Genomic DNA, 125,027 nt, shown 5'->3' with positions numbered 1-125,027 from the left:
TGGTTTGAAATACTATCCTTAGGAAAGACATTGGTGATGTGCTTGTGTAGGAAAGATTTGGTAGCCTATAAAGAGCCCCTTTCACTATGCATCCTGTTCTAGTCCATGAGAGGGTCAGACAGGATGATTTATAGCTGGAAATAGAATTTGGAATACTGTCATTTTTCTCAGATTCATGAATCCCCTCAAGCAAGTCTCATGGACTTGAGTATTAGGTACATTGTGATCAATAATCAATTTTAACTATGGAGCAGGTTCTACCAGGCAGAGGGCCTTCTCGGTAGTGGCGCCTGCCCTATGGAACGCCCTCCCATCAGATGTCAAGGAAATAAACAACTATCTGTCTTTTAGAAGATATCTGAAGGCAGCCCTGTTTAGGGAAGTTTTTAATGACTGATGTTTTAATGTATTTTTAATCTTTTGTTGGAAGCTGCCTAGAGTGGCTGGGGAAACCCAGCCAGATGGATGGGGTATAAATAATAAGTTGTTGTTGTTGCTGCTGCTGCTGCTGCTGCTGCTACAACCCTCACAGGCTGCATAGACCCCATATATTTAAAGCATCTACCACCAAGAATCCTGGGAACTGTATTTTACCTCCCCTAGAATTACAATTCCCAGCAACCCCTTACAAACTCTAGTTGACAGGGCTTTTGTAGGGGTGCTTCAGGGGGTGCTCACACTGCAGTGAATTTTGCACTGGATGCAGTTGAAGAAGGTTGATTTCCATCTTCCCACTGAGAAGAGGAAGCCCAATGTTACTCCACCATCATGTTCTACTAGCCCCAAGCTTCGTTTCCCATGCCTTCTTCCCTCTTACATATTGAGAACAGCATCTCAGTGGAAGATTGAGTGCAATGTCCCCGCCCCCTGCCCCCGTCCGCCTAAGCATTAGATGGTGAAAAGCTAGTTTGCCTCTTACAAACTTTCTGTCAACTTTTTGTGGGAAGGTAAGCGGCATTTCCATGTGCTGCTCTGGTTTGCCAGAAGTGGCTTTGTCATGCTGGCCACATGACCCGGAAGCTATACGCCGGCTCCCTCGGCCAATAATGCGAGATGAGCGCGTAACCCCAGAGTCGGTCACGACTGGACCTAATGGTCAGGGGTCCCTTTACCTTTACTTTTTTAAGGTGAGGGAGGAACCACGCCTCACGTAGTCTTTAAGCAGGTTGTGAAGAAATACTTTTTCACCAAAGCCTTTCGGGTGTAGTATAAATTAGGATCATAACCTGGGTGAATTTTCATAATTGATGTTTCATTTTATTTTCTGTGTTGGCGTTCAGGGTTACTGTTGTTGTTCTTAGTGGATATTTGAAATGGTTCCATGCTGTTTTTCGCTTTGTGCATTTAGCTGACGTAGTGAACCCCTTTGTGGAACAAAAAGCAGGTGATAAATCTTTTAACTAGAAATAAATAAATCTGGGCTCTCAACCCATCGTAATGACAACTATTTTCCTAGTTATTAATCAGTTAGGTTAATGCATATTTATGCTGAAAACAAAAGAAAAAACGAAACTCTTCCTTTCTCTTTTAGGTCAGCTATAGTTTTGCTAGTTATGCATCTGCTGATAAAACTTGGTTCCCTTTCCTCTACCAGATGGTCCCAAAACGAGAACCTCCTCACCTGGCTTTGGTCAAATTGCTCTTGCATTTCAAATGGACATGGATCGGTCTCATTGCTTCAGACAATGACAATGGAGAAAGGTTCATGAGGACCTTCACAGCTGTGGTCACAAAGAATGATATTTGTGTGGCCTTCTCAGAACGCATCACAAAAATTGTGACTCATTCTAATATAGAGCACCTGGTTTTGTTTTTCTTGCAGCAACAAATCAATGTAGTTGTCTACCACGCAGAGCTTCAATCTACTTTAATTCTAATGACAACTGTTATAAAAATTGAAAATGAACTTAAAACGATGGGGAAAGTTTGGGTCACGACAGCTTTGCAGGATCTCAGTATAAGTGAAGCATCTCACTATGATCCCCAGCGTGTCCCTGCGTCCTTGTCTTTCTTAGTCCAGATGAAAAAGAAGGCAAAATATGAAACATTTGACCCACATGACCTTGAAATCAAACAGTTTGCGAGGATGGCATTTAGGTGTTCCCTGTCAAAGAATTCTGAGCGAGTCCGGTTAAGATGTAGAAAGAGAGGCGAACTGGGGACCCTGCCACAATACCTAATCGAAAGAATCCTATCTCAAGACAGCTACAGTATTTACAACACTATCCAAACCTTGGCAAGTGTCCTCAGTGCTGTAGCCAAGCCAAGCCCAAAGGCAACAGTAGGGAATGGAAAGATGGAACTTAAAAGACTACAACCATGGCAGGTAAGATCCTTTCTTTCACAGTTACTCAATCTTGAATGTTAAGTCAGTAATTCAATTCTGGTTGGAGGAAATATTCGGGGGGGGGCACGGAGGTGATGTTTTGAACTCACTTCTGAGGTCTGTAGTCAAGGGCAGCCCCCCCTCCTTCTTTACATATATACAACCTATAAAGGTAAAAAGGTAAAGGACCCCTGGACGGTTAAGTCCAGTCAAAGGCGACTATGGGGTGTGGCACTCATCTCGCTTTCAGGCCGAGGGAGCTGGCGTTTGTCCACAGGCAGCTTTCTGGGTCATGTGACCACCATGACTAAATTGCTTCTGGCACAACGAGACACCCTGACGGAAGCCAGAGCGCATGGGAATGCCATTTACCTTTTCGCCACAGTGGTACCTATTTATCTACTTGCACTGGTGTGCTTTCGAACTGCTAGGTTGGCAGGAGCTGGGACAGAGCAACGGGAGCGCACCTCCCATCGCAGGGCCATGAAAGAGCTGCCAGCAGCCGTACCATTGGAGCAAATAACACCTGAGGGATGGTGGCTTTTGATGGGAAACTAAAGTGGCCCTGATCCAGAGCAGGAGCATGTTGCAGATCGAGGCCCCACAGCTGCTTTTTCCTCCAAAATAAGAAGAAGTGTGCATGCACACAAAAGCTCATACCAATGACAACTTAGTTGGTCTCTAAGGTGCTGCTGGAAGGAAATTTTTCATTTTATTTTTCCTCCCAAATCAGATTGCCTGGCTGAAGCACACTTTTTAAAAAAGAGCAGAGTTATGTGTACTTTGCTCCCAACTGCCTAATCCCTCCAGGATGCAAAATGAAGTTTATATTTGATTTATGACTGCATTTGTATCGTGCCTTTCCTCTGAGGAGCCCAAAAAGGAGCACATGGCTCTCCCCCCTCCCTATTTTATCCTGACTGCAAGGTGGGGACTGACCTGAGGTCACCCAGTGATCTTCATGGCAGAGCTGGAATTTGAACCCTGGTCTTCCTAATCCTATTCCAACACCATAATTATTACACCAAACTTGCTTTCATTAATGAGTCTAAAGAAGAACCAGAAATAGACACACTTCACCTCCAAATAAGAGCTGCTGCCACAAATGAGTCTTTGAGGGACTGTGCTATTGGAAATCGGAGTTCCAAGTGGGCAAGGCTCACGTACGCAATTTTGTCCCTCGTTTCCTTATTGGGTGTGTTTTTCTATACCATTTTAGCTACACTCTCTCCTAAGAAACTTCCACCTTTACAACTTTTCCATGAACGGAGCATATTGGGATGAGAATGGGGAGCTTGCAGCTGACTTTGACATTGTCAACTGGGTGGCGTTTCCCAATAAGTCCCTTGTTGGGTTGAAAGTTGGGAGTGTAGAGAGAGCAGCATCTCCAGAGATGATCAAGTTTGTCATTGACCAGAATGCCATTGTGTGGCCCAGATGGTTCAAACAGGTAGGGGAAATTATCAGTTTCACCTTACTCTCTTTTAGCTCAGACCAGGCATCCTATGGTCCTAGCAAGTCAGCAGCAAAATCACGCTTCCATAGCATATGCTGCGATCCTAACTCCCCTATATTACTCACATCCACAAACATTGATGTATCTGGCTTGATGCTTCAGAATTGTAGAATCATAGAATTGTAGAGTATGAAGGGACCCCGAGGATTATCTAGCCCAAACCCCTGCAATGGGGGAATCGCAGCTAAACCATCCATGACAGATGGCCTTTCTGTCTCTGCTTGAAAACCTTCAGTGAAGGAGATTCCACAACCTCTCATGAGAGTCTGTTCCACTGCCCAACATATGATCAGAAAGTTCTTAATGACGTTTAGTCGCAATCTCCATTCTTGTAACATGAAACTATTGGTTCAAGTCCTACCCTCTGGAGCAGGAGAAAATAAGCGTTGTCCCTCTTCCATGTGACAGCCCTTGAGATATTTGAAGATGGCTCTCATATCTCCTCTCATTCTCCTCTTTTCCTGGCTAAGCATACCCAACTCCCTCCTTCGTTCCTCACAAGGCTTGGTTTCCAGACCCTGGATCATCTTGGTTGCATACATTCCAGTTGGTGAATATCCTTATTAAATTGTGGAGCCCAGAACTGGACACAGTACTCCAGGTGTGGCCTGAGCAAGGCAGAAAAGAGTGGTCCTTTTCAGTGCTTTTTTCCTCAGGGGTACTCAAGGGTACGCAGTACCAGCACCCCCCTTTTCTTTTTGTATAACGTGTGGTACTTACTTTAACAACTTAATGGTGAGTTCAGGCACATATTTTTCTAGAAAAAAACCACTGGTTCTATTCCTTCCCTGGCTAACATTATACTTCTCTTGATGAAGCCTAGAATCACATTAGCTTTTTGTTGTTGTTGTTGTTGTTGCAGCATCACACTGTAGACTCATATTAAGCATGTAGTCTACTAAGACCCCTAGATCCTTTTCACACATAATACTGGTAAGCCCTTCATGGATCAATGCCTTGTCGTGGCGAAGGGGCTTGAATAACTCAGAGAAGCTATGAGCTATGCCATGCAGGGCCACCCAAGATGGACAGGTCATAGTGGAGAGTTTTGACTAAACGTGATCCACCTGGAGAAGGAACTGGCAAGCCACTCCAGTATCCCTGCCAAGAAAACTCCATGGACAAAGACAACAGGCATATAAAAGTTATGACGCTGGAAGATGAGCCCCTCAGGTCGGAAGGCGTCCAACATGCTACTGAGGAAGAGCGGAGAACAAGTACAAGTAGATTCAGAGCTGATGAAGCGGCTGGGCCAAAGCCGAAAGGACGCTCAGTTGCGGATATGCCTGGAAGCGAAAGGAAAGTCCGATGCTGTAAAGAAAAATATTGCATAGGAACCTGGAATGTAAGAACCATGAATAGAGGTAAGCTGGATGTGGTCAAAAATGAGATGACAAGAATAAATATCGACATCCTGGGCATCAGTGAACTAAAATGGAAGGGAATGGGTGAATTCAGTTCGGGTGACTATCATATCTACTACTGTGGGCAAGAATCCTGTAGAAGAAATGGAGTGGCCCTCATAGTCAACAAAAGAGTGGCAAAAGCTGTAATGGGATGCAATCTCAAAAATGACAGAATGATCTCGATACGAATCCAAGGCAGACCTTTTAACATCACAGTAATCCAAGTTTATGCACCAACTACCGGTGCTGAAGAAAGTGAAATTGACCAATTCTATGAAGACCTACAACACCTTCTAGAAATGACACCAAAGAAGGATGTTCTTCTCATTACAGGGGATTGGAATGCTAAAGTAGGGAATCCAGAGATAAAAGGAACAACTGGCAAGTTTGGCCTTGGAGTTCAAAATGAAGCAGGGCAAAGGCTAATAGAGTTCTGTCAAGAGAACAAGCTGGTCATCACAAACACTCTCTTCCAACAACACAAGAGACGACTCTACACATGGATATCACCAAATGGGCAGCATCGAAATCAGATTGATTATATTCTCTGCAGCCAAAGATGGAGAAGCTCTATACAGTCAGCAAAAACAAGACCTGGAGCTGACTGTAACTCAGATCATCAGCTTCTTATAGCAAAATTCCAGCTTAAACTGAAGAAAGTAGGAAAAAACACTGGGCCAGTAAGATACAATCTGAATCAAATCCCTTATGAATACACAGTGGAAGTGAGGAACAGGTTTAAGGATTTAGATTTGGTGGACAGAGTGCCTGAAGAACTATGGATGGAGGCTCGTAACATTATACAGGAGGCAGCAACGAAAACCATCCCAAGGAAAAGGAAATGCAAGAAGGCAAAATGGCTGTCCAACGAGGCCTTACGAATAGCGGAGGAGAGGAGGCAAGCAAAATGCAAGGGAGATAGGGAAAGATACAGGAAACTGAATGCAGATTTCCAAAAAACAGCAAGGAGAGATAAGAGGGTCTTCTTAAATGAGCAATGCAAAGAAATAGAGGAAAACAATAGAATGGGGAAAACCAGAGATCTGTTCAAGAAAATTGGAGATATGAAAGGAACATTTCGTACAAAGATTACCATAATCAAGGACAAAAGTGGTAAGGACCTAACAGAAGCAGAAGACATCAAGAAGAGGTGGCAAGAATACACAGAGGAATTATACCAGAAAGATATGGAGGTCTCGTACACCCCAGGTAGTGTGGTTGCTGACCTTGAGCCAGACATCTTGGAGAGTGAAGTCAAATGGGCCTTAGAAAGCACTGCTAATAACAAAGCCAGTGGAAGTGATGATATTCCAGCTGAACTATTTAAAATTTTAAAAGATGATGCTGTTAAGGTGCTACACCCAATATGCCAGCAAGTTTGGAAAACTCAGCAATGGCCAGAGGATTGGAGAAGATCAGTCTACATCCCAATTCCAAAGAAGGGCAGTGCCAAAGAATGCTCCAACTACCGCACAATTGCGCTCATTTCACACGCTAGCAAGGTTATGCTTAAAATTCTACAAGGCAGGCTTAGGCAGTATGTGGACCGAGAACTCCCAGAAGTGCAAGCTGGATTTCAAAAGGGCAGAGGAACCAGAGACCAAATAGCAAACATGCGCTGGATTATGGAGAAAGCTAGAGAGTTCCAGAAAAACGTCTACTTCTGCTTCATTGACTATGCAAAAGCCTTTGACTGTGTCGACCACAGCAAACTATGGCAAGTTCTTAAAGAAATGGGAGTGCCTGATCACCTCATCTGTCTCCTGAGAAATCTCTATGTGGGACAAGAAGCTACAGTTAGAACTGGATATGGAACAACTGATTGGTTCAAAATTGGGAAAGGATTACGACAAGGTTGTATATTGTCTCCCTGCTTATTTAACTTATATGCAGAATTCATCATGCGAAAGGCTGGACTAGATGAATCCCAAGCAGGAATTAAGATTGCCGGAAGAAATATCAACAACCTCAGATATGCAGATGACACAACCTTGATGGCAGAAAGTGAGGAGGAATTAAAGAACCTTTTAATGAGGGTGAAAGAGGAGAGCGCAAAATATGGTCTGAAGCTGAACATCAAAAAAACCAAGATCATGGCCACTGGTCCCATCACCTCCTGGCAAATAGAAGGGAAAGAAATGGAGGCAGTGAGAGATTTTACTTTCTTGGGCTCCTTGATCACTGCAGATGGTGACAGCAGTCACGAAATTAAAAGACGCCTGCTTCTTGGGAGAAAAGCAATGACAAACCTAGACAGCATCTTAAAAAGCAGAGACATCACCTTGCCGACAAAGGTCCGTATAGTTAATGCTATGGTTTTCCCAGTAGTGATGTATGGAAGTGAGAGCTGGACCATAAAGAAGGCTGATCGCCGAAGAATTGATGCTTTTGAATTATGGTGCTGGAGGAGACTCTTGAGAGTCCCATGGACTGCTAGAAGATCAAACCTATCCATTCTGAAGGAAATCAGCCCCGAGTGCTCCCTGGAAGGACAGATCGTGAAGCTGAGGCTCCAATACTTTGGCCACCTCATGAGAAGAGAAGAATCCTTGGAAAAGACCCTGATGTTGGGAAAGATTGAGGGCACTAGGAGAAGGGGACGACAGAGGACAAGATGGTTGGACAGTGTTCTCGAAGCTGCGAACATGAGTTTGACCAAACTGCGGGAGGCAGTGCAAGACAGGAGTGCCTGGCGTGCTCTGGTCCATGGGGTCACAAAGAGTCGGACACGACTAAACGACTAAACAACAACAACAACTGGTAAGCCAGGTGTCCTGCATCTTATATTTGTGCAGCTGCTTATTCCTGCCCAAGTGTAGAACCCTGCACTTGTTGAACAACCATGAGCCCAGGACAGAACCCTAAAGCATCAAACTTGTCACTTTTGTCTAGGAAGACAAGGAACCATTAATGAGCACTCGTTGGGTTCAGTCAGTCAACCAGCTACAAATCCACCTAACAGTTACTTTATCCAGCCCACATTTTACCAGCTTGTCTTCAAAAATATAATGGAGGACATGTCAAAAGCTTTATTGAAATCAAGGTACACTGCCCACAGCAATCACTTAATCCACCGAGGTTACAACTCTATCAAAAATAGAAATGAGATTCGTCTGGCATGACTTGTTTTTGAGAAACCTGGGCCTTAGTAATCACAGCATCCTTTTCTAAGGGCTCACCTGCTCTAGGACCTTTCCGTGTATCTATGTCAAGCTCACTGGATGGTAGTTGCCTGCTCTTCTCCCCCTTACCCCTTTTGTCTCATTTTTGTTAGAACATGCCTCTTTCAAGGTGTACCGAAAGCTGTCATCCAGGATATGCCAAGGCCATTAAGGAAGGAGAGCCAGTCTGCTGCTATGATTGTGTTCAATGTATGGAAGGGACAATCTCCATTCAGGAAGGTAAGTGACCCTAAAAGGGAACGATATTTAAAAGAGCGAGTCACTTTTTCAGAGTTCAAAATCTCCTTCAAATTCCAAGCATTGGTAACTATGGAGGGAGGTATTCCCCTATAAAAGGAGTTCAATGGGATATGCTGGCCCATAATACTTTTATTTTGACCCCAGACTTTAGCCCATAATTGCTTCAAGGCAAACCCACAACACAAAATACAGGAATCAGATAAAAATCACAAAACAATATAGTTGGCATGTAGTAGACTATGGAATATCATGGCTATAATATTCATATTGGCAACACTGAAGTCACTCTTGTGTTTTTCAGATGCAAAGCATTGCAGCAGATGTCCAGATGATCAGCATTCAAATGAACACAGAGATCAGTGTGTCCCCAAGATTATACATTTTTTGTCCTATGAAGAGCCTTTGGGGATCATCCTAGCTTCTCTTGCCCTGTTTTTGTCCCTGACTGCTGGTTTTCTTTTGGGAATCTTCATTAAATACTTTGACACACCAATAGTCAAGGCCAACAACCGGGACCTCACCTACTTGCTCCTCGTCTCCCTCCTACTTTCCTTCTTGTCCTCCTTCTTATTCATCGGTCGGCCCCAGAAGTGGACCTGCCTTCTCCGACAAACTGCCTTCAGCATCATCTTCTCCATGGCCGTGTCTTCCCTGTTGGCAAAGACTATCACTGTGGTGGTGGCGTTCATGGCCACAAAGCCAGGGAGCCAGATGAGGAAATGGCTGGGCAAGAGCTTGGCCAACTCCCTTGTCTTGTCTTTTTCAAGTGTCCAAGGGGGCATCTGCATGGTCTGGCTGGGAATGTCTCCCCCCCTTCCCAGACTCTGACATGCACTCCCAGCCTGGGCAGATCATTCTGCAATGCAACGAAGGCTCTGTTGCCATGTTTTATTCTGCCCTTGGCTACATGGGCTTTCTGGCTGCCGTCTGCTTCACGGTGGCTTTCCTAGCCAGGAAGCTGCCTGGGGCCTTCAATGAAGCCCAGCTGATCACCTTCAGCATGCTGGTGTTTTGCAGTGTTTGGGTGTCCTTTGTGCCAGCCTACCTGAGCACCAAGGGGAAATATATGGTAGCCGTGCAGGTCTTCTCTATCTTGGCCTCCAGTTCGGGGTTATTGGGTTGCATCTTTATCCCCAAGTGCTACATCATTGTCCTGAGGCCAGATCTGAATAAAAAGGAGCATCTGATGATGTGACATATAAAATAGTACTTTTTTGGCATAGCACTGCAGTAATAAAACCAATGAATGTGAATTGAGTGTTCCTTTCCCGATATGCCAATCTAACATCTTTCCTCCATGTGAATCAGAAAGGAAACTGGTCTCTGGACATAATGAAGGTGGGATGGCCACAGGACCTTTACTTTTAAAGATTTGCATTTTCCTTTTTTTTGCAATCTGAATCTAAATAGAATCTAAATAGAACCCTCCTTCAGCAACACAGGGTTGAAACAGCAGAACTGCGACCAAAGGGATATTGCCTCCAAGTTGGCGTGGGCCTAAGACCCTGTTCTTATTCATTTGCTTTCACTCATTAAAGGTAATGGACCCCTGACAGTTCAGTCGCGGATGACTTGGGGGTTGCGACGCTCATCTCGCTTTCCTGGCCAAGGGAGCCGGCGTACAGCTTCCAGGTCATGTGGCCAGCATGACTAAGCCGCTTCTGGCAAACCAGAGCAGAGCACGGAAACACCATTTACCTTCCCGCTGGAGCGGTACCTGTTTATCTACTTGCACTCTGACGTGTTTTTGAACTGCTAGGTTGGCAGGAGCTGTGACTGAGCAACGGGAGCTCACCCCGTCGTGGGGATTCGAACTGCCGACCTTCCGATCGGCAAACCCTAGGCTCAGTGGTATAGACCACAGTGCCACCCGCTCATTACTCATCACTCTTTATGGTCCTCCTAATGCATCATCAACAGACACCCATTCTTGTACAGAAAAGAAGAACATGTGCAGACCCTCCAAGTGTCCCTATTTTTGTATTTGCAGTCCTGGATTCACAAAATCCATACTGGTTTCTGATTTGATCCTAGAATGACCTGCTTTTCCTTAGGATTGTTGGAAAACGTCCTGGGGGTGCCTGCAAACCCCCAGGCCTCCGAGCGTCCTCCTGTATGTGCAGCACTGGAAAAGACATTTCCCTTCTTCTCCAGGGCGCTCTACCAGCAGAAGAGATAAGACCTTATTCCTTTCCCAGACTTGTCCCAGACAGGCATGTGATTTACAACAATCTCATCTGCAGCATAGGAGGAGAGAAATTGCTAACATCCTCCCCCATTTCAGGTAACCGATGCTGCATAGGTTAACACAGCAGTAAGTGAAGTAAACATACAGTTGTCATACACATAGTATACCCCTGTAGTACCCGTTCCCTCTTTGGAACTCCCTGCAATTGGACTGCTCTCATGCCTGACCATTTTGCACTTCTGGTTACCTTCCTTCCATGGGACTAAAGCCTTAGCTCTGTTCCTGTCTGAGGAAACAGTGTTGGCCCTTGCATCCTTTGGGCGTGATTTTGCATCCTTCGAAAACAAACCCTATACCCCGTGCAAGACCTCAGGTTTTGAAACTTGTTTCGAGCTGCTAGCCACAGCTATATTTGCAACAGCTATGTTAGCAAACTCACGATCATACCTAGTGGGTTTCTTTCCCCTCATAGCTCTTTCAGATCTGCACATCAGACGCAGGTCTTCGTTACTGGGCTTCTCTTCTTTGGGAGAATAGCGACCTACTGTGAAGAGTGGTTCCTCCAATTCTCTCTTTTTAAAAAACAAACATTTTTATTAGATTCTCCAATTTAAACATCTAATCCATTTTCAAATCATACAATTATGCAAACATCAATTAAACAATTAATCCAAATATTCTGCCAAACTATACTAATTTAAATTTGACTTCCCATGCTTCAGACTCAGAAAGCCAATTCTCGATCAGACTGTTCTGGCCTTCTTGCTTCCTGCTACCTTTGGCCTGCCTGTAGAGTTGGAGCTATTTCTCACACTCGCACCAGGGGGAGCTGAACTAGCAGCTGCCTGTTGACGACTACGGCTCCTAGCTTTCCCATGGCTAGCACCCTGAGCATGAGTCCTGTTCGAGTTCCGGTTTCCGCCTGCAGGATTGGCGGACCTGTTTTCCATCCCTCTGACCTTCGTAAGGAATTTGGCGGTTGTTAGGGGAGTAAATGGCAACCCCCTACCCTCTCCGGGGGTTACGGAGAGGGGCCGCTGGCCCGCGATGCCCCCAGACCCACTCCGACTGTTTATGGAGTGGGGGGAGCTTGGGCTGAAGCACTTACGAGGGCCAGGACTCCCGGACGCTAATCTGCATGGCGGGGATTTCCATGAAAGAAGATAATTAGGCTTAAATCTATGGACATACTTCAGAAGGAGGGGCAGAAGCGCTGTTTACTGCCGAGAAATCTATGCTGCTGAGGGTGAGGAGTTAAAGGCTGTATTTAATCTTGAAGAAGGATTGATGGGGACAGAGCGATAAGGGAAGCGAGTCTTTTTTATTTTTTTTCATATGAGTTACTTCGTACCTTCCCAGACGTGATGTCCTGGCTTGTTTGGAGTGAAAGAGAAGCAAAAGACTGTGTGAGTTGAACTTTATAAACTGTTGTTATTGAGCATATTTTTTGAAGATGAGGAGTTGCTGACGAGAAAAGCCCCCCTCTAGTTGGATGGGAGGAGTGCCTGGACGCGTTCGGAGGATTTATGAGTTGTGACACACTTTGAATTGGAGCAGCGACCTGAAGCTAAGTTCAGCTATAGGGCAAGGAGATCCATTAATTTACCAGGAGTCTACGGTATGCATGGTGTGAGGTCTGGTTCTTCTGCCTGGAAAAGCTGTAAATTTTATAAAGATCGTTAATCTATGAGAGAAAACGAAAGTGATTTGAGTTTTTTTAAGATGGCGCTGCTTCGTGTTGAGAGTCGACGCAATAGGGACGCTCCAGACCAAGAAGATTTATGGGGAGGCTGGACCGATTAACTCACACAGGAGAAAGAACATTTGTGAAACTTTGTTTGACATTTATCTCAGCAGATGGGAAATAATCGGTTGAAAGAGGAAAACATCTATGTGACTGTAAGGGAAAGATCTGGATTATTATGAACTCGGAGAGACGATTTGAACTTTAGAAAAAAGACGGCAGTGGACGGTTGCGAGGAATCCCCAATTTCTTGAAGCATGGGAACCCAAAAAAAATTTCTAGATGATTTGGCATAACATTCGGTTTGATTGATATATATGTGTATAATTTGAAATAATGAATGTGATATAATTGGTTTTAATTGGAAAAATTAATAAAAATATATTTTTTTTTAAAAAAGAGCATGAGTCCTGTTCACCGCAGGCCCTCGCCAACCAGCATCCCCTGCCTGCCCCTGTGCCGCTGCCGGCAATGGCAGGCGAAAAGTGCCCCTCCGCGTACGAGGGGGTGATAGGGGCTTGGGCTGATTGGGACATGGCATGATTTGCAAGACCAAATAGAAACCTCAACCCCTGCACCGCACCACCAAGCTTACCTTCCAAGTCCCGGACTGCAGAATCCGGGACCGGCAGCCGTGTGACACCGGAAGTTGCGTCGACGTAACTTCCGGTGTCGTTTTGCCCTTCTATGGGCACCAAAAATGGCCACCGCCGGCTTCGAAAGTCACTTCTACGCATGTCAGGAAGTGCGTTGACGCAACTTCCGGTGTCACTTTGCCCATCTATGGGCACCAAAAATGGCCGCCGCCAACACCAGAAGTCGCGGCTATGCACTTCCGGACATGCGTAGATGCGACTTTTGAAGCCGCCGGTGGCCATTTTTGGTGCCCATAGAAGGGCAAATCAGAAACAAAAAAATGGCCGCCGGCAGGAGAAAATAACGGAGAAAAACGGGAGACGAAGTGATACGGGGGGCCACCGGGGAAAAGTAAGTAAAAACAGGGGTTTCCAGGGGAAAACGGGGTACTTGGCAGCTATGCCACCAAGGCCACTGGACACCTGACCAGTCGCTTCCAAGTCACAAACCCACAAGCTAAAATGGTAAGTCACCAGACTTTGCCAAAGCATGGTGCAGGCTAGGATTTGGTTCCTGATAGGTGGAGGGGGCACAGCAGTTTGAATTCCCCCGTCGGGGCCCCAGTGAAGCTTCCTCCATCCTGCATTGCCTCACCCCAAAACACATGGATCCTGGGAGCTGTAGTTTGCTAAGGGTGCTGAGCATTGTAGCTCTGTGAGTAGTGAACTACATTCCCAGGATTCTTTGGGGGAAGCCCATGTACTTTAAATGCATAGTGTGCCTGCAGTGTTTCTCAGCCACTCCTTTAATTCGAAAACCAAATTGTAATGGTGAAAGCAACGCCTAGCCACTTCTCTAGACAAGCTTCAGTTTGAGGAACAGGATATTGAAGCTGCATAAACTGTTGAGTGTCTTGCAGCCCCTTAAAGCAATGGTTCCCAATTAGTTAAGTACTGTGCCACCGTGGGGGTGCCTGATTAACCCCTCCCTCAAAAATTGTGCGTCTGAAGTCATGGCACATACCCCCAATATGCCCCTCCTCTTTTGGGGCTGTGAGGAATTGGCCCAGGAACATTTTGCATACAAAGTATGTGCCCTAAGCATGAGCTATAGTGATTCCATTTCAATACCTATATGCTATTTTGTACAAAAGTGTATCAGGAAACAGGGTTGGAAGAATCCCAACCAAGCCTATGAAGAGGCATGTTGTGGTGATAGGGGAGTCCCTACTGAGGGGTACAGAAGCAGTGATCTGTGGGCCTGACAGGATGTCTCGAGAGGTGTGCTGTCTCCCCGGGGCCAAGATCAAAGATGTAACAGAACATAAAACCCACTGACAAATACCCCTTCCTTTTGGTCCAGGTGGGAACCAATAACACTGCAAGCCATAGCCTCCAGAAGATCAAAAGTGATTATGAGGCTCTGGGCAGGAAGTTGAAGCAATTAAATGCACAAATTGTCACCTTATCTGTCCTCCCAGTTGAACGACATAGCCCAGGGAGAGAGGGAAAAATAGGGGAAGTGAACAACTGGCTTCGCAAATGGTGCAAACAGGAACGGTTTGGATTCTTAGATCATGGTCTGCAGTTTCTTGAAGATGGACTTCTGGCAAGTGATGGGCTGCACCTCACAAGGGTCGGAAGGAATGTTTTTGCCATGAAACTAAAAAACCTCACCAGGAGGGCTTTAAACTGACTTATGTGGGGGAGGGAGACAGTGGTCCTGAAGGTAGGAGTCTATCAAATGCTGAAGATGATCATCCAAATGTCAAGGACCAAATGGAGCAAACAGCACGCAGACCTAGTAGTGGGAGTAAAAAATCCTTAAATAAGAGACATGGGGGAATGATCAATGGTCTTCAATGTCTGTATACTAATGCACAGAGCATAGGAAATAAACAAGATGAACTTGAGCTCTTGGTACAGCAAACCAAATATGACATAATAGGCATCACTGAAACCTGGTGGGATGAGTCTCATGATTGGAATGTAGTAATAGAGGGATACAATCTATTTCAGAGAAATAGACCAAACAGGAAAGGAGAAGGAGTAGCGTTATATGTCAAGGATGTGTATACCTGTGAAGAGATCCAGGATTTAAAACTTCAAAGCCAAGTTGAGAGTATCTGAGTCAAAATTAAGGGAGAGAAAAATAACAGTGATATCATTGTGGGAGTTTACTATAGATCCCCAAGCTAAACTGAGGACACAGATGATGCCTTCCTGGGACTGATGGCCAAGCATTCAAAAGGAAGTGAGATACAGTAGTAGTAATGGGGGATTTCAACTATCCTGATATTTATTGGATGTCAAACTCAGCCAAGAGCATAAGGTTGAACAGATTCCTCACTGGCCTTGCAGACAATTTCATTGTCCAGAAAGTGGGAGAAGCAACAAGAGGATCAGCCATTTTAGATCTGGTCCTAACCAATAGTGATGACCTGGTTAGTGGGGTAGAAGTGGCAGGATCATTAGGTGGGAGTGACCCCCATGCTCTTCTGGAGTTTATTATACAGCGGAAAGGAGCAACCAAGCATACTAAGACTCAAATCCTAGACTTTAAGAAAGCTGACTTCAGAAAACTTAGAGAAACGCTGGGTGAAATCCCATGGACAGTAATACTAAAAGGGAAGGGAGTTCATCATGGTTGGGAGTTTGCAAAAAGGGAGATATTAAAAGCACAACTTCAGGCAATACCAATGAGACGGAAACATGGAAGGTACCTAAAGAAGCCAGGGTGGCTATCTAAAGAACTTTTAACGGAGTTAAGATTTAAAAGGGATATGTACCAAAAATGGGAAAAGGGGGAAATCGCCAGAGAGGAATTCAAACATATAGCCAGCATGTGTAGAGACAAAGTCTGAAAAGCTAAATCACAGAATGAACTCAGGCTTGCTAGAGAGGTTAAAAGCAACAAAAAGGGCTTTTATGGGTATGTCCGTAGCAAAAGGAAGAACAAGGAAACAGTGGGGTCACTTAGAGGAGAAGATGGTGAAATGCGAACAGGGGACAGAGAAAGGGCAGAACTCCTCAATGCCTTCTTTGCCTAAGTCTTCTCCAAAAAAGAAAACAATGCCCAACCTGAAGAATATGGAGCAGATGATTCAGCAGGGGAAACACAGCCCAGAATAAGTAAGGAGGTAGTACAAGAATACTTGGCTAGTTTAGATCTCCAGGGCCAGATGAACTACATCCAAGAGTATTAAAAGAACTGGCAGAGGTGATTTCAGAACCACTGGCAATAATCTTTGAAAATTCCTGGAGAACAGGTGAAGTTCCAGCAGACTGGAGGAGGGCAAATGTTGTCCCTATTTTCAAAAAGGGGGAAAGAGAGGACCCAAACAATTACCGCCCAGTCAGCCTGACATCAATACCAGGAAAGATTCTAGAGCAGATCATTAAGCAAACGGTCTGTGAGCACCTAGAAATAAATGCTGTGGTCACTAAAAGTCAGCATGGGTTTCTGTCAGACTAATCTGATCTCATTTTTTGGCATAATTACAAGCTTGGTAGATGAAGGGAATGCTGTGGATATAGCCTATCTTGATTTCAGCAAGGCCTTTGACAAGGTGCCCCATGATATTCTTGTAAAGAAGCTGGTAAAATGTGGGCTAGACAATGCTACCATTCAGTGGATTTGTAACTGGCTGGCTGACTGAACCCAAAGACTGCTCCTCAATGGCTCCTCCTCATCCTGGAGAGAAGTGACTAGTGGGGTGCCACAGGGTTCTGTCTTGGGCCCAGTCTTATTCAACATCTTCATCAATGACTTGGATGATGGGCTTGAGGGCATCCTGATCAAGTTTGCAGATGACACCAAACTGGGAGGGGTGGCAAATACCCCAGAGGACAGGATCACTCTTCAGAATGACCTTAACAGATTTGACAACTGGGCCAAAGCAAACAAGATGAATTTTAACAAGGAGAAATGTAAAGTACTACACTTGGGCAAAAAAACCGAAAGGCACAAATACAGGATGGGTGACACCTGGCTTGAGAGCAGTACATGTGAAAAGGATCTAGGAGTCCTGGTAGACCACAAACTTGACATGAGTAAGCAGTGTGATGCAGCAGCTAAAAAGGCCAATGCAATTCTGGGCTGCATCAATAGGAGTATAGCGTCTAGATCAAGGGATGTAATAGTACCACTGTATTCTGCTCTGGTCAGACCTCAAGACTTTGTACTCTGCCCCTGATCAGGATTTGGGGGGGAGCAGGGCTTTGGGGGGGTAGAACCTCAGTTTATGTGTTTTTATTGATGGGGGGTCAGCTGCCCTCCATCCCCCCCACTGGCTACCCCCATGTTGAAGAACTAAATAACTCTCGGGGTCCCTTCCAAGTCTACAATGCCATGATTTTATAATGGGCTTTCCTATTTCTCGCAGTCTTTTTCAATGCAAACTGTTCTCCCCGTTTTTGGTCAAGGGAGGGAACAGCTCAGAACGCCCGACGAGACGGTCCCCTAAAATAAAACATCTTTGCGTGCGCGCGCAATGCACGTTGAGAGAGGCGTGATCCTGCTGCGCTCGGCTTTCCGAGGGTTAAAAATGAAGTGCTCTGGATTCCTAGAGAGGACAGGAAATTGGGGAGGGGGGTCAAGGTCCTCCAAAGCAAAAGCCCCTCCCTACTGCTTTTGTGTCTCTCCTCTCTAAGTGCTGCTGCTGCGGCGGCGGCGGCTTAAGGGATCTGGTGAGTCTTCCCTCTCTTCTCCAATAGTGTCCATTTGGGCGAAGTGGGGGGTCCCAAGGCTGCAGGGGGGGAAATGCATGGGGGGGGGGCGCCCGGTCAGCTAATGCATGCGGGATCCTCCTCCAAGACACAACCCCCAAATCCGTGAGCCGAGGTTCCTCCCCGCTTCCCCTCTGCAAAGCCAGGCAGGGGACGAGTTTTACAGTTAGGTCTGCGACTGTATTCTTCTGTACTGTATTTGTATCGATTCGCAGCTTGGGGAGGGACATTGGGGTCAGGAAAAAAGAAAATGGAATGCAAATAAACCGATGAATGAATGAATGAATAAGTCACATTTATTAACAAGGATCAAAGGAATAATAAATGATACAAAGCGAGAGAGACCAAGCCTTCTCATGTCCTTTGCATATCACACACACAAAAACAGCACAATGCATTTGCAGCAATATCTACAACATGTGGTTCGTTTTCAGTGGTCCGTGTAAAGGTTCTTGGTTCGTGAATTGGTTTAAACAAAGCCGAAAGCAAAGGAGGGAACAGGAGAGAGCAGAGTTAACAGGGAAACAGTCAGTATCGCATAGCCAAATGCTATGTCTGGAGACTCAGGTTAATTATGTGTAATAGTCATTTTTCCTCTTATGTTACCAATGAAACAATACGAAGTGTTGGTCTATTGATGAATATGGGGGGTGGGGTGTCGAAGTGAATATAATTTAAATTTAGATCAACCAGATGGAGCAAAACACTGATTGTGTGTGTGTGTACGTGTGTTTGAGGCTTAATTTTATTCTCAGGTTGCTGTAATGTCTGTGTTTAGTTATGCAAAAACCTCAAGGGAGAAAAAATCTGGAAATTCCAACAAGTCCCACCCCTTTGTTGAGGCTTTTTGTGTATTTTGAGACTTTATTTCCCACCCACTCCAACCTTGAGGATTTATGGCACTATTGTTCTGTTTGTTATGATTATTACTATTATTGCTACTACTCCATTTATTATCCATGGCAGGTTACAACCATTAAGAAATATTCAATATTGAAAAGTGTCAGGAAATTATAGCCACAGGAATAGGGCAGGTCCTGAAAACACATGTCTCGGGTGTCAGGGGAAGGAGGGGAAGGTGAAATTTTGGACCAGTTTCTGAGTCACCTTCAAGGGCAGTTGCACAGAGAGCGCATTGCAGTAATCCAATTCTGATCCACTGCATGGTGTACCATGACCACATCATCTCTGACTGTGGCTGGCAAACTAGGCGGAGCTGAAAATGGACACTGCTGGTCACCGAGGCCACCTGAGCCTATATGGTTGTGTGTGGGTAGAGGGACATGGGTGGCGCTGTGGTCTAAACCACTGAGCCTTGGGGCTTGTCGATCGGAAGGTTGGCGGTTAGAATCCCTGCGATGGGGTGAGCTCCTGTTGTTCTGTTCCAGTTCCTGCCAACCTAGCAGTTCGAAAGCACACCAATGCAAGTAGATAAATAGGTACCACTGTGGCAGGAAGGTAAACAGCGTTTCTGTGCGCTCTGGCTTTCATCATGGTGTTCCATTGTGCCAGAAGTGGTCACGCTGGCCACATGACCTGGAAAGCTGTCTGTGGACAAACGGCGGCTCCCTCGGCCTCAAAGCAAGATGAGCGTCGCAACCCCATAGTCGCCTTTGATGGACTTAACCATCCAGGGGTCCTTTACCTTTCTGGGTGGGTGAGCGGGTAACACTAACCCGCTCTTCACCCAAAATTCCCAGGGCAGATTACGACGTTAGAACACAGTATTAAAAACAGGTTTTTAAAATCAAAAATACTGTTTTACAATCACAGTCCTACAATCATAATTACAGTACTTCTTTACTTGTCCAAGTGCTAGAAAATGAGATGGAAGGAGGGGGGAAATGTGCAACTGAAGTGGGTGGGGGAGAGAGAGAGAAACCTTTTAGGACCCCGAGGTTAGGATCCATATTATAGCCTAGTGTCCAAATTGAACTAGGTACAATTCACTCACTTGTCAGTCACAGTTCTGACTTCATTCATTGACTGAAAACACTGAAAGACAGGAGCAACCCTGGAGAAAATTGAAAATCCCCTCACCTCACACACCACACTGATTTGCAACACCAGACTTCTGGGTGGAGTGGGGAGGTTAAAGAGGGAAAGTGGTTGGTCTGGTGTTAATGATTTTTCCCCATTTCCCCCCATCTCATGGTAATGTGTATTGTGTGTGTTGGTTTTTTGTGTATGCTATAAGTCGCTTGGGACCCAGGTGGCGCTGTGGGTTAATCCACAGAGTCTAGGGCTTGCTGATCAGAAGGTTGGCGGTTTGATTCCCTGCGACGGGGTGAGCTCCTGTTGCTCGGTCCCAGCTCCTGCCAACCTAGCAGTTCGAAAGCACATCAAAGTGCAAGTACATAAATAGGCACCGCTCCGGCAGGAAGGTAAACGGTGTTTCCGTGTGCTGCTCTGGTTCGCCAGAAGCAGCTTTGTCATGCTGGCCACATGACCCGGAAGCTGTCTGCGGACAAACGCCAGCTCCCTCAGCCTATAGAGCGAGATGAGCGCCGCAACCCCAGAGTCGGACACGACAGGACCTGATGGTCAGGGGCCCCTTTACCTTATAAGTCGCTTGGAGACGTTTGGGTGACAAGCAGCTAATAAGTCTAACAAATGAAGGTAGCCAAGTTCTGTGCTAGAGCCATAAAAATCCAAGTCGACCTAGTAAGTAGTGCTCAAAAATTTCAGGACAGAGCCAAACATGATCCATTGCTACCATTTGTTGTACCCTCCCAAGTCGTGATATCTTCTTTTATCTAATAATTTTTGTAATGGTTGAAATGGTTTATATTCATTGCTTATATTTTAGATTGTATTTTGGATTGTTTTATGTATATATGTGTATGCTGGTCGAGAACCGTAACAATAAACTAAACTAAACTAATCTAACAAATGAAATGAAATGAAATGAAGTGATTCATCTCATAGAAATTGCTTGAGTTGCCTGCACTTTTTGCCTTGTAGCTTTCTTTCTTTCTTTCTTTCTTTCTTTCTTTCTTTCTTTCTTTCTTTCTTTCTTTCTTTCTTTCTTTCTTTCTTTCTTTCTTTCTTTCTTTCTTTCTTTCTTAAGCTCAGAATCCGGGCTATGGTGCAACCCATAGCAGGACTTATCCACACTTGCTCAGGGAACATTTTTCTTCTCCTGACAGTGTATTAATTTTATGATAATGCAATTGCTTTGTAGAACTTGCTGGCACCCTTAATTGGGACAAGCAGAACGTGGCAGAAGACAGAAAGATTCCTCCGGATCTCCTGGAGACTTCCTGAGAGCACAAATGGATGAGCAAGACTCGGCTGGCCCTCAAGCAGGAAGAGGCAATACCATCCAAACTGGGAGCATCGGGGGATTCTGGGGAAATTCAGTGCAGAAGATCCTGGGCGAGGAGGACATCCTCAGCTCAGATGTGCAGAGCCAGCAGTTCAGGCAGTTCTGCTACCAGGAGGCTGAAGGACCCCGAGAGGTTTGCAGCCGACTCTACCACCTTTGTCGTCAGTGGCTGAAGCCAGAAAGGCATACAAAAGCTCAGATGCTGGACCTGGTGATCTTGGAGCAGTTCTTGGCTGTCCTTCCACCGGAGATTGAGAGCTGGGTGAGGGAATGTGGAGCGGAGACCAGTTCCCAGGCAGTGGCCCTGGCCGAAGGTTTCCTCCTGAGTCAGGCTCTGGAGAGAAAGCAGGCCGAGCAGCAGGTGAGAGAGATTTCCATCTTGATGGGCTCAGAACATGAGGGAAGGTACCCCATGAGTCTCTACTGACTGCTTGTCCTTTTTTGGAAAGCATTCAAGGAATGATAATCGGATATACCTTGCCTCTGCCATTCCTTTTCTAATCGTTCTCCCCTTTCTCTGTTTGTAATCCTCGTTGCTAATTCAGGGAGTGAATCTGTTTGTAGAATTGTGCACGGATTACTCTGAGGCAGAGACATTGGACAGCAGACAGAGGCCACTGGGTAAGAGTGAATGATTTTTCTCTCTCTCAGTTTGGTCACATTCTGTTGATTTTGAAACTAATCCATGGGTTCCTTTAATCTTTTGGGGGAAGACGCTTGGAGCCACGGGCCCCAAGGAGAGGGTTGGCGGTTCGAATCCCTGTGACGGGGTGAGCTCCCGTTGCTTGGTCCCAGCTCCTGCCAACCTAGCAGTTCGAAAGCACGTCAAAATGCAAGTAGATAAATAGGAACCGCTACAGCGGGAAGGTAAACGGCGTTTCCATGTGCTGCTCTGGTTTGCCAGAAGCGGCTTTGTCATGCTGGCCACATGACCTGGAAGCTATACGCCGGCTCCCTCAGCCAATAATGCGAGATGAGCGCGTAACCCCAGAGTCGGTCACGACTGGACCTAATGGTCAGGGGTCCCTTTACCTTTACCTTTAAAATATGAAATGGGTACAAATGTCAAAATGCCCTCAGCAGGTGAGACTTTTTCTAAGGCCCATTTGTAGTTAAGAGATGTACTGCTTAACCTTTGAGAAGCATGCACTAAAGGCTTCCCACCTGCGCTTGTTTCCCACAGGTGACAGAATGATGCTGGCAAGACCTTCTCATCCATCTTTTCATCATGGCAGAGGGGAAGCAGCGGCTGTGGAACCAGATCAGGTAGGGGGAAGGAGCATTGTGGGGGAAGAGGCAGCGGACTGGGGCAGTCAGGGCGCCACTGGGCCCAAACAAATCTCTCCTCTGAGCTTTCGTCAGAGCTTCCCTTAACAATGGCTGAAAATGCCATTCATGACGGTTTATGTCAGGGATAGGCAACCTAAGACTCATGGCCTGGATGCGGCCCAATCGCCTTCTCAATGCCCACGGACGGTCCGGGAATCGGTGTGTGTTTATACATGAGTAGAATGTGTCCTTTTCTTTAAAATGCACCTCTGGGTTATTTGTGGGGCATAGGAATTCATTCATTCCCCCCCCCCAAAAAAATTATAGTCCGGCCCACCACATGGTCTGAGGGATGGTGGACCGGCCCACGGCTGAAAAAGGTTGCTGACCCCTGGCTTAAATGCTGAGAATAATAAACAGCCGCCTCACCTTAACTAGCTTTCTAATTGTCGCTAGTATTATTTATCAATAGTTGAAGTTTTTATTTATATGTTTATTATTGAATGCTAAAGTACGCTTCTAAGCAGTTTTACAAACCATGAAAAACAATGGCCAGGATTCACCTAGCCAGCTCCATTAGTTGCAAAACAGGGCTTCCCCCCCTCCCCCCATGCACTCCTTGAATTTTTTAAACAAATTATTCATTTATTTATTCATTCATACATACATACATACCCCGCCCATCTGGCTGGGTTCCCCTAGCCACTCTGGGCAGCTCCCAACAGAATACTAAAAACACAATAAAACATCAAACATTAAAAACTTCCCTAAACAGGACTGCCTTCAGAGGTCTTCTAAAAGTCAGATAGCTGTTTATTTCCTTGACATCTGATGGGAGGGCGTTCCACAGGGAGGGTGCCACCACCAAGAAGGCCCTCTGCCTGGTTCCCTGTAACCTCGCTTCTCGGAGTGAGGGAACCACCAGGAGGCCCTCGGAGCTGGACCTCAGTGTCCAGGCTGAACGACGGGGGTGGAGACGCTCCTTCAGATATACTGGGCTGAGGTCGTTTAGGGCTTTAAAGGTCAGCACCAACACTTTGAATTGTGCTCGGAAATGTACTAGAAGCCAATGCAGGTCTTTCAGGACTGGTGTTATATGGTCTCGACTTTAGGACATTGGGATTGTACCCCCCCCCACACACACACACACAGACAAGGGGAGAGTAGAGAGGAGATCCTTCTACCTGGCAAACTGGAAACCTTGCACAGACAGTATGATTGAGGAACACAATGTGGAGTTTCACCCATTTACACAAAGATTAATAAGCACCATTAAAATACACCATAAAATAATTCCATTAAAACTTAAAAATAAACATCCAAAATTTAAATTGTGCAGCAAAACAATATAATTAAAGCAACATAGCAATTATCAGGCAGGAAATGACAGAGAAATATGTAGCAGATAATCTTTATGCAGTCTTAAGAGGAGGACATTTCCCTTTTTCTTTCAGGGTCCAGTGCGCTTTGAAGACGTAGCTGTTCATTTCACAGATGAGGAGTGGGCATTGCTGGATCCTGACCAGAGAGCTCTGCATAACAAAGTCATGGAGGAGAATTGTGGGATCCTGGACTCTCTTGGTAAGGTCCACTGTTGGGTCGTAATATCTGTTTTGAAATTCAATACGTATTTCTATGTCAGGAACTGACAATATTTTGACGTAGCTCAACAGTGCCACCCAAATCATTTGGGACTCTAACATCTCCACAGCTAACCTTGAATGGAAGGCTATCTATTGTTTTGTCTGAATATTCTTCCTCTGGTTATGCCTTTTTAAACAGTCTGCTCTAAACCACCCCACCCAGGCCTTTTTAAAATGTAGGTTTCAGAGTTGTTAGGGGTGTTGAAGACAACTTCTATCAAGTTTTTTGTTTTTCCTTCTGTCAGTTTTTGGTTGACCAAAGAAACTACTGACATTGAAGATGGAGCAGATTCCACAATTGGGCCAAACAATATCCATCCCAGAAAGAACCAGGTTTTTCAAATCTCAGGTTCCCATAAATATGTCAGCTAATGGAAGTCAACAAAGGCAGTGAACCCATCAAACGCCATTCAGTTCTTCTCTTTCACAAGCATTAATTAGCAGTGTTCAGTAATTTGGGGCTACATTTTCTTGAGGCTCTAATCCAATTTTCCATTTGTTGCAGGTGGGGATGAATTGGAAATTAAGAACAAGGTAGTTCACAACAAAATCCACACCATGGAGGAGCCATCTAAATATTTGGAATGTGGAGCGAGCTTCAGTCAGAGCTCCCATTTCGCTTCCTATCAAAGAAATCCCATTGGGAAGAAACCCTATCAGTGCTTGGAATGTGGAAAGAGCTTTAATACAAGCAGAAACTTCCGTCGGCATCAAAGTATTCACCGTGGGGAGAAACCGTTCCATTGCCAAGAGTGTGGAAAGAGCTTCAGTCAGAAAGAAAGTCTCACTTCCCATCAGAGAATTCATACAGGGGAGAAACCGTATCATTGCTTGGAATGTGGAAAGAGCTTCAGTCGAAGCCACCGTCTCACTTCCCACCAAAGAACTCATAGTGGGGAGAAACCATATCTGTGCTTGGAATGTGGAAAGAGCTTCAGTCGGGGCGACCGTCTCACTTCCCATCAAAGAATTCACACAGGGGAGAAACTGTACCAGTGCTTGGAATGTGGAAAGAGCTTCAGTCAGAAGGAAAGTCTCACTTTCCACCAAAGGATTCACACAGGGGAGAAACCGTACCAGTGCTTGGAATGTGGGAAGAGCTTTAATACAAGCACAAACTTCCGTCGACATCAGAGAATTCACAGTGGGGAGAAACCTTTTCAATGCCAAGAGTGCGGAAAGAGCTTTAATACAAGCACAAAATTCCATAGTCATCAAAGTATTCACCGTGGGGAGAAACCATTTCAGTGCCAAGAGTGTGGAAAGAGCTTCACCTGGAAGGAAAGTCTCACTTCTCATCAGAGAATTCATACGGGGGAGAAACCGTATCAGTGCTTGGAATGTGGAAAGAGCTTTAATGCGAGCACAAACTTCCGTCGACATCAAAGTAGTCATCGTGGGGAGAAGCCGTTTCAGTGCCAAGAGTGTGAAAAGAGCTTCAGTCAGAAGGAAAGTCTTCTTTCCCATCAAAGGATTCATACAGGGGAGAAGCCATATCATTGCTTGGAATGTGGGAAGAGCTTCAGTCAGAGCGCACCTCTCACTTCCCATCAGAGAATTCATACAGGGGAGAAACCGTATCAGTGCTTAGAATGTGGAAAGAGCTTCAGTCACAGGTCCAATCTCACGGCCCACCAAAGAATTCACAGCGGGGAGAAGCCATACCACTGCTTGGAATGCGGAAAGAGCTTCAGCCAGAGCTCCTACCTCACTTACCATCAAAGAACTCACAGCGGGGAGAAACCTTATCAGTGTGTGGAGTGTGGAAAGCGATTCACCTGGAAGAAAAGTCTCACTTCCCATCAAAGAACTCACAGCGGGGAGAAACCCTATCAGTGCTTGGAATGTGGAAAGAGTTTCAGCCAAAGCTCCAATCTAACTACCCATCAAAGAACTCACAGTGGGGAGAAACCATATCAGTGGCTGTGTACAAATTTAATTTTAGGAGACTTTAATTAGCAATGCCGATGAGGATTGCAACAGTGTTCTTGTCATTCGGCTATCCAGCAAAGAAGTTGGCCTTGTCTCTCAAAATCCAGGACCCAATATTTCTTCATACAGCGTACCTAGATCTGTGAGGTGCAAGCCATTGGCCAAGATGTGATTTGGCTACACAGATGACGTAGATCTCAATGCTGAGCTTTCCTTTGAAGAAGCTGACGTACTTCCACTTCTAGAGACTCCAGATTGCAAATTTGTGGTGCTCCTTACCTCCGCTGTCCTCCTTAACATGTGTAGGATGGTGGTGGTATCAACTGAAGCTCTTCCTGATATCTGCTATACGCACACAGGACATCTGCCAGAAATGCCACAAGTTTTCCTCTGTGAGAAGGTTAAATAAAGGATTCCCCTGTCCTCCTTTGATCATTCAAAGTACAGAATGAGTGCATGCCGGGAGCAAAGAATTGTATCCATGAGGAAGAAAGAGTTCTCTGTTCATTGACCCTCAAAGGTGATTGGGAGCAACAGGAAGCAAATTTGTTTGCTTCAGCCACTCATTTTTCCATGTCGTGTGAATAGGGCACCAGATCTTGACTCATGGGACATTTTTGTCAGTGTCTCACATATATTCCTTGAGACAGTGACACTTATCTACTTCCTGCCCAGTGTTAAACTGAGACTCATAATGGACGAGGTGTTTTTGAAACCATGCTGTGTGGCAGTGTCTCTAGTCAAGGTTTTGTGACCCTCTTAATGGGGCCTTGCGCCCCACAGATTGTCAGTTCTAACACCCCAAAGAAGTCTCGCTCTTCTTCTCAATATTTGAATGCCACTTTGTCCAATGTATATCTTTTGTCTCTGTGTGTGTATCCTGCCGACCAATCTATATCACCTGTGGTCCCATCCCTTCAGCTGTTATTGAATGTGGATCTATCTATTGTAATATGAACATATACTACAAAATAGTTGAAGGTTCGTTATGTTTACATACACTGTTAACGGTTAACTAGGTTGTGATTCCCCCCCCCCAGTTCTCCCGAGGATCTTCAGTAGAACGTGAAGGCTTCAGAAACTCCTGCTGAACCCTGCTCTTAGGCCGAGTTGGAGTTCTTGTCATGATAGGAGCCGACGTACAGCTTCCAGGTCATGTGGCCATCATGACAAAGCCGCTTCTGGCGAACCAGAGCAGCACATGGAAACGTGTTTACCTTCCCGCTTGGAGCGGTACCTATTTATCTACTTGCACTGAAGTGCTTTCGAACTGCTAGGTTGGCAGGAGCTGGGACAGAGCAATAACTGCCGACCTTCTGATCAGCAAGCCCTAGGCTCTGTGGTTTAACCCACAGCGCCACCTGGGTCTCCAGATGTGTTTTAATCTTATACTGGCAAATATAATATTTTAAACTGTTTTAATTTTGCCTTTTTATTTCAAATGTTTTACCTGTTTTTAACTTTTTAATGGATAACTTTAACATTTCTAGTAAACCGTGTAGATGTTTTGTTACCATCAAGTGGCATATGTTGTTGTTGTTTAGTCGTTTAGTCGTGTCCGACTCTTCGTGACCCCATGGACCATAGCACGCCAGGCACTCCTGTCTTCCACTGCCTCCCGCAGTTTGGTCAAACTCATGTTGGTAGCTTCGAGAACACTGTCCAACCATCTTGTCCTCTGACGTCCCCTTCTCCTAGTGCCCTCAATCTTTCCCAACATCAGGGTCTTTTCCAAGGATTCTTCTCTTCTCATGAGGTGGCCAAAGTATTGGAGCCTCAGCTTCACGATCTGTCCTTCCAGGGAGCACTCAGGGCTGATTTCCCTAAGAATGGATAGGTTTGATCTTCTTGCAGTCCATGGGACTCTCAAGAGTCTCCTCCAGCACCATAATTCAAAAGCATCAATTCTTCGGCGATCAGCCTTCTTTATGGTCCAGCTCTCACTTCCATACATCACTACTGGGAAAACCATAGCTTTAACTATACGGACCTTTGTCGGCAAGGTGATGTCTCTGCTTTTTAAGATGCTGTCTAGGTTTGTCATTGCTTTTCTCCCAAGAAGCAGGTGTCTTTTAATTTCGTGACTGCTGTCACCATCTGCAGTGATCAAGGAGCCCAAGAAGGTAAAATCTCTCACTGCCTCCATTTCTTCCCCTTCTATTTGCCAGGAGGTGATGGGACCAGTGGCCATGATCTTGGTTTTTTTGATGTTGAGCTTCAGACCATAATTTGCGCTCTCCTCTTTCACCCTCATTAAAAGGTTCTTTAATTCCTCCTCGCTTTCTGCCATCAAGGTTGTGTCATCTGCATATCTGAGGTTGTTGATATTTCTTCCGGCAATCTTAATTCCGGCTTGGGATTCATCTAGTCCAGCCTTTCGCATGATGAATTCTGCATATAAGTTAAATAAGCAGGGAGACAATATACAACCTTGTCGTACTCCTTTCCCAATTTTGAACCACTCAGTTGTTCCATATCCAGTTCTAACTGTAGCTTCTTGTCCCACATAGAGATTTCTCAGGAGACAGGTGAGGTGATCAGGCACTCCCATTTCTTTAAGAACTTGCCATAGTTTGCTGTGGTCGACACAGTCAAAGGCTTTTGCATAGTCAATGAAGCAGAAGTAGACGTTTTTCTGGAACTCTCTAGCTTTCTCCATAATCCAGCGCATGTTTGCTATTTGGTCTCTGGTTCCTCTGCCCTTTCGAAATCCAGCTTGCACTTCTGGGAGTTCTCGGTCCACATACTGCCTAAGCCTGCCTTGTAGAATTTTAAGCATAACCTTGCTAGCGTGTGAAATGAGCGCAATTGTGCGGTAGTTGGAGCATTCTTTGGCACTGCCCTTCTTTGGAATTGGGATGTAGACTGATCTTCTCCAATCCTCTGGCCATTGCTGAGTTTTCCAAACTTGTTGGCATATTGGGTATAGCACCTTAACGGCATCATCTTTTAAAATTTTAAATAGTTCAGCTGGAATATCATCACTTCCACTGGCCTTGTTATTAGCAGTGCTTTCTAAGGCCCATTTGACTTCACTCTCCAAGATGTCTGGCTCAAGGTCAGCAACCACACTACCTGGGGTGTACGAAACCTCCATGTCTTTCTGGTATAATTCCTCTGTGTATTCTTGCCACCTCTTCTTGATGTCTTCTGCTTCTGTTAGGTCCTTACCACTTTTGTCCTTGATTATGGTAATCTTTGTACGAAATGTTCCTTTCATATCTCCAATTTTCTTGAACAGATCTCTGGTTTTCCCCATTCTATTGTTTTCCTCTATTTCTTTGCATTGCTCATTTAAGAAGACCCTCTTGTCTCTCCTTGCTGTTTTTTGGAAATCTGCATTCAGTTTCCTGTATCTTTCCCTATCTCCCTTGCATTTTGCTTGCCTCCTCTCCTCCGCTATTTGTAAGGCCTCGTTGGACAGCCATTTTGCTTTCTTGCATTTCCTTTTCCTTGGGATGGTTTTCGTTGCTGCCTCCTGTATAATGTTACGAGCCTCCATCCATAGTTCTTCAGGCACTCTGTCCACCAAATCTAAATCCTTAAACCTGTTCCTCACTTCCACTGTGTATTCATAAGGGATTTGATTCAGACTGTATCTTACTGGCCCAGTGGTTTTTCCTACTTTCTTCAGTTTAAGCTGGAATTTTGCTATAAGAAGCTGATGATCTGAGTTACAGTCAGCTCCAGGTCTTGTTTTTGCTGATTGTATAGAGCTTCTCCATCTTTGGCTGCAGAGAATATAATCAATCTGATTTCGATGCTGCCCATTTGGTGATATCCATGTGTAGAGTCGTCTCTTGTGTTGTTGGAAGAGAGTGTTTGTGATGACCAGCTTGTTCTCTTGACAGAACTCTATTAGCCTTTGCCCTGCTTCATTTTGAACTCCAAGGCCAAACTTGCCAGTTGTTCCTTTTATCTCTTGATTCCCTACTTTAGCATTCCAATCCCCTGTAATGAGAAGAACATCCTTCTTTGGTGTCATTTCTAGAAGGTGTTGTAGGTCTTCATAGAATTGGTCAATTTCACTTTCTTCAGCTCCGGTAGTTGGTGCATAAACTTGGATTACTGTGATGTTAAAAGGTCTGCCTTGGATTCGTATCGAGATCATTCTGTCATTTTTGAGATTGCATCCCATTACAGCTTTTGCCACTCTTTTGTTGACTATGAGGGCCACTCCATTTCTACTACAGGATTCTTGCCCACAGTAGTAGATACGATAGTCACCCGAACTGAATTCGCCCATTCCCTTCCATTTTAGTTCACTGATGCCCAGGATGTCTATATTTATTCTTGTCATCTCATTTTTGACCACATCCAGCTTACCTCCACTCATGGTTCTTACATTCCAGGTTCCTATGCAATATTTTTCTTTACAGCATCGGACTTTCCTTTCGCTTCCAGGCATATCCGCAACTGAGCGTCCTTTCGGCTTTGGCCCAGCCGCTTCATCAGCTCTGAATCTACTTGTACTTGTCCTCCGCTCTTTCTCAGTAGCATGTTGGACGCCTTCCGACCTGAGGGGCTCATCTTCCAGCGTCATAACTTTTATATGCCTGTTGTCTTTGTCCATGGAGTTTTCTTGGCAGGGATACTGGAGTGGCTTGCCAGTTCCTTCTCCAGGTGGATCACGTTTAGTCAAAACTCTCCACTATGACCTGTCCATCTTGGGTGGCCCTGCATGGCATAGCTCATAGCTTCTCTGAGTTATTCAAGCCCCTTCGCCACGACAAGGCATTGATCCATGAAGGGGCAAGTGGCATATAGGCTTTATTAAATAATAATAAATAAAGATCTGCTCCCCCCCCCAATTGTAAGGGTTTTAGAAACCTACTTTTGTATTTTGTTTTTGTGGCACGTTTGCAATTCAGTCATACCTTGGATCCCAAATGCCTTGGTACTCGGACGTTTTGGCTCCTGAACACCACAAACCTGGAAGTGAGTGTCCCGGTTTGTGAATGCTTTTTGGAACCCAAACGTCTGATGAGGCTTCCGTGGCTTCCAATTGGCTGCAGGAACTTCCTGCAGCCAATCAAATGCTGTGCTTTGGTTTCTGAATAAAATTAAATACAGGCAAATCTTTGCTTTTCTTCTTTTCAGCTCAACCGTATGCTATCGTGGCTTCTCTCTGCTTTGCTCAGCCTCTCCAGGGAGCAACAACAGCGATCCTGAAGGAAAAACAAGTTTTAAAAAGAAATTGGGAGAAATTGTACACTCTCTGAGGCTTTACTTCAGAAGTGTCTAATCTTCAGCCCTGAACCACAGCTTACATCATCCCTGACCATTGGCCATGCTTGGTTGGGGCAGATGGAGATTTTGATGCTGCAACATCTGGAGGGCCAAAGCTTCCCCCATCTTATAATCTACTTGACTGGAAGCACAAATTGGTCACTGAAACCGGCATGCCCAAACAGATGAGCTATGTTTGACTGTTAAAGACATCATTTTCTGCTTTGCAAGTGTACCACAGTGGGTTTCCATGTTAAAATCAAATAACAGAATTGAGGTCAGTTCAGTTTCCTTTAACCAAAAGCTTCCCCGCTTGCTGGCTGATCTGCTCGCTCAGCCTTTCCCCATAACGGTGACAAGTTGGATTTTAAGTAGATGCCACATTCGGGATATATTCATGGTTCCAGACATTCCATAACATTCTGCATTCCACCCCCCAAAACATTTAGCAAGGACAAATCTGCACCATACTTTCTTATACCACTTTTAACAATTGTGGCTTCCCCCTGAAGAAGCGTAGTTTGTTAAGAGTGCCTTGAGTTGTTAGGAGATATCAGACCCGTCTTTATTGGGCTTACTGGTGCGTTGAGCCAGGACGCTGGCCTCTCAGGGGCACCCCAGCGCGTGGGGGAGCAGCCTGCGCGGCTTTGCCGGCGGCCTCCCCTTTCCCTGCGCACCCGCCAGCTGTAACCCCATCAACCATATGGCTGGCAGGTGTGCAGCCTGGTTAAATGAAACCGAACTGACCTCAATTCTGTTATTTGATTTTAACATGGGAACCGACTGTGGTATACTTGCGTGAGGAGAGCGATCCCCGCAGAGGCTTAGGATGGAAGCTGCGCCTCGCCAACTATATGGCTGGCAGGCGTGCAGCTTCCTTACCAAGCCTCCGCGGGAGGAGAGGGATCCCGCAGGGGTTTGGGAAAAGGTCAACAACTCTGGGAAATGGGGGGGGGCGCCAGAGGGATCTTTGGCTTTGCACCACGGCGCTTCATATGCTTAAGATTGCCCTGGTTTTTTTGGGGGGGTCTCTTTCCCTGCCGTCTCCGGAGATCGAACCTGGGACCGTCTCAGGATAGAAACACAATAACGGACCTTGTTTGAAAGGAGGAGAATTTGTGTGTTCTGGGAGGGAGGCGTCGCTCATTCCTATCCATTGGGTCAGTGAGCTCTGCTTCCTAGAGAGGCAGGAAGGTTTGGAGTGGGGAGGGGAGAGCCAAGGTTGGAGGGGGAGGGGCCTCCATCCACATTCCCGGACGAGGAGCAGGTCCGCAGAGGAGGAAGAAAAAGAGGTGCAAAAATATATCTATATATTGTGGGAGGGGGGAGAGAAGGATGCGCTTTTTCTCCCCCTGAATCTGCAAACAGGGCAGCTGGGAAGGGAGGGCAGGGTTTGGGGCGAGGTGGGGGGATGAAAGGAAAGTAGGGGAATGCTCCTCCTCCCCCTTCTTTCTGTGCGGAGGCGTGCCTTGATGGGTCTCCTTTGTGTCGAGAATCAAAGAGAGGGAAGGAGTCCGTGGAAGGGTTAAAGGAGGCAAGAGAGGCCTGGATAGAGACCCCCCCCCCGTCTCCCTCCCCTTCCTCATCTGGCGAGGCCCCTCCGGATGGAGAGGTGGGAGCTCTTGGGAGGAATATGCCAAGAAGGGTGAGCCGTCCAGGGGGGCCTCTGGGCAAAGGGGACCCTCAGGGGCGGAGGGAGGAGGGCAGAGGAAGTTAGGGGGTTGAGGGAGGGAGGGAGGGAAGCATCCCTGGGAGAGGAATCGAAGCCATCTTGGAGAAAGAGAGACTTGGGGGCTGCCTGCCTTGACTTCTTCCTCCTGCCCAGGAATCTGCCATGACTTCAAGTCGACCAGGGAGAGATCTCTGAACAAGAGGCCTGATCCACCCACCCTCTCCTCCCTTGAAGCTCAGTCCTTGCCCTGCCATAAGTCCCAGATCAGCAGCTTCATGGGGCGCTGGGGGCTGTTATAGCGAGTTCAACCATTAGGGGAAAGAGGAAAGGGAGGAAGCCCACTTTATTTCTGCCCTTGTCAACTACAGCCTCTCTCATATGGCTGTGTTTCTGTGAAGAAACATCGAAAGGGTTCCTACCCAGAGATAAGTGTGCCCAACTCTTCTCCATTCCACCAGGTTTCCATTATTGCTACTATTTCAGATCTCTTAAATCTGTGGGATTTAAGGGATTGGGAATATTGTTATAGAAATGGGTGGGGTTCCCCCCCAGGCTGTGTGATTATTACAATTGTTATTTTTATTTATTTACTGAATCTGTTAGTTGCTTTCTCTTGCCCAGGACAGCCCAAAGTGACTTACAACCAGGTGTTGTTGTGTTGTTGTTGTTGTTGTGTTCCATGGTTACACTCCAAGGTCTTCTTTGTTATGTTTCCTGTATTTTGGAGTGCAGAGAGAAGGCTGTTCTCTGGGCCTGCACCACTGTGAGGGAAACTGAGGCAGCCCCCTCAGGCAGCAGATGCAGAGAGGGGCAAGGAGGGGACAGAGCTGAGTCCCATTTGGCCTGCCCTGATTTATGTTGGCATAACACCACAGGCATTTGGGCTGGCGTGCCCCTCACCTCTGTTCTCCAGTGTAGCCAACTGGAACACGATCCAGGCTCTCGGAACCTGGACACGTTATCTGCAGAATTCATCCAGCGTTAGCGTGGTTGGCAGCAGATAAGACACAGAGAGAAATTCTTGCATATTTACAAGCAGTTTATTCTAGAAGCATATCAGAGCATATGCAGATACGTCTTCCTCCTTCAGCATAGCAAAGTAAAGTGAATACAATACAATAGCACAACAAACGGAATTAGCAGGAAAATCATTGCCTGGCATGTAGGACGCTTGAACCAGTCCCTTCCTGATACACTCTCTTGCACGGTGTACCTTTATCTGCAAGAACCTGGACCTTTGCTTGCAACTTTCTGAAGCTAGCAAATCAAAACATGAAATGTTGTCCTGATACACCTGTACTGGACAAGTCACCTTGACTTTGACATCCTGAAACAGTTGCATCAACCACTCGCAATCTGTGAGCGAGAATGAGAGAGTGTTGAGTTCCGCTGCATAGGAACTCAGACTCACTATTGTTTGCTCCCTGCACATCCAATCAACCAGACAGTGGTTGTACATGTAGCAAACGCCAGAAGAGCTTGTGCCACCTGTGACATCATTTCCGAAATTTGCATCTGCAAAGATCTCAAGACCTCCAATCTTCTGACTCGTGAACCTGAGTCTGTAGTACGTAGTGCCTCGAAGATAGCGACCTATGCGCTGCAGAGCTTGCCAATCCTGAACAGTAGGATTGTTAGCATGCCTGCCAAGCAAATCACAGCTTGCAGCAATGTCAGGTCTTGAACATTTTGCAATGAAGCACAGCTTGCCTAGAACACATCTATACAAAGTAGTGTCAGAAAATGCTTCTGTGTTATCATCTCTCTGATAACCTGGCACCATAGGTGTGTCTATAGGATTTGCATTACCCAAATCCATCCTGTTCAATACCTCTGTAATTTCCTGGGTCTGGTGCACCAGAAAATTACCTTCTTTGTCTTTCTCAACTTCCAGAGAAAGATAGTTGGAAACCTCACTAAGATCCTCCATGGTGAAGTGTTCCTGCAACTGAGCAAGTGTACGCTGGTACAAATCCTTGTGTTTCCAGAAGATAAGCAAATCACTATTAAAACAAAAACAATACAGTTTGTGCTCCCCCCCCCTTCCTTGACAGAGAAAGCAACATCTCTGTTAGTGTTTTGTCCCAACACCTGGCACTCTGCTTGAGACCAAACAGGGATTTCTTCAGCTTGCAGACCATCCCCTGTGGTACCTGCACTCCTGCAGATGGGAGTAAAAACAGCTCCTCCTGCAAAATCCCAATCAAAACATTAGCATCCAAAACAAAATGTGATACGTGCATTTTCTCCTCTGAAGCAATCTTGAACAAAAGCCTTAAGCTCTCATACTTTACATTGGGTGCAATAGTCTCAATGTTGTCTTCACCTGGAACCTGTGAAAAACCTGTTGCGACCAGTTTGGCTCTGTACCTCAAAATCTTGCCATGTTGGTCAGTTTCGGCCTTAAAGACCCACCTGCTGTCTACCAGCTTCATTCCTGGGACTTTTGGCACTAGTTCCCAGGTCTGATTCCTGCCTAAGGAATCAATTTCTGCTTTCATGGCAGCTAGCCATGGCTGAGCATCTTTAGAGGTCAACTCCTTAACCTCCTTGAAGCTTGCAGGTTCAAAAACCTTTTCTGAGCTACCAAGAACAGCAACAGTAGTCTTAGCAAACTCATCAGCAAATCTCTCAGGCTGTTTGCCTGTTGTGGCCTCTTCAGATCTGTGAACACTACGCTGATCTTCCACACTCATCTCCTCTTTCTCTAGAGAAAAATGGTCAATGGTGAGCAGTGATTCTCCCAATTCAGTGTCAGACTCAACTGCAGGTCTGAGTGAGGTTTCAACACCTTTGTAGCTTGCTGTATCACTTACAACAGCAGCACCACTTCTTCCTCCCACTGAATTAGAACCATCTTGATCCTCATCTGCTGCCTGTGCTGCTTCATCCTCATTTGGAGGTACCTGGAACTTTGAACCATCACCGTCTAGGTGAACCTGGAAAAGTCCCACATTTTCCACCCCCTTGGGATTGACATCATCATCTAGGTGAACCTGGGAAATTCCCATATTTTCCACCCCCTTGGGATTGACATCACCATCTGGGTGAACCGGGGAGATTCCCACACTTTCCATCCACTCGGGATTTGCATCGTGCAACAAGGGTGCAAATCCTTGCTGCAAAGAGTTCCCAGAGTTCCCAGCTCCCTGACACAAACCACCCTCCCAAGGACTTTTGGGATGTGAGAGATCCTTTTGAATTCGCTTCTCATCCAGGAAAGCATCTAGCTTCTGAGAAGTGAATTCTCCACTGGGATTTGAGCATCTCACTCCAATGGGATTGGAACATACACTCTTGGTGTTCCTTGCCTCATTCACTGAGAGAGTCAGTTGACCGTCTTGGTCATCTGCTGCCTCATTCACTGAAAGTGTCATTTGACCAGCTAGGTCAGCATGAATCACTTCACAGGGTGTGGAAGTCTGTTTGCTGGACAGCTTCCCATTTTCAGCAATTACCTCATTGTGCTCTTCACAAGAATCACAGGGTTTAATCTCCAAACCCTGAACCACTTCAGGCAACTTAGACACCTCTTGCAATCCCAGGTGACCATTGGTGTGATGAAGTTCGTGGACACCATCTGCAAGAAGAAGCTTGTCAGTGTTAGCATCACAAGCAACTTCATCAGATACATTTTCATCCACATCAACATTTACATCGTCAGCATCAAAATCAAAAGGCATCACATATTGATTATTAACTCTTTTAGCATGCAGAAAATCCTCATCGTCTTTCCTGATGAGACAGCTTCTATTTCTGAAAGAAATTCCATACCCTCCTTCAGACAACTGCGAAATGGAAAGCAAATTAACTTTCGCCTTTCGCACAAACAAAACATCACATAACAATAAGTTCAGCGATGCAATGTGAACATGTCCAGTTCCTTGAACTTCAAAAAGTTCTCCACCTGTCTTCACCAGACCGTCCTGTGAAGCAAAGGAAAATAAACAAACTTCTGTCACTGCAAATGTGCCTCTGAACTGTAGAGTTAACCACAAACTGGCCTCGGAGTTTTGGAGAAAAATCACCCCCCTTCTCCGTCCTTTCGGTGTTGTCTTTTTGCACTGTGGGCTCCTCACTCCCCTTCTGCTTCTCTGACTCAGCTGCAGGCTTGTGATTTTCCACCTCTGGAGAAACTGTTTTTGCAAGCATCACATTTTGCTGCTCTGTGGGCTCCTGGTCTTTGTGATTACCAGCTGGCACAGTTATGGGCTGCTGTCCGCCCCCCTTCTGCTGGGCTTCGTCATCTGGGACTGTTGTGGGTTGGTCCTCGCTGCCCCCCTTCTGTGACGCAGCTGCAGACTTGTGTTTACGTCTGGCATTCCGGGAAGACTTAGAAGACTGAACTTCATTCCCACGGGACGCCTGGGACTTCTTAGCATTAGCTTCAAATCTCCCCCTGTTGACCGCACGGGTGTGTGGGATGACGTCATCTCCCCCTGTGGTGTGCAACCTGCACCCCCAGCCATTTCCATTGAAGCATTCTTTGCTTGCTGCACCTCTTATGCAAGTGGTGCCCGCAGCTTCTGCATTCCAGCAATCAGCCCCTCTCTGGAGAAACGGAGAGCTAGAGCTGCCAACCTCACTGTTGCCGCTTTCCCATTTATGGGCTAGCTTCAATGAATCCCATTGCGCTGTGCGCTGTTGCACTCAGCAACATGAATCAATTCAGAAGGACTTAAACTTAAAAGAAGCAATCTTCTGGCAAAAGAATCATTTGACACCCAGCTGTTAGGCTTGGGGTCTGGGGGATGGGCCCTCTCCCCTTCAGCGGTGACGGTGTACAAGACTCCTGCTTGTCGCAACCTCTTCTCTGTACACTTCGCCCATTCTCTGTAATTCCCTTCCCTAAGGAAGATTACGTCTTCAGAGCTTTGCAAAGTCTCCATTTTCCCTGCTCTAACTGACTTGGGGAAAATGCTGTTTGCAGCTCTTCTCACTGTCCTCACAGTCATTAATCACTGTGACAGTTTTACTGCCAGCCATAAAACTTCCTCGGCTGCATAGATCAAAGTCTCTGCTTGTAAAAAGCCTTTCGCTTTTACATACCTTTGCACTTCTCTCGGTCCGACGTTTTCCAGCATTCTTTAGCTGCATTCGGATCACGCTGCTCTGCTGCCTGGGTCAGAACACCAGCCGGTTCTGCTACCCCCTGGCCGATTTGCCATTCCACTGGGCCCATAACCCGATTGTTGTCATAACACCACAGGCATCTGGGCTGGCGTGCCCCTCACCTCTGTTCTCCAGTGTAGCCAACTGGAACCCGACCCAGGCTCTTGGAACTTGGACACGTTATCTGCAGAGTTCATACAGCGTTAGCGTGGTTGGCAGCAGATAAGACACAGAGAGAAATTCTTGCATATTTACAAGCAGTTTATTCTAGAAGCATATCAGAGCATATACAGATACGTCTTCCTCCTTCAGCATAGCGAAGTAAAGTGAATACAATACAATAGCACAACAAACGGAAATATACATCATGTGACACACTCAACATCCTCTTCCAAGCCTGTTCCTTTTTAAGGTGGAACAGAATCTACTATCAAATCCTAACAATTTAACCCTCTATCTTCTCATCCAGTGGAAGGTGCTGTCCCATTGCCAGTGTCCTAGACAAAGTGCAGCAGCCTCGGGAAGTAAATGGTGCTGGATTTTTTGGGAATGTGTGCAGTTGGACTGTATCAGGAAGATCTTGGAGATCATGGAAGAAGGAGGAAATGAAATACAGATATTCAGCATTTTCAGAAGAGGGGGAAGAAGGGGAAAGTGTATCCAACTAGATAAGACTCCCATCATCCCTGGCCATGGGTCATCCTTGCTTTGGTAGATGGTACTTTGTGTCCAAAATGGGACTTGGGTGGTGCTGTGGTTTAAACCACTGAGCCCTAGGGCTTGCTTATCAGATGGTTGGCGGTTCGAATCCCTGTGATGGGCTGAGCTCCCGTTGCACGGTCACTGCTCCTCCCAACCTAGCAGTTCAAAAGAACATTAAAGCACAAGTAGATAAATAGGTACCACTCCGGCAGGAAGGTAAACGGCATTTCTGTGCGCTGCTCTGGTTTGCCAGAAGTGGCTTAGTCATGCTGGCCATATGACCTGGAAGCTGTACGCCAGCTCCCTTGGCCAGTAAAGCAAGATGAGCTCTGCAACCCCAGTGTTGTCCGTGACTGGACCTAATGGTTAGGGGTCCCTTTACCTTTACTTTGTGTCTAACCACAACTGGAGGTTCAGAGATGCCTCACCTCAGCATAGAAGGTTCCTCTAGGGCAGCAAATCTTGGTTCCCCAGATGTTCTTGTACTGCAACTTCCATAAACACTGATCACTGGCCCTGATGGCTAGGAATGATGGGAATTGTAGTCCCACAACATCTGGGGACCCAAGGTAGAGAAAGGCTGCTCTAGGGCTCTGTTATTTGGGAGTTGGTGAAACTGGATCTTAAGGGTCCTTGAGAAATTTCCCAGGGATTATGATTGGTATCTAGACCAATCTATGGTCGTCAACAGGTTTGACACACCTATCAGCCAATCACCTATTCCCACCACGCTTCTGAGTAATACCCCTCCCCACCCTCCCACTATATGTAAGGGTCTGGTGACTTTTGTTTCAGTGTATCTGAAGAAGTGTGCATGCACATGGAAGCTCATACCAATGACAAACTTAGCTGGTCTCTAAGGAGATGAGCGCCGCAACCCCAGAGACTGGCACGACTGCACCTAATGGTCAGAGGTCCCCTTTACCTTTTAAGGAGCTACTGGAAGGAATTTTTCTATTTTATTTTTATTTTTATCTAGACCCTAACACTATAAATCCAATGTGCCCACACTGGCAGGTGTGGAAGATGATTGTGCAGAGGATGAATAACTTCATGATGAACTTAGGACCCTGATGAATAGTGGGCAGGTTCATGGACTTAGAGCAGCTCCCTTTCCTGTGAGAAACCACTTTTTATAAAAAGTAAACCCCGCAATTCAACCGCATTCTAAGATAATGCTGCTTCATTAACGTTTCCTAAGGGTTTGGAAAGGCTGGTGATGCAATCCCATTATTTAACATTATTTCATTTGCCTTTCCTAAAATGTTGGAACATATGGAGGATATGAGATAATGTATAAGATGTTTAAAAAGAGCAGGCGCTAATTGATGTGTGTAAAATTCCTTTATTCTCTTCCTAGAAAACAAATAGGATTTTCTATCCCCCCACCTTGGTCGAAAAAAGACAGTGGAGAAGGCAGTCAAAATTCTGGTGGGCCATGTCCAATGGAAATAACGAAGAAACCATTTAAATACATGGAGTGTGAAAAGAGAGAGGATAAACAATTTGAAAACATGGAGTGTGGAAAGAGCTTCACTGACAGTGGAAAACTTAGAATTCATCAACGGACTAACACGGGGGAGAAACCATTTAAATGTATGGAGTGTGGACAGAGCTTCAGTCAGAGTGGAGGCCTTAGAAAACATCAACGGAGTCACACGGGGGAGAAACCATTTAAATGTATGGAGTGTAGAAAGAGCTTCAGTCAGAGTGGACACCTTAGAATACATCAACGGAGCCACACGGGGGAGAAACCATTTAAATGTATGGAGTGTGGAAAGAGCTTCAGTCGGAGTGGAGCACTTAGAATTCATCAACGGATTCACACGGGGGAGAAACCATTTAAATGTATGGAGTGTGGAAAGAGCTTCAGTCAGAGTGGAGAGCTTAGAACTCATCAACGGATTCACACAGGGGAGAAACCATTTAAATGCATGGAGTGTGGAAAGAGCTTCACTGAGAGTGGAACACTTAGAAAACATCAACGGAGTCACACAGGGGAGAAACCATTTGAATGCATGGAGTGTGGAAAGAGCTTCACTGACAGTGGAAGCCTTAGAATACATCAACGGAGTCACACGGGGGAGAAACCATATAAATGTATGGAGTGCGGAAAGAGCTTCAGTCAGAGTGGAAGCCTTAGAATACATCAACGGAGTCACACGGGGGAGAAACCATTTAAATGTATGGAGTGCGGAAAGAGCTTCAGTCAGAGTGGAGACCTTAGAATACATCAACGGAGTCACACGGGGGAGAAACCATTTAAATGTATAGAGTGTGGAAAGAGCTTCAGTAAGAGTGGAGACCTTAGAAAACATCAATGGTCTCACACACAGGAGAAACCATTTAAATGTATGGAGTGTGGGAAGGGCTTCAGTGAGAGTGGACCACTTAGAAAACATCAACGGTCTCACACGGGGGAGAATCCATTTAAATGTATGGAGTGTGGAAAGAGCTTCAGTGAGAGTGGACAACTTAGAATACATCAACGGAGTCACATGGGGGAGAAACCATTTGAATGCATGGAGTGTGGAAAGAGCTTCATTCAGAGTTCAGACCTTAGAAACCATCAACGGACTCACACAGGAGAGAGACCATTTAAATGTATGGAGTGTGGAAAGAGCTTCAGTCAGAGTGGAGACGTTGGGAAACATCAACGGATTCACACAGGAGAGAAACCATTTAAATGTGTGGAGTGTGGAAAGAGCTTCAGTGAGAGTGGAACACTTAGAATTCATCAACGGAGTCACACGGGGGAGAAACCATTTGAATGCATGGAGTGTGGAAAGAGCTTCATTCAGAGTTCAGACCTTAGAAACCATCAACGGACTCACACAGGAGAGAGACCATTTAAATGTATGGAGTGTGGAAAGAGCTTCAGTCAGAGTGGAGACGTTGGGAAACATCAACGGATTCACACAGGAGAGAAACCATTTAAATGTGTGGAGTGTGGAAAGAGCTTCAGTCAGAGTGGAAACCTTAGAAAACATCAACGGACTCACATGGGGAGAAACTATATAAGTGCCAGGGAAGTGGACTGTGGTTCAGTTAAAGTTGAAGTCGAAGTCTTACAAACCATCAAAAGACTCTGAGGGGTAAAAGCTGTAAGAGTGGAAACTGTACAAGCCATGAATTAACTAAAAAATGAGAAATGGTTTAAATAGAAGGAGTGTTGATTCTGCTTTGGTTATTATGGAACACTTTAAAGTGTAGAGCCTCTTTCTCTCCAAGTTGACACTTTATTTCACTTCAATAACAGGAAATCAATCTTAAATGCATGCAGCATATTTGAGCTTCTGTTGTTTGTATGTAACATTGTCTAGACATGTTTTTAAAGTAATGACGGTAACATTTCACAATAGTAAGCATAATATAATATTTAATGTACTGTTAGATAGGGAGGGGAGTGTGTGAGTCTGTAGTGTTGTTCTGAAATGTTTGTATCTGGGAATGGAGAGTTGCACAAAGTGGAGCTGAGATTGGTGGTGTTGCTTTGGAAGCAGAGTTAGATTAATATTATAGGAACAGCAACATAACTCCCACTGTTATAATTGCAATAATCAATGAATCCATGAAGACACAGAAAGACGGTAAGCGCATTATTATATACCCAAGGTAATCTTGAAACCCTCATCTATTCTTTTGATTTATAGATATATTGTAGTCGTGTCCGACTCTTCGTGACCCCATGGACCATAGCACGCCAGGCACTCCTGTCTTCCACTGCCTCCCGCAGTTTGGTCAAACTCATGTTCGTAGCTTCGAGAACACTGTCCAACCATCTCATCCTCTGTCGTCCCCTTCTCCTTGTGTCCTCAATCTTCCCCAACATCAGGGTCTTTTCCAGGGAGTCTTCTCTTCTCATGAGGTGGCCAAAGTATTGGAGCCTCAGCTTCACGATCTGTCCTTCCAGTGAGCACTCAGGGCTGATTTCCTTCAGAATGGATAGATTTGATCTTCTTGCAGTCCATGGGACTCTCAAGAGTTTCCTCAAGCACCATAATTCGGCAATCAGCCTTCTTTATGCTCCAGCTCTCACTTCCATACATCATTACTGGGAAAACCATGGCTTTAACTATACGGACCTTTGTAGGCAAGGTGATGTCTCTGCTTTTTAAGATGCTGTCTAGGTTTGTCATTGCTTTTCTCCCAAGAAGCAGGCGTCTTTTAATTTCATGACTGCTGTCACCATCTGCAGGGATCAAGAAAGTAAAATCTCACTGCCTCCATTTCTTCCCCTTCTATTTGCCAGGAGGTGATGGGACCAGTGGCCATGATCTGGGTTTTTTTGATGTTGAGCTTCAGACCATATTTTGCGCACTCCTCTTTCACCCTCATTAAAAGCTTCTTTAATTCCTCCTCACTTTCTGCCATCAAGGTTGTGTCATCTGCATATCTGAGGTTGTTGATATTTCTTCCGGCAATCTTAATTCCGGCTTGGGAATCATTCAGTCCAGCCTTTCGCATGATGAATTCTGCATATAAGTTAAATAAGCATGGAGACAATATACAACCTTGTCTTTCTGCTTTCCCAATTTTGAACCAATCAGTTGTTCCATATCCAGTTTTAACTGTAGCTTCTTGTCCCACATAGAGATTTCTCAGGCGACAGATGAGGTGATCAGGCACTCCCATTCCTTTAAGAACTTGCCATAGTTTGCTGTGGTCGACACAGTCAAAGGCTTTTGCATAATCAATGAAGTAGTAGTAGACGTTTTTCTGGAACTCTCTAGCTTTCTCCATAATCCAGCGCATGTTTGCTATTTGGTCTCTGGTTCCTCTGCCCCTTCGAAATCCAGCTTGCACTTCTGGGAGTTCTCGGTCCACATACTGCCTAAGCATGCCTTGTAGAATTTTAAGCATAACCTTGCTAGCGTGTGAAATGAGCGCAATTGTGCAGTAGTTGGAGCATTCTTTGGCACTGCCCTTCTTTGGGATTGGGATGTAGACTGTAATTCTCCAATCCTCTGGCCATTGCTGAGTTTTCCAAACTTGCTGGCATATTGGGTGTAGCACCTTAACAGCATCATCTTTTAAAATTTTAAACAGTTCAGCTGGAATATCATCACTTCCACTGGCCTTGTTATTAGCAGTGCTTTCTAAGGCCCATTTGACTTCACTCTCCAGGATGTCTGGCTCAAGGTCAGCAACCACACTTCCTGGGGTGTACGAGACCTCCATGTCTTTCTGGTATAATTCCTCTCTGTATTCTTGCCACCTCTTCTTGATGTCTTCTGCTTCTGTTAGGTCCTTACCACTTTTGTCCTTTATTACGGTAATCTTTGTCTGAAATGTTCCTTTCATATCTCCAATTTTCTTGAACAGATCTCTGGTTTTCCCCATTCTGTTGTTTTCCTCTATTTCTTTGTATTGCTCGTTTAAGAAGGCCCTCTTGTCTCTCCTTGCTATTTTTTTGAAATCTGCATTCAGTTTCCTGTATCTTTCACTATCTCCCTCGCATTTTGCTTGCCTCCTCTCCCACGCTATTTGTAAGGCCTCATTGGACAGCCATTTTGCTTTCTTGCATTTCCTTTTCCTTGGGATGGTTTTCATTGGCCTCCTGTATAATGTTACGAGCCTCCATCCATAGTTCTTCAGGCACTCTGTCCACCAAATCTAAATCCTTAAGCCTCTTCCTCACTTCCACTGTGTATTCATAAGGGATTTGATTTAGATTGTATCTTACTGGCCCAGTGGTTTTTCCTACTTTCTTCAGTTTAAGCTGGAATTTTGCTATAAGAAGCTGATGATCTGAGCCACAGTCAGCTCCAGGTCTTGTTTTTGCTGACTGTATAGAGCTTCTCCATCTTTGGCTGCAGAGGATATAATCAATCTGATTTTGATGCTGCCCATTTGGTGATATCCATGTGTAGAGTAGTCTCTTGTGTTGTTGGAAAAGAGTGTTTGTGATGACCAGCTTGTTCTCTTGACAGACCTCTATTAGCCTTTGCCCTGCTTCCTTTTGAACTCCAAGGCCAAACTTGCCAGTTGTTCCTTTTATCTCTTGATTCCCTACTTTAGCATTCCAATCCCCTGTAATGAGAAGAACATCCTTCTTTGGTGTCATTTCTAGAAGCTGTTGTAAGTCTTCATAGAACTGGTCAATTTCAGTTTCTTAAGCACCAGTAGTTGGTGCATAAACTTGGATTACTGTGATGTTAAAAGGTCTGCCTTGGATTCGTATCGAGATCATTCTGTCATTTTTGAGATTGCATCCCAGAACAGCTTTTGCCACTCTTTTGTTGACTATAAGGGCCACTCCATTTCTTCTACGGGATTCTTGCCTACAGTAGTAGATATGATAGTCACCCGAACTAAATTCGGCCATTCCCTTCCATTTTAGTTCACTGATGCCCAGGATGTCAATATTTATTCTTGCCATCTCATTTTTGACCACATCCAGCTTACATTCATGGTTCTTACATTCCAGGTTCCTATGCAATATTTTTCTTTACAGCATTGGACTTTCCTTTCGCTTCCAGGCATATCCGCAACTGAGCAACCTTTTGGCTTTGGCCCAGCCGCTTCATCAGCTCTGAATCTACTTGTACTTGTCCTCCGCTCTTCCTCAGTAGCATGTTGGACGCCTTCCGACCTGAGGGGCTCATCTTCCAGCGTCATAACTTTTATATGCCTGTTGTCTTTGTCCATGGAGTTTTCTTGGCAGGGATACTGGAGTGGCTTGCCAGTTCCTTCTCCAGGTGGATCACGTTTAGTCAAAACTCTCCACTATGACCTGCCCATCTTGGGTGGCCCTGCACGGCATAGCTCATAGCTTCTCTGAGTTATTCAAGCCCCTTCGCCACGACAAGGCATTGATCCATGAAGGGGATATTGTGTTTTATATATATATATATATATATATATATATATATATATATATATATATAGTGTTTATAGATACAGTGGTGTCTCGACTTACGAAGGTAATCCGTTCCGACGGCACCTTCGCAAGTCGGAAAATTTGTAAGTCGAAGCCCCCATAGGAATGCATTGGGGGGGAGAGACTGAAACATTCGTAAGTCGAAGAAACTGCATCTAAAATTTTGTAAATCGAGGAAAACCCATCTAAAGCCGCCCGCAGTTTCCCTTCGGATGTCAATGAATTTGTTAGTGCGTGGCCATTTTTTTCCTTCGGATGTCGAAAATTTCGTAAGTTGAGTCATTCGTAAGTCAAGGTACCACTGTATATATATTTGGTGGCAGGAGAAATTAAAGGGCTATTTAGTGGTGTAACCAGGAAAGGCTCTGTTCCTAGCTGCACATCTTGCATGAGGAGGGAAGGGGGCACAGGGAAGAAGGGGCCGTACCAGAGCATCTCAAAGCAATGTGCTGGGGCGGGGGGGCACAGTGACACAAGTGTGTGTAGAATGCTATCCCCAAAATGACACAGGGGAGACACAAAATGGATGAGTATAATATGGAAGGAGGTCCCAAACCAAGAGTGCTTAGGGTCAATTCCTTCCATATCCACTAGCTGCCCCAAGGCAGGAGCCACCTCTGGCCACTTAGGGTGGAAAGCCTCCCTCCACCTTTGAAACTGGACATGCTCCTAGGGCAGTGATGGCGAACCTTTTAGAGACTGAGTACCCAAACTGCAACGCAAAACCCACTTGTTTATCACAAAGTGCCAGCACATTTCTTCTTTGGACTACTGCTGTAATAAATAATCCTTCATAAAAAGTTACTGCATTGCATTCTTCATTAAATTATCTTTCCATTGATATGTAATATTATGGTATAACCCAATGCTTTTTTGCTTTAAAAACTTTTTTAGGGGGTACATTTATTTTGACTCAAGAATATCCCCACTGGGGGAGGGGATAAATACAGTTCAAATTGGGGGGAAATAAATAAAGAACCATTTAAATACACAGAGTGTGAAAAGAGAGAGGATAAACAATTTGAAAGAATGGAGTGTGGAAAGAGCTTCACTGACAGTGGAAAACTTAAAATTCATCAACGGGCTCACAATAAATTGGGGGAAAATAAATAAAGAACCTCTCCAAGTTGACACTTTCTTTCACATCAATAAGAGGAAATCAATCTTAAATGCATGCAGCGTATTTGAGCTTTGTTCTTTGTATGTAACATTGTCTAGACATGTTTTTAAAGTAATGACGGTAACATTTCACAATAGTAAGCATAATATAATATTTAATGTACTTTTAGATAGGGAGGCGGAGTGTGTGAGTCTGGAGTGTTGCTTCTGAATGAGGATGGACTGAGAGTGAGCTGGTTTTGGTGTTTGGTGGAGGGAGTTGGAAATGTTTGTATCTGGGAATGGGAAGTTTCACAAAGTGGTGCTGAGAATGCTGGTGTTGCTCTAGAAGCAAAGTTAGATTGATAGTATAGGAACAGCAACATTACTCCTACTGTTATAAGTGCAATAATGGAACCATGAAGGCACAGAAAGATTGTAAGCATCTACTTATATGCCCACAGTAATCTTGAAAGCCTCATCTATTCTTTTGATTTATAGATAGATTTTGTATGGATACATTTGGTGGCAGGAGAAATAAAAGGGCTATTTAGTGGTGTAACCAGGAAAGGCTCTGTTCCTAGCTGCATGTCTTGCATGAGGAGGGAAGGGGGCACAGGGAAGAAGGGGCCGTACCAGAGCATCTCAAAGCAATGTGTGGGGAGGGGGGGGAACAGTGACACAAGTGTGTGTAGAATGCTATCCCCAAAATGACACAGGGGAGAAACAAAATGGATGAATATAATGTGGAAGGAGGTTCAGGCAGGTCCCAAAGCGAGAGTGCTAAGGGTCAATTTCCTCCATATCCACCAGCTGCCCCAAGGCAGGAGCCACCTCTGGGCACTTAGGGTGGGAAGCCTCCCTCCACGTTTGAAACTGGACATGCTCCTAGGGCAGTGGTGGGAAACCTTTTAGAGACTGAGTACCCAAACTGCAACGCAAAACCCACTTGTTTATCACAAAGTGCCAGCACGACAATTCTACCTGTATATCTATTTCCCCCCTGTTTGTTTCACATTTCTTCTTTATGTACTGTTGTAATAAAAAATCTATATACCAGTAAATTAAAATGTCAATGTTTGCGTGCATCCACTTTTCTCCGAAACAGCTTGACCGACTGCGTTGAAATTTGGAGACAACGTTCCATACCAATAAGGGAGTGTTTGCATGAACTTAGATTATATAGATCTCACACCTGTCACAGGTAAAAACATGATTTTGTGTAAAAAAACACAGCACCCTCCAGTGGACGTCAAACAAACAGATATTGCTATCCTTTGGTATAGCAATAGCGCCATCTGTTGGACGTCAAAGGGAAACATCCTATAGAACCCCAGGGACGCCTCGCAGAACCGGGGGGGGGGGGAATAAGAATATAAAACGTTTCCACATTCCCGCCCCCTCCTCCACCTCCTACCGGTACCTCTCCATCGAGGTCTCTCCAGATCCATAGCTGCCGGGGGGAGGGGGGGGAGAGGTAGACCGGCAGCCTCACCGCTTCTCACCTCGCAGCATCCGCAGCTGCCACCACCACCGCAGGGGACACGACGGGCCATGAAGCAGCCGCCTCCACCACCACAAGAGGCAGGCCGGACCTCGCTTCTCCTCACCCCCACTGCCGGACGGAGAGGGAGGCCAGCAGGCAGGCTGGGCCTCGCCGCTCCTGTACTCACACGCCAATGGCGCAAGAAGCAGGCCAGGCCTCGCCTATCCTCCCCACCCACCGCCACCATCTCCACCTCCGCCGCCGCTGTGCCCCCTCCTGAGCAGACGGCAGGAAAGAGGAAGACTCCAACACTCACCCACATCCTCAGAGGGCCCCACCCACACCTGCTCTGACTGACACAGGGGACCCACCCCAACATGACCTACAGGTAGCCCACCAACCCCCTCACCCATTGGGATCCACCGGGGAACCCACACACAGCCTCCCCAAACTGGATACGGTATGTGTGGGGGGGGACAGAGAGGGGACGGGGGAAGGGTCTCATCTTTTATGGACTCAGCTAGTACATTCTTCATTAAATTATCTTTCCATTGATATGTAATGATATGGTATTTTAAAAAACGTTTAGGGGGTACTCTCATTTTGACTGAAAAATATCACCACTGGGGGAGGGGATGAATACAGTTCAAATTGGGAAAAATAAACACAGTGGTACCTCAGTTTTCGAACAGCTTAGTTCTCAAACTACTTGGAACCTAAATAAAATTTCCTTCCAGTAACACTGTAGAGACCAACTAAGTTTGTCATTGGTATGAGCTTTCGTATTTATGCACACTTCTTCAGATACACTGAAACAGAAGTCCCCAGACCCTTATATATAGTGAGAGGGTGGAGCTGGGGTATTACTCAGAAGGGTGGTGGGAATGGGTGATTGGCCGATAGGTGTGGTAAACGTGTTGACTCTTAACAACGGCAATTGGTCTTGCAGGAAAAAGCAAGGGGTGAGATGGCAAAAAATAGCTTTAACGTGTAGAATGAGATAAGAATCCAATGTTTCTATTCAGACCAGGTCTCTCCATGGTTTTACGTTTGGTAATAAGTTGCAATTCGGCAACTTCTCTTTCCAGTCTATTTCTGAAATTCTTCTGTAATAAGACAGCTACTTTGAGATCTTGTATAGAATGTCCTGGGATACTGAAGTGTTCTCCTACTGGTTTCTCTGTCTTGTGATTCCTGATGTCAGGATGTTCAGTGTATCTGAAGACATGTGCATGTACACGAAAGCTCATGCCAATGACAAACTTAGTTGGTCTCTAACACAAACTTAGTTGGTCTCCCTAAGTTTGTAGGGGATGGGGGGGCACTGTGGGTTAATCCACAGAGCCTAGGGCATGCTGATCAGAAGGTCGGCAGTTCGAATCCCCATGACGGGGTGATCTCCCGTTGCTCGGTCCCAGCTCCTGCCAACCTAGCAGTTGGAAACCACATCAAAGTGCAAGTAGATAAATAGGTACCGCTCCGGCGGGAAGGTAAACGACATTTCCGTGCGCTGCTCCAGTTCACCAGAAGTGGCTTAGACATGCTGGCCACATGACCCGGAAGCTGTACACCAGCTCCCTCGGCCAGTAAAGCGAGATGAGTGCCGCAACCCCAGAGTCGGTCACGACTGGACCTAATGGTCAGGGATCCCTTTACCTTTACTGTGTGTCTACCCACAACTGGAGGGTCAGAGATGCCTCACCTCAGCATACTGACTCCCTCGGCCAGTAAAGCGAGATGAGCTCCGCAACCCCAGAGTCGTCCTAACAGTCTTTGGTCCATTTACCTACGGTGCTACTGAAAGGAATTTTTTTGTTGTTGTTTCGATTACCTCAGACCAACATGGCTACCCACCTATAACTAATACTTGGAACCTGAACACTTCAAACTCAGAAATGAGTGTTCCAGTTTTGGAACTTTTTTCGGAAGCCGAACGTCCTCTGTTCTGAGTATAACTTTTGTTTTGGGTGCCATACTTCCGTTTTCCTTGTGAGGGAAGGTGGGCTAGGCAGCAAGTGAGCAGGTACCTGCTGGCCTCCAGCGATAGGTTCCTCCACCACAACAGCAACCACCCCCTCCTCCAGCTCTGGTGGCCCCAACTCAGAGTGAGGGAAGGCTGGGCCAGGCGGCAAGTAGGAGTGGGATTGGCAAGTAGGAGTGGGATCGGGCTGCTCCTCTAGGAAGCGTTGCCGGTTGCACGGGAACAGGAGCTGGATCGGGGCTGCTCAGCTAGGGAGGTGTAGGCTCCCTCACACTATCCATTGAGGGGTTTGCGGCTGCATCAGATCCCCTGCAACCCCATGAAGGCAGCCAGGCTGAATAGTTGCTGGGGTTGGGGAAGGTGGAGGCAGCCCAGAAGCTGCATCTGAGAGCCCCTGCACCACCTGAAGGCAACCAGGCACTCCTCAGCGTGCAAGCAGGAGTGGAGGCGGGGATCTCTCTGGGTGAAGCCTCCACGTCTGAGAGATCCCCACCCTGCTCCTGAAGAAGGCTGCCTTCAGAGGTCTTCTAAAAGTTATGTAATTCTTTCTCTCTCTGACATCTGCTATTGAGAGGGGGTGTTCCACAGGGAGGGTGCCACTACTGAGAAGGCCCTCTGCCTGGTCCCCTGTAAATGTGAGGGAACTGCCAGAAGACCCTCAGAAGTGTACCTCAGTGATTATGGGATATTTTCTTTTCCTTGTGTTAGATGGATGTTGAAACAAGGTGTGATTGACAAGGCCATGTCCTGATCACAGATTTCTGCCCAACACCACTCCTCTTCTGTGACGTGATGTTTTGATGACACTGTGAGAAATGTGTTGTGGGAATTTTTAAAAACTCATGTAATCTTTGTTCTGGACATTTTCTTTTTTTGCTCTCCTTAGAGATTGAGACCTTTGTTGCAACAACTAAATGATCATGCCTTCTGGCCACACATTTGCTTCCTCATTGCTTGGCTGCGGTCTTGCGTTTTATGATCAACCCAGCTCCTGTAGGGCTAGACTCCAGCGAAGTTGGAAAGCGCTCTAGATAGCGTACCCCAAGAATTGTTCTTTCCGCCTGGATGGAGTTGGGGAGCTGTCAAAACCAAACTCCATCTTCTCCCCATAACACAGAAGTCACAGAGTCCAGTCTCCTGCTGGATGTCCCCCAATCCATAAAACAGTGTTGAGGCTGCGTCTAAGACCACACCTTTCTTTTTTGGTGGGGAGAATATAGTTGTCCCCAGGTGACTGCTCAGTGTCCCAGTAAGGGTGCTTTGGGAGGGAGGGAAGCACTCTTCTCTGGCTCCTCTCAGGCAGTAAATGTATTCGGCTGCCCCCTCCCTCAACGCTGGCTCCATTTCTGCCCTTCAAAGAGGATCTTGCAATGCAAACATTGGGAGGAGTCGTCCCCCCATCAGCCCTTCTCCCGCTCTTCTGATCCGAAGAAGAAGCAAGGGGGAGGGGATCCCTTCTCTACCTTCCTCTCACTCCCCAACCCCCCCCCATCTGCCCTGTCTGTAGATGGGAGGGGATGAGAAACACACACTTCTCTCCCTGCACAAACCTCCCAATTAAGTGGCCCCTCTCCCTCCTTCTCTCTTCCGAAAATGAGGATGGAGAGCCTTCCCAACTAACCCTGCATCTCCCTTAATAAAAACCACAACTTATTTCCTCTCTAGGAAGCATTCCTCCTCCAACAATCCCTCCTTTTCTCACCCGCTCACCCTCAGGCTGAGTGAGTGGCTGTTGAGAACATGTGAAGAGTGTTAGAGGCCAGAAGAGGAGTTCATCTCCGTGTGGACTGTGATTTGCTGAAGCTGTCGATCAATTGATGGACTAGTTGTCTAGGTGCAAGTTTCTTTAGTGTGGAGGTACATGAAAGGTGAGATTATATCGTGTGGAATTTAAGTGTTCAGGTAAAGAGGTGCTCTAACGAGTATTCTGTTGGGAAAGTTTGAGCGGGGTTTATATACTATTAGTGAGATATATGAAAGGGCACAGCTACTATTTCCCTCTCCTTTCCTGCTTCCTTTCCTGCAGCTCCAGGAAGGGAACTACCATGGCTTCTGAGAACCTCAGGAAGAGGCTTCACGAGGAATTTGCCTCGACTTCTTCCCAAGCCTCCGCGGGAGGAGAGCGATCCCCGCAGAGGCTTGGGAAAAGGTAAACAACTCTGGGAAAAGGGGGTCCTTTCCCTGCCGTCTCCGGGGATCGAACCTGGGACCTTCTCAGGAAAGAAACAGGATAACGGAGCTTGTTTGGAAGGAGGAGAATTTGTGTGTTCTGGGAGGGAGGCGTCACTCATTCCTCTCCATGGGTCAGTGAGCTCCGCTTCCTAGAGAGGCAGGAAGATTTGGAGGGGGGAGGGGAGAGCCAAGGTTGGAGAGGGAGGGGCCGCCATTCACATTCCCGGAAGAGGAGCTGGTCTGCAGAGGAGGAAGAAAAAGAGGTGCGAAATATATATATTTATTGTTATATTTTTCTCCCCCTGAATCTGCAAACAGGGCAGCTGGGAAAGGAGGGCAGGATTTGGGGCGAGGTGGGGGGATGAAAGGAAAGTAGGGGAGTGCTCCCGTTCCCCTCCTTCTGTGGATCAGGTGAGCGGGGGCGCCTCGTGTCAGTGGAGAGCGCCCAGCCCTTTATATTACAGGAAAGGAAATCGGAATAGAATAGCAAGCAAGGGAGGCGGGGAAGACTTTGCAGCGCCCCATCCGCTTGAGAGTCTAGAGATACTGCCCTGACCCCCCGGGGGGGGGCTTCTGTGGAAATGAAATGGGAGGCCTACCAAGGGCTGAGACTTGAACCGAGGCCCCAATTACGCGCCTCTCTGCGAGTTCCGTGTTCCCCCTAGCAGGAATCCGCGCAGGTGCCGAGGCGTGCCTGGATGGGTCCCCTTTGTGTCGAGAATCAGAGAATCAGTCCATGGAAGGGTTAAAGCAGGTGAGAGAGGCCTGGCTAGAGACCCCCCCCCCCGTCTCCCTTCTCTCCCCCCTCCTTGCTCATCTGGCGAGGCCACTCTGGATGGAGAGGTGGGAGCGCTTGGGCGAAATTTGGCAAGAAGGGTGAGCCGGCCAGGGAGGCCTCTGGGCAAAGGGGACCATCGGGTCTTAGGGAGGAGGAATTACAGTACACAGACTCAGGGAGGGAGGGAAGCATCCCTGGGGGAGGAATCGAAGCCATCTTGGAGAAAGAAATAGAGACTTGGGGGCTGCCTGCCTTGACTTCTTCCTGCTTCTCAGGAATCTGCCATGACTTCAAGTCGACCAGGGAGAGATCCCTGAACAGGAGGCCTGATCCACCCTCTCCTCCCTTGAAGCTCAGTCCTTGCCCTGCCATAAATCCCAGATCAGCTGCTGCATCGGGCGCTGGGGGCTGTTAGAGGGAGTCCTACCATTTGGGAGAAAGAGGAAAGGGAGGAAGCCCACTTTATTATTTCCACCCTTTGAGGCTTCTGTCTTGTCACCTACAGTCTCACCCACATGCCTGTGTTTCTGTGGAGAAACATCCAAAGGGTCCCTACCCAGAGATAAGTGTGCCCAACTCCTTCTCTCCATTCCACCATGTTTCCATTATTGCCACTATTTCAGATCTCTTAAATCTGTGCGATTTAAGGGATTGGGAAGATTGTTATGGAAATGCGTGGGGTTCCTCCCCCTCCCCGCCTGAGTAATTATTACTATGTTTGTTATTTTTATTTATTTATTGAATCTGTTAGTCGCTTTCTCTTGCCCAGGGCAGCCCAAAGTGAATTACAACCAGTTGTTGTTGTTATGTTCCATGGTTACACTCCAATGTCTTCTTTGTTATGTTTCCTGTATTTTGGAGGGCAGAGAGAAGGTTGTTCTCAGGGCCTGCGCCACCGTGAGGGAGACTGAGGCAGCCCCCTCAGGCAGCAGATGCAGAGAGGGGCAAGGAGGGGACAGAGCTGAGTCCCATTTGGCCTGCTCTTATTAAACCCTCTAGCCCAGGGGTCAGCAAACCTTTTCAGCAGGGGACCGGTCCACTGTCCCTCAGACCTTGTGGGGGGCCGGACTATATTTTGAAGAAAAAAAATGAACAAATTCCTTTGCCCCACAAATATCCCAGAGATGCATTTTAAATAAAAGGGCACTCATGTAAAAAAAATGCTGATTCCCGGACCATCCGCGGGCCGGATTTAGAAGGCGATTGGGCCGGATCCGGTCCCCGGACCTTAGTTTGCCTACCCATGCTCTAGCCTCTCATCCAGTGGAAGGTGCTGTCCCATTGTCAGTGTTCTAGACAAACTGCAGCAGCCTCAGGAAGTAAATGGTGCTGGATGATTTGGGAATGTGTGCAGTTGGACTATATCAGGAAGATCTTGGATATCATGGAAGAAGGAGGAACTGAAATACAGATATTCAGCATTTTCAGAAGAGGGGGAAGAAGGGGGAAGTGTGTCCAACTAGATAAGACTCCCACCATCCCTGGCCATGTGCCATCCTTGCTTTGGCAGATGGTACTTTGTGTCCAAAATGGGTTTCAGGTGGCACTGTGGGTTAAACCACTGAGCCTATGGCCTGCCGATCAGAAGGTCAGTGGTTCGAATCCCCGCGATGGGGCGAGATCCCATTGCACAGTCCCTGCTCCTGCCAACCCAGCAGTTCAAAAGAACATCAAAGTGCAAGTAGAAAAATAGGTACCACTCCGGCGGGAAGGTAAACGGTGTTTCCATGCGCTGCTCTGGTTTGCCAGAAGCAGCTTAGACATGCTGGCCACATGACCCGGAAGCTGTACACCGGCTCCCTCGGTCAGTAAAGCGAGATGAGCGTGACAACCCCAGTCCGTCACGACTGGACCCAATGGTCAGGGATACCTTTACCTTTACTTTGTGTCCAACCACAACTGGAGGGTCAGAGATGCCTCGCCTCAGCCTAGAAGGTGCCTCTAGGGCAGCATTTCTCAACCTTGGATCCCTAGATGTTCTTGGACTGCAACTTCCATGAACACTGATCACTGGCCCTGATGGCTAGGAATGATGGGAATTGTAGTCCCACAACTTCTGGGGACCCAAGGTAGAGAAAGGCTGCTCTAGGGCTCTGTTATTTGGAAGTTGGTGAAACGGGATCTCAAAGGTTCTTGAGAAATTTCCCAGGGATTATGATTGGTATCTAGACTAATCTATGGTCGTCAACAGGTTTGACACACCTATCACTACTCACCCTTCTGAGTAATACCCCTCCACACCCTCCCACTATATATAAGGGTCTGTTGACTTCTGTTTCAGTGCATCTGAAGAAGTGTGCATTCACATGGAAGCTCATACGAATGACAAACTTAGTTGGTCTCTAAAGAGCTACGGGAAGGATTTTTTCTTTTTTCTTTTTCTTTTTATCTAGACCCTAACATTATAAATCCAATGTGCCCACACTGGCAGGGGTGGAGGATTATTGTGCAGAGGATGAAGAACTTCATGATGAACTTAGGACCCCCATGAATAGTGGGCAGGTCCATGGACATAGAGAAGCTCCCTTTCCTGTGAGAAACCACTTTTTATAAAAAGTGAACCCCACAATTCAATATTCTAAGATAATGCAGCTTCATTAAAGTTGATTAAGGGTTTGGAAAGGCTGGTGATGCATGACCATTATTTAACATTTTTTTTAATTTACCTTTCCTAAAAATTTGGAACATATGGAGGACAGGAGATAATGTACGAGATGTTAAAATAAGAGCAGGTGCTAATTGATGTCTGTAATATTCTTTTGTTCTCTTCCTAGAATACCAATAAGATTCTCTCTCCCCCACCCCCATCGCAAAAGACAGTGGAGAAGGCAGTCAAAATTCTGGTGGGCCATGTCCAATAGGAATAACGAAGAAACCATTTAAATACACGTAGTCTGAAAAGAAAGAGGATAAACAATTTGAAAGCATGGAGTGTGGAAAGAGCTTCAGTGACAGTGGAAAACTTAGAATACATCTATGCAGAAACATGGGGGAGAAACCATTTAAATGTATGGAGTGTGGAAAGAGCTTCAGTCAGAGTGGACACCTTAGAATACATCAACGGACTCACACAGGGGAGAAACCATTTCAGTGCATGGAATGTGGAAAGAGCTTCACTAACAGTGGAAATCTTAGAAAACATCAATGGGTTCACACGGGGGAGAAACCATTTAAATGCATGGAGTGTGGAAAGAGCTTCAGTCAGAGTGGATCCCTTGGAAAACATCAACGGATTCACACGGGGGAGAAACCATTTCAATGCATGGAGTGTGGAAAGAGCGTCAGTCAGAGTGGACTTCTTAGAATTCATCTACAGAGTCACACAGGGGAGAAACCATTTGAATGTATGGAGTGTGGAAAGAGCTTCAGTCAGAGTGGACAACTTAGAAAACATCAATGGAGTCACACGGGGGAGAAACCATTTAAATGTATGGAGTGTGGGAAGAGCTTCAGTCAGAGTGGAGACCTTAGAATTCATCAACGGACTCACACGGGGGAGAAACCATTTAAATGCATGGAGTGTGGAAAGAGCTTCAGTCAGAGTGGATCCCTTGGAAAACATCAACGGATTCACACAGGAGAGAAACCATTTCAATGCATGGAGTGTGGAAATAGCTTCACTGGCAGTGGAAATCTTAGAATTCATCAACGGAGTCACACAGGGGAGAAACCATTTAAATGCATGGAGTGTGGAAAGAGCTTCAGTCAGAGTGGAGACCTTAGAATTCATCAACGGACTCACACGGGGGAGAAATCATTTAAATGCATGGAGTGTGGAAAGAGCTTCACTGACAGTGGAAAACTTAGAAAACATCAACGGAGTCACACGGGGGAGAAACCATTTAAATGCATGGAGTGTGGAGGTTCCGGTTTCCGCCTGCAGGAATGGCGGACCTGTTTTCCATCTCTCTGACCTTTGTAAGGAATTTGGCGGTTGCTAGGGGAGTAAATGGCAACCCCCTACCCTCTCCGGGGGTTACGGAGAGGGGCCGCTGGCCCGCGATGCCCCCAGACCCACTCCGACTGTTTTTGGAGTGGGGGGAGCTTGGGCTGAGCACTTACAAGGGCCAGGACTCCCGGACGCTAATCTGCATGGCGGGGATTTCCATGGTTAAAGAAGATAATTAGGCTTAAATCTATGGACATACTTCAGAAGGAGGGGAAGAAGCGCTGTTTACTGCTGAGAAATTTATGCTGCTGAGGGAGAGGAGTCAAAGATTGTACTGCATCTGGAAGAAGGATTGATGGGGACGGAGCGATAAGGGAAGTGAGTTTTTATTTTTATTTTCTTCATATTGTTGCCTCGTACCTTCCCGGACGCGATGTCCTGGCTTGTTTGGAGTGAAAGAGAAGCAAAAGACTGTGTGAGTTGAACTTTATAACTGTTGTTACTGAGCATATTTTTTAAAGATGTGGAGTTGCCGATGAGAAAAGCCCCCCCCCTAGTCGGACGGAAGGAGTTCTGGACGCGTTCGGAGGATTTATGAGCTGTGACGCACTTTAAATTGGAGCAGCGACCTGAAGCTAAGTTCAGCTAGAGGGCAAGGAGATCCATTAATTTACCAAGAGTCTATGGTTTGATGTTTGGGTCTCCTGCCTGGAAAAGCTGTAAATTCTATAATGATCGTAAATCTTCATGGCCATGAGAGAAAACGAAAGTGATTTGAGCTTTTTAAAATGGCGCTGCTTCGAACTGCTTCGACGCAACAGGGAGCTCCATTAAGAAGATTTATGGGGAGGCTGGACTGATTAACTCACACAGGAGAAAGAACATCTGTGAAACTTTGTTTGATATTTATCTCAGCAGCTGGGAAACAATCGGATGAAAGTGGAAAACATCTATGTGACTGTAAGGGGAAGATCTGGATTATTATGAACTTGGAGGACGATTTGAACTTTAGAAAAAAGACGGCAGTGGACAGTTGCGAGGAATTCCCAATTTCTTGAAGCATGGGAACCCAAATAAAAAATTCTTTAGATGATTTGGCATAACATTCGGTTTGATTGATATATATATGTGTATAATTTGAAATATTGAATGTGATATAATTGGTTTTAATTGGAAAATTAATAAAAATATTTTTTTAAAAAAATAAATAAATGCATGGAGTGTGGAAAGAGCTTCAGTCAGAGTGGAGACCTTAGAATTCATCAACGGACTCACACGGGGGAGAAACCATTTAAATGCATGGAGTGTGGAAAGAGCTTCACTGACAGTGGAAAACTTAGAAAACATCAACGGACTCACACGGGGGAGAAACCATTTAAATGCATGGAGTGTGGAAAGAGCTTCACTGACAGTGGAACACTTAGAAAACATGAACGGACTCACACGGGGGAGAAACCATTTCAATGCATGGAGTGTGGAAAGAGCTTCACTGACATTGGAAACCTTAGAAAACATCAACAGACTCACATGGGGGAGAAACCATATAAGTGCCAGGAAAGTTCAGTTGAAGTCGGAGTCTAACAAACCATCAAAACTCTGAGGGGTAAGAGCTGTTAGAGTGGAAACTCTACAAGCCATGAATTAACTAAAAAATGAGAAATGGTTTAAATAGAAGGAGTGTTGATTCTGCTTTGGTTATTATGGAACGCTTTTTAAAGTGTAGAGCCTCTTTCTCTCCGAGTTGACACTTGATTTCACTTCAATAACAGGAAATCAGTCTTCAATGCATGCAGCGTATTTCAGCTTCTGTTGTTTGAATGTAACATTGTCTAGACATGTTTTTAAAGTAATGACGGTAACATTTCACAATAGTAAGCATAATATAATATTTAATGTACTGTTAGATAGGGAAGGGAGTGTGTGAGTCTGGAGTGCTTCTGAAATGTTTTATCTGGGAATGGAGAGTTGCACAAAGTGGAGCTGAGATTGGTGGTGTTGCTTTGGAAGCAGAGTTAGATTAATATTATAGGAACAGCAACATATAACATATAACTCCCACTGTTATAATTGCAATAATGGAACCATGAAGACACAGAAAGACGGTAAGCGCATTCTTATATACCCAAGGTAATCTGAAACCCTCATCTATTCTTTTGATTTATAGATATATTGTAGTCGTGTCCGACTCTTCGTGACCCCATGGACCATAGCACGCCAGGCACTCCTGTCTTCCACTGCCTCCCGCAGTTTGGTCAAACTCATGTTTGTAGCTTCGAGAACACTGTCCAGCCATCTCATCCTCTGTCGTCCCCTTCTCCTTGTGCCTTAAATCTTTCCCAACACCAGGGTTTTTTCCAGGGAGTCTTCTCTTCTCATGAGGTGGCCAATGTATTGGAGCCTCAGCTTCATGATCTGTCCTTCCAGTGAGCACTCAGGGCTGATTTCCTTCAGAATGGATAGGATTGATCTTCTTGCAGCCATAGGACTCTCAAGAGTCTCCTCCAGCACCATAATTAAAAAGCATCAATTCTTCGGCGATCAGCCTTCTTTATGGTCCAGCTCTCACTTCCATACATCACTACTGGGAAAACCATGGCTTTAACTATACGGACTTTTGTCGGCAAGGTGATGTCTCTGCTTTTTAAGATGCTGTCTAGGTTTGTCATTGCTTTTCTCCCAAGAAGCAGGCGTCTTTTAATTTCGTGACTGCTGTCACCATCTGCAGTGATCAAGGAGCCCAAGAAAGTAAAATCTCTCATTGCGTCCATTTCTTCCCCTTCTATTTGCCAGGAGGTGATGGGACCAGTGGCCATGATCTTGGTTTTTTTGATGTTGAGCTTCAGACCATATTTTGCGCACTCCTCTTTCACCCTCACTAAAAGGTTCTTTAATTCCTCCTCACTTTCTGCCATCAAGGTTGTGTCATCTGCATATCTGAGGTTGTTGATATTTCTTCCGGCAATCTTAATTCCGGCTTGGGAATCATTCAGTCCAGCCTTTCGCATGATGAATTCTGCATATAAGTTAAATAAGCAGGGAGACAATATACAACCTTGTCTTCCTGCTTTCCCAATTTTGAACCAATCAGTTGTTCCATATCCAGTTCTAACTGTACCTTCTTGTCCCACATAGAGATTTCTCAGGAGACAGATGAGGTGATCAGGCACTCCCATTCCTTTAAGAACTTGCCATAGTTTGCTGTGGTCGACGCAGTCAAAGGCTTTTGCATAATCAATGAAATAGTAAAAGACGTTTTTCTGGAACTCTCTAGCTTTCTCCATAATCCAGCGCATGTTTGCTATTTGGTCTCTGGTTCCTCTGCCCCTTCGAAATCCAGCTTGCACTTCTGGGAGTTCTCGGTCCACATACTGACTAAGCCTGCCTTGTAGAATTTTAAGCATAACCTTGCTAGCGTGTGAAATGAGCGCAATTGTGCGGTAGTTGGAGCATTATTTGGCACTGCCCTTCTTTGGGATTGGGATGTAGACTGATCTTCTCCAATCCTCTGGCCATTGCTGAGTTTTCCAAACTTGCTGGCATATTGGGTGTAGCACCTTAACAGCATCATCTTTTAAAATTTTAAACAGTTCAGCTGGAATATCATCACTTCCACTGGCCTTGTTATTAGCAGCGCTTTCTAAGGCCCATTTGACTTCACTCTCCAGGATGTCTGGCTCAAGGTCAGCAACCACACTTCCTGGGGTGTACAAGACCTCCATGTCTTTCTGGTATAATTCCTCTGTGTATTCTTGCCACCTCTTCTTGATGTCTTCTGCTTCTGTTAGGTCCTTACCACTTTTGTCCTTTATTACGGTAATCTTTGTATGAAATGTTCCTTTCATATCTCCAATTTTCTTGAACAGATCTCTGGTTTTCCCCATTCTATTGTTTTCCTCTATTTCTTTGTATTGCTCGTTTAAGAAGGCCCTCTTGTCTCTCCTTGCTATTTTTTGGAAATCTGCATTCAGTTTCCTGTATCTTTCACTATCTCCCTCGCATTTTGTTTGCTTCCTTTCCCCCACTATTTGTAAGGCCTCGTTGGACAGCCATTTTGCTTTCTTGCATTTCCTTTTCCTTGGGATGGTTTTCGTTGCTGCCTCCTGTATAATGTTACGAGCCTCCATCCATAGTTCTTCAGGCACTCTGTCCACCAAATCTAAATCCTTAAACCTGTTCCTCACTTCCACTGTGTATTCATAAGGGATTTGATTTAGATTGTATCTTACTGGCTCAGTGGTTTTTCCTACTTTCTTCTTTAAGCTGGAATTTTGCTATAAGAAGCTGATGATCTGAGCCACAGTCAGCTCCAGGTCTTGTTTTTGCTGACTGTATAGAGCTTCTCCATCTTTGGCTGCAGAGAATATAATCAATCTGATTTTGATGCTGCCCATTTGGTGATATCCATGTGTAGAGTAGTCTCTTGTGTTGTTGGAAAAGAGTGTTTGTGATGACCAGCTTGTTCTCTTGACAGACCTCTATTAGCCTTTGCCCTGCTTCCTTTTGAACTCCAAGGCCAACCTTGCCAGTTGTTCCTTTTATCTCTTGATTCCCTACTTTAGCATTCCAATCCCCTGTAATGAGAAGAACATCCTTCTTTGGTGTCATTTCTAGAAGGTGTTTTAAGTCTTCATAGAATTGGTCAATTTAAGTTTCAAGTGGCTCCTTGATCACTGCAGATGGTGACAGCAGTCACGAAATTAAAAGACGCCTGCTTCTTGGGAGAAAAGCAATGACAAACCTAGACAGCATCTTAAAAAGCAGAGACATCACCTTGCCGACAAAGGTCCGTATAGTTAAAGCTATGGTTTTCCCAGTAGTGATGTATGGAAGTGAGAGCTGGACCATAAAGAAGGCTGATCGCCGAAGAATTGATGCTTTTTAATTATGGTGCTGGAGGAGACTCTTGAGAGTCCCATGGACTGCAAGAAGATCTAACCTATCCATTCTTAAGGAAATCAGCCCTGAGTGCTCCCTAGAAGGACAGATAGTGAAGCTGAGGCTCCAATATTTTGGCCACCTCATGAGAAGAGAAGAATCCTTGGAAAAGACCCTGATGTTGGGAAAGATTGAGGGCACTAGGAGAAGGGGACGTCAGAGAACAAGGTGGTTGGACAGTGTTCTCGAAGCTACGAACATGAGTTTGACCAAACTGCGGGAGGCAGTGCAAGACAGGAGTGCCTGGCGTGGTATGGTCCATGGGGTCACGAAGAGTCGGACACGACTAAACGACTAAACAACAACAACAACAAGTTTCTTCAGTAGTTGGTGCATAAACTTGGATTACTGTTATGTTAAAAGGTCTGCCTTGGATTCATATCGAGATCATTCTGTCATTTTTGAGATTGCATCCCAGAACAGCTTTTGCCACTCTTTTGTTGGCTATAAGGGCCACTCCATTTCTTCTACGGGATTCTTGCCTACAGTAGTAGATATGATAGTCACCCGAACTAAATTCGGCCATTCCCTTCCATTTTAGTTCACTGATGCCCAGGATGTCAATATTTATTCTTGCCATCTCATTTTTGACCACATCCAGCTTACATTCATGGTTCTTACATTCCAGGTTCCTATGCAATATTTTTCTTTACAGCATTGGACTTTCCTTTCGCTTCCAGGCATATCCGCAACTGAGCAACCTTTCGGCTTTGGCCCAGCGGTTTCATCAGCATATATATAGTGTTTATAGATACAGTGGTGTCTCGACTTACGAAGGTAATCCGTTCCGACGGCACCTTCGCAAGTCGGAAAATTTGTAAGTCGAAGCCCCCATAGGAATGCATGGGGGGGGAGACTGAAACATTCGTAAGTCGAAGAAACTGCATCTAAAAATTTGTAAATCGAGGAAAGCCAATCTAAAGCCGCCCGCAGTTCCCCTTCGGATGTCAATGAATTTGTTAGTGCGCAGCCATTTTTTTCCTTCGGATGTCGAAAATTTCGTAAGTTGAGTCATTCGTAAGTCAAGGTACCACTGTATATATATTTGGTAGCAGGAGAAATTAAAGGGATATTTAGTGGTGTAACCAGGAAAAGCTCTGTTCCTAGCTGCACGTCTTGCATAAGGAGGGAAGGGGGCACAGGGAAGAAGGGGCCGTACCAGAGCATCTCAAAGAAATGTGCTGGTGGGGGCATGGTGACACAAGTTGTGTGTAGAAGGCTATCCCCAAAATGACACAGGGGAGAAACAAAATAGATGAGAATAATGTGGAAGGAGGTTCAGGCAGGTCCCAAACCGAGAGTGCTAAGGGTCAATTTCCTCCATATCCACCAGCTGCCCCAAGGCAGGAGCCACCTCTGGGCACTTAGGGTGGAAAGCCTCCCTCCACCTTTGAAACTGGACATGCTCCTAGGGCAGTGGTGGGAAACCTTTTAGAGACTGAGTATCCAACCTGCAACGCAAAATCCACTTGTTTATCACAAAGTGCCAGCACGACCATTCTACCTGTATATCCATTTCCCCCCCTGTTTGTTTCACATTTCTTCTTTGGACTACTGCTGTAATAAATAATCCTTCATGAAAAGTTACTGCATTGCATTCTTCATTAAATAATCTTTGCATTGATATGTAATATTATGGTATAACCCAATGCTTTTTTGCTTTAAAAACTTTTTTAGGGGGTATATTTATTTTGACTCAAGAAAATCACCACTGGGGGAAAGGATGAATACAGTTCAAATTGGGGGGAAATAAATACAGCAGTACCTCAGTTTTCGAAAGACTTAGTTCTCTAACTACTAAGAACCTAAATAAAAAAATTCATTCCAGTAGCACTTTAGAGACCAACTACCGGTAAGTTTGTCATTGGTATGAGCTTTCGTGTACATGCACACTTCTTCAGATACACTGAAACAGAAGTCCCCAGACCCTTATATATAGTGAGAGGGTGGGGAGGGGTATTACTCAGAAGCGTGGTGGGAATGGGTGATTGGCTGATAGGTGTGGTAAACCTGTTGATGACTGTTCACAACTGCAATTAGTCTTACAGGAAAAAGCAAGGGTGAGATGGCTAAAAATAGCTTTATCGTGTATAATGAAGAATCCAGTGTCTATTCAGACCAGGTCTCTCCATGGTTTTAAGTTGGGTAACAAGTTGCAATTCAGCAACTTCTCTTTCCAGTCTATTTCTGAAATTCTTCTGTAATAAGACAGCTACTTTGAGATCTTGTGCAGAATGTCCTGGGATACTGAAGTGCTCTCCTACTGGTTTCTGTGTCTTGTGATTCCTGATGTCAGGATGTTCAGTGTATCTGAAGAAGTGTGCATGCACACGAAAGCTCATACCAATGACAAACTTAGTTGGTCTCTAACACAAACTTAGTTGTTCTCCCTAAGTTTGTAGGGGACGCAGGTGGCACTGTGGGTTAAACCACAGAGCCTAGGGCACGCCAATCAGAAGGTCTGCAGTTCGAATCCCCGCAACGGGGTGATCTCCCATTGCTCGGTCCCAGCTCCTGCCAGCCTAGCAGTTCGAAACCACATCGAAGTGCAAGTAGATGAATAGGTACCGCTCCGGCAGGAAGGTAAACGCCATTTCTGTGTGCTGCTCTGGTTTGCCAGAAGCAGATTAGTCATGCTGGCCAGATGACCCGGAAGCCATACGCCAGCTCCCTTGGCCAGTAAAGTGAGATGAGCTCCGCAACCGCAGAGTCGTCCGCAACTGGACCTAACGGTCAGGGGTCCCTTTATCTAAGGTGCTACTGGAAAGATTTTATTTTGTTTCAATTACCTCAGACCAACACGGCTACATACTTGGATCCTGAATACTTCAAACTCAGAAATGAGTTTTGGAACTTTTTTTGGAAGCCAAACGTGCTCTGTTCTGAGTATAACTTCCGTTTTGGGTGCCATACTTCCGTTTTCCTTGCGAGGGAAGGCAGGCCGGGCAGCAAGTAGGAGTGGGATCAGGCTACTCCAGGCAGCGTTGCTCCTTGCATGGGAACAGGAGCTGGATCGGGGCTGCTCAACTTGGGAGGTGCAGGCTCCATCACACTTTCCATTGAGGGGCTCGCGGCTGCACTCCCCTCAAGGGAGAAGTTTAAAGGAGCCCCCACCTCTGCATCAGATCCCCTGCAACCCCATGAAGGCAGCCAGGCTGAATAGTTGCTGGGGTTGGGGAAGGTGGAGGCAGCCCAGAAGCTGCATCTGAGAGCCCCTGCACCACTTGAAGGCAGCCAGGCCTCCACGTCTGAGAAATCCCCGCCCTACTCCTGAACAAGGCTGCCTTCCAACAGTTATGTACTGTAATTCTTTCTCTCTTTGACATGTGAAATTGAGAGGGGGTGTTCCATGGGGAGCGTGCCACTACTGAGAAGGCCTCTGCCTGGTCCCCTGTAAATGTGAGGGAACTGCCAGAAGACCCTCGGAAGTGGACCTCTCCAGGCGAGAGCAGACTCGGGACTTGCATGCCAAGCCAGGTTTTTCACCTTACACACACACACACACACACACACACACCGCAATTTTCGCCGCTCCACTTGCGTTGATTCGTGGGCGCTTGGCGCGCCTTCTCATTCACATACGCTCGGCTCATTCATTGATTGCCACCCAAAAAAAAAAAAACCACCCCGCGAGGGCCCAGGGAAAGGCGTGGCTTCAGGCCCCCGCCACTATTTATTGGCGCCTGGAGCAACATTAGAATTATCCTGCTTTTTCTTTCGCACGAGTGGGTCGTGCGGCTGCTTCCTCCGCAACCACAGTTTCGGCATCCCTGGACGCTGGCCATTCTCTGCTCTCTCTTCACCACCACACAATCCCGTGTCGAAATAAGTACCGGAATTGGCAGCACGCAACGTTTGGGCAGGTAACTCCTCCACTCCTAGCTTGCCGGGTAAAAAGCTGGCGGCTGTTTTGAGCTGGCATCTTGGGGAAATTGCTGTGCTTCAAAACTAGATCCACTTTTTAAAATTATTATTATTATCATCATCATGATGCTTGCACAACCTAGTCTTCCTTCCTCCTAACTGGATTAGGGGAGCACGAGAAGCTTGCGAGGAAAGGGCCAAAGAGCCTTTTTAGAAAAGCGGAGCTGCCTTTGCAGCCTCGTTGCCCCCTCCCTCAACGTCAGAGCATCCAGTTTCCTGTCTATTACTGGAATTCTGAATCTTCTAAGAAGCTGCCCAGCTTTCCAGAGCCTTTGTCAATAAAATTGAACAGTCAATAGGCTACGTTTAGTTCAGTTGCAGAGCTACAGTGGGTTTATTTGGTGTTCTGTTTTTACCTTCTGTCTGCTCCCCCCCCAACCTTTTATCCCTGAATTGAGGACCGAGGTACAACTCCCACAAACCCTGTCAATTGGCCATGCTACCTGGGAAACCACGCAGCCTAGGGCTTGCCGATCAGAAGGTTGGCTGTTCGAATCCCCGCAACGGGGTGAGGTCCCATTCCTCGGTCCCTGCTCCTGCCAACCTAGCAGTTTGAAAGCACATCAAAGTGCAAGTAGATAAATAGGTGGGAAGGTAAACGGTGGGAAGGTAAACGGCATTTCCGTGCGCTGCTCTAGTTCGCTAGAAGCGGCTTGGTCATGCTGGCCACATGACCCGGAAGCTGTACACAGGCTCCCTCGGCCAGTAAAGCGAGATGAGCATTGCAACCCCAGAGTCGTCTGTGACTGGACCTAATGGTCAGGGGTCCCTTTACCTTTACCTTTGTGTCCAACCACCAACCTACCCCTGCTTTCAGGCAAGTAGGAGTGGGATTGGGCTGCTCCTCTTGGCAGCGTTGCTGCTTGCATGGGAACAGGAGCTGGATCAGGCCTGCTCAGCTGGGGAGGTGCAGGCTCTGTCACACTTTCCATTGAGGGGTTCGCGGCTGTAGTCCCCTCAAGGGAGAAGTTTAAAGGAGCCCCCCACCTCTGCATCAGATCCCCTGCAACCCCATGAAGGCAGCCAGGCTGAATAGTTGCTGGGTTGGGGAAGGTGGAGGCAGCCTGGAAGCTGCATCTGAGAGCCCCTGCACCACCTGAAGGCAACCAGGCCCTCCTCAGTGGAGCTGCCTCCTCCTGCTCCTTGCGTGCCAGCAGGAGTGGAGGCAGGGATCTCTCAGCGTGAAGCCTCCACGTCTGAGAGATCCCCGCCCTGCTCATGAACAGGGCTGCCTTCAGAGGTCTTCCAAAAGTTATGTAATTCTTTCTCTCCTTGACATCTGATATTGAGGGGGGGTTTTCCACAAGGAGGGTGCCACTACCAAGAAGGCCCTCTGCCTGGTACCCTGTAAATGTGAGGGAACTGCCAGAAGACCCTCAGAAGTGGACCTCAGTGATGATGGGATATTTTCTTTTCCTTGTGTTCGATGAATGTTGAAACAAGGTGTGATTGACAAGGCCATGTCTGGATCACAGATTTCTGCCCAACACCACTCCTCTTTTTTGACATACAGTGGGACCTCTACTTACGAATTTAATCCGTTCCGAATGCACATTCGTAAGTAGAAACATTCGTAAGTCAAAATGATGTTTCCCATAGGAATGCATTGGGAATGGATTAATTCATTCCGAGGCCTTTAAAAAAAGGCACGTTAAAGGCCAGCGGGAGGCAGCGATGGGCCCGATCCGGCCCTATGGCCGGATTGGCAGGTGGGGAGGCCGGTGGCTGCGGCGGCGACGGGCCCGATCCGGCCCTATGGCCAGATCAGCAGCTGGAGGGGCCGCGGGAGGTAGCGTGAGTGGCGGGAGGCCGGCGGGAGGCCGGTGAGGTAGCGCAGGATTGGGCCTTCACCGGCTCCGCTACCACCACCGCTGCGAGCCCTGAATTGCGGTGCAGCGGGGACTTTTCGCTGTTTGCCTTCCCCTTGGTTCGGGGAAGGCAAACGGCAAAAAGCCCTGCCGCGCTGCAATTCGGCTCCGTCCCCCAGGCGCTTTGTCTCGGGGAAGCAGGCAGGGAGACGGCAACAGCCGGAGAAGCTGCGGGCTGTTCCGTCTCCCTGCCTGCTTCCCCGAGCCGTAGCACGTCAGGGGACAGAGCCGAAGATCAGCGGGCACTGCTTGCCGGGCTTGACAAGCCCAGCAAGCAGCGCCCGCCGATCTTCGGCTATGTGCTGTGTGACAGGCAGGGGTGGGGGGGGAAGCGGAGGATCGTTCTCCGCTTTCCCCCCACCCCCGCCTGTCACACGAAGATCGGTAGCGGAGCCGGCGAGGGCCCGATCCCGTGTGAGGCCGGCAGGAGGCCAGCTTTGCAGCGTCGGTGATAGGGGAACCGGCGAGAGCCCGATCCCAAGCGAGGCTGGCACACATTCGATCGTAAGTCGAATAAATTCGTAAGCCCGCCCCCATTTTTTCCCTTCGTAACTCGAACAATTTGTATGTCGAGTCATTCGTATGTCAAGGTGCCACTGTACCTATGATGTTTTGATGACACTCTGAGAAATGTGTTGTGGGAACTTTTAAAATCTCATGTAATCTTTGTTCTGGACATTTTCATTTTTGCTCTCCTTAGAGATTGAGACCTTTGTTGCAACAACTAAATGATCAGGCCTTCTGGTACACATTTGCTTCCTCATTTATTGGCTGCAGTCTCGCATTTTATGATCAATCCAGCATCTGCAGGGCTAGACTCCACCTGGATGGAGTTGGAGAGCTGTCAAAACCAAAAACCATTTTCTCCCCATAACACAGAAGTCACAGAGTCCAACCAGCTGCAGGATGTGCCCCAATCCATAAAACATTGTTGGGGAGGCTGCGTGTAATCAGAACCAGTGAAGGCAGTGAAGGTCCTGTGTGCGTGCCTGGAGGCAGTTGGAATATGGATGGCGGCTACCAGATTGAGGTTGAATCCTCACAAGACAGAAGTACTGTTTGTGGGGGACAGGAGGCGGGCAGGTGTGGAGGACTCCCTGGTCCTGAATGGGGTAACTGTGTCCCTGAAGGATCAGGTGCGCAGTCTGGGAGTCATTTTGGATTCTATGGAGACGCAGGTCAATTCTGTGTCCAGGGCAGCTGTCTACCAGTCCCATCTGGTACGCAGGCTGAGACCCTACCTGCCTGTAGACTGTCTCGCCAGAGTGGTGCATGCTCTAGTTATCTCTCGCTTGGACTACTGCAACGCGCTCTATGTGGGACTACCTTTGAAGGTGACCCGGAAACTACAACTAATCCAGAATGCGGCAGCTAGACTGGTGACTGGGAGCAGCTGCCGAGACCACATAACACCGGTCTTGAAATATCTCCATTGGCTCCAAGTTCGTTTCCGAGCACAATTCAAAGTGTTGCTGCTGATCTTTAAAGCCCTAAATGGCCTCGGCCCAGTATACCTGAAGGAGCGTCTCCACCCCCATCGTTCTGCCCGGACACTGATGTCCAGCACCGAGGGCCTTCTGGCGGTTCCCTCTGTTGTGTATTGAGTCAAAGGATTTTATATCTGCATTACTATTGTCTGTATGTGCTTTAGGGTAAAGTAACTGCCTTTTGGTTCCAGAAGGTACAGCTACTATTGGTTCATTTAAGCTGCTGTATTTGGATCCTCTGTTCTATTGGTTCCCTCCAAAAGGCAGCACTGTGATTGCCTGATATTGTTCCCTCCAAAATGTATCCCTTTCTAGCTAGTTCCCTGTCCCTATAAATGTAGCCTTCCTGCCCTCAGTCAGTCCTGTTTTGCCCTGAATAAAGAACTGTTCTATTGAAGATGCGTGTCTGGACTTCTTAAGCCACGACACAACACCCTCCTTGCGAGAAGCCAAGTTGCAGGGAACCAGGCAGAGGGCCTTCTCGATAGTGGCGCCCGCCCTGTGGAATGCCCTCCCATCTGATGTCAAAGAGAAAAACAACTACCAGACTTTGAGTAAACATTTGAAGGCAACCCTGTTTAGGGAGGATTTTAATGTTTAATAGATTGCTGTATTTTATTTTTCTGTTGGAAGCTGCGCAGAGTGGCAATGGGTGGGGTATAAATAATAATAATAATAATTATTATTATTAGACCACACTTTTCGTTTTTGGTGGGGAGAAGATAGTTGTCCCCAGGTGACTGCTCAGTGTCCCAGTAACTTTGCTTTGGGAGGAGGGAAGCACTCTTCTCTGGTTCCTCTCAGGCAGCAAATGTCTTCGGCTCCCCCTCCCTCAACGCTGGCTCCATTTCTGCCCTTCAAAGAGGATCTTGCAATGCAAACATTGGGAGGAGTCGTCCCCCCATCAGCCCTTCTCCCGCTCTTCTGCTCCGAAGAAGCAAGGGGGAGGGGATCCCTTCTCTACCTTCCTCTCACTCCCCAACCCCCCCTCCCCATCTGCCCTGTCTGTAGATGGGAGGGGATGAGAAACACACACTTCTCTCCCTGCACAAACCTCCCAATTAAGTGGCCCCTCTCCCTCCTTCTCTCTTCCGAAAATGAGGATGGAGAGCCTTCCCAACTAACCCTGCATCTCCCTTAATAAAAACCACAACTTATTTCCTCTCTAGGAAGCCTTCCTCCTCCAACAATCCCTCCTTTTCTCACCCGCTCACCCTCAGGCTGAGTGAGTGGCTGTTGAGAACATGTGAAGAGTGTTAGAGGCCAGAAGAGGAGTTCAGCTCCGTGTGGCCTGTGATTTGCTGAAGCTGTCGATCAATTGATGGACTAGTTGTCTAGGTGCAAGTTTCTTTAGTGTGGAGGTACATGAAAGGTGAGATTATATCGTGTGGAATTTAAGTGTTCAGGTAAAGAGGTGCTCTAACGAGTATTCTGTTGGGAAAGTTTGAGCGGGGTTTATATACTATTAGTGAGATATATGAAAGGGCACAGCTACTATTTCCCTCTCCTTTCCTGCTTCCTTTCCTGCAGCTCCAGGAAGGGAACTACCATGGCTTCTGAGAACCTCAGGAAGAGGCTTCACGAGGAATTTGCCTCGACTTCTTCCCAAGCCTCCGCGGGAGGAGAGCGATCCCCGCAGAGGCTTGGGAAAAGGTAAACAACTCTGGGAAAAGGGGGTCCTTTCCCTGCCGTCTCCGGGGATCGAACCTGGGACCTTCTCAGGAAAGAAACAGGATAACGGAGCTTGTTTGGAAGGAGGAGAATTTGTGTGTTCTGGGAGGGAGGCGTCACTCATTCCTCTCCATGGGTCAGTGAGCTCCGCTTCCTAGAGAGGCAGGAAGATTTGGAGGGGGGAGGGGAGAGCCAAGGTTGGAGAGGGAGGGGCCGCCATTCACATTCCCGGAAGAGGAGCAGGTCTGCAGAGGAGGAAGAAAAAGAGGTGCGAAATATATATATTTATTGTTATATTTTTCTCCCCCTGAATCTGCAAACAGGGCAGCTGGGAAAGGAGGGCAGGATTTGGGGCGAGGTGGGGGGATGAAAGGAAAGTAGAGGAGTGCTCCCGTTCCCCTCCTGTGGATCAGGTGAGCGGGGGCGCCTCGTGTCAGTGGAGAGCGCCCAGCCCTTTATATTACAGGAAAGGAAATCGGAATAGAATAGCAAGCAAGGGAGGCGGGGAAGACTTTGCAGCGCCCCATCCGCTTGAGAGTCTAGAGATACTGCCCTGACCCCCCGGGGGGGGGCTTCTGTGGAAATGAAATGGGAGGCCTACCAAGGGCTGAGACTTGAACCGAGGCCCCAATTACGCGCCTCTCTGCGAGTTCCGTGTTCCCCCTAGCAGGAATCCGCGCAGGTGCCGAGGCGTGCCTGGATGGGTCCCCTTTGTGTCGAGAATCAGAGAATCAGTCCATGGAAGGGTTAAAGCAGGTGAGAGAGGCCTGGCTAGAGACCCCCCCCCGTCTCCCTTCTCTCCCCCCTCCTTGCTCATCTGGCGAGGCCACTCTGGATGGAGAGGTGGGAGCGCTTGGGCGAAATTTGGCAAGAAGGGTGAGCCGGCCAGGGAGGCCTCTGGGCAAAGGGGACCATCGGGGCTTAGGGAGGAGGAATTACAGTACACAGACTCAGGGAGGGAGGGAAGCATCCCTGGGGGAGGAATCGAAGCCATCTTGGAGAAAGAAATAGAGACTTGGGGGCTGCCTGCCTTGACTTCTTCCTGCTTCTCAGGAATCTGCCATGATTTCAAGTCGACCAGGGAGAGATCCCTGAACAGGAGGCCTGATCCACCCTCTCCTCCCTTGAAGCTCAGTCCTTGCCCTGCCATAAATCCCAGATCAGCTGCTGCATCGGGCGCTGGGGGCTGTTAGAGGGAGTCCTACCATTTGGGAGAAAGAGGAAAGGGAGGAAGCCCACTTTATTATTTCCACCCTTTGAGGCTTCTGTCTTGTCACCTACAGTCTCACCCACATGCCTGTGTTTCTGTGGAGAAACATCCAAAGGGTCCCTACCCAGAGATAAGTGTGCCCAACTCCTTCTCTCCATTCCACCAGGTTTCCATTATTGCCACTATTTCAGATCTCTTAAATCTGTGCGATCTCTTAAACCCTCTAGCCCAGGGGTCAGCAAACCTTTTCAGCAGGGGACCGGTCCACTGTCCCTCAGACCTTGTGGGGGGCCGGACTATATTTTGAAGAAAAAAAATGAACAAATTCCTATGCCCCACAAATAACCCAGAGATGCATTTTAAATAAAAGGGCACAATCTACTCATGTAAAAAAAATGCTGATTCCCGGACCATCCGCAGGCCGGATTTAGAAGGCGATTGGGCCGGATCCGGTCCCCGGACCTTAGTTTGCCTACCCATGCTCTAGCCTCTCATCCAGTGGAAGGTGATGTCCCATTGTCAGTGTTCTAGACAAACTGCAGCAGCCTCAGGAAGTAAATGGTGCTGGATGATTTGGGAATGTGTGCAGTTGGACTATATCAGGAAGATCTTGGATATCATGGAAGAAGGAGGAACTGAAATACAGATATTCAGCATTTTCAGAAGAGGGGGAAGAAGGGGAAAGTGTGTCCAACTAGATAAGACTCCCATCATCCCTGGCCATGTTCCATCCTTGCTTTGGCAGATGGTACTTTGTGTCCAAAATGGGACTCGGGTGGTGCTGTGGGTTAAACCACTGAGCCTATGGCCTGCCGATCAGAAGGTCAGTGGTTCGAATCCCCGCGATGGGGCGAGATCCCATTGCACAGTCCCTGCTCCTGCCAACCCAGCAGTTCAAAAGAACATCAAAGTGCAAGTAGAAAAATAGGTACCACTCTGGCGGGAAGGTAAACGGTGTTTCCATGCGCTGCTCTGGTTTGCCAGAAGCGGCTTAGACATGCTGGCCACATGACCCGGAAGCTGTACACCGGCTCCCTCGGTCAGTAAAGCGAGATGAGCGTGACAACCCCAGTCTGTCACGACTGGACCCAATGGTCAGGGATACCTTTACCTTTACTTTGTGTCCAACCACAACTGGAGGGTCAGAGATGCCTCGCCTCAGCCTAGAAGGTGCCTCTAGGGCAGCGTTTCTCAACCTTGGATCCCTAGATGTTCTTGGACTGCAACTTCCATGAACACTGACCACTGGCCCTGATGGCTAGGAATGATGGGAATTGTAGTCCCACAACTTCTGGGGACCCAAGGTAGAGAAAGGCTGCTCTAGGGCTCTGTTATTTGGGAGTTGGTGAAACTGGATTTTAAAGGTTCTTGAGAAATTTCCCAGGGATTATGATTGGTATCTAGACCAATCTATGGTCGTCAACAGGTTTACCACACCTATCACTACTCACCCTTCTGAGTAATACCCCTCCACACCCTCCCACTATATATAAGGGTCTGTTGACTTCTGTTTCAGTGTATCTGAAGAAGTGTGCACTCACATGGAAGCTCATACGAATGACAAACTTAGTTGGTCTCTAAGGAGCTACTGGAAGAAATTTTTCTATTCTATTTTTGTTTTTATCTAGACCCTAACATTATAAATCCAATGTGCCCACACTGGCAGGGGTGGAGGATTATTGTGCAGAGGATGAAGAACTTCATGATTAACTTAGGACCCCCATGAATAGTGGGCAGGTCCATGGACATAGAGCAGCTCCCTTTCCTGTGAGAAACCACTTTTTTTTTATAAAAAGTGAACCCCACAATTCAATATTCTAAGATAATGCAGCTTCATTAAAGTTGATTAAGGGTTTGGAAAGGCTGGTGATGCATGACCATTATTTAACATTTTTTTAATTTACCTTTCCTAAAAATTTGGAACATATGGAGGACAGGAGATAATGTACGAGATGTTAAAATAAGAGCAGGTGCTAATTGATGTCTGTAATATTCTTTTGTTCTCTTCCTAGAATACCAATAGGATTCTCTCTCCCCCACCCCCATCGCAAAAGACAGTGGAGAAGGCAGTCAAAATTCTGGTGGGCCATGTCCAATAGGAATAACGAAGAAACCATTTAAATACACGGAGTCTGAAAAGAGAGAGGATAAACAATTTGAAAGCATGGAGTGTGGAAAGAGCTTCAGTGACAGTGGAAAACTTAGAATACATCTATGCAGAAACATGGGGGAGAAACCATTTAAATGTATGGAGTGTGGAAAGAGCTTCAGTGAGAGTGGAAATCTTAGAAACCATCAACGGACTCATACTGGGGATAAACCATTTAAATGTATGGAGTGTGGAAACAGCTTCAGTCAGAGTGGAAGCCTTAGAGTACATCAACGGACTCACACGGGGGAGAAACCATTTAAATGTATGGAGTGTGGAAACAGCTTCAGTCAGAGTGGAAGCCTTAGAGTACATCAGCGGACTCACACGGGGGAGAAACCATTTAAATGCATGGAGTGTGGAAATAGCTTCACTGACATTGGAAAACTAAGAATTCATCAACGGACTCACACGGGGGAGAAACCATTTCGATGCATGGAGTGTGGAAAGAGCTTCACTGACAGTGGAACACTTAGAAAACATCAACGGACTCACACGGGGGAGAAACCATTTCAATGCATGGAGTGTGGAAAGAGCTTCAGTCACAGTGGAAACCTTAGAATCCATCAACGGAGTCACACAGGGGAGAAACCATTTAAATGCATGGAGTGTGGAAAGAGCTTCACTGGCAGTGGAAATCTTAGAAAACATCAACGGAGTCACACGGGGGAGAAACCCTTTCAATGTATGGAGTGTGGAAAGAGCTTCAGTCACAGTGGACACCTTAGAATCCATCAACGGAGTCACACAGGGGAGAAACCATTTAAATGCATGGAGTGTGGAAAGAGCTTCAGTCACAGTGGACACCTTAGAATTCATCAACGGAGTCACACAGGGGAGAAACCATTTAAATGCATGGAGTGTGGAAAGAACTTCACTGACAGTGGAAAACTTAGAATTCATCAACGGACTCACACGGGGGAGAAACCATTTAAATGCATGCAGTGTGGAAAGAGCTTCAGTCAGAGTGGAACACTTAGAATTCATCAACGGAGTCACACAGGGGAGAAACCATTTAAATGCATGGAGTGTGGAAAGAGCTTCACTGACAGTGGAACACTTAGAATTCATCAACGGAGTCACACAGGGGAGAAACCATTTAAATGTATGGAGTGTGGAAAGAGCTTCACTCACAGTGGAGACCTTAGAAACCATCAACGGACTCACACAGGAGAGAGACCATTTAAATGCGTGGAGTGTGGAAAGAGCTTCAGTCAGAGTGGAGACCTTGGAAAACATCAACGAATTCACACAGGAGAGAAACCATTTAAATGTGTGGAGTGTGGAAAGAGCTTCAGTCAGAGTGGACACCTTAGAATACATCAACGGACTCACACGGGGGAGAAACCATTTAAATGCATGGCGTGTGGAAAGAGCTTCACTGACAGTGGAAATCTTAGAAAACATCAACAGACTCACACGGGGGAGAAACCGTATAAGTGCCAGGGAAGTGGACAGAGGTTCAGTTGAAGTTGATGTCGAAGTCTTACAAACCATCAAAAGACTCTGAGGGGTAAGAGCTGTAAGAGTGGAAACTCTACAAGCCATTAATTAACTAAAAAATGAGAAATGGTTTAAATAGAAGGAGTGTTGATTCTGCTTTGGTTATTATGGAATGCTTTTTAAAGTGTAGAACCTCTTTCTCTCCGAGTTGACACTTTATTTCACTTCAATAACAGGAAGTCAGTCTTCAATACATGCAGCGTATTTGAGCTTCTGTTGTTTGAATGTAACGTTGTCTAGACATGTTTTTAAAGTAATGACGGTAACATTTCACAATAGTAAGCATAATATAATATTTAATGTACTGTTAGATAGGGAGGGGAGTGTGTGAGTCTGGAGTGTTGCTTCTGAAATGTTTGTATCTGGGAATGGAGAGTTGCACAAAGTGGAGCTGAGATTGGTGGTGTTGAGTTAGATTAATATTATAGGAACAGCAACATAACTCCCACTGTTATATTTGCAATAATGGAACCATGAAGACACAGAAAGACGGTAAGCACATTCTTACCGGTATATGCCCAAGTTAATCTTGAAACCCTCATCTATTCTTTTGATTTATAGATATATTGTAGTCGTGTCCGACTCTTCGTGACCCCATGGACCATAGCACGCCAGGCACTCCTGTGTTCCACTGCCTCCCACAGTTTGGTCAAACTCATGTTCGTAGCTTCGAGAACACTGTCCAACCATCTCATCCTCTGTCGTCCCCTTCTCCTTGTGCCCTCAATCTTTTGCAGGGAGTCTTCTCTTCTCATGAGGTGGCCAATGTATTGGAGCCTCAGCTTCACGATCTGTCCTTCCAGTGAGCACTCAGGGCTGATTTCCTTCAGAATGGATAGGTTTGATCTTCTTGCAGTCCATGCACAGCGACACAAGTGTGTGTAGAATGCTATCCCCAAAATGACACAGGGGAGAAACAAAATAGATGAGAATAATGTGGAAGGAGGTTCAGGCAGGTCCCAAACCGAGAATGCTAAGGGTCAATTTCCTCCATATCCACCAGCTGCCCCAAGGCAGGAGCCACCTCTGGGCACTTAGGGTGGGAAGCCTCCCTCCACGTTTGAAACTGGACATGCTCCTAGGGCAGTGGTGGGAAACCTTTTAGAGACTGAGTACCCAAACTGCAACGCAAAACCCACTTGTTTATCACAAAGTGCCAGCACGACAATTCTACCTGTATATCTATTTCCCCCCTGTTTGTTTCACATTTCTTCTTTATGTACTGTTGTAATAAAAAATCTATATACCAGTAAATGTAAAATGTCAATGTTTGCGTGCATCCACTTTTCTCTGAAACCGCTTGACCGACTGCGTTGAAATTTGGAGACAACGTTCCATACCAATAAGCGAGTGTTTGCATAAACTGAGATTATATAGATCTCACACCTGTCACAGGTAAAAACATGATTTTTTGTAAAAAAAAAAAAAGCACCCTCCAGTGGACCTCAAATGAACAGATATTGCTATCCTTTGGTGTAGCAATAGCGCCATCTGCTGAACGTCAAAGGGAAACATCCTATAGAAACCCAGGATGCCTCGCGGAACCGGGGGTGGGGGGAGGAAATAAGAATATAAAACAACGTTTCCACATTCCCGCCCCCCCTCCTCCTCCTCTCAATCGAGGCTTCTCCAGATCCATAGCTGCCGGGGGGAGGGGGGGTAGAGGTAGCCCGGCACGCAGGCCGGGCCTCACCGCTTCTCACCTCGCAGCACCCGCAGCTGCCACCACCACCGCAGGGGATATGACGGGTCTTGCAGCAGGCGCCGCCACCACCACGAGAGGCAGGCCGGACCTCGCATCTCCTCACCCCCACTGCCGGATGTAGAGGGAGGCCGGCAGGCAGGCCGTGCCTCGCTGCTCCTGTTCTCACACGCCAACGTCGTGAGAAGCAAGCCGGGCCTCGCCTATCCTCACCTCCACCACCAGGCGAAGAGGGAGGCCAGCAGGCAGCCCAGGAGGCAAGCCGGACCTCACCTCTCCTCACCTTCCGCCGCCACCGTCCCCACCTCCATCGCCGCTGCGCCCCCTCCTGAGCAGACGGCAGGAAAGAGGGAGACTCCAACGCTCACCCACATCCTCAGAGGGCCCCACCCACACCTGCTCTGACTGACACACAGGGGACCCACCCCAACATGACCTACGGGTAGCCCACCTACCCCCTCACCCATTGTGATCCACCGGGGAACCCACGCACAGCCTCCCCAAACTGGATATGGTATGTGGTGGGGGGGACCGAGAGGGGACGGGGGTGAGGGTCACATCTTCCCCCTGTCCTGGGAAACGGGGACCCTGACTCAGCCACAGCAACGCATGGCCGGATACAGCCATTCCATAAAAGTTATTGCATTACATTCTTCATTAAACTATCTTTCCATTGATATGTAATGATATGGTATCTTAAAAAACGTTTAGGGGGTACTCTCATTTTGACTGAAGAAAATCACCACCGGGGGAGGGGAAATTGGGAAAAATAAATACAGTGGTCCCTGTAAAATAAATACAGTGGTCGAACAGCTTAGTTCTCAAACTACTTGGAACCTAAACAAAAAAATCACCACCGGGGGAGGGGATGAATACAGTTCAAATTGGGAAAAATAAATACAGTGGTACCTCAGTTTTCGAACTGCTTAGTTCTCAAACTACTTGGAACCAAAATAAAAAATTCATTCCAGTAACACTGTAGAGACCAACTAAGCTTGTCATTGCTATGAGCTTTCGTGTGCATGCACACTTCTTCAGATACACTGAAACAAGTCACCAGACCCTTATATATAGTGATAGGGTGGAACTGGGGTATTACTCAGAAGGGTGGTGGGAATGGGTGATTGGCCGATAGGTGGGGTAAACGTGTTGATGACTCTTAACGACGCCAATTGGTCTTGCAGGAAAAAGCAAGGGGTGAGATGGCAAAAAAGAGCTTTATCGTGTAGAATGAGATAAGAATCCAATGTTTCTATTCAGACCAGGTCTCTCCGTGGTTTTACGTTTGGTAATAAGTTGCAATTCGGCAACTTCTCTTTCCAGTCTATTTCTGAAATTCTTCTGTAATAAGACAGCTACTTTGAGATCTTGTATAGAATGTCCTGGGATATTGAAGTGTTCTCCTACTGGTTTCTCTGTCTTGTGATTCCTGATGTCAGGATGTTCAGTGTATCTGAAGAAATGTGCATGCACACGAAAGCTCATGCCAATGACAAACTTAGTTGGTCTCTGACACAAATTTAGTTGGTCTCCCTAAGTTTGTAGGGGATGCGGGTGGCACTGTGGGTGGGTTAAACCACAGAGCCTAGGGCATGCTGATCAGAAGGTCGGCAGTTCGAATCCCCATGACGGGGTGATCTCCCGTTGCTCGGTCCCAGCTCCTGCCAACCTAGCAGTTGGAAACCACATCAAAGTGCAAGTAGATGAATAGGTACCGCTCCGGCAGGAAGGTAAACGCCATTTCTGTGCGCTGCTCTGGTTTGCCAGAAGCAGATTAGTCATGCTGGCCAGATGACCCGGAAGCTGTACGCCAGCTCCCTTGGCCAGTAAAGTGAGATGAGCTCCGCAACCGCAGAGTCGTCCGCAACTGGACCTAACGGTCAGGGGTCCCTTTATCTAAGCTGGAAGGATTTACTGTATTTTATTTTGTTTCGATTACCTCAGACCAACACGGCTACATACCTGTAGCTAGTACTTGGATCCTGAATACTTCAAACTCAGAAATGAGTGTTCCAGTTTTGGAACTTTTTTTGGAAGCTAAACATGCTCTGTTCTGAGTATAACTTCCGTTTTGGGTGCCATACTTCCGTTTTCCTTGTGAGGGAAGGCAGGCCGGGCAGCAAGTGTGTGTGGGGGGGGGGAGCAAGTGAAAGGTGAAAAACCTGGCTTGGCAGGCAAGTCCCGAGTCTGCTCTCGCCTGGATGCCGTCCCTCCCCCCCTGCAATGGGCCTTTTTCCACACGAGTTTAAAAGGGCATCGCTTTCCTTAAAACTGCTTGTGGGAGGGAGGGAGGGAAGACGGGATGGGAGCGTGTGTTAGTTTGCGCGAGAAGCTCTGGATCCCTCCTCATTTCCTTCGAGGGCGGATCCGCTCTCCGTGGATTGGCTGCTACAGGGAAAGGTGTGGCTCAGACCAATTTTATTTGTTCAGTGGTTCCGTGTGTACCGAAAGCGGGAGTGAAAAGGCAAGCCGTCTATTTTATAGACGTAGGTTTCATCACCTCTTCCTTCTTTTCTGGCTTAGTGACAGAGTTGGGGAAGCTTCACTTTTTACTCTCTTCGCTTTCATTATCTCAGGTCCCTCTCACCCCTTTTATTTTGTGCTGTTTATTTAAAAGCGTTTCTAAAGTGCACGATGCTTAAAAGCATAGACTTAGAAACAGGCGCATAAAAGGTTTTGACCGGTACTGGTCCTAACTTGCCCCAGCCTCTCTGGGCAGCTTCCTGCTTATATAAAAACATTTCCCAAAGAATGCTGGGATTTGTTGTTTAAGGATGATGGGGGTTGCTACAAAAACCCTGTATTTCTCCAGAAAGCTACAATTTCCAAAGTTCCATAAGAGGAGGAATTTGACTGTTAAACTACTCTGAGAATTGTAGCTCTTTAAGGGTGTGTTTGTGTGTGTGTGTGTGTGTGTGCCCCTTGGTCCACTATACCTGAAGGAGCGTCTCCACCCGCATCATTCTGCCCGGACACTGAGGTCCAGTGCTGAGGGCCTTCTGGTGGTTCCCTCGCTGCAAGAAGCCAAGTTACAGGGAACCAGGCAGAGGGCCTTCTCGGTAGTGGCACCCGCGCTGTGGAACGCCCTCCCACCAGATGTCAAAGAGAAAAACAACTTACAGACTTTTAGGAGACATCTGAAGGCAGCCCTATTTAGGGAAGCTTTTAATGCTTAATAGATTATTTTATTTTAATATCCTGTTGGAAGCCGTCCAGAGTGGCTGGGGAAACCCAGCCAGATGGGCGGGTTATAAATAAATAATAATTATTATTAGTGTGTGTGGGGGGGGCACAGTGACACAATTGTGTGTAGAATGCTATCCCCAAAATGACACAGGGGAGAAACAAAATGGATGAGTATAATGTGGAAGGAGGTTCATAGAATCATAGAGTTGGAAGAAACCACAAGGGCCATCCAGTCCAACCCAGGAAACACCATCAAAGCATTCTTGACATATGCCTGTCAAGCCTCTGCTTAAAGACCATGCTGGCCAGATGACCCGGAAGGTGTACGCCGGCTCCCTTGGCCAGTAAAGCGAGATGAGCTCCGCAACCGCAGAGTCGTCCGCGACTGGACCTAACGGTCATGGGTCCCTTTATCTAAGGTGCTACTGGAAGGATTTATTTTATTTTGTTTCAATTACCTCAGACCAACACGGCTACATACCTGTAGCTAGTACTTGGAACCTGAACTGCCAGAAAAGAAGGAAGAGGTGATGAAACCTACGTCTATAAAATAGATGGTTTGCCTTTTCACTCCTGCTTTCGGTACACAGGGAACCACTGAACGAATAAAATTGGTCTGTAGCAGCCAATCCACGGAGAGCGGATCCGCCCTCGAATGAAATGAGGAAGGATCCAGAGCTTCTTGCGCAAACACACGCTCCCAACGCGTCTTCCCTCCCTCCCTCCCACAAGCAGTTTTAAGGAAAGCGATGCCCTTTTAAACCCCTCGTGTGGGAAAAGGCCCATTGCAAGGGGGGGCGGAGCGGCATCCAGGCGAGAGCAGACTCGGGACTTGCCTGCCAAGCCAGGTTTTTCACCTTTCACTAGCTCCCCCCCACACACCGCAACTTTCGCTGCTCCACTTGCGTTGATTCGTGGGCGCTTGGCGCGCCTTCTCATTCAGATACGCTCGGCTCATTCATTGATTGCCGCAAACCACCACACCACCACCTGCGAGGGCGCAGGGAAAGGCGTGGCTCCAGGCCCCCGCCGCTATTTATCGGCCGCCTGGAGCAACATTAGAATTTTCCTTCTTTCCCTTTCACGCACAGTTTCGGCATCCCTGGACGTTGGCCGTTCTCTGCTCTCTCTTCACCACCACCCAATCCCGTGTCGAAATAAGTACCAGAATTGGCAGCACGCACCGTTTGGGCAGGTAACTCCTCCTCTCCTATCTTGCCGGGTAAAAAGCTGGCGGCTGTTTTGAGCTGGCATCTTGGGGAAATTGCTGTTCTTTAAAACTAGCTATTACGGTATTATTATTATTATTATTATCATCATCATCATCATCATCATGATGCTTGCACAACCTAGTCTTCCTTCCCCCTAACTGGATTAGGGGAGCACGAGAAGCTTGCGAGGAAAGGGCCAAAGAGCCTTTTTAGAAAAGCGGAGCTGCGTTTGCAGCCTCGTTGCCCCCTCCCTCAACGTCAGAGGATTCAGTTTCCTGTCTAGTACTGGAATCCTGAATCTTCTAAGAAGCTGCCCAGCTTTCCAGAGCCTTTGTCAATAAACTTGAACAGTCAGGGCCGGCTCTAGGTAGACCCCCGGTGGCGTAGTGCACCAGGGCACCTGGGTGCTCAGGGGGCGCTGAGGGGCGCCCCAGCAAGTGGGGGAGCTGCGCGGCGGCCTCCCTTTTCCCTCCGCCAGCCGCGCCACTCAGGGGAGAGCAGGGAGGTAAGCGAGCGGAGCAGGGGCACTAGGACCCTGCTTCGCTCTGCAGGGTCATCCCTCACCCCGGCGCTGCGTTTCATTGGTAGAGGTGATGCCACATGGCAGCAGCTCTACCAATGAAACGCAGCGCCAGGGTTGGCGGGAAGGCTGTCAAACCTCTGAGGCCAGGAGCCGCGCGGTCTCTGAGGCACCTAGGCTGCTCCTGCAAAGAAGGCCGCTTGCTTGCTCCAGGCCCGGCGGTGGCGGGGTGGCCCTTCCTCCTCGGGTCCTGCCCCACGCTCCTCAAGCGGCGCAGCAGAGATGCGGCGGGGCCGGCGGTCGCGGGTGTCCCGAGTGGGAGGGCCTCTGGCTTTGGCGGCGGCGGCCCTGCTGGTGGCAGCGACGAGGTGCTGGGCTGGCAACGGGGCCTGCCGGACTTGGAGCTCGGCGAGGCCGGCGGAGTCACGTTCCCCTTACAGCAGCCTCCCGAGCTCGCCCGGCAGCTCCTCCGCAGGCCCGTGTACAACAGGCCTCCGCTGGGCAGGGAAGCGGAGCTGGGTGAGCTGGGCCGGCCCATGCGCCTGGAGCTGAGCGCCGCTGCGCAGCAGCACCAGGAGGAGAGCATCCGGAGCCACCAGAGGTGAGTGACTCAGAGCCGGGAGCCGTGCAGGCCGAAGGGGGGGGGGCAAAATTGTTCTTGTGCCAGGGCGCTGGGTACCCTTAAGACGGCCCTGTGAACAGTCAATAGGCTACGTTTAGTTCAGTTGCAGAGCTACAGTGGGTTTATTTGGTGTTCTGTTTTTACCTTCTGCCTGCTTCCCCCCCAACCTTTTATCCCTGAATTGAGGACCGAGGCACAACTCCCACAAACCCTGTCAATTGGCCATGCTACCTGGGAAACCACGGAGCCTAGGGCTTGCTGATCAGAAAGTGGACGGTTCGAATCCCCACGACGGGATGAGGTCCCATTGCTCAGTCCCTGCTCCTGCCAACCTAGCAGTTTGAAAGCACGTCAAAGTGCAAGTAGATAAATAGGTACCGCTCTGGTGGGAAGGTAAACGGCATTTCCGTGCACTGCTCTGGTTCACCAGAAGCGGCTTAGTCATGCTGGCCACATGACCCGGAAGCTGTACACAGGCTCCCTCGGCCAGTAAAGCAAGATGAGCGCCGCAACCCCAGAGTCGGTCACGACTGGACCTAATAGTCAGGGGTCCCTTTACCCTTTACCTTTACCCGGGATTGATGGGGCAGGTGGGCACTGTGTTGGCTATGCTTGATGTAAATGGATGTTCGGGAAAACATTTCGTTTTCTTGAAATACCCTTTCCTTCCTCCTCCTCCTCCTCCAACAAGCCCTCATTTTCTCACCCACTCAACCTCAGGCTGAGTGAGTGGCTGTTGAGAACATGTGAAGAGTGTTAGAGGCCAGAAGAGGAGTTCAGCTCCGTGTGGACTGTGATTTGCTGAAGCTGTCGATCAATTGATGGACTAGTTGTCTAGGTGCAAGTTTCTTTAGTGTGGAGGTACATGAAAGGTGAGATTATATCGTGTGAAATTTAAGTGCTCTGGTAAAGAGGTGCTCTATTGAGTATTCTGTTGGAGACGTTTGTATACTATGTACTATTAGTGAGATATAAGAAAGGGCACAGCTACTATTTCCCTCTCTTTTCCTGCTTCCTTTCCTGCAGCTCCAGGAAGAGAACCACCATGGCTGCTGAGAACCTCAGGAAGAGGCTTCAGGAGGAAGTGACTTGCTGCATTTGCCTCGACTTCTTCACGGATCCTGTGACTTTAGAGTGTGAGCACAGCTTCTGCTCCGCCTGCATTGCCCAGTGTTGGGGGGAATCTTCTGCCAACACCCTCTGCCCTCTGTGTAAACGGGCCACCCGGGCAACGAAGTCCAAGCCAAATAAGCAGCTGGGCAACTTTGCCGAGATAGCCAAGCAGCTGAAAGATCAGGAGAAGGAGGAGGCTGAAGGGAGGAGGTTCTGCGGGAGACACGGGGAGCCCCTCAAACTCTTCTGCAAGGACGACCAAGTCCCCATCTGTGTGGTGTGTGACTGGTCCAGGGAGCACAAAGGACACAGCGTGGTTCCCAAGGAGGAGGCTGCCCAAGAATACAGGGTAGGTTAACGTTACCAGATTTTTTTCAATGAATCCGGGGACACTTTTCAACTTCCTACTAAATAGATGGATTTTGTCAGGGAACTGATTTGTAAATCCGGGGACTGTCCCCGGGAAACGGGGGCGTCTACTAACCTTAGGGTAGGTGGGACGCTGGACGCTGCTTCAGGGAGCAGTAAACAGGGCACGCTTTGTGTTTGTGGACGCACAGTAAAATTGGAACGCTCCAGAATCAGAGGCAGGAGCAGAGGGGAACAGAAGGCAGAGATGAGGCAGGCTGCTGAAAAGTCCCGGGTGTCTCCCCCTCCTGCTGCGACATGCTCCCCTCACCCCTTATCTCCTAGAACCAGAAGAGGGATGAAATGAGCATAGCCGTGGAAGGGTGCAGGCAGGCACAGTCTCTGATTGCTTCGAAAAATCCCTGTAGAGGAGGGGACTTAGACGGCTGTGGGGAGGTGGGCAATTTCAGTCTTGGCAACTGATCCATGGGGCAAGACCTACCGGAGATGAGCTGCTGGGCTCATTAGACCTGACACTCAGCCAAGTTCATGCATCCAGTAAAATAGATTCAGGGGTGAGGAAATTGGGGCTCCCTCCAGGGTGTTGCTGAACTACAACTCCCATCAGCCCCTACTATCACGGCCAGTGCTCAGGGAGGATTCAAGCTGTAGCTGAGCAATGTTTGTAGGGCTGAAAATTAGCCACTCCTGAAGTAAAACCCCAGGGGGAATTGGGAAGCAAGGAGCAGAGGGAATGGAGCTTCCATTGAAACAATAGTGACTTTTTTCTCTCTCCCCCCCCAATAATTTTTATTAAATTTTCTGTTTTACATTTTAGAATATTTATTTAAACAACCTTAAAATTTCAATGACTTCCCTTCTCTTTCCATTGCTTTCTCTTTCCATGGTTCATTTTACAAAACATAAATCCCTGCATATTTTATATAAACCAAACTATTCAGTATTCCATTATTGCATCCATCAAAACTTATTTACACTGTTGAATTTATCCTAAAGCTGCCCACGTTTTCAAATAAACACAATTTCCCTCCATATATTCAGTAAACATTTTCCAATCTTCTTTAAACATATGTTCTTCTTGTTCTCTGATTCTATATGATCGGTCCACAAGCTGTGCATAATCCATCAGTTTAAGCTGCCATTCTTCTTTAGTTGGGACTTCGCTCGATTTCCATGTTTTGGCTAATGAAACACTGGCTGCAGTAGTGACATACATAAATAACCTTTTTTTTGACACCTGGGAATTTCCATCTGAATTATCCCCAACCCAAAGGACTCTGTTTGTTTTTGGAAAAGTACTTTTAAACATTTTCCCCACCCCCAATTCATTACGCAACAATAGTGATTTTTTTCAAACCTGCTCTAACGCGATTTCTCGCCCTCCTCTCCAGGATCACATCTGCAGCTTGCTGGAAGTGATGAGGAAGCAGAGAGAAGAGATTCTGGTGCATATATTGAATACAGAAAAGGAAAGCCAAGACCTGCTTGTACGTGTCTCTTTTCACCAGGAACTTGTGGAGCTACCATATTATTTTAATAATAATAATAATATAATAAGAATAAGAATAATTTTTATTTATACCCCGCCCTTCCCGGTCAAGACCGAGCTCAGGGCGGCTAACAACAAATAATATCAACGCAAATATAAAAGAAACAATTCCGTTAAAACACAGATTAATACAATGTTAAAATTCAATTTTAAAATTAAAAATCTACGAATAAGATAAAACCATTATGAAATAAAGCCTTAGGGGAGGGTAACCGTGGGGTCAGACTGCGTCAGTCCGAAGGCCAAACGGAACAGCTCTGTCTTGCAGGCCCTACGAAAAGATGACAAATCCCGCAGGGCCCTAGTCTCCTGGGACAGAGCGTTCCACCAGGTCGGGGCCAGTACTGAGAAGGCCCTGGTCCTGGTCAAGGCCAGCCTAGCCACCTTGTGACTCGGGATCTCCAATATGTTATTATTTGTGGACCTTAATGTCCTATGTGGGTCATACCGGGAGAGGCGGTCCCGTAGGTACGAGGGTCCTAAACCGCATAAGGCTTTAAAGGTCAAAACCAGCACCTTGAACCTGATCCTGTACTCCACTGGGAGCCAGTGCAGTTGGTAAAGCACTGGATGAATGTGATCCCGTGGCCGGGACCCCGTAAGGAGCCTCGCCGCAGCATTCTGCACCCGCTGGAGTTTCTGGGTCAGTTTCAAGGGCAGCCCCGCGTAGAGCGAGTTACAATAATCAAGCCTAGAGGTGACCATCGCATGGATCACTGTGGCCAGATCAGGTTGAGAGAGGTAGGCGACCAACTGCTTAATGCGGCGAAGATGGAAAAATGCCACCTTGGCTGTGGTTGCAACCTGTGCCTCCATGGAAAGGGAGGCATCCAAGGTTACACCCAAGCTCTTGACAGAAGGGGCTGACACTAATTGGGCCCCAGCGAAAGATGGAAGTTGCCCCCCCCGCCCCATGTCATCCCGCCCCAGCCAGAGGACCTCTGTCTTCGAAGGATTTAGCTTCAGCCGACTCCCACGTAGCCATCCAGCCACAGCTTCCAAGCACTTGGTCAATGTGTCCGGGGCCGAGGCAGGACGGCCATCCATCAACAGATAAATCTGGGTGTCATCAGCATATTGATGACAACCCAGCCCAAAACTCCGGACAATCTGGGCAAGGGGGCGCATGAAGATATTTAAAAGCATCGGGGAAAGGATTGCACCTTGCGGGACTCCACACACCAAGGAGTGTCACGGTGACAACCCCCTCCCTAGCGCCACCCTCTGTCCCCGACCTGAGATAAAGGAACACAGCCATTGTTGGACTGTACCCTGAATCCCCACGTCGGCAAGGCGGTGGTCTAAAAGCTCATAATCGACCATGTCGAAGGCGGCTGACAAGTCTAGAAGAATCAGCAGCCCCGACCCGCCTTGATCCAGCTGAAGCTCTTGATTTTGAGCTTCACGTGCCACCAAGAGTTGCCTAGTGTATCCTGAGCTCTCAGAAATCCCCTTGGGGATGCTATGACTTCCTAGAATGCCGCAGAAAGCTATTGTGCCTTGGGAGAATAGCTGGATACTGTGGTTCACGGACCACATTGTGATCCATAAATTGATTTTTTTGGAGAGTAAGGGTGCAGGAGGAAAGGCAGACAATGCATACCACCCTGATCTCTTGGAAGAAGAGACGGGGTGGGAAATGTTGTAATTATAGCAAATAGATGTCTGACTTTGCTTTATGTTTTTATTATTACCTTCATACCCCAGGTTTCCTCCAAGGAAACTCAAGGTGGCATATTTGCATCTTCCCTTCCCCATTTTATCCTCACAACAGCCTTGTGAGGTAGGTTAGTCTGAGAGACAGTGCCTGGCCCAAGGGCAGCCAGTGAGCATTATGGCTGGGTGGGGGTGGGTGGGATTTGAACCCTGGTCCCTCAGGTCCCCTAGTCGAGCTCTCTAACCACCACCCCGCACGGGCTCTCCTCTCTCTCCACCTGCTGCAGAATCGGATAGAATCCGAGCGGGAGAAAATGACGGCGGGGGTCAAGCAGCTGTACCACATTATCAAAAAGCAACTGGGCTTCATTGTGGCACAGATGGAATGGGCCAAGAAGGAGATTATGACAAAGAGGGACGAGCAAATGGCCAAACTCTCCCAGGACCTCTCCTCCCTGGGCAGCAGCATCCAAGAGATGGAGCAGACATCTCAGCTGCCTGTGAGTGACTTCCTGCAGGTAAGATGGCTGGCTGCACTTTTTCCCAGTACAGTCGTACCTCGGAAGTCGAACAGAATCTGTTGCGGGTATCCATTCGACTTCCAAAGCGTTCGACTTCTGATTGGCTGCAGGAAGCTCCTGCAGCCAATCGGAAGCCCTGTTGGACGTTCGGCTTCCGAAAGAATGTTCGAAAACTGGAGCACTCACTTCTGGTTTTTGATTGATCGGGAGCTGGAATGTTCAACTCCCCAGGCGTTCGGGAGCTGACATACAATTGTATACAGTGTTGTATACAGAATAAAGCTGGAGAAGAAGTAGTACTGGGGTGGGGGAGAAGATTGCCCCCCCCTTTAACCTTTTCCAACTCAACAATATCCTTTTTTGAGTTGAGATGACCAGAACTTTATACAGGACTCCAAATGCGGTCGCACAACAAATTTGTATAAAGGCATGCATTAGGCTATTGACAGTTTTTGTTTTCTTCCCCAACGATCCTTAGCTAGAAATTTAAAAAACCCCAATTCATCCTTACCCCAGGGGGCATTCAGGTTCTGGGTGGTTCTCCTTAGCAGCCTGTGGCAGGACACTCAGTTCCCTCTTCTCCCTCTCCCCACTCTAGGATGTTGCAGGCACCTTGCAAAGGTAAGTGGGTCTCAATCGTTCTGTTTCACATTGGGAGGCTTTGCACAATACAGGAAGTTTGCACAGGGAAGAAGGTGGTGGTGAAGGAATCTCCTCTTCCTTTTAATTCCACTTCGTGAAGGTCAATCGGCTTGTCCTTAAAGGGGCGGCACTTCGTGTGAGAGGTGGAAGATCTGCTGGACTATTCTTGGGATGGTGTGGGATGAACTTTAGATAGTCTTGAAGCCCAGCTGCATATTAGGGGCCTCTTCCTCTCCACTAAGCAAGCCCGCAAGTCAGGAAGGATGGAGTGTGACCTACAGTACCAGAATGACCCAAAATGTGCTGGTTTTCTGTCCCCGTGGGACGGGCTTCTTGGAGTCCTTCCTTCCTTCCTTCCTTCCTTCCTTCCTTCCTTCCTTCCTTCCTTCCTTCCTTCCTTCCTTCCTTCCTTCCTTCCTTCCTTCCTTCCCTTTTCTGTCCATTTCTCTTTTCCCCTGCCACTCTGATTATTAATATGTCCAGATAAAGGGATAAATCATCATTATACTATATAATCTCTCTTTTTCTCTTTCTCCAGGAGCAAGGAGGTCAGGTTAAAAAATGTAGGCACTTTCCCTCCAAAACTAAAATGGAAAACTTGGGAATTTTGGGACATCACTGCCATTTTGCAGAAGTTCACAGAGAAATTCAAAGGTACCGGAAGGGTTTTGGGTGGGGAATCAGCTGCCAAGCAAGGGGGGAGGGTGGAATTGGCCTGGGAACGAGACTTTGTAGGAGATTCTCTCAGATGCAGCAGGGGAGCTCAGACAACAGTGAGGAGGCCATATTTTATTTCTACCAGGAGCCCAGCTTCCTGCATCTGGAAGTAAGTGCTTCATAGGGCATTGTTGCCTTGCAACAGTGGAGCACAGAGAATGCCTAAGGAAGTTTACCAGACTCAAATTGAAGGTGACTGGATTTCATGGGCAAACCAGGATCCATCCTATAGACTTTTGGTGTTGGAAGGCACCCAAAAGCACTGTTCAGTTGAATATTTATTTATTCATTTAATTTCCTTTATGAATCGCAAGAAAAACATATACCAACTCGCTTATCCATGCCTCCACTTGTTCTGCTGTTTCCGTCTCCCTTCGGGGGGACGGGGGGACGGACTACTCTTTAGAGCTCAATCGGAGCTAACAGGAAATTGGGTTTTCCCCAGATTGCCATTTGTTCTGATGTATCACTGGGGAGTGGGTTTTCCATTGGAAAGGAGCGGGGCAAGGGGAAAACTCCTTGGACCCATGCTTAGAAAGCCTGGCTCAAGCAGGAAACTGCCAGAACTTGTTCTTTCTAGGAAAACCCAGCCAGATGGGCGGGGTGTAAATAATAAAATCATGATTGTCGCCGTCATCTTGTAGGCCATATATCCCACACAATGCTGTGTTCGCTGTGTTCAACAAAGCAGGACACAGCTAACGTAAACGTAAAGGTACCCCTGACCGTTAGGTCCAGTCGCGGACGACTCTGGGGTTGCGCACTCATCTCGCTCTATAGGCCAAGGGAACCAGCCATTGTCTGTGGACAGCTTCCGGGCCATGTGGCCAGCATGACAAAGCCGCTTCTGGTGAACCAGAGCAGCGCATGGAAATGCCGTTTTCCTTCCCGTTGTAGCGGTACCTATTTATCTACTTGCACTTTGATGTGCTTTCGAACTGCTAGGTTGGCAGGAGCTGGGACCGAGCAACGGGAGCTCACCCCATCACGGGGATTTGAACCGCCGACCTTCTGATTGGCAAGCCCTAGGCTCTGTGGTTTAGACCACAGTGCCACCCGTGCCACAGCTACAGCATCTCATATCCCAACAGAGGCAGTATTTGAATACCTCCAGTGAAGGCGACCTCACAGAAATGGCAAGGTGGCCACTTCTCCAAAGCCAAGCCTGTATTTAGCCTAGTAGCGGAGGAAAACCAGTCCTAAGTTGTCAGTGGGATTTTTCTTTATCTCCTTCCTGGACAAGGATTTAAGTAGGAAGTTTGTGTGTTTTGGAAGGGGCAGGCCTTGTGCTCTAGGTATGAAGGAGGGTAGGAGACCCAGACTCTGTCAAACTTAGCACTTTCCAAGGACGTCTCTTGCTCCACCACCAAGCAGTTTCTCCTGACGTCCAACCAAAATCCGCTTTCTTGTAATTCCGTCTTACTGATTTTGGTCCTGCCCTTGTAGAATTCCAGGTTTACTAGTTTGCAGTAAGTACTGTGGGGTGAATGGGACGCAGGGGGCGCTGTGGGTTAAACCACAGAGCCTAGGGCTTGCTCATCAGAAGGTCAGCGGTTTGAATCCCTGTGACGGGGTGAGCTCCCGTTGCTCTGTGTCAGCTCCTACCAACCTAGCAGTTCGAAAGCAGTTCAAAATTGCAAGTAGATAAATAGGTACCGCTACAGCAGGAAGGTAAATGGCGTTTCCGTGTGCTGCTCTGGTTCGCCAGAAGCGGCTTTGTCATGCTGGCCACATGACCTGGAAGCTGTACGCCGGTTCCCTTGGCCAATAATGCGAGATGAGCGCCGCAACCCCAGAGTCAGTCATTACTGGGGTCCCTTTACCTTTACCTTTACCTTTACCGTGGGGTGAATAGCTAATTAAAAGAATACAGAAATAGCAAGCATTACATGTAGCCCTCCCTGGGAAACAAAACAGAATTTTTTGGGCTTCTGTATTTCAAAGAGTCAGGATGCGTCCTTAAAGTCTGGCAGCTCAGTCCATAGAGCATGAGGCTCTAATCTCAGGGTTAGGGGTTCGAGCCCCACGTTAGGCAAAAATATTCCTGCATTGCAGGGAGTTGGACCAAACCATCATTTCCCAACCTTGGGTCTCCAGCTGGTTTTGGACTACAATTCCCAAAATCCCTGACTACTGGTCCTGCTAGCTAGGGATGATGGGAGTTGTAGTCCAAAAGCCTCCAACTTGATGATTCTATAATTCTGTAAGTGTTGGAAGTGCTAGTCCAGCCCCCTGCTGGTACCCAAAATCTACTGGTACCACATTCCCGATAGGTGGCCCTGCAACCTTTGCTTAAAAGCCCTCTTAACAAAAGGGGGGTGTCTATTGGTTACAGGTTTTAACACATGGGATGGTTTTCTGTGGATTTGAAGCACTCCTAAATCTCACCCCCCCCCCATTTTCTTCTACAGGCAATCTCATATCTGGATATTCACTGCGTAAAGGTAAATTTCAGGCAGCAAAAGGTGGTGTTGAGGTACCTCTCACTAGCTGACCACCTATTTCTTTGTTCACTCACATTAAATCCAGGGTGGGAAACTGGATCAAGAAGTAGCCAACCCCCCCCCCCATGTGCTAATTTGATGAGTGGGTAGTGTCAATAAATGCTGTCTTTGTATCCCACCTTTTCTCCAAGGAGGTCAAACTGGCCTTCTTCCCATTTTTATCCCTGCATCACTGTGAGGTAGGTTAGACTTAAAGACCAAAGTAGTAGTAGTAATAATACAGTAATAATTTTATTATTTGGATTTAGATTCCAAATAATAAAACAGGGACTTGTGCTCACATGTGGTGGGGGTGTAAACATGTACAATTTTTTTGGGCAAAGGGTATTTAAGGAGATAACAGAAATCACTGGGTTAAAGCTGACCGAAAGTCGAGAGATAGCATTACAGCCATACCTCGGTTTACAACCGCCTCCGTTTGCGAACGCCTCTGTTTACAAACGCCACGGACCCATCTGGAACGGATTAATTCACTTTCCATTACTTTCAATAGGAAAGTTTGCTTCAGGTTAAGTATGCTTCAGGTTAAGTACGGACCTCCAGAACCAATTACCTCATACTTTGGGTTAAGTACGCTTCAGTTTAAGTACTGTACTCCGTGGACCATCTGGAACAGATTAATCTACTTTCCATAACTTTCAATGGGAAAGTTCGCTTCAGGTTAAGTACGCTTCAGTTTAAGTACTGTACTCCGTGGACCGTCTGGAACAGATTAATCCACTTTCCATTACTTCAATGGGAAAGTTTGCTTCAGGTTAAGTACGCTTCAGTTTAAGTACTGTACTCCATGGACCGTCTGGAACAGATTAATCCACTTTCCATTACTTTCAATGGGAAAGTTCGCTTCAGGTGAAGTACGCTTCAATTTAAGTACAGACTTCCGGAACCAATTGTGGTTGTAAACCGAGGTACCACTGTATTCTCAATTTACAATGGAGTGGAAAGTTCACAGGCTATGAAGGACATGCTCACAAATTTATGGAGAGCTGCACAAATTATTATAGGTAGGATGTGGAAGTGGCAAGGTGAATATATAATGGGAGAATGGTATAAAGAGGTGTGGGATATTAATGATAAATTAACAAGTGCCATTAAGGTAAGAACGCGAATATGCAGGAGAAATGATTTTGAGGAGAAATGGAAGGTATTTGTAGAATTTGGACCGTTAAAACGGAAAGAGGTCAAACATCGCAATAGGTGTTGTTATTTTGGGAGGTTGGATAGTTACAATGGTGGGGTGCACATGTTTATTCTTATTTATTTATGATTATTACTTTGTTTAAAAAGAATTACAATATATGTATATTATTTGTACCCTGCCCATCTGACTGGGTTTCCCCAGCTACTCTGGGCGGCTTCCAACAGATATAAAAACATAATAAAGCATCAAATATTAAGAACTGTGCTCCCTATACAAAGCTGCCTTCAGATGTCTTCTAAAAGCAGCTGAAATAGTTATTTATCTCCTTGACATCTGATGGGAGGGCATTCCACAGGGCAGGTGCCACTACTGAGAAGGCCCTCTGCCTGGTTCCCTGTAACTTCACTTCCTGTTTCATGGCTGAGTGGGGATTTGAAACCTGGCCTCTGCAGACACAGTCCAGGGCCCTGACCACTACACCACAGCAGATAGGTGTCTGTTCCTTCCTGGTCAGTCCCTTGGGACCTCTCTTCTAAATGCATGTTGCGAATGTGGCCTAGGGTAGCGCCGCACGCTTGCCAGGCTGTCCTGCTTGGAATCTGATCTCCTTTCTCTTCCGCAGCGAAAGTGTCTCTGAACCCAGCCACGGCTCATCCTCGGCTCATCGTATCCGAGGACCTGAGAAGTTTGGCACTGGCAGAAAGGCCGCAGGCCCTTCCTCTCGGCGCTGGCCGATTTGAGCGCTGGCCATGTGCTCAGTGCCGGGAATCCTTCAGCTCTGGCAGAAGCTACTGGGAAGTCGAAGTGAGGAATGAGGGCGCCTGGGCTCTGGGCATCTCGAAACCGCTTGTGGGGGTCAGGAAAGACGCCCACCCTTCCCCGGAAGCCGGCGTCTGGGCTATTGGGAGGTGGGAGGGTCGCTACAGGGCCATTGTACCTCCACATTACCCTTTCCTGCATCCGACTACGGAGCCCCAAAGAATACGAGTGGCCCTGAATCTGGATGCTCAACAGGTGGCTTTTTTTGACGCTGAAGCGGCAAGCCTGCTCCACACTTTCTCCTTAGCCGATTCCTCGTCCGACACCTTCTGCCCCTTCTTTTGGATATGGAAAAAATCCCACCTCCAACTCTGTGCATGAGAAAGGGCTGCAGCCTCTGTTGTTGATCTATTTTCTGCTCCTTCCCTCCAGCTTCTCTCAATGCAAACTAACAACAAACCTCCAAACCAAAAGGTTGGCTATTCTCCCGCTCTCTAAGCTTCTCTTTACCATTTTCACAAAACAGAAGCCGCCTCTCTTTCAAATCAGTGTGAATGCTTTGATTTTATTACAAATCAGTGTAATGTTTGATTTTATCTTACAGAATGAGCAGCCTTGGGGGTTTCTTTAGAACCATGAAAGTTATATACATACATATATATATATATAATATATATATAATATATATAATATTTCTTAACACACAAATAAAACGAATAAAGGATTGTTACTCCCAAGTTGGCCTGAGTCTTATTTGTTGTGGAAAGTCCAGGATCTGAAGCATCTGCTGCTGCTTTTCTTTTTCTTTTCTTTTTAAGATAAATTTTTATTAGAGATTTATTAATATTACAGAACAAACTAATAATCACAATAAAAAAACACATTCAACAATTAATCATTTGCACATAGTATTGCTTTTCGCTATATTGGCTCGAAAAAGGAAAAGGAAAACTGAAAAGAGAAGAAAATTCCCCCTTATTTAAAAATCATATATAACCAGAGTTTTGACTTCCTGTTCGTCCCTAATGCATAAGTTATATTTTAAACATGAATGTACTCCAATTGCTATATAGTCCTCTAACTATTTATCTACTACATTCTTACAACAGTATGTATCCTTAATATTATTGTCCAACTCAGTCTCCCTCCACAATCACTCCAACGCCGCCATAGACAAGGAACTTTTAATATATTTTTGAACATATATCTTATACCTGTCCCACTTTTCCAAAAATGTTTGCTTTGAATTACCTCTCAGGCTATTTGTCAGTTGTGCCATCTCAGCAAATTCCTGCAACTTATTTTGCCCTTCCTCCTTCCAACCCTCGGCCACCAGAATTCGAGCTGCGGCCGTTGCGTACAAGAATAATTCTTTCAAATGTTTTGGGATATCTTTACCCAAGATACTCAGCAGAAATGCTTCAGGTCTTTTAAAAAAAGTTATTCCAAACATCTTTTTTAACTCATCGTATACTAAACCCCAGAATATTTTAATCTTCCCGCACGGGAAGAATATCTGCTGCTTTTCTGTGGCTGTACATTTTTGACTGTAAGAGCTGTTTGACAATGGAGCAGTCTCCCTCGGGAGGTTGTGGCCTCTCCTTCCTTGGCGGTTTCTAAGCAGAGGTTAGATGGCCGCCTGTCCTGGATGCTTTAGCTGAGATTCCTGCAATGCAGGGGGTTGAACTAGATGACCCCAGGAGGTCTCTTCGAACTCAATAATTCTGTGATTTTATTATTCCCTGGTGGGTAGACCCTTGGCGTATTTACAAAAAAAAGAAGTGAGTGTTGGAACTCTGAGCCATACCTGCAATTTGCATGCAAGCAATGATGGCTGTCAACGGCGACAAAGGATTCTTTGCAGCGAAGCTCCCCTATATTCTGTGTTTGCTGTTTCTTCAGAAACAAAATAATTATTATTATTGTTATTATTTGTATCATTATTATTATTATTACCCCACCCACACGGCTGGGTTTCCCCAGCCACTCTGGGCGGCTTCCAACAAAATACATTAAAATGTCACACATTAAAAACTTCCCTAAACAGGGCTGCCTTCAGATGTTTTCTAGATGTCAGGTTTATCTCTTTGACATCTGATGGGAGGGCTTTTCAAAGGGTGGGTGCCACTACCGAGAAGGCCCTCAGCACTGGACCTCAGTGTCCGGGCTGAACGATGGGGGTGGAGATGCTCCTTCAGGTATACTGGACTGAAGCCGCTTAGGGCTTTAAAGGTCAACACCAACATTTTGAATTGTGCTTGGAAACGTACTGTGTGTGTATATGTTACAAGCAGGGCATTTCTCCGCTGGAGCTTTTACTGGCGCTCAGTTCAGGCTCCTCTCAGGTGGGCCCCATTGCCATTTGAAGAGAAGGAAGGAGGTGTTTGCGGTGAGTTCCAGGATCTCTTTTTCTGGAAAAGTGGCACTGGTTGCAAGTAAATATAAAATGGAGGCTCGGAATGGGGGAAGGTAAATGTATCATGTAGGTGCAGACAGCAAACATTGCACTCCAAAGTGGGGTAAGGACACAAGGAGATCCCACCGGATCAGGTCAAAGGACCAGCCTGTCCAGCTTTCCATTTTCTCATTTGCCAATCAGATGCCAATGGAAAGTGTGCAGCCAGGACCTGAGGGCAATAGCCAGTTTTCCCACTTGCAGCTGGCAGAGGGGGACCACCTCTGGCACGGAATGCAGCGCACAGCCATCATGGCTGGTAGCTTTATAGAAAGCTTTATCCAATAATCCCTATTCAAACCATCCAACTTGATAGCCATCGCAGGCAATCCTTGTTTTGCACAGGGGTTATGTTCCGGACCTCACCCCGCGTGTGTCAGTGGAAGACACGTAAGCCTATTCTGCCCCTTTCCATGGCATCTTTATGACATTTTGGGGCTGCTTTCAGGTTCGCTGCCATGCATGATCGTGCATCATTCGGATATGCCTAAATTGGTTGTTGCCTGTGCTACATCTTCTGGTAGTGGGTGTTCATAGTTTAATAGTGCTGTATGAAGAAGCGGTGCTGTGGTCTAAACCACAGAGCCTAGGGCTTGCCGATTGGAAGGCCACTGGTTCGAATCCCCCCAACAGGGTGAGCTCCCGTTGCTCAGTCCCTGCTCCTGCTAACCTATTAGTTCGAAACCACACCAAAGTGCAAGTAGATAAATAGGTACCGCTCCGGCAGGAAGGTAAACGCCGTTTCCGGGCGCTGCTCTGGTTTCGCCAGAAGCGGTTTAGTCATGCTGGCCACATGACTGGAAAAACTGTCTGTGGACAAACACCGGCTCCCTCGGCCAGTAAAGCGAGATGAGCGCCACAACCCCAGAGTCGTCCGCGACTGGACTTAACTGTCAGGGGTCCTTTACCTTTTTATGAAGAAGTACTCTCTGTTGCCTGACCGTAGTCCTCTAATGTTCAGCTTCATTTGATGCCCATGAGTCCCAGTATTCTTGTTTTCACTTATTAAATTTGTAAATTGCCCTTCATCCGAAGATCTCAAGGCAGCTCAAAGCGTGTTCAACACGCCTGATTTTGCACACACCTTTCATTTCCCCATAGCTCCTCCTGCCTTTCTTTCTAACCTAAAAAGGCCCAGATGTTGCCATTTCCTTCCTAGGGGAATTGTCCCAGCTTCGTGACCATTTTGGTGGCCCAAAAGTACTATCCCTGTACCTTGAGCACAGAGCGCACTCTACGTCAGGTGCTGTCATGTGTACACATATATATACAGACGAACACACAAACACGTGCACACAGCCTCTCCTCCTTGGGGATTACAGGAGATCAGCTGAGCGGAGAGGGGATATAATGTACACCCCCATCTGTTCCCCCCCCCCATAAATAAATTGCTAGGATCTGGTGTGTGTGTGTGGCAGTAAATAGTCCTGGGAGCCACTCCCGCTATATGGACTCCGTTCTGAAACCATATGCTATCAGTGCTCCCAGCTACGTACGTGACACCACAGATTTTCTGAGGAAAATACCATCTTTGAATAATCTTCCTAACAATGCTATACTAGCCATTATGGATGTGGAATCTCTGTATACCAACATCCCACACAACGATGGTTTACAAGCCATAAGGAACACAATTTCAGATAAAACCACAGAGGACTTTGCTACCAAACTCTGCCACTTTGTCCTTACCGACAACCACTTCAAATTTGGTGATGACCTGTTCCTCCAGATCAGCAGCACAGCCATGGGCACCCGCATGGCCCCACAGTATGCCAAAATCTTCATGGCGGATTTAGAACAACGTTTCCTAAACTCCTACCCACTCAAACCTCTCTTGTACCTGTGATACACTGTTGATATTTTTACTATCTGGACACATGGTCAACAGACCCTGGAAACCTTCCACCAGACATTCAATGACGTTCACCCCACCATCAAACTAACAATGAACCAATCTATGCAAGAAATACATTTTTTGAACACTACTATAAAAATACAGGATGGGCATTTAGACACCATCTTATACCGTAAACCAACTGACCGACAAACATATCTACATGCTTCTAGCTACCATCCCAAACATACCAAACAACCCATTGTATATAGCCAGGCCCTACATTACAACCGCTTCTGTTCCAACTCTACAGAGACTCTCCCCTAAGAAATCTACAGCAAACCGTTTTAGAACTAAAATATCCACCCGATGAAGTTTAAACAACAGATCAACGGAACCAGACTGATACCCAGAGAGAACTTGCTGCAAGACAGACCCAAAAAAGAAAATAACAGAACACCACTAGTAATCACATACAGCTCCCAAGTTAAAACAGTACAACGCATCATGAGAGATCTACGACAATGACAGTTCTCTTTCTCAAACTCTGGGAGGAAGACCTTTAATTGCCTACAGCCAGCCACCCAATCTTAAACAACTCCTCACCCACAATAATACAACCACCCGACTTAACATGGACACTGGTACCAGAGCCTGCAATAAACCCAGATGCCAACTTTGCTGCCACATACACCCGGAAAACACCATTACTGGCCTCAACAACACCCAACATACCATCTCAGGACTATTTAATTGCTCACCTTCTAACATTGTGTATGCCATCAAATGCCGACAGTGCCCTTCAGCTCTCTATATTGGACAAACAGGCCAAACCCTATGCCAAAGGATAAATGGACATAAATCTGACATCAGGAATCACAAGACAGCGAAACCAGTAGGAGAACACTTCAATCTCCCAGGACATTCTATACAAGATCTCAAAGTAGCTGTCTTACTACAAAAGAATTTCAGAAATAGACTGGAAAGAGAAGTTGTTGAACTGCAACTTATTACCAAGCTTAAAACCATGGAGAGACCTGGTCTGAACAAAGACATTGGATTCTTATCTCATTATACATGATAACGTTGTCTTTAGCCATCTCACCCCTTGCTTTCTCCTGTAAAGACCATTTGCAGTCGTTAACAGTCGTCAACTGCTATCAGTCAGTCAATCACCCATTTCCACCACCCTTCTGAGTAATACCCCTCCCCACCATCCCACTATATGTAAGCATCTGGGGACAAGCTCATACCAATGACAAACTTAGTTGGTCTCTAAGGTGCTGCTGGAAGGAAATTTTTTATTTTGTTTCGGCTGTTTCTGGAGGAAAGGGATCCACCCTTCCCTCTTAGCCTAGGCGTGAGCACCCATCTGACAGCAGCAAAAACATCCAGCTAAGGCACACCCCTCCGCCCATTGCCGCTCCTCGCTCAGCCAGTCCCCGAGGAGATTCCGGGAAACAGAATGCAAAGTCAATGCATTTGCGATCAGAAGCGAAAGCTGTCCTTATTCCGCTCCCGGGCGAGGCAGCCATGGACCACCCCGGGGGTCCCATCCAGGCGCTGTGCTTGGAAGCGACCTGCTCCATCTGCCTGGAGTTCTTCAAGGACCCGGTGATCCTCGACTGCGGGCACAATTTCTGCCAGGGCTGCCTGACCCAGTACTGGGGAGAGGGGGAGGGCTAAAGCGTCTCTTGCCCCCAGTGTAGGGAAGCCCCAGGCCCAACTGGCAGCTGGCAGAAGCCAAGGGGGGCATTTTGTGCCAGAAGCACCGGGAGCCCCTGAAGCTCTTCTGCAAGAAGGATCCAGGCCCCATTTTAGAATTCATCCACGGACTCACACAGGGGAGAAACCATTTCTGTTGTGTATTGAGTCAAAGGATTTTATATCTGTATTATTATTGTCTGTATTTGCATTAGGATAAAGTAACTGCCTTTTGGTTCCAGAGGGTACAGCTACTATTGGTTCATTTAAGCTGTTGTATTTGGATCCTCTGTCTTATTGGTTCCCTCCAAAAGGCAGCACTGTGATTGCCTGATATTGTTCCCTCTAAAATGTATCCCTTCCTAGCCAGTCCCCTGTCCCTATAAATGTAGCCTTCCTGCCCTCACAGTCAGTCTTGTTCACTTTAATAAAGAGCTGTTACTAGAGAACTGTCTCCAGCATGTTTTGTCAAGAGAGCTGAAATCACAAACCCCACGTCTCAACAATTTCAATGCATGGAACAATGCATTTGGAAGGAGGATTTGTCTGTTCTGGGAGGGAAGAGTCGCTCATTCCTCCCCAGGGGGCAGTGAGTTCCGCTGCCTAGAGAGGCAGGGAGATTTGGAGGGGGGAGGGGGCAGCCAAAGTTGGAGAGGAGGGGCCGCCATTCACATTCACATTCCGGGAAAAGGAGCAGGTCTGCAGAGGAGGAGGAAAAAGAGGTGCAAAATATATATACAGTATATTGGGTTTTTTTTGGGGGGGGGGAGAATGATGCGCTTTTTCTCCCCCTCAATCTGCAAACAGGGCAGCTGGGAAGGGAGGGCAGGATTTGGGGCGAGGTGGGGGGGGTGAAAGGAAAGTAGGGGAGGGGGAGCACTCCTTCTGTGGATCAGGCGAGCGGGGGCGCCTCGCGTCAATGGAGAGCCCCCAGCCCTTTATATTACAGGAAAGGAAATCGGAATATAATAGCGAGCAAAGGAGGTGGGAAGGACTTCGCAGCGCCCCATCCGCTTGAGAGTCAAGAGATGCTCAGCTGCCCTGCCCCCCCCCCGTGGGGCTTCCGTGGGAATGAAATGGGAGGTCCACCAAGGGCTGAGACTTGAACGGAGGCCCCAATTCCGCGCCTCTCTGCTGCCTGCCTTGACTTCTTCCTGCCCAGGAATCTGCCACGACTTCAAGTCGACCAGGGAGAGATCCCTAAACAGGAGGCCTGATCCACCCACCCTCTCCTCCCTTGAAGCTCAGTCCTTGCCCAGCCATAAGTCCCAGATCAGCAGCTTCATGGGGCGCTGGGGGCTGTTATAGCGAGTCCAACCATTGGGGGAAAGAAGAAAGGGAGGAAGCCCACTTTATTATTTCCGCCCTTTGGGGCTTCTGTCTTGTCAACTACAGTCTCTCCCATATGCCTGTGTTTCTGTTGAGAAACATCGAAAGTGTCCCTATCCAGAGATAAGTGTGCCCAACTCCTTCTCTCCATTCCACCAGGTTTCCATTATTGCCACTATTTCAGGTCTCTTAAACCTGTGGGATTTAAGGGATTGGGAAGATTGTTATGGAAATGGGTGGGGTTCCCCCCCCCCAAGCAGCCTGTGTAATGATTACTGCAATTGTTATTTTTATTTATTTATTGAATCTGTTAGTTGCTTTCTCTTGGCCAGGGCAGCTCAAAGTGAGTTACAACCTGTTGTTGTTGTTGTTGTTGTTGTTGTGTTCCATGGTTACACTCCAAGGTCTTCTTTGTCATGTTTCCTGTATTTTGGGGGGCAAAGAGAAGGCTGTTCTCAGGGCCTGCACCACCATGAGGGAAACTGAGGCAGCCCCCTCAGGCAGCAGATGCAGAGAGGGGCAAGGAGGGGACTGAGCTGAGTGCCATTTGGCCTGCCCTGATTTAACCCTCTATCTTCTCATCCAGTGGAAGGTGCTGTCCAATTGCCAGTGTCCTAGACACAATACAGCAGCCTCGGGAAGTCAGTGGTGCTGGATGATTTGGGAATGTGTGCAGTTGGACTGTATCAGGAAGATCTTGGAGATCATGGAAGGAGGAGGACATGAAATACAGATATTCAGCATTTTCAGAAGAGGGGTGTGACGAAAGTCCCCTACTTTCCGTCTTTATTGTACAACCTACTTCTCAGATTGTGCAAGGCTTTAATGGGGATGTCCTGAGGTAAAGTTCACCTCCCACTATCCCAGTTATTCTCCTTATAACGCTTGGGGTTTAAAGATAAAATGAAAGTACTCTTCCAGCCCAAAACGTAGCCCAGTATCTTTTTAAGCTCCGAGGTGGATATGAGACTATTCCTAGTGTACACACCAGTAAGGGGTTCTCCTCTCTTGAGCTTTCCCCACTGCAAAGCTTTCCTCCCTCCTGAAGAAACTCTGTGTCACCCTTGAACCAGTCTCCCTCTTCCTCCTCCTCTCGGTGCACTCAAGGGACAACAACCTATCCTTTGTGCCTTAGATAAGGGGTTTGTCATTTTAATGAGTATCCCCACCAGATGAGCAATAGATACCTCTGCTGGAAAGATCACACAGACGATGGTATGGATGGAACTTTAATTTAACATTTAATGTCTTATGAACTTAACGGTTGCATTCAAGGTTCATGTGTACAAGCATGTGGTTTCAAGGAACTGTTCTTGTTAAACATATAATTTCAAACCTCACAAATTCCTCACCTAACACTACTCTATAAACCTATTCTACCATCACCCAAGCTCACACTCTCCTGCTTCATCTCCCTCTCTCTCCCAACTGTCATAACCACTCTTTTCTCCTCATAGAAAGTTCCTAACCCCGCCCCGACAAGCATGTGATGTAACTCAGGGTTGTTGTTGTTTAGTCATTTAGTCGTGTCCAACTCTTCGTGACCCCATGGACCAGAGCACGCCAGGCACTCCTGTCTTGCACTGCCTCCCGCAGTTTGGTCAAACTCATGTTCGCAGCTTCGAGAACACTGTCCAACCATCTCGTCCTCTGTCGTCCCCTTCTCCTAGTGCCCTCAATCTTTCCCAACATCAGGGTCTTTTTCCAAGGATTCTTCTCTTCTCATGAGGTGGCCAAAGTATTGGAGCCTCAGCTTCATGATCTGTCCTTCCAGGGAGCACTCAGGGCTGATTTCCTTTAGAATGGATAGGTTTGATCTTCTTGCAGTCCATGGGACTCTCAAGAGTCTCCTCCAGCACCATAATTCAAAAGCATCAATTCTTCGGCGATCAGCCTTCTTTATGGTCCAGCTCTCACTTCCATACATCACTACTGGGAAAACCATAGCTTTAACTATACGGACCTTTGTCGGCAAGGTGATGTCTCTGCTTTTTAAGATGCTGTCTAGGTTTGTCATTGCTTTTCTCCCAAGAAGCAGGTGTCTTTTAATTTCGTGACTGCTGTCACCATCTGCAGTAATCAAGGAGCCCAAGAAAGTAAAATCTCTCACTGCCTCCATTTCTTCCCCTTCTATTTGCCAGGAGGTGATGGGACCAGTGGCCATGATCTTGGTTTTTTTGATGTTGAGCTTCAGACCATATTTTGCGCTCTCCTCTTTCACCCTCATTAAAGGGTTCTTTAATTCCTCCTCACTTTCTGCTGTCAAGGTTGTGTCATCTGCATATCTGAGGTTGTTGATATTTCTTCCGGCAATCTTAATTCTGGCTTGGGATTCATCTAGTCCAGCCTTTCGCATGATGAATTCTGCATATAAGTTAAATAAGCAGGGAGACAATATACAACCTTGTCGTACTCCTTTCCCAATTTTGAACCAATCAGTTGTTCCATATCCAGTTCTAACTGTAGCTTCTTGTCCCACATAGAGATTTCTTAGGAGACAGATGAGGTGATCAGGCACTCCCATTTCTTTAAGAACTTGCCAAAGTTTGCTGTGGTCGACACAGTCAAAGGCTTTTGCATAGTCAATGAAGCAGAAGTAGACGTTTTTCTGGAACTCTCTAGCTTTCTCCATAATCCAGCGCATGTTTGCTATTTGGTCTCTGGTTCCTCTGCCCTTTCGAAATCCAGCTTGCACTTCTGGGAGTTCTCGGTCCACATACTGCCTAAGCCTGCCTTGTAGAATTTTAAGCATAACCTTGCTAGCGTGTGAAATGAGCGCAATTGTGTGGTAGTTGGAGCATTCTTTGGCACTGCCCTTCTTTGGAATTGGGATGTAGACTGATCCTCTCCAATCCTCTGGCCATTGCTGAGTTTTCCAAACTTGCTGGCATATTGGGTGTAGCACCTTAACAGCATCATCTTTTAAAATTTTAAATAGTTCAGCTGGAATATCATCACTTCCACTGGCCTTGTTATTAGCAGTGCTTTCTAAGGCCCATTTGACTTCACTCTCCAAGATGTCTGGCTCAAGATCAGCAACCACACTACCTGGGGTGTACGAGACCTCCATATCTTTCTGGTTTAATTCCTCTGTGTATTCTTGCCACCTCTTCTTGATGTCTTCTGCTTCTGTTAGGTCCTTACCACTTTTGTCCTTTACTACGGTAATCTTTGTACGAAATGTTCCTTTCATATCTCCAATTTTCTTGAACAGATCTCTGGTTTTTCCCATTCTATTGTTTTCCTCTATTTCTTTGCATTGCTCATTTAAGAACACCCTCTTGTCTCTCCTTGCTGTTTTTTTTTGAAATCTGCATTCAGTTTCCTGTATCTTTCCCTATCTCCCTTGCATTTTGCTTGCCTCCTCTCCTCTGCTATTTGTAAGGCCTCGTTGGACAGCCATTTTGCTTTCTTGCATTTCCTTTTCCTTGGGATGGTTTTCATTGCTGCCTCCTGTATAATGTTACGAGCCTCCATCCATAGTTCTTCAGGCACTATGTCCACCAAATCTAAATCCTTAAACCTGTTCCTCACTTCCACTGTGTATTCATAAGGGATTTGATTCAGATTGTATCTTACTGGCCCAGTGGTTTTTCCTACTTTCTTCAGTTTAAGCTGGAATTTTGCTATAAGAAGCTGATGATCTGAGTTACAGTCAGCTCCAGGTCTTGTTTTTGCTGACTGTATAGAGCTTCTCCATCTTTGGCTGCAGAGAATATAATCAATCTGATTTCGATGCTGCCCATTTGGTGATATCCATGTGTAGAGTCGTCTCTTGTGTTGTTGGAAGAGAGTGTTTGTGATGACCAGCTTGTTCTCTTGACAGAACTCTATTAACCTTTGCCCTGCTTCATTTTGAACTCCAAGGCCAAACTTGCCAGTGGTTCCTTTTATCTCTTGATTCCCTACTTTAGCATTCCAATCCCCTGTAATGAGAAGAACATCCTTCTTTGGTGTCATTTCTAGAAGGTGTTGTAGGTCTTCATAGAATTGGTCAATTTCACTTTCTTCAGCACCGGTAGTTGGTGCATAAACTTGGATTACTGTGATGTTAAAAGGTCTGCCTTGGATTCATATTGAGATCATTCTGTCATTTTTGAGATTGCATCCCATTACAGCTTTTGCCACTCTTTTGTTGACTATGAGGGCCACTCCATTTCTTCTACAGGATTCTTGCCCACAGTAGTAGATATGATAGTCACCCGAACTGAATTCGCCCATTCCCTTCCATTTTAGTTCACTGATGCCCAGGATGTCAATATTTATTCTTGTCATCTCATTTTTGACCACACCCAGCTTACCTCCATTCATGGTTCTTACATTCCAGGTTCCTATGCAATATTTTTCTTTACAGCATTGGACTTTCCTTTCGCTTCCAGGCATATCCGCAACTGAGCGTCCTTTCGGCTTTGGCCCAGCTGCTTCATCAGCTCTGAATCTACTTGTACTTGTCCTCCGCTCTTCCTCAGTAGCATGTTGGACGCCTTCCGACCTGAGGGGCTCATCTTCCAGCGTCATAACTTTTATATGCCTGTTGTCTTTGTCCATGGAGTTTTCTTGGCAGGGATACTGGAGTGGCTTGCCAGTTCCTTCTCCAGGTGGATCACGTTTAGTCAAAACTCTCCACTATGACCTGTCCATCTTGGGTGGCCCTGCATGGCATAGCTCATAGCTTCTCTGAGTTATTCAAGCCCCTTCGCCACGACAAGGCATTGATCCATGAAGGGTTTTTTATCTAAACCATCTAAACCATTCCACTATAAATCTAATGTGCCCACACTGTCAGGGTTGGAAGATGATTGTGCAGAGGATGAAGAACTTCATGATGAACTTAGGACCCTGATGAATTGTGGGCAGGTTCATGGACATAGAGCAGCTCCCTTTCCTGTGAGAAACCACTTTTTATGAAAAGTAAACCCCACAGTTCAACCGTATTCTAAGATAATGCTGCTAACGTTTACTAAGGCTGGTGATGCATGACCATTATTTAACATCGTTTCATTTGTCTTTCCTAAAAAGTTGGAACATATGGAGGATATGAGATAATGAACAAGTTGTTAAAATAAGAGCAGGTGCTAATTGATATGTATAATATTCTTTTTTTGTTCTCTTCCTAGAAAACAAATAGGATTTTCTCTCCCCCTACCCCCGTCGAAAAAAGACAGTGAAGAAGGCAGTCAAAATTCTGGTGGGCCATGTCCAATGGAAATAACGAAGAAAGCATTTAAATACATGGAGTGTGAAAAGAGAGACGATAAACAATTTGAAAGCATGGAGTGTGGAAAGAGCTTCACTGACAGTGGACAACTTAGAATACATCAACGGACTCACACGGGGGAGAAACCATTTAAATGCATGGAATGTGGAAAGAGCTTCAGTCAGAGTGGAGCCCTTAGAATACATCAACAGAGTCACACGGGGGAGAAACCATTTAAATGTATGGAGTGTGGAAAGAGCTTCAGTCAGAGTGGAGCCCTTAGAATACATCAACGGATTCACACGGGGGAGAAACCATTTAAATGTATGGAGTGTGGAAAGAGCTTCAGTCAGAGTGGAGCCCTTAGAATACATCAACGGAGTCACACGGGGGAGAAACCATTTAAATGTATGGAGTGTGGAAAGAGCTTCAGTCAGAGCTGGGTCCTTAGAATTCATCAACGGACTCACACGGGGGAGAAACCATTTAAATGTATGGAGTGTGGAAAGAGCTTCAGTGAGAGTGGACACCTTAGAAAACATCAACGGAGTCACACGGGGGAGAAACCATTTAAATGTATGGAGTGTGGAAAGAGCTTCAGTCAGAGTGGACACCTCAGAATACATCAACGGAGTCACACGGGGGAGAAACCATTTAAATGTATGGAGTGTGAAAAGAGCTTCAGTCAGAGTGGAGACCTTAGAATACATCAACGGACTCACACGGGGGAGAAACCATTTAAATGTATGGCGTGCGGAAAGAGCTTCAGTGAGAGTGGAGTACTAAGAAAACATCAACGGATTCACACGGGGGAGAAACCCTTTCAGTGCATGGAGTGTGGAAAGAGCTTCAGTCAGAGTGGACACCTTAGAATACATCAACGGACTCACACGGGGGAGAAACCATTTAAATGTATGGAGTGTGGAAAGTGCTTCAGTCACAGTGGAGACCTTAGAAAACATCAACGGATTCACACGGGGGAGAAACCATTTAAATGTATGGAGTGTGGAAAGAGCTTCAGTCAGAGCTGGGTCCTTAGAATTCATCAACGGACTCACACGGGGGAGAAACCATTTAAATGTGTGGAGTGTGGAAAGTGCTTCAGTCAGAGTGGAAAACTTAGAATACATCAACGTGAAGAGAATCCCTAAAGGAAAATCGCTTCCCCCTCCCCGGGAGCGGGGAACCGATCAGCTCAGCATAGCATTGTGACGTCATAAAGGAAAAGAGGTTGTGAGCTTTTGTTTCCTTTTGGCTGCCTTTGAAGTATCTGCTGCACTTCTGAGCTGGAGGAAAGGCCTAATTTAAGGGGAATTGCAACATTTCAATCTTCAGGCAACAAAACATAAATTACTTTGTATAAAAGGTTGGAAACATACTGGATACAATTTTGGACTGTGTACAGTGGTGCCTCGCTAGACGAATTTAATTCTTTCCACGGGTCTTTTCTTATAAAGAAAAATTCGTCTAGCGAATCCCATAGGAATGCCTTGAATTTTTTTTTGCCCATAGGAACGCATTAATTGAATTTCAATGCATTGCTATGGGAAACCGCGATTCGCTAGACAAATTTTTCATAAAACGAATTCGTCTAGCGAGGCAACCTCCGCTCGAAAAATCCTTTCGTTAAGCGGAAATTTCGTTAAGCAGGGCATTCGTTAAGCGAGGCACCACTGTATTTACTCCCTGACTGTGGCTCTTCCTAGCTGGGAAAGGAATTGAGATAAGCCTGACCTTGAGGCTCTTGAGACTGAGAAATATTTTCACTATAATAACAGTATGTCAGGCACTGATACAGCAGCAGCTGCCTCTTAAAGAGCAAGGAGGAAAGGGTCTATATCACCATCATTCGAAGACCAAGTGTTGCAGGCACTTGCTGGTCTCAAGGAAGGGCAGGATCGCAATTCTGAAGAATTAAAGAGGACTACGGAAGAATTAAAACGGATTAAAGGTGAACTTAGTTCCTTGAATAAAGAAATTAAACAGGTGAAGACACAGGTGGCAGGAGTGGATGAAAGAGTTACTCAATTGGAGACAGGGAAAGTCCAAGACCTGGAAAAGCAGACATACCAGGCGCAGGTGGCGATCGCATTTCTTCAGATGAAACAGAGGGAGACGAATCTCAGGATTCACGGTTTTCCATTGACAATGTCTCTTGGATGTTCTTAAAGAAGAATTTAGAAAAGATGGAGACTAAAGCACACAAAAGATTGAATATGGAAACCAGTTGGTTAAAATATAGGGACATGTTGATAGAAGAAGGAGACCAATTTAAGTTAAAAACATATGAACAGTTGAAGACTAAGCTTCATGATTGGCTCCAATATTATCAGATCAATGAAGTTTTTAAACTGGATAGGAAAATTGTCTTCCAATCAGAGAAGTCAAAGTTGGAAATAGAATTGTTAGAACCAAAAACAAAAATACTTTCCAGAATGTATAAGTTATTGCTTGAGTGGCATACGAAAGATGAACAAAGAATGTCATGATATTGTGGGCAAAGGATGTGGGATATAATAGTCTGATGAAAGATTGGGAAAAATTATGGAAACAGAATTTGAAATTTACTGTGTGTAATCTTTTAAGAGAAAATATAATGAAAATGATGTATAGATGGTATCTTACACCAGTAAAACTAGCTAAGATCTATCATAATCAGTATAATAAATGTTGGAAATGTAAGAAAGAGAAAGGATCTTTTTATCATATGTGGTGGACTTGCCCACTATTAAGGGATTTCTGGGAGAAGATTTATAATGAATTAAAGAGAGTGTTGAAAAACATTTATTCAGAAACCAGAATCTTTTCTATTGGGTATAGTTGGAAAAGAGATTCCTAAGAAAAACGTTAATTTTTTTATGTATGCTACAACGGCGGCAAGAGCATTATTAGCCAAGAACTGGAAGCCCCAAGAATTACCAACAGTGGACGATTGGCAAATGAAAATGATGGAGTACATGGAACTGGCTGAGATGGCCAGGAGAATACGCGACCGGGGAGCAGAAGCAACAGAAGAAGAGTGGAAAGATTTTAAAGTTTATTTTAAAAAATATGGTAAAATTGTATATTGAGATTAGATTTAGAAGTTTATAGAAACTGCGGGTTTGAGAATTATGTTAAGTAAATGGATGTATGAGAGATTTGAAATTGCAAGGAGTTTTAAACAATGAATTGGAAATTGCTAAAGATAAAGGAGAAATGAACCGCAGACAGAGGGAACTCGAGGAAGTCCCTTTTTACAATGTTAAAGAAAATGAATGATGGTATCTTGATTTTTGTGTTTTTTATTGTTGTTTTTTGTAATGTCATTTTTTTCTTGTTATTTTTGTTTGTATTTTTTGTGTTTAAAGTGTTGTGTTTTTCTGTAAAACCAATAAAAATCATTTATAAAGGGCATTGTAAATCATATAATAAGATATCCATTATTTAAAGTGTGGGAATAATATAAACTGTTTTTAGAACCTAAGACGCCAAAATGGTCATCCCCCTTAGAAGCAATCGCGGTTAAAAAAAGAATATGAAAGGATGTTGGGCAACATATAATAATTTGTTGATAGAAGAAGACGGCCAAATAAAAATTAAAAAATATGAAAATGTGAAAATTTATTTTTCAACCTGGCTAGAATATTACCAAACGTATGATATATATATAAAAAATAAGAAAATAGGATTTGAAAAAGAACCATCAAAATTGGAAAGATAATTAATAACTGATAAAATAAAAATAATATCAAAGATGTATAGGCTCCTTCTGGAATTCAAGGTAATGGAAGAAGCAACCAATGTTAATATGATAAGATGGGCGCAAGATATTGGATGCCCCATAATGATGGAGGAGTGGGAACACCTTTGGAAAATAGATATAAATTTTACCACGAGTTATAGCATTAGAGAAAACATGTTAAAAATGCAACACCGATGGTACCTGACCCCCTCCAGACTTTCAAATATATACAAAAATCTGTCAAATTTGTGCTGGAGGTGTGGGGGAAAACACAGTATCTCTCTCTTGGACTACTGCAATATATACTACTATACTGTTGTTGTTTAGTCGTTTAGTCGTGTCCGACTCTTCGTGACCCCATGGACCATAGCATGCCAGGCACTCCTGTCTTCCACTGCCTCCCGCAGTTTGGTCAAACTGTCCAACCATCTCGTCCTCTGTCGTCCCCTTCTCCTTGTGCCCTCAATCTTTCCCAATATCAGGGTCTTTTCCAGGGAGTCTTCTCTTCTCATGAGGTGGCCAAAGTATTGGAGCCTCAGCTTCACGATCTGTCCTTCCAGTGAGCACTCAGGGCTGATTTCCTTAAGAATGGATAGGTTTGATCTTCTTGCAGTCCATGGGACTCTCAAGAGTCTCCTCCAGCACCATAATTCAAAAGCATCAATTCTTCGGCGATCAGCCTTCTTTATGGTCTCACTTCCATACATCACTACTAGGAAAACCATAGCTTTAACTATACGGACCTTTGTCGGCAAGGTGATGTCTCTGCTTTTTAAGATGCTGTCTAGGTTTGTCATTGCTTTTCTCCCAAGAAGCAGGCGTCTTTTAATTTCGTGACTGCTGTCACCATCTGCAGTGATCCAGGAGCCCAAGAAAGTAAAATTTCTCTCTGCCTCCATTTCTTCCCCTTCTATTTGCCAGGAGGTAATGGGACCAGTGGCCATGATCTTAGTTTTTTTGATGTTGAGCTTCAGACCATATTTTGCGCTCTCCTCTTTCACCCTCATTAAAAGGTTCTTTAATTCCTCCTCACTTTCTGCCATCAAGGTTGTGTCATCTGCATATCTGAGGTTGTTGATATTTCTTCCAGCAATCTTAATTCCGGTTTGGGATTCATCTAGTCCAGCCTTTCGCATGATGAATTCTGCATATAAGTTAAATAAGCAGGGAGACAATATACAACCTTGTCGTACTTCTTTCCCAATTTTGAACCAATCAGTTGTTCCATATCCAGTTCTAACTGTAGCTTCTTGTCCCACATAGAGATTTCTCAGGAGACAGATGAGGTGATCAGGCACTCCCATTTCTTTAAGAACTTGCCATAGTTTGCTGTGGTCGACACAGTCAAAGGCTTTTGCATAGTCAATGAAGCAGAAGTAGATCTTTTTCTGGAACCCTCTAGCTTTCTCCATAATCCAGCACATGTTTGCTATTTGGTCTCTGGTTCCTCTGCCCCTTCGAAATCCAGCTTGCATTTCTGGGAGTTGGTCCACATACTGCCTAAGCCTGCCTTAGGATGTCTGGCTCAAGGTCAGCAACCACTCTACCTGGGGTGTACGAGACCTCCATATCTTTCTGGTATAATTCCTCTCTGTATTCTTGCCACCTCTTCTTGATGTCTTCTGCTTCTGTTAGGTCCTTACCACTTTTGTCCTTTACTACGGTAATCTTTGTACGAAATGTTCCTTTCATATCTCCAATTTTCTTGAACAGATCTCTGGTTTTCCCCATTCTATTGTTTTCCTCTATTTCTTTGCATTGCTCGTTTAAGAAGGCCCTCTTCTCTCTCCTTGCTATTTTTTTGGAAATCTGCATTCACTTTCCTGTATCTTTCACTATCTCCCTCGCATTTTGCTTGCCTCCTCTCCCCCGCTATTTGCAAGGCCTCGTTGGACAGCCATTTTGCTTTCTTGCATTTCCTTTTCCTTGGGATGGTTTTCATTGCTGCCTCCTGTATAATGTTACGAGCCTCCATCCATAGTTCTTCAGGCACTCTGTCCACCAAATCTAAATCCTTAAACCTGTTCCTCACTTCCACTGTGTATTCATAAGGGATTTGATTTAGATTGTATCTTACTGGCCCAGTGGTTTTTCCTACTTTCTTCTTTAAGCTGGAATTTTGCTATAAGAAGCTGATGATCTGAGCCACAGTCAGCTCCAGGTCTTGTTTTTCCTGACTGTATAGAGTTTCTCCATCTTTGACTGCAGAGAATATAATCAATCCGCGTTTTCGACCAGCATAAAAGCCTCGGAACTTAGAAGCGCCTCCCTTTCCTTCTCTTTCTCAGTTCCGGCATCGGAGGTACTGGTTTTCTGTCTGCCCTACTCCTGTCCACTCTTTCCGCCTCTCTCTCTTCCTGCCTATGGAGCAGGGGCTCTCTAGTCCTGCCAGAGCCCTGGCACTCCTCCGCTTCCTGACTCACCTCTTCAGAGCCCTCGCTCTCATGACTGCTTGGAGACGGGCTGCTTCTGATGAGGGGGGGCGTTCTCTGTAACCCCTCCCGCTTACATCCACCCCCCCTCCAGGCCCCCCTCCTCCCCCGAGGAGATGGGTAGCTGGGGAGATGATTGGAAGCCCAAAAACTCTGTGGCATCCGAGCTGGTGGGGGTGAAAACGTGCTCCCAGTCAAAGCCCTGCGATGATGCTGGAGGTGACGACTGAAACCCTAGGAAGTCCGTCTCGTCTGAACCGGTGGGAGTGAACACCTGTTCCCAGTCCTTGATCGGGGTTTCCACACTTGAAGGAGCGGCAAACTCGTCCTCCCCTCCCCATTCCTGAAACCGTGCTTCCCATTCCTACAGCGATCCCTGCGGCTCTTCTTTACCTGAGGTGTCTCCCCCCTCCCCTTCTGGTGCCTCTGATGCCTCCCTCCCGATCATAGCTGCCAAGTTTCCCGTTGAAAAATAAGGGATCCCTGCGGCGTGGCACCAGAAGACTTCCGGTGCCGGCTCTGCCCATGACTAGTCAACCACTCCGAAAGGGATTTAGGATGTGTGTGTGTCTATGTCTGTACACAAAAGCCTTTATAGAAAGTACACCCTCTTCTCATCAAGCCTAAGGTTGAACTGCTTAAGTGGAATTTGTCTGGCACTCAAGGTGCTGGCCTGTTTTATTAATTGTGCTATGCTGTATTTGTTCATTTTGCTGGGCAACCAATGTGTAACTGATACATATTATACATATTATTTTGGTTGCATAGAGGGCAACCAAAATGGTCACAGGCCTGGAAACGATGCCTTATGAGGAACGGCTTAGGGAGCTGGGTATGTTTAGCCTGGAGAAGAGAAGAAGGTTAAGGGGTGATATGATAGCCATGTTCAAATATATAAAAGGATGTCATATGGAGGAGGGAGAAAGGTTGTTTTCTGCTGCTCCAGAGAAGCGGACACGGAGCAATGGATTAAAACTTCAAGAAAGAAGATTCCACCTAAACATTAGGAAGAACTTCCTGACAGTAAGAGCTGTTTGGCAGTGGAATTTGCTACCAAGGAGTGTGGTGGAGTCTCCTTCTTTGGAGGTCTTTAAGCAAAGGCTTGACAGCCATCTGTCAGGAATGCTTTGATGGTGTTTCCTGCTTGGCAGGGGGTTGGACTGGATGGCCCTTGTGGTCTCTTCCAACTCTATGATTCTATGATTCTATGATTATTTCTTGGTTTAATCAGGACCCTCAAATCTATTGATCACCCTGCCTTGAGGCAAGCTGCAATCTGATCCTAACCATGTTTACTCAGAAGTAAATCCCACTGCATTTGCGTGGGCTTTCCCCCAAATAAATGTGTATCAGATGGCAGCTTTAATATTCCCTCCACACAACTTAATCTAGCATTGACGCCAAAGGTCTGGACCATTTCATCCCACCTGCATACAGTCTTTTTTCAGTGTCCCCACTTTTTAAATGAGTAGAATGTGTGCTTTTATTTAAAATGCATCTCTGGGTTATTTGTGGGGCATAGAAATTTGTTCATTCCCCCCCCCCAAAATATAGTCCGACCCCTGCTGAAAAAGGTTGCTGACCCCTCTCTCACCACAAGGAAAAGGAAGATTCTACTCTGCTTTTTCTCCCAAGGCCAAACTGAAACAGATTAAATTCTACCTCCCAAGGAGGTCAAATGGGAATTTTGCCACAGGTTTTAATAGAGCCATGACTCCCCCCCCCCCCAGCCAACAAAATAGCTCAAGACTTCGGGTTCCCAGTTTTCTATTTTAAAGTCTCTGGGCTGTACACAAAGTACGTTCCTAACAACGCTGTTTTTAGGGAAATAACCGTGATTTAAACGCTTATTGATCTTTGGAAAGTAGCAGTTTATGCATATCAATAAGCTTATCACTCTTCCCTATAGCACCTGTAACCATGATCCCCCCATTAAAAAAATACAATAAGACTTTGAGAGAGTTAAAACACCTGCTTAATTATTATTACTATTATTCAGCAACAGAATTTTGCCAATGCAGAGGCTTAAAAGGGACAGCTGTCTAAATGGCAGGCAAAAGCAACCACACATAACACACCCTAAGAACATGATGGCACATACAAAAGGGTGGATGTGCAAATCACCCCAACACACACACACACACACCCTCCAGATTCCTCCTTTTCTGCACACAATATACAGCACTGCACAGGGAGGAAAAAGAGATGCAAGATAAGCACTGCGATCTACTTTCAGAATTGAAATCTGGCAGTGATTTTAAAAATCTCCCTGTTTTTTTGGGAGAGGAGAGCCCCGTTTTTAGGGGTTTGGGTCAAAGCTGTTTAGCTTTTTTAGAGGGAGGGAGTCCCCCATTTTAAGCCCTGTTTTATTGGGGTTCAGGGAGGAAAGTTCCGTTTTGTGGGTGTTCTGGGAAAATTTAAGGGGGAAGGGATTAGTCGCTCACCAAAAGATCGCTGTGAAGGCAACCTGCCTCACAGCAAAAACTCCGTCTTCCGTTCCAGAGATCAGGAGAAAATGCAGGGAGGGGAGAGGGGCCAGGTGCTCTTGCTTCTTAGGCAAAAGCAAAGGAAAAGGAGACCACTATCGACTGGAACGTCCTAGGCATCGAGTCGATCCTGATCGACCTGTCGGACATCCCTGCAGTAGATGCAGAAACGCATGCGGAGGCAGGGCAAAGGAGGAGGCTGCTTTTTGGGGGTGAGGGGAGAGAGGGAGGTCAAGGCTTGTTCGCTTGCTCGCTCAGCTGGGGAAGATGGTGCCTTTGCAAGCGGGTGCTTCTGGGGAAGAGGGAGGGGAGGGGAAGCTTCAGGGAGAGGAACTGCTTCCTTTAAAATCCAGGGGATTTAAGGGATATTTTACGATCCGGGCTGCCAGTGGGAAATGGATTTAAATACGGGGGTTTCCCGCTAAAAACGGGAGACTTGGCAGCTATGCTCCCGATGTGCCATGGTTTGGGCCGGTGCAGAAACAGCACATGGAATTCCTCCACTAAGTATTCCTCCTGCACCGCGTGAGCCGGCACCCAGGCATTTTGGGTGGCCGGAGTGTCCTCCCAGGCCATGAGGTACTCCATACCCCCCTTCCCCCCATCGTGAGTCCAGGATTTCAGTGGCTACATTCAGTTTCTGCAGTTCCCTGTCCCTCGGGATGTCCGTCGGTGGCGTTGGGCTTTCCCTGAACCTGGTGCTTTCCCTGTAGGGGGGATAGCAACGACCTGTGAAACACCGGGTGTATCCTCATGGAGTCTGGGAGTTCCAACCTGAACGCCACCGGATTGATCTGATGCATGACTGTGAACGGCCCCAAGCATCTGGGTGCCAACTTCTTACACCTCCCCATAGCCTTTCTGAGGACAGCCACACCTTGTCCCCCACCCTGATGACCTCTCCCAGTTGCCGATGGTGGTCCGCTCCCTTCTTGTCGGATTCCTTGGCCCTTTCCAAATGCTCCTTAAGTTGCTTGTGCACTGTCTCCATTTCCACCGCCCAGTCCTCTGCTGCGGGCCCCTCCTCCTCTCCCCACTCCCTCCCCGGGAATGCTCTGAGGTCACACCCATAATTGGCCTTAAAGGGCGATACCCCTGTGGAGACATGCACTGCATTGTTGTAGGCGAACTCTGCCAGTGGCAGATGATCTACCCAGTCCGTCTGCCTTTGGCTGACGTAACACCTCAAGTACTGTTGCAGTATGGCGTTTGCTCTCTCTGCCTGGCCATTGGTCTGGGGGTGTCGTGCCGTGGAGAGGCTGACCTCCACGTGCAACATGCTCATGAGCTTGCGCCAGAACCTGGAAGTAAACTGCCTCCCCCTATCTGATATCAACCTCAATGGTAAGCCGTGCAGTCTGAATATGTGGTCCACGAATAGCTTTGCCGTCTCCTCCGCTGAGACCGCCCTTGCGCACGGTACAAAGTGACACATCTTGGTCAGGAGGTCCACTACCACCAGTACTGCTGTCTTACCCCTCAACGAGGGCAAATCAGTGACAAAGTCTACAGACACCACCTCTCAGGGCCTATTGGGCGTAGGCAGCGGCTCAAGCAGTCCTGCCGGCGCTGCCCTGTCCCCTTTTGCCCTCTGGCAAGTGTCGCAGCCTCTGACGTAGTCTCGAACGTCCTCACGCACCCCTGGCCACCAGAAGTGTCTTGTGATTAATTGTGTGGTTTTGTCCCTCCCGAAGTGGCCCGCTGTCGGATTATCGTGCATCTGTCGGAGGACCTTACCTCTCAGAGAGGTGGTGGGTAGGTACAGGGCCCCCTGGTGAAAAAGCAACCTCCCTTTCTCCATAAAGCCCTTGTCCGTCCCCTTCCCCTCCCGCGGGTCTCGGAAAATGCGCTTGGCGAACTCGTCCTCTGCCGTCAGTTTTGTAAGTCCTTCGTCGCTCACTACCGCTCCCCCACAAGTCCAGGTTGATTGGGGAAAATGTGTTGGGGCGGCGGTGGCTGCTCTTCTTCCATGTACTCTGGTTTGCGTGACAGGGCGTCCGCCCTGACGTTCTGCTCTCCTGGTATGTAGTGGATGGATAAGTTGAAATGGGAGAAGAACTCCACCCACCGTATCTGCCGCTGGTTGAGCACTCTGGCCGTCCTCCAAAACTCTCAAGTTCTTATGGTCCGTGCACACTTGAATGGGGTGCTTGGTGCCCACCAGGAAGTGTCTCCAATGTTTGAAGGCGGCGTGTATGGCTAGAAGCTCCCTGTCGAAGACTGTGTAATTGCGTTCTGCTTGGTTCAGCTTTCTGGAGTAGAACGCATACGGTCGCCATTCCCTGTTAGCATCCAGTTGCAGTAAAATCCTGCTGATCCCTCTGTCGAAAGCATCTGTTTCAATGTGTAGGGGTGCATCCTGTACCACGTGGAACAGGTTCTGTTCTGAGGCAAACACCTTCTTCAGGTGCTCAAATGCTGCTTGCACTTCCGCTGTCCACCTGAACTTCTGCTTGCCTCTTAAACAGTCTGTGATGGGTGCCGTGACATGGGAGAAGTTCCTGATGAACTTCCTGTAGAAGTTAGCAAAGCCCAAGAGGCACTGGGCGTCCTTGTGTGTCCTGGGGCTGTGCCAATCTAGGATGGCTTGCACCTTTTCCTTGTTCATTGCTAACCCCTTGTCCGATAGCTTGTAGCCCAGGAACTCCACCTCTGTGGTGTGAAACCTGCACTTCTTCAATTTCACATACAGGTGGTTCTCCTTGAGACGCTCTAAGACTTCTCGGACATCTTTTTAATGCTGCTGAGGGGTGGCAGAATAGATCAGGATATCGTCCAAAACCACAACGCAGTTCTTGAAGAGCAGGGACCCAAGGACGTGGTGCATGAAAGCTTGGAAGCTGGCGGAGCCCCCTTGTAGTCCAAAGGGCACCACCAAATATTCAAACGCACCTAGCGGCGTGTACATGGTGGTCTTCCATTCATCCCCTTCCCTGATCCGGATCAGGTTGTACGCCCCCCGCAAGTCTAGCTTGGTGAAAATCTTGCCGCGTCGTACCGCTGCCAGCAGATCGTCCACCCTGGGCATTGGGAATGCCACTGGTTCCGTCAAACTATTCAGCCTTCTAAAGTCCACTACAAGCCTCCTTTGGGGCGTGTCTCTCTTGTCCACCCAGAACACTGGACTGCCCCCTGCTGCTTTGCTTTCCCGTATAAATCCTCTCTTGAGGTTCTTGTCGATGAACGCACGCAGGTCTGCCAGCTCCTGGTCCGACATGGAATACAACTTGCCCGGTGGTAGCTTGGCCCCTGGCAGCAGGTTGATCTGACAGTCAAATGGCCTGTGCGGGGGCAGGTGGTCCGATTCCGCTTCGCTGAAAACCTCCTGCAAATCCCAGTAAGGCTTGGGGATTGCGACTCCACCTTGCACCTGCATTGTCGCCACCGTGGCCAAAGGTGGTCCCTCCCCCTGTCGCCGCTGTAGGCAATGCTCTATGCAGTACTCGGCACCGAACGTGAGGGACCTCTGGTACCAGCTTATGGAAGGGTTGTGGCGTGCCAGCCAGCTCATTCCCAGGACTAGAGGTGAGTCAGACAGGGTGGTCACGTGGAATGCCAGCGTCTCAGAGTGCCTGCCTACCGTCATCTGCATGGGTAGCGTCTGATGAGTAATGGCGCCTCCTAACAGCTCCCTGCCATCAATGGTGGTGACGTGCAAGGGAAATCCAGTTGCAGGAGCTGTATCTGATGTGCCTCCGCAAAAGATCTGGCAAAGAAGTTCGCTGAGGCACCTGAGTCCAACAGGGCTAGAACTTCTAAAGGGTAGCCATTGGGCAGTGTCAACGTCACTTCCACCACCAGTCCTGCACTGGCGGTGTGGGCGGGATGTGCCCTGTTGTTTGCGGTAGGGGGCTGTCTCATTGAAGTTGTGCCTGGCTGCTGCCCCTTGCCTCCTGCAGCCAGGCTTCCCCGTTTCCCTGGGGCTGAGCGGTTTCTGCGGCTTCTGGGACCACTATCCCCGCTTTCCCTTGCCATTCTTTGCACTTGGGACATTTGCGGACCTGATGATCTGGGGCGTTGCAAAGGAAGCAGTTGCCTCCCCTTCCCTCCTTCCGTTTAGGCGCCATTGGGCTTTGAAACTCACGTGTGCACGTGCTCTCTCTGTCAATCTGCATGGGCTCTGGGGCTGGGGGGGAGGAGCTGCAGCTGCAGCTGGTCTCTCATGAGAGCGTGGGAACCAAGGACGCATTGACTGCGCTGTTTGCCTGTCGTTCCATCTCGATTCTTGCCTCACCCCCACCGCTAGAGCCGCTTTACTCAGTTCATCCATACTTTTTGGCCGCGGACCTCTCGAAAGCTCATCCTTAACTTCAGGGTGCAGTCCTAAGTAAAATGCGGACTGGACCGGCTCCGAAGTCAGATCCCAGCCCAGCTTGTGAATCAGCATAGTGAATTTGGACCAGTAAGCTCTCACTGTCATGTTACCTTGCTTTAAATTATGAAGTTCCTCTTTGACCATGTCAATTTGAGCCTCACTTGAAAACATTATATTCATTGCTTGAAAAAATTGGTCCAAATTTTGCAGCGCTGGATTTTCTGCTTTGATGAGTGGTCTGACCCACTCTCTCGCCGGTCCCTCTAGGTGCTCAATCACGAATGCTACTCTCTGGGTATCGTCCGCGAACTCCCCATCCTGCAGCTTTAAGGCGTACTTCATTTCTGTATCAAAGCCCAGGTAGTGCCGAGGGTCCCCATTGAACTTGCTCACTAGGGACGGGACCTTTCTTCCAAAACCCCCTTGGGCTCCCCTCTGGTCCGCTAGCCTCTGTTCATCCAGCTGTGCCTTCAGCAGGGCAGCGTGGTTCACCAGTTCTTGCTCCCTCTGGGTTTTGAGTCTTACCTCCTGCATAAGTTGATCGATCTCCCCGCGCGCTGCGTCTGCGTTTCTTTTCGCCTCCTGTAGTTCCCTCTTGGCCGAGTCCATCATTTGTTGCAGTTACAATATAAAAATTATCATAAAACAACAAAGAAAACACTGGAATGCAACAATTTAGCAACAACGACATAGATTCTCCATAAAGACTGAATGAACAAAGGATAGTAATTTAAGAAACAGAAAAAGACCTAGTTTAGAAACAATGAGGGTTAAGAGGTTGCCCTCTCTGATCATGGAAACTACCGTGTTTCTCATATTATAAGTCATGTCTTATATTAATTTTTTCTTCAAAAAAACACGACATGGCTTATTTTTGAGGGATGTCTTATTTTTTAATAAAGTGCACGCGGGTGCTGTTTGCCGGGCTTGTCAAGCCCAGCAAACAGCGCCTGCCGATCTTCGGTGACAGGCGGGGGTGGGCGGAGAGCGGAGAACGATCTCCGCTTCCCCCCCACCCCCGCCTGTCACACAGCACAGGTCGGCGGGCGCTGTTTGCCGGGCTTGTCAAGCCCAGCTAGGAGCGCCCGCCGATCTTCGGTGACAGGCGGGGATGGGGGGAGAGCGGAGAACGATCTCCGCTTCTCCCCCACCCCCGCCTGTCACACAGGACAGGTCCGAAGATCGGCGGGCGCTGTTTGCCGGGCTTGTCAAGCCCAGCAAGGAGGGCCCGCCGATCTTTGGTGACAGGCGGGGGTGGGGGGAGAGCGGAGAACGATCTCCGCTTCCCCCCCCCACCCCCGCCTGTCACACAGGACAGGTCCGAAGATCGGCGGGCGCTGTTTGCCGGGCTTGTCAAGCCCAGCAAACAGTGCCCGCCGATCTTCGGTGACAGGCGGGGGTGGGCGGAGAGCGGAGAACGATCTCCGCTTCCCCCCCACCCCCGCCTGTCACACAGCACAGGTCGGCGGGCGCTGTTTGCTGGGCTTGTCAAGCCCAGCTAGGAGCGCCCGCCGATCTTCGGTGACAGGCGGGGATGGGGGGAGAGCGGAGAACGATCTCCGCTTCTCCCCCACCCCCGCCTGTCACACAGCACAGGTCGGCGGGCGCTGTTTGCCGGGCTTGTCAAGCCCAGCAAACAGCGCCCGCCGATCTTTGGTGACAGGCGGGGGTGGGGGGAGAGCGGAGCACGATCTCCGCTTCCCCCCCACCCCCGCCTGTCACACAGGACAGGTCCGAAGATCGGCGGGCGCTGTTTGCCGGGCTTGTCAAGCCCAGCAAACAGCGCCCGCCGATCTTTGGTGACAGGCGGGGGTGGGGGGAGAGCGGAGCACGATCTCCGCTTCCCCCCCACCCCCGCCTGTCACACAGGACAGGTCCGAAGATCGGCGGGCGCTGTTTGCCGGGCTTGTCAAGCCCGGCAAACAGCGCCCGCCGATCTTCGGTGACAGGCGGGGGTGGGGGGAGAGCGGAGAACGATCTCCACTTCCCCCCCACCCCCGCCTGTCACACAGGACAGGTCCGAAGATCGGCAGGCGCTGTTTGCCGGGCTTGTCAAGCCCAGCAAACAGCGCCCGCCGATCTTCGGTGACAGGCGGGGGTGGGGGGAGAGCGGAGAACGATCTCCGCTTCCCCCCCACCCCCGCCTGTCACACAGGACAGGTCCGAAGATCGGCAGGCGCTGTTTGCCGGGCTTGTCAAGCCCAGCAAACAGCGCCCGCCGATCTTCGGTGACAGGCGGGGGAGAGCGGAGAACAATCTCCGCTCCCCCCCCACCCCCGCCTGTCACACTGCACAGGTCGGCGGGCGCTGTTTGCCGGGCTTGTCAAGCCCAGCTAGGAGCGCCCGCCGATCTTCGGTGACAGGCGGGGATGGGGGGAGAGCGGAGCACGATCTCCGCTTCCCCCCCACCCCCGCCTGTCACACAGGACAGGTCCGAAGATCGGCGGGCGCTGTTTGCCGGGCGCTGTTTGCCGATCTTTGGTGACAGGCGGGGGTGGGGGGAGAGCGGAGAACGATCTCCGCTTCCCCCCCACCCCCGCCTGTCACACAGGACAGGTCCGAAGATCGGCGGGCGCTGTTTGCCGGGCTTGTCAAGCCCAGCAAACAGCCCCCGCCGATCTTCGGTGACAGGCGGGGGTGGGCGGAGAGCGGAGAACGATCTCCGCTTCCCCCCCACCCCCGCCTGTCACACAGCACAGGTCGGCGGGCGCTGTTTGCCGGGCTTGTCAAGCCCAGCAAGGAGCGCCCGCCGATCTTTGGTGACAGGCGGGGGTGGGGGGAGAGCGGAGAACGATCTCCGCTTCCCCCCCCCGCCTGTCACACAGGACAGGTCCGAAGATCGGCGGGCGCTCCTTGCTGGGCTTGACAAGCCCGGCAAACAGCGCCCGCCGATCTTTGGTGACAGGCGGGGGTGGGGGGAGAGCGGAGAACGATCTCCGCTTCCCCACCCCACCCCCGCCTGTCACACAGGACAGGTCCGAAGATCGGCGGGCGCTGTTTGCCGGGCTTGTCAAGCCCAGCAAGGAGCGCCCGCCGATCTTTGGTGACAGGCGGGGGTGGGGGGAGAGCGGAGAACGATCTCCGCTTCCCCCCACCCCTGCCTGTCACACAGCACAGGTCCGAAGATCGGCGGGCGCTGTTTGCCGGGCTTGTCAAGCCCAGCAAGGAGCGCCCGCCGATCTTCGGCTCTGTCCCCCGATGCGCGACGGCTCGGGGAAGCAGGCAGGGAGCTCCTGCTGGGTCCCGCGCGTTCGCCTCTCGCTCGGTCGGGGCTACACGACATGGCTTATTTTCGGGGTATGTCTTATTTTTCACCAACCCTTAGAAATCCTGTCATGGCTTATTTTTTGGGGATGCCTTAAAATATGAGAAACACGGTACATCTGAGAATTTTTTTTTTAAAAAAAACAATTAACTAATTGCAGTTCTAATATAAATTTGAACTTGATCAGTTTAGTGCGAGAGGTTTCACTCCCTCTTGAAACATTAAATGATAGGCCACTATATGCATGATGGTGTCTGATTTAATTTCTCGCTCTTTCCCCTGCACAAAAGAGTCTCTGAATCAAGACTTGTACAAAGGTAACTATATGCATAGAACTAAAAATGACATAAAAAGTGGGAAACTTTTGATGGGGGATGGGGGCTCAGCAGCAGCCCCACATGGAAGTATTTAATTGAGTTGTATCAGGTCAGGGCTGGGGCCTTCCAGGTGCTGCCAGACCCCAACTCCCATCAGCCCCAGCCAGCATCATCAATGCTAGGGCGTGATGGGAGTTGTAGTCCAAAACACAGAAGGCATCAGGTTGGAGAATGATATCCTCCAGAGATTTCAGATGCCCCCAGCCAGCATGACTGTAATGACTGGTGGAAGTCCTACAAATGGCACCAGGTTGTCAAAGTCTGGTCTGGAGAAAGGAGACCAGTGGGGGTGGGGGTGGGGAGGACCACAGGCCCCGGTGGCCAAAGCAGGCCTCAAGGCCTCTCTTATCTGGCCCCCTCCAGACTCTCCCTAGGCAAACACCTATCACTGGCTTTCCCTGAGTGTGTTTGCCTGGCTAGAAGGTATCCCATCAACTGCAGCAATGCCTCGATGAAGATGTGTGTGTGTGTGGTGTGTGTGTGTGTGTGTGTGTGTGTAGGCCTCTGGTTTTCGCATGGCTGGAATGTCTCCTAGTGTGGAGGTCAGAGTCATGTCTGCTGCCCTGCCCACCTTCACATTTGACCCCACCCACCACTGATCTCTGGAAGGTTGCCCAGGATGGAATGTGGCCCTCGAAAGCTGAAAAAGGTTCCCCCAGATCCGCTCTAGCCTCTGAGACTAGTCTTTCCAAGGATTTAATACACCCTGCTCTATCTATCTACAGTATCTATCTATCTATCTATCTATCTATCTATCTATCTATCTATCTATCTATCATCATCTATCTATCTACCTTCCCCTCTGCAGTGAATTTCACTCTGGATCCGGACACCGCAAACCCCTTCCTCATCCTTTCTGAGGACCTGAAGAGCGTCAGAAGAGGGAGTCGATACCAATCTGTGCCCGACAACCCCGAGAGATTCGACATCATGATGAGCGTGCTGGGCCGCGAGAGATTCACTTTGGGGAGGCACTGGTGGGAGGTGGAGGTGGAGGAAAATTTGGGGCAGTGGGCCGTGGGGGTTGCGAGAGAGTCCATGAGGAGAAAGGGGCAGGTCCGCATAAGCCCCGACGAGGGGTTCTGGGCTGTGGGGAAGTCATTCCACAATGGCCACGACTTATCCTCCCCTTGCCAAATTTTGGCTTTCACATCCCCAAAGCCAACCCCGTTGATCTTGAGGCGTAACAAGCTCAGGAAGATCCGAGTGTCCCTGAGCTACGAAGAGGGTCGTGTGGAGTTCTTCGATGTCGATTTGGACAACCTGATCTTCACTTTCCAGCTGGCCTCGTTCTCTGGGGAGAAGATCCTCCCCTTTTTCCAGGTGTGGAGAGGGGTCAGGTTGAAGTGTTGAATTATAAGGGCGAATCTTCCCCCATCTCAGCTACAATAACTTCCACCATTCTGAAAGGAGGTGACGTTCTAGCGCTTTCTCTATACCAGGCATCCCCAAACTTCGGCCCTCCAGATGTTTTGGACTACAATTCCCATCTTCCCCGACCACTGGTCCTGTTAGCTAGGGATCATGGGAGTTGTAGGCCAAAACATCTGGAGGGCCGCAGTTTGGGGGTGCCTGCTCTACACCCAGGCAAGGAGCTGACGGTCCCAGATCTTAAACAACTTCCATCAGCGATGAGAGAAAACAGAATCAATGTAAAAACATAAATGAAACAGGTGGGGTTAGAGACTCCCACTACATTGGGCATGAGGAACCAGTGGACCCCCCAGAGGGTGCTGGGTTCCAGCTTCCCTCAGCCCCAGTTAGCATGGCGAATGGTGAGGGATTATAGGAGTTATAGTCCCAACAAGTGGAGGGCCACAACCTCCCCAGTCCCACCCTATAGCTTCAGTCCTGGCTGTTATTTAAAACCT

At 47.2% G+C, this 125,027-nt stretch overlaps 5 protein-coding genes, 1 long non-coding RNA gene and 2 pseudogenes across 8 annotated transcripts; all 8 read left to right on the top strand.

The window, feature by feature from the left end:
- The first annotated feature begins 8,374 nt into the window (after positions 1-8,374).
- Positions 8,375-9,865, top strand: LOC148687052 (vomeronasal type-2 receptor 26-like; annotated as a pseudogene).
- A 7,882-nt stretch (positions 9,866-17,747) lies between these two features.
- Positions 17,748-26,635, top strand: LOC118081055 (uncharacterized). 2 transcript variants are annotated; one of them, XM_060270829.2, is made up of 6 exons: positions 17,748-17,866; positions 21,090-21,594; positions 21,779-21,854; positions 22,417-22,499; positions 23,957-24,083; positions 24,651-26,635. In XM_060270829.2, the coding sequence occupies exons 2-6, from the start codon at positions 21,181-21,183 to the stop codon at positions 26,102-26,104; spliced, it is 2,154 nt and encodes a 717-aa protein (XP_060126812.2). In that variant the 5' UTR covers positions 17,748-17,866; positions 21,090-21,180; the 3' UTR covers positions 26,105-26,635. The 2 variants fall into 2 exon arrangements, with proteins under 2 accessions (XP_060126812.2, XP_088519664.1); XM_088663538.1 differs by lacking the exon at positions 21,779-21,854 and having other exon boundaries at positions 17,813-17,866.
- Positions 26,636-32,524: 5,889 nt separating this feature from the next.
- Positions 32,525-41,977, top strand: LOC132591566 (uncharacterized; annotated as a pseudogene). The gene is made up of 2 exons (XR_015948505.1): positions 32,525-32,598; positions 40,153-41,977. The product of XR_015948505.1 is annotated as an uncharacterized LOC132591566 (transcript).
- Positions 41,978-51,972: 9,995 nt separating this feature from the next.
- Positions 51,973-52,389, top strand: LOC132591571 (uncharacterized). The gene is made up of 2 exons (XR_015948521.1): positions 51,973-52,108; positions 52,267-52,389. It is a non-coding gene; the product is annotated as an uncharacterized LOC132591571 (long non-coding RNA).
- Positions 52,390-56,003: 3,614 nt separating this feature from the next.
- Positions 56,004-77,080, top strand: LOC148687051 (uncharacterized). The gene is made up of 3 exons (XM_088663663.1): positions 56,004-56,948; positions 58,287-58,642; positions 74,429-77,080. The coding sequence occupies exons 1-3, from the start codon at positions 56,117-56,119 to the stop codon at positions 75,791-75,793; spliced, it is 2,553 nt and encodes an 850-aa protein (XP_088519789.1). The 5' UTR covers positions 56,004-56,116; the 3' UTR covers positions 75,794-77,080.
- On the top strand, positions 71,184-109,965 carry LOC132591584 (uncharacterized). The gene is made up of 2 exons (XM_088663643.1): positions 71,184-71,232; positions 106,478-109,965. The coding sequence occupies exon 2, from the start codon at positions 106,563-106,565 to the stop codon at positions 107,706-107,708; it is 1,146 nt and encodes a 381-aa protein (XP_088519769.1). The 5' UTR covers positions 71,184-71,232; positions 106,478-106,562; the 3' UTR covers positions 107,709-109,965.
- On the top strand, positions 82,530-94,775 carry LOC132591565 (zinc finger protein RFP). Its single transcript, XM_060270709.2, has 8 exons — positions 82,530-83,046; positions 84,094-84,529; positions 85,941-86,036; positions 88,042-88,272; positions 88,874-88,896; positions 89,456-89,571; positions 92,046-92,078; positions 93,902-94,775. Exons 1-8 carry the CDS (start codon positions 82,544-82,546, stop codon positions 94,417-94,419), a joined length of 1,956 nt encoding a protein of 651 aa, XP_060126692.2. The 5' UTR covers positions 82,530-82,543; the 3' UTR covers positions 94,420-94,775.
- Positions 99,861-124,635, top strand: LOC132591635 (butyrophilin subfamily 1 member A1-like). The gene is made up of 4 exons (XM_060270991.2): positions 99,861-99,941; positions 100,639-100,753; positions 123,070-123,096; positions 123,965-124,635. Exons 1-4 carry the CDS (start codon positions 99,861-99,863, stop codon positions 124,507-124,509), a joined length of 768 nt encoding a protein of 255 aa, XP_060126974.2. The 3' UTR covers positions 124,510-124,635.
- The last annotated feature ends 392 nt before the right edge of the window (positions 124,636-125,027 follow it).

This window comes from Zootoca vivipara, chromosome 2 (assembly GCF_965207765.1).
Source record: "Zootoca vivipara chromosome 2, rZooViv2.hap1.1, whole genome shotgun sequence".
Classification (NCBI taxonomy): Eukaryota; Metazoa; Chordata; class Lepidosauria; order Squamata; family Lacertidae; genus Zootoca; species Zootoca vivipara.
Note: the sequence above shows the minus strand (reverse complement) of the source record. Positions and strands in the feature narration are given on the sequence as shown.

What these genes read in the sequence shown, in the direction of transcription:
- LOC118081055 (XM_060270829.2), top strand. Translation starts at nt 21,181, where the DNA reads ATGGATGAGCAAGACTCGGCTGGCCCTCAAGCAGGAAGAGGCAATACC. An exon ending in GAAAGCAGGCCGAGCAGCAG is followed by an intron (nt 21,595 to 21,778) that starts GTGAGAGAGATT and finishes TTGCTAATTCAG; the next exon opens with GGAGTGAATCTGTTTGTAGA. An exon ending in CAGCAGACAGAGGCCACTGG is followed by an intron (nt 21,855 to 22,416) that starts GTAAGAGTGAAT and finishes TGTTTCCCACAG; the next exon opens with GTGACAGAATGATGCTGGCA.
- LOC148687051 (XM_088663663.1), top strand. Translation starts at nt 56,117, where the DNA reads ATGGAGTGTGGAAAGAGCTTCAGTGACAGTGGAAAACTTAGAATACAT. An exon ending in TCACACGGGGGAGAAATCAT is followed by an intron (nt 56,949 to 58,286) that starts TTAAATGCATGG and finishes TTAAAAAAATAA; the next exon opens with ATAAATGCATGGAGTGTGGA. An exon ending in ATAAGTGCCAGGAAAGTTCA is followed by an intron (nt 58,643 to 74,428) that starts GTTGAAGTCGGA and finishes AAATGTATGGAG; the next exon opens with TGTGGAAAGAGCTTCAGTGA.
- LOC132591565 (XM_060270709.2), top strand. Translation starts at nt 82,544, where the DNA reads ATGAAACGCAGCGCCAGGGTTGGCGGGAAGGCTGTCAAACCTCTGAGG. An exon ending in CTGTGAGTGACTTCCTGCAG is followed by an intron (nt 88,273 to 88,873) that starts GTAAGATGGCTG and finishes TCCCCACTCTAG; the next exon opens with GATGTTGCAGGCACCTTGCA. An exon ending in GTTGCAGGCACCTTGCAAAG is followed by an intron (nt 88,897 to 89,455) that starts GTAAGTGGGTCT and finishes CTCTTTCTCCAG; the next exon opens with GAGCAAGGAGGTCAGGTTAA.
- LOC132591635 (XM_060270991.2), top strand. Translation starts at nt 99,861, where the DNA reads ATGGACCACCCCGGGGGTCCCATCCAGGCGCTGTGCTTGGAAGCGACC. An exon ending in TGGAGTTCTTCAAGGACCCG is followed by an intron (nt 99,942 to 100,638) that starts GTGATCCTCGAC and finishes TCCGCTGCCTAG; the next exon opens with AGAGGCAGGGAGATTTGGAG. An exon ending in CAGAGGAGGAGGAAAAAGAG is followed by an intron (nt 100,754 to 123,069) that starts GTGCAAAATATA and finishes CCTGCACAAAAG; the next exon opens with AGTCTCTGAATCAAGACTTG.
- LOC132591584 (XM_088663643.1), top strand. Translation starts at nt 106,563, where the DNA reads ATGGAAATAACGAAGAAAGCATTTAAATACATGGAGTGTGAAAAGAGA.